The sequence below is a fragment of the Haliotis asinina genome, chromosome 14, assembly GCF_037392515.1.
Source record: "Haliotis asinina isolate JCU_RB_2024 chromosome 14, JCU_Hal_asi_v2, whole genome shotgun sequence".
NCBI lineage: Eukaryota > Metazoa > Mollusca > Gastropoda > Lepetellida > Haliotidae > Haliotis > Haliotis asinina.
The window spans coordinates 51,148,997-51,271,965 of record NC_090293.1 but is presented as its reverse complement, the minus strand read 5'-3'; the positions used below and the strand labels follow the sequence as shown (position 1 = coordinate 51,271,965).

The following is a 122,969-nucleotide window of genomic DNA, read 5'->3' as shown; positions in this document are numbered from 1 at the left end:
CCCCCAAAAGTCTGATTGCCATGTATAACGCTCCATATCATGGTGTTCAAGTACCTAATACAAAGGCCCCAACATCTAACAGTAAGAAGGGGGACATATCGTATCCAGAAAGGCAACCAAACCTGTTCTGCATGACATCATAAAGTCAAATAAAACCACACCTGTCTTTAAGGTTGATGATACCTTACAGAACATGGTCATTCAGTTTTGCGATTGCCACCCTATCATTGCGATTTAAAGCCAATAGAACTCATTTGGGGTATCATGAAATCGGATGTTGGCAAAATGTAACATTCAAACTTCGGGATGTACAGACGATTGTTCAATAGACACCATCACGAAGGAAACATGGCAAAAATGCGTTGAGAAAATTGAGAATGAAATAGAAAGACATTATTGGAAACAAAGTGAGCTGGACCATGTCACCATCAAGGACAAATTATGAGACACATCATCAGAGTTGATCTGTCGATTTCATGTGGCTGTGCAAAATTTGGTTTTGTTGAGATTATTAGATTTTGTGTTAGTGAACAATTCATCAGTCTCAAATGGAATCAAACGGACTGTAAATAGCATTGTGTAATCATGTACTGACCTCGTATCATCAGTAGTTGATCTATGCAGCTGAACCCATCGGTGGTGGTGTCGGTTTGTGTTTCATATGACTGCTGGTTGGATCTCATTACAAAACCTGGGAAACACAAAGGCCAACGTTTTCGACAGGAAGTGTTAGATACGGCCATAGATTCACGTTTTCTTAACTTTGTTATTCGTCAGATATTTATGGATGATTTATGCATGTCTCGAGCCGCCATCACCCTTTTTAGAACAGTTCCTTTGAAACACTACAATGGCCCCTAAGGCAAAAAAGACCTCACTAAACATGTTTCGGAAAATATGTCATGCCAAGTTCCAGATGGAACTTAACCTGTTCAAAGTAAAGAACTGAGGCACAAAAATAAGTAGAGAAACTGTAATTTTAATGTGCGATTGTCGAAACTGAAATATATATGAGATTGAATCATGCTTGACACAATAATAATGGGTGTTTTGAGAATGCATCACCACATAGATTTCATGCCAAGCAATGCTGTTCGTTCATTTGTCCTTCTTGTTAGGTGAGTGGGGTATGGCATGAAAATTTCAGGTTTACAATTTTCTGTCAGTAGTGTGTGATTTGACCCTGAAAACCCAGACCATGCACAGATGCACGAATGTTACAGAAAAAAAGGTCTACAGTGATTTATCGACCTGCCTGAAAAACGTCAAAATTCATAATGACGTCCCATGCACGTGGAGGAGACTCCCTAGTTGTGCACGTGCTTCCCATGCATTGTGTTTGCATGTGGTGATAACGTGAAATGCTGCTGCATACACACGATGAATCTCAGTGTAGCATTCCTCAATGAGTTTCTTACTACCAGACTTCGAAGTTCAAGTTCCCCGACTTTTATACGAGCATACGGGCTTGGCAGTATCAGAAAGAGACTTGCAGATGACATAAGTGCGTGGGAAGGCTCTGCATAATACTGGTATCTTCGCCAGTGGTTGTTCATACAATCACAACATCCGTTATTTCAGCATGACTGATGTTCACGTTTGTTTGTAAATTTTTCTCACATTGCAGTAATATGTTACCAAGTTTCAGCTGCAGTTTTGTTTTTGTTAACATCAGAGTGTTAAAATAAAATGTGTTACATTTGCCACTTTAGTTTGTGTAATTCGGGTTTCAAAGCATATGCACCAAGATGTGTCTTCGTACTCTCCTTTACAAAAGGATTATTGCACGATTAATGCTCATAGACATTTCATGACTTTGAGCATGAAGTGCGAACTCAAGATCGTAACTTGTCATTTGTAGTATAATGCCGGTTAATGTGTCACCACGAGTTTTCAATTTCTATGAAAATATTGCTTTTATGAACATAAACTTAGCTCATTATTATCAACTATCCGTGAAACCCAAACCTCACCACTTCATTATATTGAAATGGCATTTTCTAAAGGAAACGTCTAGAACATACTATATCTTTGCTTAAGACAAATCTGAATTATTTACCTCGCTTGCCTTTCAGTTTAATAGCTCAAAGATTGTATTATTACAAATATTCAGAAAGTTAACCAATCAAGTATTGTCCTGTAGTTCTTTTGACAAATAGCACGTTTATTCTTAGTATGATCAGATGAAACTATAACATACTTATCTGTTGTCATGGAGATCCACATTCATAAGACTGTCTGTTACCTGCCATTTCGGACAGAGGGCTCATTAAATAGTTCGGAATGTACATTTCAATGTACGTTATAAATTTCTTTTGTCTACCTGTACCTGTAAGTCATTAATTGTGAAATTGTTGGTTTCTAGTGATTGGCTGTGTTGACTATGTAAGAGGAAACAAGCACGGCATAATTATCCACTGCGCATGCACGCACGGACAGAAATCTCATGTATCTTAATGTCTGAAATTATTTCGGAAATGTTCTTGAAAATGACGACCAACTTTTATGCCTGTATCATTAAAGGCTCATTTTGGATGGAAACTTAATCTTAGCAGCTTCACCTATCAGTCTACTAGCTACCTCTTTAGTATCAAAACCGCCATCGGTCTAACGTCTACATCTACAGTATCACAACCACCGTCAGTCTACTGTCTACACCTACACTATCACAAACACCGTCAGTCTGCTGACTACATCTGCACTATCACAACCACCGTCAGTCTACTGCCTACACCTACACTATCACAAACACCGTCAGTCTGCTGACTACACCTACACTATCACAACCACCGTCAGTCTGCTGACTACATCTACACTATCATAACCACCGTCAGTCTACTGCCTACACCTACACTATCACAACCACTGTCAGTCTGCTGACTACACCTACACTATCACAACCACCGTCAGTCTACTGCCTACACCTACACTATCACAACCACCGTCAGTCTACTGCCTACACCTACACTATCACAAACACCGTCAGTCTGCTGACTACACCTACACTATCACAACCACCGTCAGTCTGCTGACTACACCTACACTATCACAACCACCGTCAGTCTGCTGACTACATCTACACTATCACAACCACCGTCAGTCTGCTGACTACATCTACACTATCACAACCACTGTCAGCCTACTGCCTACACCTACACTATCACAAACACCGTCAGTCTGCTGACTACACCTACACTATCACAAACACCGTCAGTCAGCTGACTACATCTACACTATCACAACCACCGTCAGTCTACTGCCTACACCTACACTGTCACAACCACCGTTTGTCTGCTGACTACACCTACACTATCACAAACACCGTCAGTCTGCTGACTACATCTACACTATCACAACCACCGTCAGTCTACTGCCTACACCTACACTATCACAACCACTGTCAGTCTGCTGACTACCTTTACACTATCACAACCACCGTCAGTCTACTGACTGCCTCTACAGTATCACAACCACCGTCAGTCTGCTGCCTACACCTACACTATCACAAACACCGTCAGTCTGCTGACAACCTCTACAGTATCACAACCACCGTCAGTCTGCTATCTACATCTACACTATCACAACCACCGTCAGTCAACTGTCTACACCTACACTATCACAAACACCGTCAGTCTGTTGACTACCATTAAAGGCTCATTTTGGATGGAAAGTTAATCTTTGCAGCTTCACCTATCAGTCTACTAGCTACCTCTTTAGTATCAAAACCGCCATCGCTCTAATGTCTACATCCACAGTATCACAACCGCCGCCAGTCTGCTGTCTACATCTAAGTACCACAACCACCGTCAGTCTACTGTCTGTATCTACAGTATCACAACCACCGTCAGTCTGCTGACAACCTCTACAGCATCACAACCACCGTCAGTCTGCTGTCTACATCTACACTATCACAACCACCGTCAGTCTGCTGACTACACCTACAGTGTCACAAACACCGTCAGTCTGCTGACTACCTCTACACTATCACAACCACCGTCAGTCTGCTATCTACACCTACACTATCACAAACACCGTCAGTCTACTGACTACCTCTACAGTATCACAACCACCGTCAGTCTGCTGCCTACACCTACACTATCACAATCACCGTTAGTCTGCTGACTACCTCTACATTATCACAACTACCGTCAGTCTACTGTCTACACCTACACTATCACAAACATCGTCAGTCTGCTGACTACACCTACACTATCACAAACACCGTCAGTCAGCTGACTACCTCTACAGTATCACAACCACCGTCCGTCTGCTGCCTACACCTACACTATCACAACCACCGACAGTCTACTGCCTACACCTACACTATCACAACCACCGTCAGTCTGCTGCCTACACCTACACTATCACAAACACCGTCAGTCTGCTGACAACCTCTACAGTATCACAACCACCGTCAGCCTGCTATCTACATCTACACTATCACAACCACCGTCAGTCAACTGTCTACACCTACACTATCACAAACACCGTCAGTCTGCTGACTACACCTACACTATCACAACCACCGTCAGTCTGCTGACTACCTCTACACTATCACAACCACCGTCAGTCTACTGCCTACACCTACACTATCACAACCACCGTCAGTCTGCTGACTACATCTACACTATCACAACCACCGTCAGTCTGCTGACTACATCTACACTATCACAACCACTGTCAGCCTACTGCCTACACCTACACTATCACAAACACCGTCAGTCTGCTGACTACACCTACACTATCACAAACACCGTCAGTCAGCTGACTACATCTACACTATCACAACCACCGTCAGTCTACTGCCTACACCTACACTGTCACAACCACCGTTTGTCTGCTGACTACACCTACACTATCACAAACACCGTCAGTCTGCTGACTACATCTACACTATCACAACCACCGTCAGTCTACTGCCTACACCTACACTATCACAACCACTGTCAGTCTGCTGACTACCTTTACACTATCACAACCACCGTCAGTCTACTGACTGCCTCTACAGTATCACAACCACCGTCAGTCTGCTGCCTACACCTACACTATCACAAACACCGTCAGTCTGCTGACAACCTCTACAGTATCACAACCACCGTCAGTCTGCTATCTACATCTACACTATCACAACCACCGTCAGTCAACTGTCTACACCTACACTATCACAAACACCGTCAGTCTGTTGACTACCATTAAAGGCTCATTTTGGATGGAAAGTTAATCTTTGCAGCTTCACCTATCAGTCTACTAGCTACCTCTTTAGTATCAAAACCGCCATCGCTCTAATGTCTACATCCACAGTATCACAACCGCCGCCAGTCTGCTGTCTACATCTAAGTACCACAACCACCGTCAGTCTACTGTCTGTATCTACAGTATCACAACCACCGTCAGTCTGCTGACAACCTCTACAGCATCACAACCACCGTCAGTCTGCTGTCTACATCTACACTATCACAACCACCGTCAGTCTGCTGACTACACCTACAGTGTCACAAACACCGTCAGTCTGCTGACTACCTCTACACTATCACAACCACCGTCAGTCTGCTATCTACACCTACACTATCACAAACACCGTCAGTCTACTGACTACCTCTACAGTATCACAACCACCGTCAGTCTGCTGCCTACACCTACACTATCACAATCACCGTTAGTCTGCTGACTACCTCTACATTATCACAACTACCGTCAGTCTACTGTCTACACCTACACTATCACAAACATCGTCAGTCTGCTGACTACACCTACACTATCACAAACACCGTCAGTCAGCTGACTACCTCTACAGTATCACAACCACCGTCCGTCTGCTGCCTACACCTACACTATCACAACCACCGACAGTCTACTGCCTACACCTACACTATCACAACCACCGTCAGTCTGCTGCCTACACCTACACTATCACAAACACCGTCAGTCTGCTGACAACCTCTACAGTATCACAACCACCGTCAGCCTGCTATCTACATCTACACTATCACAACCACCGTCAGTCAACTGTCTACACCTACACTATCACAAACACCGTCAGTCTGCTGACTACACCTACACTATCACAACCACCGTCAGTCTGCTGACTACCTCTACACTATCACAACCACCGTCAGTCTACTGCCTACACCTACACTATCAGAAACACCGTCAGTCTGCTGACTACACCTACACTATCACAACCACCGTCAGTCTGCTGACTACATCTACACCATCACAACCACCGTCAGTCTGCTGACTACACCTACAGTATCATAACCACCGTCAGTCTGCTGACTACACCTACACTATCATAAACACCGTCAGTCTGCTGACTACACCTACACTATCATAACCACCGTCAGTCTGCTGACTACACCTACACTATCACAACCACCGTCAGTCTGCTGACTACATCTACACTATCACAACCACCGTCAGTCAACTGTCTACACCTACACTATCACAAACACCGTCAGTCTGCTGACTACACCTACACTATCACAACCACCGTCAGTCTACTGCCTACACCTACACTATCACAAACACCGTCAGTCTGCTGACTACATCTACACTTTCACAACCACCGTCAGTCAACTGTCTACACCTACACTATCACAAACACCGTCAGTCTGCTGACTACACCTACACTATCACAACCACCGTCAGTCTACTGCCTACACCTACACTATCACAAACACCGTCAGTCTGCTGACTACACCTACACTATCACAAACACCGTCAGTCTGCTGACTACCCCTACACTGTCATAACCACCGTCAGTCTGCTGACTACCTCTACATTATCACAACCACCGTCAGTCTACTGTCTACACCAACACTATCACAAACACCGTCAGTCTGTTGACTACCATTAAAGGCTCATTTTGGATGGAAAGTTAATCTTAGCAGCTTCACCTATCAGTCTACTAGCTACCTCTTTAGTATCAAAACCGCCATCGCTCTAATGTCTACATCCACAGTATCACAACCGCCGCCAGTCTGCTGTCTACATCTAAGTACCACAACCACCGTCAGTCTACTGTCTGTATCTACAGTATCACAACCACCGTCAGTATACTAGCTACATCTACAGTATAACAAACACCGTCAGTCAGCTGACTACCTTTACACTATCACAACCACCGTCAGTCTGCTGACTACACCTACAGTGTCACAAACACCGTCAGTCTGCTGACTACCTCTACACTATCACAACCACCGTCAGTCTGCTATCTACACCTACACTATCACAAACACCGTCAGTCTACTGACTACCTCTACAGTATCACAACCACCGTCCGTCTGCTGCCTACACCTACACTATCACAACCATCGTTAGTCTACTGCCTACACCTACACTATCACAACCACCGTCAGTCTACTGCCTACACCTACACTATCACAAACACCGTCAGTCTGCTGACTACACCTACACTATCACAACCACCGTCAGTCTACTGCCTACACCGACACTATCACAACCACCGCCCGTCTGCTGACTACATCTACAGTATCACAACCACCGTCAGTCTACTGCCTACACCTACACTATCACAAACACCGTCAGTCTGCTGACTACACCTACACTATCACAACCACCGTCAGTCTACTGTTTACCTCTACAGTATCACAACCGTCAGTCTGCTGTCTACATCTACAGTATCACAACCGTCAGTCTACTGGCTACATCTTCAGTATGACAACCATCGTCAGTCTACTGACTACTGAATCCCGGCTATTGTCGGCCTCCTTTCCACATGTATCAGAACCGCTGACATTTTGTTGATTATATTCAAATTGTCACGACCGCTTTCATATTATATGATGCAGCTTCAGTATCAGAGTGTACGTGGTAGCATCCAGGGTTGCGCCTGTGTGCGTGCGCGCATGTGTGTATGCGTTTATATTTAACGCGCATGTGTGTGTTTATGTAAACTAAAGTGAATGTGAAATGATCCCAGAATTTCAACATGCAAACTCACGAGCTATTCCCATTTAAGTGCCATGAAATAATTACCTCAACAGAGAATGATTAAAACAGTGAAAAAATATATTTATTTTGTTTCTTTGCGTATAGATACATACAAACATACAAAATGACAACGATAATGCACAACGAGGTTTGAATGGTATAACGCGCTTATCAAATTTGTATGCAAAATAAAATCTATTGGGCATTATGATTATAACATAACATTTTGTAAATAATGTATATTTTGATTACATGTGCGTCGCATTAGTAATGTATGGAAAACATTATTTAAACCGCAATGTCAAATTAATGCAATTGTATTTTAGGTCAAATCATTCACTTTCAGGGGACAATTTGATGTACATTTGCTATGAACAATCGTAAATGAGCCTTGTCTCCAATCTCGAAAATACGAAAGGGCTGCTAGAAGTATGTAAAATCAACACTAAAATGTAAAATTGGGACTTCCCCAATAATTGTAGCTTTGCACGCGTGAATGATCTGAATAAAAGATTGCATTAGACATGCGAGTTTTCTCTAAGGACTACACACAAAGCGTTTTGAGCATCATACGCAATTATAAACATTTACTTCGAGTATATACAACCTCCGTATCGAGAAAGAGTATTATTTCAGACGCATGTTTGTATCTACAACTACTCATTTCACAGTTACTGATTGATTTGTCCAGAGAAGTATCTCACACAAGTCGTTGTGCGTATTCACACGCAAATACTTTACAAATGTACATTGATGATATCTATTGATCCCATCTTACATGATAAAGAGTCGTCCTCATGCATAATTACAATGTACAAACATTTCTTGAAAATATACAGTTTGAGCAAATGAAATGGTAAACGTTTTACGTCATCGTCTTCTTCAAAGACAATGATGACTCTAGGATGGAAATGAATGTTGACTGCTCTTTTACGTCGTTGGATTTAATAGAGGTTCCCTGGATTGCAGCGGTACACGGATATCTGAAACAAAAGTATTTAGGTTTTAATTGGTTGAACATGAGGATATTGTCCCCTAATATCCATACACCATTTATGACTGTAACATCCCTGTCTTCTGAGACATGTGTAACCATACTGGGAAGAATTCTTTATCTTTGGAAGAAAAGAATCCATAACAGTTCAAATATTCATCGCCGTTCATAGTCTTTTTTTTCTTCAAATATATATTTTAATATCTTTATATCTGAAAGAGTATTTCTTCAGAGATTTCTTCTGAATTGTTAATTTCTTCTGAAAAGTTAATCTCAAAGAACATGGATGACGATGCTCAGTTGTACTGGCATCAACACGATGACTGAGTGAGTGAGTGAGTTTAGTTTTACGCCACACTCAGCAATTTCATAGTTTTGTGGCGGCGGTCTGGAAATCATAGAGTGATTATCAGCATGAGAATCGATCTACGACAATATGTGTCAGTCAAATCAGTGAGTCAGACGCCCCGAGTATCACGTACATTCGACTTCTTAAATCGTATGTCTTTCTTGTTAGCGTTCTTGAAGTATGTATCTTTGTAGATAATTACTTACCGAATCTAAATTGCCAATAAATCTCTCTGCTGTGCTCATGCTTCCGTCGGAGGCGAATCTCATGCCACACTGCATGATGCTAGTCTCAGGAGCTGTTGAAGCAACACAATAATAATAACAATGAGAATATTTAAAACATGCTTTTGCCAGGATAGATATTTTGCTCAAAGCGCACAATCTGGCCATCATTACCCCGGACAACAAAAATAGCAAAATTCAAAGAACCGAGCCATGTAGAATCATACACAGCATTAAAAGTGAACTTCGGTGTGTGTTAACGATGATTCATATGTTTATAGCACTAGATAAAATTATGATTAAAGCTGAAGGGAATGGTTGCACCCAATGGTTCAGTCCAAACTCAAACTTGGGCTTAAAATCATTAAAGATTACACCAAGAACAAAGGTCATCAAGTCATGTGACCCAAAAGGATATAAAGGACAAAGGGAACATGGCACGTGGAGTTCCTTTATTGCACTTACCAAATTGTTGCTGCATATATTTCAGGTTTGCTGACTCGACAACTCCAGTTATCATCTTGCCATCATACACCATAGTTACTGTCTTCCACTCAAAGGTACTGAAACCCTGTAATCAAAGGTAACTCGTTAAATCACATAGATCTTTTATCATTGTGATCACAGAGCTTGTGGGATTCATACAATGTAGTTCTTGTACTGTCTTATTCTTTTTAGGAGCTCCAAGGGAGTCTTTGAAAACTCCTGCAATTTTGTGTTGAAAGAAGAATTTGGAGGGTACGATTTGTTATTATCTACACACGTTTTATCTGTTTGCTTCAGCTTGTTATTGCCTTATCAATGTCAGAGACACACTCACTGCGAGGGACACAGGCATGTTGATCAGTTGACCATAGACAGACGTCAGCTCGAAGATGACAGAGTTCTGGTCAATAGCTATAACCAGGGTGTTGCTCTTATAGCAATCGCTTGTAGACACTAGAATGCGACGTCCAATGATGGCCTGACTTTCACTGAACCGGAAGCGGACAATCAACGGGCAGTCGACGGCTGGAGCCTTCTGGGAGATGTTGAAGAACATGTGTCCAATGCCGTTGAAAATAGCATAGCCGTCCAGGATGCTAACGTCCTGTGCATTCAACCATGATGCCTGGGTCGTCAGTGCGTTGTTGTTGTTGAAGTCGAGAGAGTAGTCGGGAGTGCAGGCTAAACATAGGGGACAAACATAGTTAATGCATTGCATGCAATGTTAATAAATGTAGGCTTTATACTTTTTGAATACAGAAATCCTTGCAAATCTCACTGACAGTTAACAGTCCTCGAAAACGCACAAACATATGAAGCTGAAGCATTTAAGATTTGTGACATCACGAATTAATGAACTCGACAGTACTGTACAAATGCACACGGAAGGTACTTACATGCATTCATTGGGATACCACATCCACAGTCCATGAGATCAAAGTACGTTCCTTGTACACATGATGTTCTCATCCATCCAAGAAGACCTACAGAGATGTTGTAGGACATAGGGTTGCTTCCCCAGTCGGGTCTCTTGTCGCATACGTCTGGAAAAAAGACCGTTTAAATCGTGAAGTGCTGCTCTGTGTACAAGGGCACTAGTATGTTTATAACATCCAGTTATAATCGTAAAACAACATATCCATCATTGTCCATCGTCATAATATATACTATAACTCACTCACAATGCAATGCAGGAGTGAGTGGGTATGGTTTGGACTGTTAGCGACATTTCCGTTCAACACAGTACAACTCTATTCATTTACGACAGCTGCATTGTATGTGCAACCCATGCTTGCCGTAAGAGGCGACTAATGGGATCGTGTGGTCAGGTTTGCTGATTTGGTTCACACATGTCATGGTAACCCAGTTACGTAGATCGATGATCATGATGTTGATCACTGGATTGCCTGTCACAGGCTGAATTATTAACTCACTGCCGCCATATAGCTGGAATATTGCTGTGTGTGGCGTAAACCTAAACTCACTCACCACAGAGGATGTTTTCCGTTTTACAGTTAGATAAATAAATGTTTTGGTCCTACCTCTGCTTGCACATGGCGTTGGGCAGACATCCCTGCAATAGAAGTCTGGTCTGCAACCCTGTCCGACGACATATCTGAATCCCATTGGACAACACTCTCCCCTGGACAGGCCCTTCTCGCAGGTCCAGTGGGCGCGACAGCTTCCTTCCATGTTATAGTTGGCCACACAGGATCCGTTACATTTCTCTGGAACACAAATTGTTTATGGAAAAATTGATCAGTTCACGGAATAGCCCAGAAACACTGTGACATAAATAAACAAGAAGTTGTCATCCATATTATTTGTCTTTTAAATGCCTGTGTTGTTTTGGGTGTTGTATCTTTGCAGATCGAAAAGTAACCACCAGTATCAGAAACAACAATAGGAACTACAGTCGGGCACCGTCGAGTTATCCAAACTTCGAGACATCCGACCAGGGCATATCATCACATATCACTATGGAAGAAAAACCCCAATGTATGTATATTCGAAGTGCTTGGCGGGATGTGCAATGCTATTTGCTGCCCGTTGCCCGTTAATGCATGAAAAAAAGACGAGTGATTATGGTTTTACGCCGTATTAGCAATAACCCAGGAATGTCATGGCGAGGGACAACAGAAAATGTTTTCCTAACGTCAGTTAAACATCTTGAGTTAGTGAGTAAGTGACTCTAATTTAACTCCACTTTTCGCAATATTCCAGCAATATCATGGCGGAGGACACCAGAAATGGGCTTCACACATTGTACCCATGTGAGGAATTGAACCCGGGTCTTCGGCGTGACGGGCGAACGCTTTAACCTCTAGGCCACCCCACCGCCTCTAAAGCATTAACAAAATACTGGACCATGTTAGTTCAAAGAGAGTTAAAGGTTGGTAATGGTACTGACCTAGCGGACAGCTCACTCTCCAGGGGAAGTCACATCGGAGTGTCCTCTGGTCCCAGTAGTATCCAAACGGACAGGATCGATACACACCAATCGTATAGCCACTGGGGTTGTAGTAACATTGAAGGTACTTGTCGCAGTCGGTGGGGTGGTATCGGTAACCGACTCCGTTAATCTGCTGCGCAGTGCGGCACAAACCTAAAACCAATATTGATATGGTTAAACCTGTGCATATAAGGAAATGTACATACATTTTATACATATACATTTACCAAATATATTTATATGTAAAGAATATTTCGTTGTGCGTATACCTAGCGGAATCACCATTTCCTGGAAATGTGTATGAGCTAGTGTTAGTTGTACGCCGCTTTTGACAATATTCCAGCAATATCCCGACTGGGGGTACAGGATATGAACTCCACATATTGTGCCCATGTGGGGAATCGAACTCGAGTCTTCAGCTGGACGAGTAAAGGCTTTAACCAGTAGGCTACCAAATGGCTACCTTCTTGTAAACCACTATGGGCTATGCAAGGACAATATCAGAGGACGACAGAGATGTATTTGAAAGGTTTTTTTCTATCAAAAGACCAAACATCTCACCTAAGACAACAACAGGACACGCCCCGAGGTTGCACGGCCGAATGCTTTCTTCAGTCAGGTTACCAACGCATGGCTTTCCATTGTTCTGTGGTGCTGGATTGGAACATGTTCGGGTTCGCTGCACTCGCTTGGTGGCGGCAGTTCCACAAGTAAAGGGGCAGGGAGGGTCGTTCCATTGTGTCCACTGAGTAAGGCCCCCATCAACTGAAAAAAAAGAAAGCCATGATATGACACGTCACAATATATTAGTTGTTGTAAACATATTTCCCTCACAAACTGGACCGAGATTGGGCCAAAATTTAGAAATGTGACAGTATTATGAATTAATATTACGATTTGCCGTACCATGAAATCACTCACATAGATTTCAAATCCGATTGTTTTTTTATGTTTAATGTATGTTTAGTTGTTGTTAGAAAAGCAAGATTCGTGGATGTCAACTTCTTTTTTGTTAACAAGACAGCGTTTCGATGTTCCATCGTAGGGAATATCAGGGGGATATGTATACATACACAAGGCACTACAAAGAATAAGAGGGCTTGTATTTGGTGTAAAGTTTCATTAAGTATTTGTCAGTTTTCATTCCTTTTTTCGTTTGTTTATACTGATGACAATAATCTTTTTAACGTTACTGATTTTACATTATATTGGTTGATGCGTACACCGTACCTTTAAACAGCATGGAATATTTTGCAGAATTTAGTTTAACGGCTGCCTGGAGTAAGTGGCTATTAACACTAGTCAATCCAAGTGTTTGATAGAAAGTGGATTTATGGTTCTATTTATACACATATGAATTCAGATGATTGTTACATCATGGCAGTTTTATGGGAAACTGTGCACTCACCAGGACAGTCAGTGTTTCCGCAGAGCCGAGTTGCAGTCTCCCGAAGTGGTTCAATGCAATCTCGGCCACCGAACTGAGGTCTTGGGTTGGTGCACGTTCTAGTTCTCTCAACTGTCTTCCTCGCAGAGGAACCGCATGTGACGGGACATTCGGGATCTGACCACTGTGTCCACTGGGTTACTCCACCCGGAACTGTAATCAAAGAAAAACAATGATGAATGTCAAACACCATGTCTCTTTGCACATTCTCGATTGGCCATTTTTCACACTCTTGCTATTGTGTCTTTGCATATTCCTATTGTGTTGCTTTCTAAACTCTTATTGGTGTGTCTTTGTACATTCTTGTTGTGTCTCTTTCCACACTCTTATTGGTGTGTCTTTGTACATTCTTGTTGTGTCTCTTTCCACACTCTTATTGGTGTGTTTGTGCACATTCATGTTGTGTCTCTTTCCACACCCTCATTGCTTGTCTTTGCACATTCTTATTGTTTTGAATATTTGTTTGTCCTTTAACGCTTTACTCAGCAATATTTCTGCTACAGAACGGCAAGCTCCAAATAGCAAAGTCTGGACCAGACGAGCCTCACCATCCGATCCCATTAGTTCTAACCAGTATCATTACAAGTTGGGACTGCTGGTGTAGGGATTCATCAAATAGAGTTGGAATGAATGATATCAACGCACTTAATGGATTCCTCATTCCTTATACCTGTATGCTGTGAAAGTGTCTTTACTTGAGGTAATCACATGTGGATTGAATGGTCTATTTTCATTACCAGCAACGAGTTCTGCGTTTGTAATGTCAACCACATCGGAACAGCTAGCATCTGTTGAAAAAGGTGAGAATTCAGATATGTTTTCAACATACCAGGACAATTTCCAAGACCGCATGTTCTAGATTCACTCTCGGATAGAAGTCCTGTACATGGGCGTCCTCCATGTGCAGGGGCTGGGCTATTGCACAGACGGCTTCGACTGACGACTTTGGTGGCTGAGGGACCGCAGGTCACAGAACAGGGTGGGTCGTTCCACTGAGTCCACTGAGACAAGCCGCCGTCGACTGGGCAATCGGGAAAACCACAACTGCGGCTTGTGCTCTGGAACAACACCTCTGAACATCCTTGGCCCCCGCTGGATGGAGCGGGGTTGCTGCATGTTCTTGATCTAGTCACCGTACGTGTAGCCGAGGTGCCACAAGTCAGCACACAGGCCGGTCCGGTCCATTCAGTCCAGGAGGAGACAGCACCATCAACTGCACATAAAGAAATTAATTTCACTTGAGTTCAAATCAAATGGCATACCCAAACAACAGTATTTTTAACTCTGTGTAATGTTCAAGTGTGACAATGTAGATGTAATCCACTCAGGCAATCTTTTCAAATATTTTGTCTTTTAAGTCGAGTGCAATGTTTCCGACGGATACGGGTTATGTCTGGAGTTGACTTTGTATATGTATATATTTATTATGATATGTAATATACACTCACCCGGACATGACGGAAGATTGCATGACCTTGATTCTGACTCAAACCGGCTGCCTGTACAGTTTAGACCGCCATTCTGCGGTATGGGGTTTGTGCAACTTCTTGTTCTGACGGCAGTTCGGAAAATATTCGTACCGCAAGTAAATGGACAGTTGGGTACTGACCACTGTGACCAAAAGGTGAGACCTCCATCAACTACAAAGAGAAAGTATTTGTCAATAGATATTACAGTAAAATAACCTATGCTTGCAAGGATCTTGAAGGGACACCTAATTATATTTGGTCGTTGTGGAACCACAAAATTATCGACGTTCCTTATCAGCTTAGTGTATTTAGAGTTTACTAGAATCAAATTCCTGTCAGTTATTGTAGTTGTCAAATATCAAGTTTATTACCGTCATGCTAAAGTGTGTTTGGTAAGCCAGAAAACCATCAGGATTTTTTAAAATCATTTTTTTTTGTTTTAAAACAGGTTGACGCATGCATCACATTATCCAGGACATACTTGGACAAGGTACGAGGAAACAGTTGCGGTTTGTTGACTGTGTAAATTCTCCGGTACAATTTGCGCCTCCATCCCTTGGGGTCGGACTGTTACAGATTCGGAATCGGGTGGCACTGCGTGTGAAACCAGATCCACATGTAGCCGGACATGGCCCGAGGCTCCATTGACTCCACTGGTTGAAACCTCCATCGACTTAAAATGAAAGTTTTGAACGCATGAACGATAAATATATGCTTGTAAATAAACACAGAATGTAGTGAACACAAATATTTGTGTAAATGTCGAATTTGACATTACCTGACAGTCTTACAAAATGGTTACACTGATTCACCCCAATCCAAGAGTAACAGGTATATGAAAGGATATAAATAATATAAAGAGACCTATTTTGTTCATGAGTAATGCCATTACCTGCACATGTTGGAAGACCGCAATTTCTGATTTGTGATTCCGCAAGAGTTTGGGTACAATTCAAGCCGCCATATTGTGGGAATGGGTTGTTACAGAACCGCACCCTATTGACGGTCCTCGTAGCTGTGGATCCACACGTCACACCACATGGGGGAATGGACCATTCGGTCCATTGACTGACACCACCATCAACTGTAAGTATCAACGTATGAATGTCAAAAAGATAACAAAAAATCACTATCCGTTACAAAAAAAATGTTTCTGTTAATATGTTCATGAAATTTCAAACAGTATTACTAAATTTAGCTATACCGTGTGTCATGGCCAATATTTACAGTCGGAACGGTAGAACTATTTCTACTTTTTTTCAGCAAATAAAATGTTGTCACATATAAAGACTAAGTTGGTTGGTTGGTTCGTTGGTGAGTGAGTGAGTTTAGTTTTACGCCGCACTCAGCAATATTCCAGCTATATGGCGGTGGTCTGTAAATAATCGAGTCTGGACCAGACAATCCAGTGACCAACAACATAAGCATCGATCTGCAAAACTGGGAATCAGTGACATGTGTCAACCAAGTCAGCGAATCTGTTCACCCGATCCCATAGTCGCCTGTTACGGCAAGCATGGGTTGCTGAAGGCCTATTCTACCCCGGGACCTTCACGGATCTATTGGCCTTTGAAGTCATGTGTACAACACCTAGATCATGTGTCCGTCTGGCTGAAGCTCTTTATTGTGTATCTGGTTTTTCATTCTTTGATACCCCGGGACTTTCACGGGCCGGTTGGTTGGTAATTTAACACCGTTTTCAGCTATATTTCCCATCATAGGGTCTCGATATATAAATAATCGTGTCTGCACCAGTCAATCCAGTGACCAACAATACGGGCTGTGACCAAGTCAGAGAGCTTAGATTACTCAATACCAATTTTTGCCCGGAAGGTTCCACATTGTGTACATACTGGGACATGGGCTGAAGCCGCAGTTTCTCTGCTCAGACTGGAACAGACTCTCAGAACAATTTCTACCCCCAAACGCAGGGAACGGATTGTTGCAGAATCTTTGTCTGGTGGCTGTCTTGAAAACGTTGACACCGCATGTGAAGCCGCAACTGGTCTCTGACCATGTTGTCCATTGACTGACGCCACCATTAACTGTAACATAAAGCCTACTGGTTAAACGAATGCAAGAGGGAATTGTGAGCATTCACATGTGCCAAAGAATACGTGGCAAAGAAACACACTGTCTTCGTTTGCCCTGAACAATTCTATTGCACTAAGGAAAAGCAGTAGTAGTGCACACACTTTCACAAACAATATTTCTTATATGTCCATATTTACATATAAATATGCCACGTGGCTTCCGGTACAACCAAGGATAAGCTATAAAACCCTGTGTGTCAATGTCTGTCGGGGGATGCTCCCGTGTATCGAAGTGACTGTATCGTGTCATATATCCCGGCTCGATCTTTGGGAGTCCAAAACTTTGCTGGCTATACCAGTTACCAAAACAGTGTCCTATGGACAGAGATCCTTTTCATTTGCAGCTGCGACTGATTGAAATCAGTTACTAAAATACATTAAAGACTGTAACACTTTCTCTCTGTTTAAATCCAGACTCAAAACATATCTATATAAGCAAGCATTCTATGACGAGTCAAGTCTAAACTTTTTAGTCACGGTATATTGCGATTTCCTTGTTATATAAAAAAGTTCTAGCTATTTGCCGCTTTTCTTGAAAGGGTCCAGTCCGGTCCATGTCATCCTGCTACTGACACCAAGTAGGTTTTTACGATGTCGATATGCTTCAACTAAATAAGTGAGCCTGACCTTTCAATCCTGATAGCCGCTTCTTAAAAGGCCAAAGACCTGTTTAAGCATTGACATGAATAATTTATGATTTATACCTGGACAAGGTGAAAGACCACAGCTTCGTATTTGCCTTTCGACACGTGTCTCCGTGCAGTTCAAGCCGCCATTACTTGGAGGAGGGTTGTTGCAGAATCGTTGTCTGGTAGCAGTTACGCTTAAGCTGGTTCCACACGTCACAAGGCACTGAGGTACCACCCACTCGGTCCACTGGGATATTCCACCGTTCACTGCAAACGATGACAACATACTTGTAGTTTCTAATTAACCATTGCTCAGTGCGGCGTAAAAATAACCTCTCTCACTCATTCACTATAATTAACCAGAATATTCTTTTTATTATAATGATATCTTTATAGCGCGCATATCCATGCATGTAGTGCTTGCTCAAGGCGCTGGTGTATGTTTCTCTCGATCATTGGATGTCAGTTTCAACGTCACGTCGTATTATCAATCTCAACTCCCTGGGGAGTATATTTCTCTCTGTACAATATGTCGCAATACTTTACTGTTAGGTATGAGTGAGTTTCAGAGCCATATTTATTGACAATATAATGCACAACTTTGTGTGTCACCTGGGAATTATTGTTTCCCAAAACAATCCCACAATTCCATCCTACAATTTCGGTCGCAAGACCACAGACAGATCCGTACACACTGGCATACCTTCGCGACAAGACCCTTACCTATGCATGCAGCAAGATTACAATTTCGAACGGTGTTTTCAACAAGGGTTTCTGTACAGCTTCTTCCCCCAAACTGTGGAGTGGGATTTGTACAGGTTCTCGTGCGCGTCACTGTTTTAGTTGCAAAGGTTCCACAAGTGACGGAACAGGCGGGGTCGTTCCACTGTGTCCATTGTGTCACTCCACCATCAACTGGAAGATTAGAGAGATGGTTAGTATGACCTATGTAATCGTGATGCTGCTGTGTCTATCAGTCGGGATCTGAACTCCCACAGTTTGCTTTACCATGAATTATTAACATTTCACCCAGCCTGAAGAGACCAACAAGAGAAACAAACCCATCAAAATTGCTAGATGTTGCTAAAAGTGCCATATACTCTTCCTTGTAGTTCCTAAAACATTACATAACGGGTGTTTTCTTTATTTTCTTTCTTCTTCTTTTCTTTTTTTTTCTTGTTCCTCCGTGGTTATTGGAGTTCATAAGAATTTCATTTGTTCGCTATTTGCTTTCGTGAATCAACGGGAAACATCACGGCTTATTGAGTAAATATTCGCTTGATGAATTACTGATTGAATTTCTTAAAAACTGTCTATCAATATTTCCATGGCTAAACCTATGGCTACATGCTGCACTAGTACACTCTACAAGCAATGGCGAGCAGATTATGCCTTAGTTTCAATCACAGAGTGAACTTTCATGACGCTACCTGCATACATTCTACTTATGTAAAAAAAACCTGATGCATGCAAAAATTAATATGCATAATAATATACATACAAGCATCCTAAAACAAAACTAGTTACACAGGCATCACATGCAAACAGCACATCCCTGAAACGAACTACAGAGGCATTAGTTCCATGCACGTCAGATTTCCATTATGGCAGCATCTATCGTCTAAAAAAGAGTTTAATGAGCATGCAATTCTACATCTCCGGCACTTCTAAGAAAAGAAAGAGTCTGAACAATCTAATAGTCATGCTTTGTGAGTTACATCGACATGGATGAAACGTCAAAGTCCAGCGGTTTGTTTCAGGCACCTCTTCTGTCCGGTCACTTAAGTTTGTGTGCAGGTGTGGACACGTGCAAGGAGCCGGTTGGCACCAGTTCCACAGACAAAGGGTGTCAGAACATTGCAACAAAACAGTGATGGACGATGTGTTAGTCAGTCAAGCCGTTAGAGTGTTATTCCATGTAAAAGCTCAGTAACATTCAGCAAACAATGAGGTAAACAGTTGATTAAGGTATGTGGCAGTCATTACTTGGACATGGGTTAAGACCACAGCTTCTCTGTTCTGATTGAAACGTGGCTCCGAGACCGGTACAGTCTCTACCCCCGTCACTAGGGACAGGATTGGTGCAGCTCCTGGTTCGTGTAACAGTACGGGTAGCAGTCTGTCCACAGGTGACAGAGCATTGTGGGATGCTCCATTGTGTCCAGGTAGATAATCCGCCGTCGGCTGTTTAAGAAGATCCATTGTTTACTTTACTGGATAGTCAACTTAGAGGTGTCATTATTTCCCTTTTACGTGAATTTGATTATATCTTTATGAAATAATTTTGTAATCATTTTGGTTCAGCATTTGAAAGTCTTTTCACATTACTGGAATTTAATCAAAGCTGTTATTTTCATAACGGTGAAAGTTACTCGCTAAAGGCAGTTCTTGTACAGTTCCGACCATAATATAATTTAGACTATGAACTAGAAATGGAGTGAAATTTGCTTCTTAATTCGTCAGAAATCATATCAATAATATTCAGATTTGCCTAAAATCACGATAATAAATTTGTCAATCTCTGTGAAGCATGCATGAGACAGTAAAGGTTATTTACTTGGACATGCCGTCAATCCACAGTTTCTGACTTCGCTTTCGAACAGGTTCCCTAGACCTGTACAATCACTACCACCAAACTGAGGGACAGGATTTGAACACGATCGTGTCCTTGTGACAGTACGGGTTGCAGCTGAACCGCACGTCACTGAACAAGCTGGAACGCTCCACTGAGTCCACTGAGTGAGTCCTCCGTTAACTGTTTGAAGTTGAAAATAATTTGTGCAAATGTTAGAAATATAGAGTGAAATTAGCACAAAAAGTGCCCATAGGTAATGCATCTAACATATATTCATTGATTGATTGTTTTGTGAGCACGTGATACTGAGAAACAAGCTGTAAATATATTGTTTGCAGATCTATGGACCTGTGTCGCCTGCACCAAAATCAGTATTAGATCACCAAGTTTAAAGGTTGCATTGCCAAAAACCACTGTGCTCTTAAAAACTGTATGTATAATGTCTGACTAATACATGTTAACATAACGACATTCAGAAAGTAAGAACTAGCCCTTTCCGCCACATAAGCAATCTGACAGTCAGGGTTCGTTGGCAACGCCAGTTAGGACCACTGCAAAACGCCACCCATTGACTGTCAGCAGAAGATGTTAGGACATTGCAACACAGAAGGACGGTGAAGGACAATGTAAAACCGTCTAAGCAAATCAGAAGTGTGTTATGATATAAACTTCTTTGAGTTATATTTGGAACTATCATCGGCTTCAGTATGACCGTTTGCTTCGATGTTGTTAGTTTTGTTTTTGCAAAAGGTATATTTCCTTTCAGATCACCGGAAGCACCATTAACTATGCATTTTCTATTCTGGGGTCAATATAAAGAAATTCACAATGGTGGTATGGGTGGTATTGATTCTGGCTGTAGATTCAGAATGAACTACTCTACAATACTGTCAACAATTGCAACAATAAGGTCATCAGAACATTGCACATTCGACAAGATTCAGGAAACAATGTGTTAAACTGTTAATTGAGATATATGGAGTCATTACTTGGACATGGGTTAAGACCACAGTTTCTCTGTTCTGATTGAAACGTGGCTCCGAGACCGGTACAGTCTCTACCCCCGTCACTAGGGACAGGATTGGTGCAGCTCCTGGTTCGTGTAACAGTACGGGTAGCAGTCTGTCCACAGGTGACAGAGCATTGTGGGATGCTCCATTGTGTCCAGGTAGATAATCCGCCGTCGGCTGTTTAAGAAGATCCATTGTTTACGTTACCGGATAGTCAACTTAGAGGTGTCATTATTTCCCTTTTACATGCATTTGAATATATCTTTATGAAATAATTTTGTAATCATTTTGGTTCAGCATTTGAAAGTCTTTTCACATTATTGGAATTTAATCAAAGCTGTTATTTTCATAACGGTGAAAGTTACTCGCTAAAGGCAGTTTTTGTACAAATCCGACCATGATATAATTTAGAATATGAACATGTATGTTTACTAGAAATGAAGTGAACTTTTCTTCTTAATTCGTCAGAAATCATATCAGCACAACTCCAGCTTGTTTAAAACCAACAACTGCAATAATAATTGTAATTTGTCATCTCTGCCAAGCATGCACGAGACAGTAAAGGTTATTTACTTGGACATGCCGTCAATCCACAGCTCCTGACTAGACTCTCGAACAGGTTCCCTAGACCTGTACAATCACTACCACCAAACTGAGGGACAGGATTTGAACACGATCGTGTCCTTGTGACAGTGAGAGTTGCACTTGAACCGCACGTCACTGAACAAGCTGGAACGCTCCACTGAGTCCACTGAGTGAGTCCTCCGTTAACTGTTTGAAGTTGAAAATAATTTGTGCAAATGTTAGAAATATAGAGTGAAATTAGCACACGAACCGTGCATAGGTAATGCATCTAACATATATTCATTGACTGATTGTTTTTGTGCAAACGTGATACTGAGAAACAAGTTGTAAATATATTGTTTGCAGATCTATGGATCTGGGTCACCAGCACAAAATTAATATCTGATCACCAAGTTTAAAGGTTGCATTGCCAAAAACCACTGTGCTCTTAAAGACTGTGTGTATAATGTCAGACTGAGACGTGTTAACATAACGACATGCAGAAAATAAAAATTAGTCCTTTTCGCCACATAAGCAATCTGACAGTCAGGGTTCGTTGGCAACGCCAGTTAGGACCACTGCAAAACGCCACCCATTGACTGTCAGCAGAAGATGTTAGGACATTGCAACACAGAAGGACAGTGAAGGACAATGCGTGAAGCAGTCTAAGCAAATCAGAAGTGTGTTGTGACATAAACGTCTTTGAGTTATATTTGGAACTATCATCGGCTTTTGTATGACCATTGTTTGCTTTCTTGCGAAAAAGCACATTTCCAATGTTAGTCCCTCTCATGAGTCAATATAACAAAATATTATGAGTGACTGACATTGGTTGCTGGTTTATAAAGAACTACAGTACGGTACTGTCAACAAATACGAAATACCTATTGTACGTAATAGTTCGACAAGATTCATCAAACAGTGTGTTAAACGGTTGCTTAAGATGTATGCAGTCATTACTTGGACATGGGTTAAGACCACAGTTTCTCTCTTCTGACTGAAACGTGGCTCCGAGACCGGTACAGTCTCTACCCCCGTCACTAGGGACAGGATTGGTGCAGCTCCTGGTTCGTGTAACAGTACGGGTAGCAGTCTGTCCACAGGTGACAGAGCATTGTGGGATGCTCCATTGTGTCCAGGTAGATAATCCGCCGTCGGCTGTTTAAGAAAATCAATGCATATTCTCACCGGATTCTTCTCGTGTCCATTTTCCATATATATATACAGATATGCATGACACGAAAATGTTTTGCTTCACTCGTGAAAACCATTTGAACTTCTCCTAGATAATAGCTAAAACTCGTTGAAACAATCATGAGAAATGTGTTTGATACCCGTCTAGAAACACCCGTCTAATGGTTATAGGGAAACAGCAAAATCTACTTACTTGGACACGGAGACAGTCCACAGTTCCTGACTTCGGTCTCGAACGTGTTCCCCAGACCTGTACAATCACGTCCACCAAACTGAGGAACAGGGTTTGTACATGATCGTGTCCTAGTGACAGTGCGGGTTGCAGCTGAACCACAAGTCACTGAACAAGCTGGAACGCTCCATTGAGTCCACTGGCTCAGTCCTCCGTTAACTGCGCAAAAAGGGGTAAGATTAGAATACATAAGGGTAAAATGGTTAACATTTGGGTAAAATTAGAAACCATTGGTTGAAAATACAAGACCGATTTTCAGAGGGTAGATACAGGTTTCGGAAATTTCCTCCATAATTATTCTATGTGATACTCCAGAAGTTTTGTCATATGTGAATCATAATGTGTGTTTTTTTTCTAAAAATAAGGCAATGCTTATAATCTTTTCATTTTCTTTTGATGAGACAGCAAAGATTATTTACTTGGACAAGCCGTGAATCCACAGTTCCTGACTTCAGTCTCGAATGTGTTCCCTAGACCTGTACAATCACTACCACCAAACTGAGGGACAGGGTTTGTACATGATCGTGTCCTAGTGACTGTGCGGGTTGCAGTTGTACCACAAGTCACTGTACAAGCTGGAATGCTCCATTGAGTCCACTGAGTCAGTCCTCCGTTAACTGTTTAACGTTGAAAATGGTTTGTGAAAAGTATAGTTTGACAGTAAGTAAAGGGTTATGTATACAAAGAATAAACCACATTGGAGAATATGTAATAACGAAAAACAGCATATGTTTTGCATAAGGCGTGCAAGATAAGTTTAAATTAGCGCATAGAACGAAATACATCTACTACCGCATGACAATATGATGTGAAATGTTGATGCATGTTATTGTACATTCGTTCTGTATACTTAAGACATCTACGATTCACGCTACCTACAAATATTCTCATGTCTGTACCTCATATATAACATGGATGCACAGTTAACTTAAAGATTTATCATGCTTCTTCCTACATGTCCATGCACCGTTAAAACTTACTCGGGCAGAGCGGTAGTCCACAAGACCTGGTTTCTGTCTGGAACGTGGATCCTGTGCAGTCTCTCCCACCATTGCTAGGAGCAGGATTGTTACATTGCCTCACACGGGTAGCCAATGTGGTGAATGAACCGCACGATCTGGTACAAGGCACCACAGTCCACTGTGTCCACTGAGAGAGTCCTCCATCCACCGCCACTAAAGACACGGAGAACCAGCTCTTAACGAAAACGAATATTTACTATCCCCATTGTTGAGCGGTTGGGTAGAAGTTGAAAAGATGTAGTCAGTTACTCCAAATACTGAGAGGTTCGACACAAAAGTAGATGAAATAGAACCAAGAGACACAATCAATCTGCCAAACAAAAGCATTTGACTGAACATGAACATTTAGTCAAACAAACTCGAAATACAACATTCATAAGAAATCAAAATGCGATAAAGCAGAAATGGCTTATTACCCGGACAAGCTCCAAGGCCACAGCTTCGAAGTGCTGAATTAGTAAGTGATTCTGCACAGAAGGCTCCTCCATTGCTCGGTGGTGGGTTGGTGCAAGTCCTGGTTCTTGTAATAGTTCTGACCGCTGTCACTCCACAGGTAACGTTACAGGCCGGGATTGACCATTGTCCCCACTCGGACACACCACCAGCCACTGAAAAGGACAGCACACGTATCAGAAATAACAAACTACCACAGGTAATATCTTGAAGATCATTAGGAATGGCTTAGACTTTCTAACATTCAGCTGTTGTCGATATGTTAACCAATATTCTAACAGTTCCAGTATTCAGTGTTTACATTGTTTCTTATGAGTTGTTATTGGCGTTATTGCTGTTTGTGTTTATGAGACATTTGTTGGACCACTGTCAATGAAAGAATGCCTCAAAGATCGGTGTTATGTGGCTGCGTGTTTTACCTGGACAGTCCACGAGTCCGCAGTTCACTTCATTCGTTTGAACAAGTGGTAGACCTATCGTTTCGCAGTCTCTGCCTCCGTTGCTAGGCGGGGGGCTGTTGCACAGTCTAGTTCTGGTTATAAACTTGGTAGCAGTGGATCCACAGGTCACAGAACAGCCTGGGTCATTAAACGCGCTCCACTGGGATACACCTCCGTCCACAGCAACTTAAAGATACAATGCCACTGGTCATTCATCAATTAGTTACACACACATCATCACCACCAAAATAAAGCATGGTGAGACTGCTCTCGAGTACCGCGAGGTATTGAAAACACAAAGAAATGAAGTGGTGATTAAGCTAATCGCCTCCAGCAGTTTGCATTACATATGCCCATACTTGTCGTGATGCTCAACACCACAAGCCAGCCAGGGGATACATATAAAACAGGTTTCTGTTATAATATATGAACTTTTAAAGGCAGAGTAGATTTTCAATGTTCCTACCTGGACAAGCAGGAAGCCCACAAGATAACGGTGTTGTTTCAGTAAGAGGCTGGGAACAGAAGCTGCCTCCATTTGCTGGTATGGGGTTGTTGCACTCTCGTCTCCTCGTAGCCTGATAGGTGGCCGTAGATCCACAGGTAACGGTACAGGTGGAAGCGCTCCACTGACCCCACTGGCCCACTCCACCATTCACTGGAATCGGATTTGAACCATCTTATCATTCGTGTCTCAAAACAACAACCTAGAAACGTTTATGTTAGTATGTAAAACCAGGCTTTTTTCTCATGGAAGAATGAAGAATAATCCCAGCTGAAGATATAACATTAATTCAAATGTATTAAATTTGGTTCAACACATTAGCTAACATTTCACATCATCACAAACATAGATCCTTTGGTGTCATGTTAAAAGAAGGGCTTCCCTTTATGATGGATAAAAAAAACCCAGCAAAACATAAAATCACTATTTAAATTAAATTTATTTTCAATCTATCTGTCATTAGCAAAGCACATGTGTAAAGTTTTCAGTATTAGCAGCCAGCATGGCAGTACATGGCACAACATGCTGCTGTGGCCCGTGAAGATCTGGATTACAACTGATCTTCAGTAACCCATGCTTGTCGTAAGAGGCGACTAAGGGGATCGGATGGTCAGGTTGGCTGGCTTGGTTAGTACATGTCGTTGATCACTGGATTGTCTGGGCCAGATTAAATTATTTACAGACCCGTGAAGGTCCCGGGGTAGAATAGGCCTTCAGCAAACCTTGCTTGCCATAAAAGGCGACTATGCTGGTCGTAAGAAGCGACTAACGGGATCGAGTGGTCAGGCTCACTGACATGGTTGACACATGTCATCGGTTCCCAATTGCGCAGCTCGATGGTCATGCTGTTGATCACTGTATTGTCTGGTCCAGACACGATTATTTACAGACCGTCGGCATAGGCGGAATATTCCCGACGGCGGCGTAAAACTCAACTCACTCACTCACTCGGCAGCCAAATGTAGTTACAAGATTGATGAGTACGGCATAAAACAACAAAACAACCAACAACATTCAGATGTTTTGAAGTAGTAATTCGTGGATACGTGGAAACATTTACGGGAAAGAACAATGATGTGATAGCCGTTGACCAAACGCTATCAGAAATTAGGTGGCACGTGTCAGACTGAATTGTTATTACCTGGACATCCAACTAAACCACAGGAAACTTGTGTTGATTGCGAGAGAGCTTCCTGACAAAACTGTCCACCGTTTGATGGAATAGGATTGGTGCAGGTTCGTGTTCTCGTGATGACTTTGGTTGCCTCTCCGCACGTGACGGAACAGCCCGGGTCAGACCAGGTTCCCCACTGACTCACGCCTCCGTTTATAGGAACTACAAGTAACATGTACACAGTTAGTACACATTTCACTGAATCACTTGGGCACTACACAACAGGGATACGGAAATTCTACACTTTAGGGAAATCAGTCCTTACTTAAATACAGAGGAGGCCACAGGCCAATAGCACATTTCCTAATTTTCTTATCAACATGGCTTGGTAAATAAGAACCGAAACATTTTTACTCTCAAATTCATTTGAAGAATTAAATAGTAACAAAATATATCAATTGGTGGATAGACAAAACAGAGTTCTTAGTTTTGCGTATAGTATGACATGCTGGTCATTGCAGAAGAATATGATATTCGTCTTCCACTACAGTATTATTACAGCATCTACAGATTCTATTCTCTCGAAATTCATAAGCTTACATTTTTCAATCAATAGATCATGGGATGAACAATGGACAAAGGCTAAAGCTTAAGCTTATTTCTTAACAATATCACATTATAATACAACGTTCAGTACAAATGTGTGTTTTAATGATTGAGAAATACGTGCAGTCGTAATTAACCATGGTAACAACTGGCTCTCCTGCTCTATTGATCAATGATTGGTGTGATTTCCAAGCTAGAGACCCGTGAAGGTCAGGTTTAGAATTGATCTCCAGTACCCTATGCTTGTCATAACAAGCGACGAACGGGATCGGGTGTTCAGGCTTCCTGACTTAGTCGATACATGTAATCGGTTCCATTTGGATGCTCATGCAGTTGATCACTGGATTGTCTGACACGTCTATGCCACATTGGGCGGCAAATATTTACTCATATTATGTGAATTGTTGTTGCTTACTCATGTGGACAATACCTGGGGTCCTTAGTGATTTCCATTGACCATCAGTATGATCTACAGTTTTTTTAAGTGAGTTGCACAAAGTAAGATCTAATTCAATCTTTTATATCATTGATTAAGTAATAACTCTCATTACTACTGAATGCAATGCATTTCAAATAACATACAGCCAAACATCGTCGTGTCGAACTTTGGATAAATCGACTATTGACTTTGGTCATTTCGACTTCGACACATAGAAGTCTTGACGTGATGGAAATTAACTTCAAAGAGGAAACGTTTCACTCACCTGGACATGCAGGTGTACCGCATGACGCCGTGGAAGTCTGCACAAGGGCCTCAGTGCAGGACCTTCCGCCATTAGAGGGAGCAGGGTTGTTACACCGTCTGATGCGTTCAATAACCTTTGTAGCAGTCACGCCACAGGTCTCCGGGCACTGCACAGAATTGGTATTCCAAGACTCCCACTCAGAGACTCCGCCATCGACTGGGAACAATAGATAATATTGTTTGATACAATACATGGTAAAATATTGATAAACGCGCATTTACAGGATTTTTTCGAAACACAACACTGTGTTAATATACCAACCTTGGATAACACGGGATCAAAGCACTCTTGTGTGGCAGACATGATCCGAAAGTACATAAGGACATTATTATCACCGCACTATATATTATTTCGTACTGTATACAACAAAACAATACAACATATTTCCAATACAACTTACAAGATCATATCGATTTGAATATTGTTCAGCACACTAGTATAAAATTTCATTGCCTAGTTCTAACACAGAAGCCCGAGACTATCCGGGTAGAATAGGTCTTCAGCAACCCATGCTTGTCACAGAAGGCGACGGTCTGGATCGGATGCTCAGGCTCGATGACTTGGCTGACGTATGTCATCGTTTCCCAGTTGCGCAGTTCGATGCTCATGTAGTTGATCACTAGATTGTCTTGTCTAGATTCGATGATTTACAGACCCTTGCATACAGGTGGAATATTGTTGAAAGCGGCAAAAAAATACACTCTCTCACTCACTCACTCCAGTAGAGGTAAATCAGATCTTGAGGAATTATGCGCTGATATACGAGTTGTGTCACTTTTTTAGTTACGCTCTGTATTACACTGAAATAATAATGTGAAATATTGCTCAAGGCAACATTACCCACCCCACACTCCTCCCTCGTTCCTACAGATATTGTTTGCTTTCCCCAAATGTGATTTTGTCAGGGGTATTCCTAACATAGTCTGTTGTCGTCCGTCGTACAAACCCTGAAGCAAATATATCCGAGGAAGCCTGTGCAAGTCCAGAAAATGTGGCAAGTCGAGATTTCCCTAGCTTCATTCTGAAAATTCTATTTCATTATATCATGTTTTTTTTACTACGAACTTTTTTCAGTAAAATCGGTTCATTTCAGGTACTAGTTGTTAGTCTATTGTCCGCGTATCACCCTTTGTAATAATACGATACATGTATGACAGATGTGTGCCTTAGCACTCTCCCGAAACAAATCACATAACTCTATGATCATACCTGGACAGCCGATTAATCCACAGTTTACTTGAGTCGTCTCAATTAGGTTCTCAAGGCAGTCTCTTCCACCATTGCTAGGAGGAGGGTTATTACACAGTCTATTTCTGGAGATTGTCTTTACAGCAAATACACCACAAGTGACGGGGCAGTTAACCGTTGCTGTATTCCACGATGACCATTGCCCTACTCCGCCATTCACAGCAGCTACAATGAACCAAGACAAAGTAATGTAAATATGCGGAAAAAAACGTCATCTCTGTAAACATTTTTGACACTTTGACATATTTTTTTTTCTATTAAAACGTATGTACAAAGCGGATAAGAGCACCAAGTTACATTTTAACGAAATATATTTATGATCTATTTTATACGTTACTAATTTTCTCGATTTATAAATTTTCTCTCGAATTTTGTAGTCTTGCAAACGATGTCGTCGGAGGGAACTAGTGGGATTGGGCGGTCATGCCTGCTGACTTTGTGCCATCTGTGTAGATCGATGCTTAGATGTCAGTCACCGGATTGTCCAATCCAGACTTACATACAGATGGGCGTCATATAGATGGAAATTGCTAGTTGCGGAGAAAAAAAAAGAAAGAATGAAAAACAAATAGACGTCTCCTTACTAGGGCAAGCGACTGCTAATCCACAGGAGTCGGTCCTGCTTTCAACGAGGGCTCCGGTACAGGACAGTCCACCATTTGTAGGGGGAGGGTTGTTACACTGACGGAATCTGTTTACTATCTTGGTCGCGCTGAAGCCACAAGTAAACGGGCAACTGGCTGTGGCGGTGTTCCACTGTCCCCATTCGGAAAGTCCTCCGTTAACTGGCAATAGCATTATACGGTTGAGCATATGCCATTAAAACCACTAGGGAAAGTTATGTCCATTGTTCTTGGAAGTTCTACATTGGCATAATTGATTAACAGCACTAGGACAATTATTTCTATTCAAAAGCAATAAAATTGCACATGTTTTAATAATTTTCATCAGGCCAAGTACATTACAAGCTTCTTAAATAGGTGTGCCCTTGTTGTGTAACACTACTACCATGATAGTAGTAGAGTAGTTGAGCTTATTTCAATAAATACCTTGTAAGAGTGATACATATACGCAGTAGTGAGTCATGTGGGATTCAACATAGAGACGTAAGGGAAGAGCATTATCATTAAAACATTGAGAATCACCTGGACATCCAGTCAAACCACAGTTGACCACCGTACTCTCAACCAGATTCTCAACACAGACGGCACCTCCTCCTGAAGGAGGAGGGTTGGTGCAGGTCCTGAATCTCTGGATCAGTTTGGTGGCAGAGGTGCCACATGTCACATTACAAGCTGGGTTGGTCCAACTGCCCCACTCCGAAACGCCGCCATTAACCACAGCTGCAACAGACCAATAATTCACTTGTTACTCAGATATAATTACATCATCTGAAACTACCTAATGCTTGTTCCCATGTCAACTTCCTTCCAATGCAAACCATGAGCTCAGTTAATACAGACAGATTACTCTTTTTCTATTACAAAGTGCCACAACCGCTTTCCAAGACGGTAACTGTTCGTATCCACAATAAAAGTTTTCAGAATCAACAGAGACAAATGAGTGTCTGCTACTATGAGAGTAATAAGACTCAACAGAGACTAATCGGTGTCTTCTACCATGACAGTGATAAAACTTAACAGAGACTAATTAGTGTCTTCTACCATGGCAGTGGTAAAACTCAATAGAGACTAATTAGTGTCTTCTACCATGGCAGTCTTAAGACTCAACAGAGACTTATCAGTGTCTTCTACCAAGCAATAAACTTGGGTCCACAAGATATTTATTTTCGAGGAGGGAAAGGGAACCATTTCGGTTACAGATGTTTACAAGCAATAGGGATAAACCCTTTTCTATATTCACAGGAGACCTCTACCAAGAGTCGATGTTTTGACCATGCCTTGACATGTTTATGAGTCACTGTGAAACAATCATGATACCAGGACGAATCATTTTGTATATTCTATCATTATTATTCGCCGTTCGTTAAGTATCACTGACTGCACGCGTTACTTCCTTACTTGGACATGCATTAGTTAATCCACAAGACTCGGTTCGTGTCTCTAGCAGAGTCTCGCTACAAAACACTCCTCCGTTGACGGGGATGGGGTTAGTGCAAGTACGCCGTCTCTCTGTGGTTTTCTGTGCCGATGTTCCACAGGTGACAGGGCAGGCCACTGACGCGGAGTTCCATGTTGTCCACTGTGTAACGCCACCATTAACTGCAGTCAAAGAACATTGTGTAGTCTTTACTGGGAAGGATTCGTATATCCCCAAACAGTGGGTAGTTAAATGAAATAGAAGGTACAGTAATTATTCATGGCAAAAAACGACTAAAGTGCAAGTAAATTATCCAAAACTGTCACGACAAGAAACCAGAACACGTCCATCGTTTCGTAATGGCACACTTTCTCACAGTTTCTCACATTTTTCCTCACTCACCTGAAGAAACGTTCTCTTCCTCATGATAAACAAACTGACATCCCTAAACCACTCTTCACTTTGCGTATCAGTTCTAAATGCCCATGTTGCACGAAAAACTGAATAATATTGCTGCTGCAGCATAAAGCAATACTCACAAGGTCACTGATCTGTTTGGACCTTCTCTGTCTACATATGGACATTTGATGCCTAAATGTTGCTCCCGTTGTTAGCATCTGGAAGTCACCTCGTACACGATACAGTGAGTGAGCATGATTTTACTTTTACTCATGTGGGAATTCGAACACCCGTGCATTGGCCGCGAACGTTATAACCACTTATGTATTAGAAACACTCATATTTGTTAGTACATCACGTGCAACAAAAGCAACCTCCACTATTCCAGCTTGGGGTAAAGAATGTTACGTTTCAGTTTGAATCGCAGACTTTATGTCAGATGACCTACCTGGACAGCCAACCAATCCACAGTTTGTCACAGCATTCTCTCTAAACTGACCGGTACAGTTAGCACCACCATTCAGGGGCTCGGGATTGTCACATGTCCTGGTCCTGAAGACGGTTTTTGTGGCTGCAGTGCCACATGTAACGCTACATGGAGGTTGACTCCATTGCGTCCAAGCGCTGAAACCACCGTTGACAGGAGCAGAACTCGCTGAAACAGACATATAATCGTCTGAGAGAAGACGGCTTCAGCTTATTTATCAAAGATTTAGCACGTTGCCATAGGCAGCCAAGTGGAATTATAAGTTTTACAAATAAGTTATGCCTTTGAATCACCATTATGTCTGTGTCGATTCCATACTGAGTCGACATCTTTCTTTCGCTGTTATTTTGACCAATACGTATATGAAAGTAAAGATGCAAATTTCTAGTCAGTGAAACAATGTTGACCTTGTTGAAGCGACTTACTTGAAACAGTTAGCACAGACGAAACCTGCTGTCCATTGTACGTGAATATGTATGTTCCCTGGTCAGACAACTGGACGTTGGTAATTGTCAGTGTGTGAGACACGCAGTTACTGCTTCTGGTGTAGGATATCCTTCCTCCAGGAGTAACAACTACGTTGTTTCGTGACCAGGTACCAAGATTACAATTGCCGTTTACCAAGTTTACTGTTATTGTTGCAGTACCGCCAATAGTCCTGGTTTGACTTGATGTCCATGTGAATACTCCAGCTGAAATAGCAGAAGAAGAATGGTGTGAACCGCCTAGTAATTAAATTGAAACATAATACAACAAACGTTCAAGTTCAGAATGCTGGACGAATGAAGACAATCGTTTAATACAGACAGTGATGTCATTTTGTCGAAGTTATATGGTTCACTGTTATAAAGACACGGCCACGAGTGGTGTTGAGTGTTCGGATTCAAACACAGACATAGCATCTAACCTGTAACACTGATGGTTGCAGACCGAGACTGTCCAGCAATGGCGAAGCTGTATGTAGCGGCGTCACTCAGTTGGGCATTGAGTATTGTGAGACGTTGAACCTGGTTATCTATGGTAACGGAAATGCGACCGTCATTTGGAAGACTCCCTCCATTCTTTCTCCAAATTCCACCCGTGATGCCATTCTGATTCAGCGACACTGACAGGATGACGGTTTGACTCGTGAACACTGTTTGGCTTACCATGTTGTTGATGATTTCAACTGAAATAAAACGTGTACAGTGTGTACTTGTATTGCATGTTTCTAAAAGATCACAGAGATGATATTTCAAACATTTTCAAAATTTTTAAAACCAATGATCTGCTTCCACTAAAATGTACCATGATAGTCTCACACACATACTTACCTCTGCAAATGGTGTTTGGTAGGTTTCCCAGGGCAGTAGAAACATTACTGTAGCCAGCAAGCCCAGTTACAAGGCTAGGCGATGAGGCAATCTGTTGAAGCTCCTGTCTGAAAGTGTCAAGCAAACTAGCGCTGCCTGCTACAGAGGCTTCTACTCCAATAACGTGCACGGTGATTCCAGCATTCCTAGCATTGGAGGCAGCAGTGATAGTGGCTGCCTGGTCATCAGAGATACTGTCTGTTATTACAACCATGACCTTTGGCGACCCGGCTCGGCCATTGCTGTTCAGGAAGCTTGCGGCCGTGTTGATGCCAATGTGCGTGTTCTCTTGGGCATTTTGTGGGTATGGTGCCCCGCGAAGAGAAGTAAGCAAAGCCGTCTGGCTACTCTGACCAGTCAGGCTTGAAAATATGGTGACGGATGTGCCATACACGAGGAAGCCTACTCTTGTATTCGGATAGTTTGCGAACGTGTTATTGATGAAGATTTCAACGTCAGTCTTTAGATTGTTGAAGTTTGTTTGGCCAACGCTGACTGACGCGTCCAAGACAAACATAATGTCGCTTACACAGCCTGAAACAGAAATAAGGGACATATCGGTGAACGCTTGCCATTTCGTAATGTCACTGACAACAGAAGGACTTGGGATTGATTCTTTACACGTTTTTAAATGATCTGTATTCTAGTAACGGTACGTGTGGCATTATTTTCAAGGTCGCTTTCTAATGACTTCAGTTACATTATCAGTGTCGGTTGAATACAAGATAAAATGTAGAAGTAAGGCATTTGCGTCTGTGAGTTTATCAACGCACAAGAGCGCAGATGTGGCGTCGTATCATATGCTTTAACATCTATGCTCCACTTGTTGCTTACGAACCTGTCAGCTGGCCGCTTGTGGTGGTCATCAGACATGCAACAGCAAGCGCCACTGTCCACAGAGTGGCGTGGCTCCTCATCTTTGCTGGTTATTCGAAACCTGTAATAATAAAGTCCCTTTTAAACAGTATGACAAAACTGAACGCAGAGCAGTCCTACCGGATGTGGAAATAAATGTGTCCCTTTAAGTAATGTTGCTAGCACACAGTTTCAAGTTTATACAAGAAAAAGAATTCTTTTGGGAAATCGTTTCCACAATGGTCACTCATTGTTCTGAAAAACCGTTAACATATTTATATCCAGTCGTCCATGACGTATAAGAAAGCATCTGTAAGTGAACAGGCGACATACGCATACTAAGGAATCAAGGCAACAAAAGCAGTTTCCACACCCATGATAATAATCAATCTCAAATCACTATAAATTCAACCATAGATTCCAACTGTAGATCCAACATCAAACTAAATCTGATCTGGGGCGTGGGTTAGCCTAGTGGTTAAGGCGTTGCCCCGTCACGACGAAGACCTGCGTTCGATTCCCCAAATGGTACAATCTGTAAAGCTATTTCTGTTGCCCATTGCCGTGATATTGCTGCAATATTGGTAAAGGCAGCGTAAAACCATACTCGCTCACTATTCTCTTAGAATGCACATACATAGTAATTGGTTGTGTGCCAAGGGTGCATCGTTTCTCTGTAGTGATGTGGAGATGAATGTCTGATCTTTAGTGTTGAGTGACGTGTCTTCGAGAAAGGCTAGAGCTGGTAAGAAGATTCTGACGGGTTGGGTGTGATTCTTCTGTTAATCAAATGAATATGTGTGGGTGGCTACTCAGAATAACGTACTTGCGTGACCTGCGACTCCAATAGTAGACAGACCGCCTGAGAACATTGTGTTCACAATTCAGTTATCCCATGGGTCATTAACTGCTTGAATTACGCCTCTCTACAACAATCTGCGAAATTCTCTAAAGTGGCTTGACAGGTTTGTATGTCCCAGGAAAGATGTCTATTATTAGTTTCGGAGCAGTAGCGTGTTTAATTCCACTGTTTGTAATACTTCAAATCAGAAACTTCTATCCCTTCTACGGAGCTTGTGTAGTTGTGGTGGTGGTGGTGGGGTTTCTTTCAGACCATCATACATATATTTTCTAAAGTTATTGAGTATTAGTTGAAATGCTCAGCTTTCCAAGATGATCCGTGATTGTGGGTTAAAAGCTGTCCCCAAACGATTATGGCTGCAAGATCAAACAAACAGACTGTGGAATACGGCTGATATGTATGAATGATTTTGCGAAAACATGGGACATTTACTCACAATATCGATCACTCGATCATAATTATATCGGGTGTTGTCACATATCGTCCGGGCCAACGTATAACAACAATCACATTAACTATTCAACCTCACTTTTCATAATTTAAGGGAATAATTCAAATTTTGAAGTTTCATTTTGGATTTTCATATTCAATATATCGTTCATAAAAAGATTAGCATAGTTTTCTTAGGCTGGTTCTAAGACCATGTACTTAAATCAGATTCCTTCTAGGCCATGGATCATGATATTTGGAATCAGTATGCTAATGATATCGAGAAACGGATTGATTTCTTGACATAATTAAATACAACACTCATAAATAAAAAAATCCTGCAAATTCCCAAGACGTGTCATGAAGCAGCAAAAGCGGAAGGCGGACATTCCAGTACATGTAATCATCACGAAACAATGACGCGCTGGACTATTAACACATTTTGATACACAGAATATGTGTGCATGAATACCTTTACATTTTATCTCGGCTTGATCGTAACATATATTCACGCCTGTATCTAGAAAGGCAGTGGTGTATAACTGATATGCCCCGTTCATACGATATCACGTGACCCCATTACAAAACCCGGTACAGTGACGTCAGACCAGGGCGTTGTCAAGTGACGACGATCAGGCATACCCACTTAAAACTAAGTAGAAGCGCCCATATGATGTCCACTATTCCACGCTAAATATGTCGTACCGGTATTATGAAATGGAAGGAATCCTCTCCAAGTTGGGAATCAGGTACAATGGGAAGAACTCCTTGACACAAATCCAAATGGACCCTTTACGCACATTACACAATCTTTTATGAGAACCAGTTAGGAAAACCTGTACTACTGAGTTTACAGTTTATGACTAGTATTAAATTAAATTTGCTGGTATGATCTCGGAAATCAAATATATACAGAATATTTTGGCCTCTCTTGACTCTTGATTTTTAATAAATATCCTGGTAGAAAGCGTGGTACATATTCATATTTTCACACGTAGGTGTACGTGGGAGCACCACTTGTTGGTTTGGTTTAAATTAAGACTTGAAATCCGATCACATGCTCAAGGATACTGCCCTAGCCGACAATCATGTGCAACGGCAATTGGCAAAACGTCTAACGATGTTTCCTGTAGCCGCTTGTATGTTGTCAATATCGGACATGTTAACTAACCATCTGCTTGATAGGTATATATGGTAGACATTGATGGTATTCAAATGCTTTAGGTTTTAAAATATTTACAACCAAATGTATTCCGTGTGTATTACATAAGTTGCGAGAGTTCAATACAGATCTCCACGTGTATCAGGTTATGAAATATATCCATATCTATACCTATATATTAATATATATCTTCGCAATATCCACTCTACCCGCATCTTTCTTTACTGTACATGTGTGTAAACATGCCAAAATATCAATGCATAAACATGGGTTGTATAATTATATAAATATTATCGTTATATAATACGTTACATAAAGTACCGCGAATTCAATAATGAGGATTTTTCACCAAATATGAACAATCCTTACCGCCTGTCTTATAAAACAGGAGAAATGGCTCTCGGAAACACACCTAGAAGAAATCTACCCCTTTGAATTTGACAAGCAAAGAAATTGGTTAAAGTAAATCTATACACATAAACAAATGAATATGTCAATGTAACATCTATCCTGTATATATTCAAAATACAATAAGATGGAATAACTTACCCCTCCTATGAGAAACCTCCGAAAAGTAACCTGCAAGATACGGTGGTAGTGTGTGAGTACTCCCAGTCTTGCACACCCGGACAGTTGAACCACACAGGCACAGCACACCCCTGGTAGCTCTTATACTTCCCAGCAAACAAGTATAACAAGTTTTCATAACAATGAACCCAACCTTCCGGAACATCCCGAGTAAAGCTGAATAGCTTATCCTTGCATCCAGTGCTCTGATAGGCTAGGGCGGGGAGGCTACACCCCGAGGCTCTACCGTGGGAGTTTCGATCCCAAATTAGATCTCTGTTTTCATTAAATCAATTGTTAATTGTCGTTCTTTATCCGGAATTTGTTTACAGGTCGGAGTATTTTCACTTTTCCTTGAAAGGCACAGTTCGTACAGGACTGTTTGGTTTTCTTTAAAGTCACTTCAAGTTTATTGTAAATGAGCAAAAGCATGACTATACATCATTTAAACTCTAGTGTAGCCTTTTGATATTAATTGTATTTATGTAATACGCAAAACGCTGTTGTGGTGACTGCTGGGGCTGTTTACAGATTCTTGCTTGAACGAAATCTGGGGGTCTTTTTATTTGAATCATAATGGAATTAACAGAAGTTATATATACATTATTTGTAAACAAAGAATGTCCGTATATATGTATGTTTGGTCGTGCTTGCTTGCGTGTGTATTCCATTCTAGTAGAGGCTGTTAACATTATTATCCATAGTACACGAATAACTGCTATAACATATCCAAATTGTCTCGTCGGGAAACATACCTTTTAGTTTTCAGTAGGCAAGACTGAAAATTAATTCCCGACACAGATCCAAGGGAGTGACAGACAATATCATTTTCATTTAGGGCAACTAAGATGAAAACCTGGTTAAAAGACTTGTAGTCTCTCTGCATGTGTACAATGCAAGGACATGCAGTTTACAAGTGTTTTACACACAGGGGCATGTTCAGTAGCGCCAATTAATCCCCAGACAATCAATAATTATCAGTTACCCCTCGCACCTCGTACCCCATCCACTGGCCCTGGCACCCGGGGAACCGGTTCGACAGAGGTTTTGAACGAATAGGTGTTAATATAATCAGCTGTTTAGGCGTCATAAGGTTTCAATGGCCATTACATAAGCTTCTCGCTAATCTCTGGGGAACTATTGTTACAGACAAGTTATATATTTTTTAAAAGGATCAGGTCAGTGCGAATAGAAGCTATTCACATCAATGCAGTGTAAATGATTGGGTCTGAGCCTTCAGGTTAAAACAGATATAATCAACAAAAAATCTTTCAGAATACGATTATTTTCAGGAACTAGAATATTTATTCCATGAAACGTTAGTTTTGGCAGCTGCAATATTCTACGACAGCGATCCCAGATATGTTAAGGAGGTGATTTGGCAGTACGAAATATGATTTAGACTTATGTTTTAGCTTTAACACTTCCGCAAGTAAGAACAGGATATGTTTTTCTTTCTTAATTGTTAGTTAAATGTTTCTTTTATGTTCCATAGACCATGATATGGCTGACTGTATAAACACTGTGTAAAGAGTTTTTGAATAGCGTTCATACTCATTCAATGTATGTTTAATCTCTGACTGAGCATACAGACTTTTTTTTCTGTGTCAACAAACTCAAAGAGAAGTGTTATTATATCCGTCCGTTCGTTAGAAACCATAGAGTACGGAAGAACATTGCGTATCATGTAGCTTGTAGCCTTGCAATCAGTTGTTTCAAGGGCATTTGGTGGAATCAAATTGAAAATGCTTTATGGTTCAACTTCTTCATTGTACAAGGTCACAACGTTTCGCGACAGTTCTAGTCTCTTCTTCACCTACAATAAAGAAGTTGAACCATAAAGTATTTTTAGTTTGCTCCAAAATCAGTTGAACAAAATTATACTGTTACTTAGCAAATGTATAATGTGAGTGAATATGGTTTACGACGCCTTTAGCAACTTTCCAGCAATAGCGGACTGACGAACACAGAAAATGGCCTCAGAGGGACTTACATAACCTTGAAGATCCGGGGCAGAGGATACTTGGAATACAGCTGAGTTCGACGTAATAGAACAAGCAAAGAAATTCTAGACCAATCTTGTGACAACACATTTGTCTCAGTATACAAGTGGCAAAGATGATTATGTTTGGAGGAATATTTGAAGTTTGTCTCAGAAGCATCGATCTACGCAACTGGGATACCATGACATGTGTCAACCAAGTAAGCGAGCCTGACCACCCGATCCCGTTAGTCGCCTCTTACGACATGCATGGTGACATGAAATTTGCATCCGCACGATTTTCATCTCTCTACATTAATCGTTTTGATTTGAATTTACTTCTTCAGACTTCAATCTACAAAACTAATTCTTGGCTCATAAATGCAATACTTTCTAGTAGATTATTGAAAGCACTAATCATATTAATGTATCCAACAGCTATGAATCATTGAATGTAATTTTTCAAATATTTTCTTCTTATCAGTTTTTTTTTTTGCACCTTTGTGGAATAATTGCCTTTCTAACTTTTTATGAAGTTGATTATTGACTGTATTCTGTTATACGTAATCGAGAGGCGCTTACATAAGTCGTTGGCTTGTTGGCTAATCCATATTCATATAATTTTCATTTCAGGAATAAAATATGTTTACAAAAAATGCATGGTTATTATTATCAAGAACACCGACTTATGATGATAATTTCAATCTTACAACAGACTTTATCTTCCTAACTTTGATCAATGCTTTTAAGAATACGGTAAGGAATTATGTCGTTTTTATAGGCGTCCTCTCTAATGATATTGCTGCAATATTAGTAAAAGTAGCGTACAAATACACTCACTCACGTTTCACATATTGGTCATATTATTGTGTAGTACAAGAGGTCTAGAAGCAACAGTAGACCACTTTCCGGACGTGATTATAATTCGTGTAGTATAACCCATCACCACTGAGGGACACGTGACCCCTCCCTCTCCCCTTCTCCCCTAGTTTTCATTATAATAATAGATTTGACAATATTGAAACACGGCTGGTCCAGAAGCCATCAGTTAGAGATACGAAATGCTACATTGTGCTGTATTACACATAGGAAAACCCAAATAAATTATATCGTTTTTTGGAATGATATCAACTATAACGGTCAGTTTAAAAGACTGAAGCTATATCATAAGCATCTGAGGTCAATCCTGTCTCCATGGGGGTTTATCTTATTCGTCTGTGTTACCCCACGACGTTGTAACACGTCATGGAACAGTTATGCAAAACGCATGTATGAAAATATATGTTACTGACCTTCAGAATCAGCTTTAAGTAGGAGTGGTGAGATCAAGCTGATAATAACCTCACATATTTTCTGTGATACACTGTTTTGTAATCAGGCGAATAATCTGGTCATACCATGTTGTTATTTACAGGCAGGTGGCGCTTTCACTGAATCGTAGGGCAGTTATAACAAGTTATTCCTAATATCAATACATGCTTAGGTTATTCAAGGCTGTGGGATACAACTGGATTAGCAACTGTTTATGCAGCTGTCAGGATAACAGAACAACACCTAAATCTGCTCCCTCAGTATTGATCAGCTGATCCTGAGATGGGTGTAGTCTCGCCCATTTTGTTTCTGAGTTTGTCAGTTGCTCACTCACTCACCCACTCACCCATCCACTCACCCACTCACCAACTCACTCACTCACTCAATCCACTCCCTCACTCAAACTTGCACAACCCGTGTTTTCCAGTAAGTCCATCGGGAGACTACACCTTTCGATGAACGTTGATTGGTTGTTTCAGAAAATGAAACGTAATTAATATATCTTGGAAAATATGATCTGTCATTCCCTTTCCAATGTCAGTTATAACTGTTCTCTTTATTCGTATAAGCGGTCCAATCGCCTGTGTTGCTGCCATTCGCGATGCAGAGTTCTGTCATCAATGCATGCCAGAAACAAACAATCCCCCGTACAATGTGCCTTGATATCCGTGTAATAACTTCGGTCTTTTCTTCCGCATTAGCCGAACTCGCTGTCAGATAACTTGAATTTTATTAAGTTAAACCAACGTTAAACCGAACTCAAACACTTCCTAAATGGTCAGAATTACAAATATTAAAAAGGAACCTTACAGATCATGTATGTACTCTCGTTTCTTTCCTTAAATCTATTGTACGTACCCTCCAAGAAATTAATCACAGTGCTCAGCCTAACCATCCGTTTTTCCGGGAGTTGCACTGCAGATATTGAGGACCAATACATGAAACATGCAAACATGAAACACGTAGTCATCCGTAAAGATCTGTATTTCATTTTTGACTCACCAACTTTTACAAAGTCGACCAAAGAATTCAGATTCAGAAGGATCTGTGAAAATCCGGGCAACACCTGCTTGTCTCAAAAGGCCACTATGCTTGTTGTAAGAGGCGACTAATGGTTCGTGGATTTGGTTGAGAAATGTCATCGGTTCGCATCTCCACAGATCGATGCTTATGCTGTTGATCACTGGATTGTCTGGTTGAGACTCGAATATTTATACACCGCCGCCATACACTTGGAATATTGCTGAGTGTGACGTAAAATTAAACTCACTCACAGGTGATATACACGTGTGAACTGCATACTCCATATTGAGTTTAGAGATTATGAACTACAATACATCAAGGTTTTTTCTGAGCAGTTAACTGTCAAAGGTACTAAACCATGTAAATTCCATTTGAGATATAAGTGAGTGAATAAGCTATTACACCGCAATATTCCAATATCACAGAGGGAGACACCAGAAATGGGATTCACACATTGTACTCATGTGTGGATTCGAACCCTCGTCTTTAGTGTGCTTAAGGACGCTTTTAACCCAAGAGTACCTCATCGCCTCGTGTCGTATTATAACGATGATATATTTTTTTCATTTTTCATTTGAAAGAAATGTGATTCAGTGTTCAAATGCTTCTGGAGTGAATGAATGTTTTGTCCTGTAAAGGCAAAATTATCTGATCATTCACGTAGAGTTTACAAAACCCTGACCAACCAGTATCACTTGCACATCACACGATTCGCATGAAAAGGTGGCAAAGCGTTTATTGTTCCAACCCCCCCACCCCCACCCCGCAACACAGCAATAGGCCTGCTTAGCAACGGTGGGTCATACACACGCTAGACACGCCTCTCTGACGACTCAAGGTCATTGCGTATTTTATGAGTAGCTGGTGTCTCATTGCATGTTTCTCCAGCATGGGTTGAAGTCCGACTTCAGGCATTGTAGTCTAGTGACACACTGTCGGCGCCCTGAACGTTCCGAGCTGATATTCAGAAACCGATATGGTTGACACGCGTCATCGTATCCCAATTGCGTAGATTGAGCCTCATGGTATTGATCACTGGATTTCTGGTACAGACTGGAATATTATTGGGTGCAGTGCAAAACTGAACTCGCTCACATACACAACGACATGTCATCAATTGGGAACCGTGCGCATGATGTCATCCACTGGTTATCTGCTCCAGAGTCGATCATTCACATACAGCCGTCTTCCAGAAGAAACATTCACGAGCATGACGCTAAACAACAAAAAACTGACATCCGACCACCCTAAAAGACAGATAGCCTTGAATCCAAAAGAGCACAGTCTAATTGTTTGATTGGCATTCGACAGAAGTATACAACGTTTTGTTTATATCATAGAGTAATGGTTCGATTTCGAATCTTAGGAAGATAGAGGTGACTACATCTACCAGCTATATGTACATGGTATGACAAAACAAACGACAACATGTACCAGAAGAGCAAGGTAACAATGTGCTTCAGGTTGTGTTTACCACTAAATCACCACTTCGTTCGCTCCATCTCCTGTGTGTGTTGTTTGCTGTTGTCTGTTCCAATTATGTGTCAATTATTATTATTCAATTACGCCTATACGGAAACAGCAACAGGGCACAGCCTATTCACAAATGTGGATATATTCATTTTGAATATCAAACTTCAATTAAGAACATTCGATCAATGGCTGTAATATATCTTCAAACAAATGATGAGGTAAATAACATACCGATCTGTAAAATTATTGAAGCATTTTACCCCCAAACAGCTGAATTTAACTGATTCTTTTTCCTACGTCTAATCACCGTCTACGAGTTAAGGTCGGTCGATGGAATGGTGTACACGGAGGTGTATGTACACTCTGTAATGCCTCTATCGGTGATGAATAACTGCACCTTTAGAATGTCCCTATTTTGTTGGTTCCAGAAACCAAGTTATAACACCTTTCTTTCACAAAAGACCAAACTCTGGTAAATTTTGTCAATTGTTTCAAACTGAAAAAAGTTGGTCACCTACGAAAACTTTGCCATGTTTGTAACACTGTCATGTCCAGGCAAAAGTCATTAAAGAAAGTGAACTATAAAGTCACCCTTTTTCTAAAAAAATAGAGTGAAAAAGTGGAGGTAAGTACCCCGTGTAAAAGAAAGTACTGTGTACTACGATTTATTTCTTGTAGCTTATATGCCTTATACTCGGACTCCCAGCCCTGTCACCAAATTTAGATCTTCATATGAAGTTGTCTTACGGCTTGTAAAGCAATACAGTTCTGTTCTGTTCTGTTCTGTTCTGTTCTGTTCTGTTCTGCTCTGCTCTGCTCTGCTCTGCTCTGCTCTGCTCTGCTCTGTAAAGATCCTGTCTCACCAAATATACATTAAGTCTATGTCAAGGTACAGTCTATGTCAATGGGGTAGCGAGCAGTGATGGCAACACCGAAGACGTATTTGTCACTGTCACACATTTACCTCTGATAGCATAATGTGTGTTAAATCGGTCATAACACAACGGCTTGAGGTGACAGAGTACAACGAGAGAAGCTTTCTGTGCACATATCTATCTATTGTCAGATGGCATACCTTGTCTGAAACAATAGACCGAGGCTTTACATTGGAAAGGTTTGTCTTTTTGGACCGATGATTTTCAAACAAACAGATCGCCTGCCATCACCGCTACTTGATAGTGATTCATTTACACATGTTCGTGATATGGTCCGATTAGTTTGATATAGACTCAGATAGTTCTCACCATTATTGGAAATGTATTGTAGTATTAATCTTTGATCCGCATTTGATACGGTTAATTAAAACACTGGAGATGGGAGAGTGTGGGTAAGGGGTTACGCTTTGCCATAAAAGGGGAATACATTGTACTAGCAATTACGTAAATATGTCTTGTATCTTGGATTTGAACACTGGCGCTTGGGTAGCCTAGTAGTCAAAGCGATCGCTCGTCAAACCAGGGGTCTGAATTCGTTTCGCCAGATGGGTACAATGTACGAGGCCCATTTTATGCTGTCCCCGTGATATTGCTGGATTACGTCTGAAAGCGGCCTAAACCATGCTCACTCACTCAATTTATCTTTAAGTAAAGTATATCAAAATACTGATAGACCGTCTTATATATACTGTACAGCAAAAGAAACGCAAAGCCGTCTTTTTCAAGTTTTTTTAAAGAAAGACAGAAACATGAAAGATTATTTTTATGAGATTTCATTTTTTCGAAATTTGCGTTTCTTTTGCTGTTCAGCATGGATCACGGGATAATGAGATCGATTCCATAATTCAGATGAACAAGTTCCAAAAAAACCAAAAACACTCGATTCAACCCATCTTGTTCGAGCAATATATTTATCAACACAAAACAGTTGCTGAGTGCACCTCCTGAAACAAAGGCAGTTGTGTTTTGCCCTTCGTATGGAAGGCTTGGCAGAGGGGCACAGTCTGACAGCACAGATTAAACTAACTACAGAATGCACACTGGATAAGTTGTACCTCCTGAAAAAAACTACTGTGAATTGGAAACGTATGATAGAGGTAATGAAAGTGCAATTCGATGAAGATAATGTAATCTTCGATCATGATGACGTCATGATATAATGATGCGTATTGTCACTCAGACGATGAGACTGTAGCGTACTGCCATTTTGAAATTACAACCCTAGCAAGTTAATGTTTAAACAAACAACAAAGGATATAGAATAGTTACATATATGTACATTGTGTTGGGAAATGAATTCACCCATGTTGGGTTTTGTTATATATGAAAGCGACAAAATGTTTGAATGTTGGCAAATGCATCCATTTGACAAAACTTCAACATTCAAATAAAGATTTAATTCGTGGATATTCTGACAATGCGTCAATGTCAAGTTTGAAAGTCGAACACATCTCTCATTTGTAAGCTATCGGTTCCATAAAATCTAAAACTGTAGATTGCATGGGAAATTGTGGTTACCCAGACAATACCTTTATACTAGATAACGTCGTCCCAAAGGGGATAGTTATTGTCATGTACGTAAGTGAAATATTTTAGATTGTTATACAAATACGTCTCCAGAAATTCCGTCTGTGTCATGAGCATGTGTCTTGAATCACGATAAATAATGATAATACCGAGTGTTTCTAAAAGGTGAGAGTATCCTGCCCCACTAATGGGACCGATTTCAAACAATTGCAACCTCTAAGCAAATGGTTACCTCAAACAGAAATTGGGAACCTATGTTATTGTCAAAACAAAAATATGCATCGGACATACTCTTTGCAACTGATGCGTCAAATTTGTAAATATCATCTTGAGATTTAAGTAGGTTTAACATAGATTTAATGCAGGTTTAACGCATATTTATTATCTAACACAGGACAATACATGCTCGCTGGATAACTTGCACATTATAAACATTTCCTGATGTGTACTTTTGTGAAATTTAGAAACGTCCTGTTTGCTCGTTTACCCACATGACTAAGTCAACAACGTGAATGCGCATCTCGCGAGTGAATCCTTCCCTCGTGAAAGATATCACGCACATCGAAGGCAAGTGGCTGCACATCGCCCGCAGAGGTATTGTAAAGCAAATAGTTTTTATGCATAGATTGACGCAACATGACAATGACATCTGTGAATACTATTTGCAAATGACCCTACCGTTTCTTGCTTTATATTACAATCAAGAGAGTACTTAAAAGTATATTTCAATATTTTACATATGAAAAGATAAAATAAGAGGACAATCGTGCATGAAGCATAATTTCTGCTCAAAAGAAACGTGCATGATATTCTGCAGTGCGTAATCTCTCATAATTCTAGCCTTTCATCGAAATGAGATTATTTTAGATCTGCAACAAAAGGAAAATATCTTCTGGAACAAACTTTCACAGGCGTATACGTGAATTACCCTTCCTGGAGTCAACAAGCCACCATTGTCTAATTCGTCAAAGGGGAACTATTTCCTGGACTCTCAAGGTCGTTGGCGTGTCATGGATGACCAAAGGGTGGTCCTGTCTTTCATTGGGCCCCGTCTTTCACTGACCTTCATGGAATTTCAAGCTAGCCACGGTGAAATGGACTTTGGACACAATGCAAGTTAGTACACGGTTAGCTGAAAATGCAATCTACTTTCACCAGCAAACCAACTCAAGAGTATACACTGATCGTAGGATTACATGACTTAAGTGGGACCTAACATTCACTTCAGACATATTTAGTGATAGTAGAATGTTCGTATTCTAAGACTGGTAATAGTGTGGCGTTAAGATTAACATCAGACATATTTGGTGATACTGAGAAGAATATTCGTGCTGTAAGATTGGGAGTAGTGTTGCTTTTACGTTGACTTGAGTCATATTTGTTGATTGTAGAATGTTCGTATTCTAAAGCTCGAAGTAATGTGACTTTAACATCCTTTCACTGGATGTTGTCTGGCTTTTACGTTGCCTTTAGACCTATTGATGACATCAGGTTGACTGTATTATAAGGACCCATGAAGACCACTAGTCCATGCTCGTCGGAAGAGCCGACTAACGGGATCGGGTGATCAGGCTCGCTGACCTGGTTGACACATGTCATCGGTTCTAAATTGCGTAGGTCGATACTCATGCTGTTGATCACTGGATTATCTGGTCCTGATTAAACTGTTTAGACCTCCACCATATCGTTGGAATATTGCTGCGTGCAGCGTAAAACTAAACTCATTCACTCGTATATTAAGGCAAACGCATATGTGGGTTTAACATTCAATTCAGACATGTTTGTTGATTGAGGAATGGCGGCATTCTGTGGGTGGATGTATTGTGACTTTAACACTCTCTTGAAGTATGTTTGCTGATCATGGAATGTTTATGTTCTGAGATTCAATGTATAGTGACCTGAACATTCACTTAAGGTATGTGCTGGCTGGTGGGCGTGCACGGGTGTTTGAACTGTCATCGTAATACATTGCTCTGGTCGTACAGCCGATCCCATAATTACAACACAGTAAAATATAGCCATTCGTTGGTTCTGAAATAACACTTTTGCTTTTGTGCATGTTTTACAGCTGATCCCATAAATATGTTTTTGAAGAGATGCTAGTTTCTCAAGAAATCGGCCTGTCATTATTATAATTGACAAGATATTATGTAAACATAAGACTTGGTCATGAAAGATATAACCCAATTAGGTGGAATGTTCCAAGTAATGGAAAACCGCTTAGTGAATGAGGGTTATGTTCAATTATATTTATAACATCTCTCGTTGTACCAGTATCCCTGGGTTTTAAAGCAGGGATTCCCCTTCCTGCCCTACCTACCCTGCTCACCCAAGTGATAATCGCCTTCACTTGAATTTTAAAAAAAAATGCTTCAGTTTTCCACGGAATAGAACTCATTCAAACCAAGTAGAGACAGACTAGTAGTTACCATTAACCTCCTCACCGAGTCCTCTCCTGTCAACCCTTCATATCCCTACGGATCCAAACCCACTACCCATCACCCGACCTGAAGATCCCTTACTAGACCCGAGACCGGTAATGAGTATTAGGCAACCGCTCACATAACTTCACCTCATGAGAACAAGTGTAATTCACCCAGCTTAAAATTTAACAGCTTAATGACCCCTTCCTCCTGATGAGTTCAAAATTCAACAGCGCCGATTCATTAGCTGTTATCTAAGGATAGCTTGATCAGATAACACAGCCATTGGCCTCACTTCTAATAGGCCGCTAGTACGAGGAAATCCTGAATTAGTGTTGTGTTGTAGGCTTTCATTTATTGCTTGGCGCCTTCAGGACCTGTCCTGATACGCATGCTTTGTGAGATGCCGAGTGGGCACTCTACTGATCTGCAATTGATGACAGATCCGTAGGGGGTGTATCCATTTACTACTTTCATTGTCCACTGCAATAAATGACCGGTGAAACCCATGTGACCTTCACCTTTTGACCTTCGCCAAATACCTCGTGGAGGGCGCATTTAGTGTTTGGTAACAGTGCTCCGACGCATAAAACACCGTATAAATATGCATAATGGATAATATGATGGTGTTCATGGTCTGCAGAGCCTCTATTCTCCCACGTGGGTATGTTTAGAAGTGCATATGATGTGTGCACCGGCCCCCGTCCCCACACATACAAGGAATCCGGCATTTAAGGCTTAAGTAGCTGAAGCTGATGATAGAATATTAGCCAATGCTTAAGGGCAAATGCCTTCACCAGGCGGTTAATCGTTTGACTAGGTACACAGGCACCTAGAACACAAGGGGACACTTTAATGCTGTTTTATGCCGTACCGGGCACACATTAACCACATGTACATGCGTAGCAAAAGACGCACATGAAGATTATTACGAAATATGTTCTCGTGTCTCATACGAAGACTTGTGACGATTCGGGTTAGAACTGATTTTCATCATCGAATGCTTATGGTATGAGGCGCCTAACGGGATCGGGTAGTCAGGCTTGCTGACTTGGTTGACACTTGGCATCGGTTCGAAATTGTGCAGCTAGAAGCCCATGCTGGATTGTCATGTCCAGGTTCGATTATTTAAAGACTGTCACCAACTAGATGGAACTCACTCACTCACTCATACAAAGCCAAAACTGATTCATATCAAAACGAATTACATAAATATCTTATGATTCATGTTAATTAAGATGACGTCTTCGTAAAATTGCAGTAATGATATTCGACCTAAAATTGTTTTCATCTCTTGCGGATGGGTGGTGCTATGGATGGGCGGGTGCCTAGGAGGGTGCCCAAGTGCTTGAAGTGTTAACTTGTGACGCTGTTCGTAGGATCGAGTTCAGTCTATGCTTCGCCTGCGAGATGGCAGACACTGCAAAAAAACCCAGAGAAATTCGATCGTCCAAACTGCTTTGGTCGCCCATTGACACAGGCAGTAAGGTCCTAGTCGTCTATAAATATTGAGCCAAAGGGCTGAATGAATGTAACCAGATACAGATACAACCAAGTCAAAAATATGATGGTAAAACATCGCGGGAAATAGACGTACAGGTTTCCATTCACTGAATCAAAAGTTTCGTGAAAAGCCTAACGAATCTCCCCGAGCCCCTCGTACAAGCTGATTACTAAGCTGTAGCCAGATAAACCTCCTGGGGTGTACACGATAGAATTACTTTACGGGTTACTTAGCAGCGCAAAGGCAGCTACATTCAAAGCGTCTTTTGTACTATTCCAGGACGTTCTTAAACAGCAGTGGTTTTATCTACCCCGAAGGGACTATGTCAATGGCGCTTGTTTTGCATGACGCGCAATTGCCAGTGCATCACCGAAGCGTAACTTTACCATCATTCAAAGACACGATACATTTCATACATGTATTAAATTACTGCTAATATATTATCAGAATGTTTGAAACAACATTAAGGTGAGATAATCACCGTTCTATTCAAGATGAAGAGCCATAGCTCCGTCGTCCTTTAATAATAGGTTCAGATGCACAGTGATGTAGCGTTTGATAATAGGAGGAAGTACCCCTGTTATTTATGTCAAAATAACACTTACTACATCTTCTCGTCATTGACAACAGAATGAAGGACAGGACAGTATACTAGGTTATATGGCAAAACATTATCTGATCTTTGAGGATTTTGTAACGTATTATCCATGTGCTTGAACAACGGCTACAGTTCTAAGGATAATTTTATTATCAAGCTGTATCTGCATGCTTGATAACGGTGTTAAAGATTGTGTACCCTTAATCTCCTGGCATGGCCGATGTTTAGACGTTTTGGAATAATATGTTTTAAGGTGAGTGAGGCATTATAGTATGTTCATTATACTACCCTGGTGATTTTACAGGAGCAAATGGGTCGGCGGGTTAGGCTAGTGGTTAATGTGTGCGTTCGTCAGACCAGAGACCCGGGTTCAGTTCCCACATTCCCCAAATGTGTGAAACCCATTTCTGGTGTCCCCGCCAAATTATTGCTGAAATATTGCTACAAGTGGCGTAAAACCAAGCTCACTACTCACTACTGGATTACAGTAGTGATTAATATCAGGGAATAAAGATGATGTCATCCGTTTACGACACAATTTATTTCTAGCACCATATACGGAATCAGTAATTCATCATGGCATTTTGACATCAAGCAATGGTCGTCATGTGCTGTTATGAACACAGCTGTTTTTCTAAATTTTGTATCATTAATGGATTCAGTAATAGCGTCGTGACATTTTGACAGTGGATAGAAGAAGGCTCACATTCCGCCCTGTGCTGCTATAAGCAGACTTTAGTCCCTACACCGTCATGACATTTTAGTATGGTTCGTACAAGCAGCTCACATTCTGCCCTGTGCTGTTATAAGCAGAGTTTAGTCCCTACACCGTCATGACATTTTAATATGGTTCATACAAGTTGCTCACATTCCGCCCTGTGCTGTTATAAGCAGCGTTTAGTCCCTACACCGTCATGACATTCTAATATGGTTCATACAAGTAGCTCACATTCCGCATTGTGCTGTTATAAGCACGAGTTATATTTATTATTATATGCGGGATCAGTATACGGTCATCACATTTTGATGTGGTGCTTACAAGTAGGCCCACCATCCGCCATGTGCTACTTTAAGCACAGCTTATTCTTTTTGTGTCATGTATGGGACCAACATACCGTCATGACATTCTGGCAGTCGTTACAAGTAGGCCCACCATCCGCCATGTGCTACTTTAAGCACAGCTTATTCTTTTTGTGTCATGTATGGGACCAACATACCGTCATGACATTCTGGCAGTCGTTACAAGTAGGCCCACCATCCGCCATGTGCTACTTTAAGCACAGCTTATTCTTTTTGTGTCATGTATGGGACCAGTATACCGTCATGACATTCTGGCAGTCGTTACAAGTAGGCCCACCATCCGCCATGTGCTACTTTAAGCACAGCTTATTCTTTTTGTGTCATGTATGGGACCAACATACCGTCATGACATTCTGGCAGTCGTTACAAGTAGGCCCACCATCCGCCATGTGCTACTATAAGCACAGCTTATTCTTTTTGTGTCATGTATGGGACCAACATACCGTCATGACATTCTGGCAGTCGTTACAAGTAGGCCCACCATCCGCCATGTGCTACTTTAAGCACAGCTTATTCTTTTTGTGTCATGTATGGGACCAGTATACCGTCATGACATTCTGGCAGTCGTTACAAGTAGGCCCACCATCCGCCATGTGCTACTATAAGCACAGCTTATTCTTTTTGTGTCATGTATGGGACCTGTATACCGTCATGACATTCTGGCAGTCGTTACAAGTAGGCCCACCATCCGCCATGTGCTACTATAAGCACAGCTTATTCTTTTTGTGTCATGTATGGGACCAGTATACCGTCATGACATTCTGGCAGTCGTTACAAGTAGGCCCACCATCCACCATGTGCTACTATAAGCACAGCTTATTCTTTTTGTGTCATGTATGGGACCAGTATACCGTCATGACATTCTGGCAGTCGTTACAAGTAGGCCCACCATCCGCCATGTGCTACTATAAGCACAGCTTATTCTTTTTGTGTCATGTATGGGACCAACATACCGTCATGACATTCTGGCAGTCGTTACAAGTAGGCCCACCATCCGCCATGTGCTACTATAAGCACAGCTTATTCTTTTTGTGTCATGTATGGGACCAACATACCGTCATGACATTCTGGCAGTCGTTACAAGTAGGCCCACCATCCGCCATGTGCTACTATAAGCACAGCTTATTCTTTTTGTGTCATGTATGGGACCAACATACCGTCATGACATTCTGGCAGTCGTTACAAGTAGGCCCACCATCCGCCATGTGCTACTATAAGCACAGCTTATTCTTTTTGTGTCATGTATGGGACCAACATACCGTCATGACATTCTGGCAGTCGTTACAAGTAGGCCCACCATCCGCCATGTGCTACTATAAGCACAGCTTATTCTTTTTGTGTCATGTATGGGACCAACATACCGTCATGACATTCTGGCAGTCGTTACAAGTAGGCCCACCATCCGCCATGTGCTACTATAAGCACAGCTTATTCTTTTTGTGTCATGTATGGGACCAACATACCGTCATGACATTCTGGCAGTCGTTACAAGTAGGCCCACCATCCGCCATGTGCTACTATAAGCACAGCTTATTCTTTTTGTGTCATGTATGGGACCAGTATACCGTCATGACATTCTGGCAGTCGTTACAAGTAGGCCCACCATCCGCCATGTGCTACTATAAGCACAGCTTATTCTTTTTGTGTCATGTATGGGACCAGTATACCGTCATGACATTCTGGCAGTCGTTACAAGTAGGCCCACCATCCGCCATGTGCTACTATAAGCACAGCTTATTCTTTTTGTGTCATGTATGGGACCAGTATACCGTCATGACATTCTGGCAGTCGTTACAAGTAGGCCCACCATCCGCCATGTGCTACTATAAGCACAGCTTATTCTTTTTGTGTCATGTATGGGACCAACATACCGTCATGACATTCTGGCAGTCGTTACAAGTAGGCCCACCATCCGCCATGTTCTACTATAAGCACAGCTTATTCTTTTTGTGTCATGTATGGGACCAGTATACCGTCATGACATTCTGGCAGTCGTTACAAGTAGGCCCACCATCCGCCATGTGCTACTATAAGCACAGCTTATTCTTTTTGTGTCATGTATGGGACCAACATACCGTCATGGCATTCTGGCAGTCGTTACAAGTAGGCCCACCATCCGCCATGTGCTACTTTAAGCACAGCTTATTCTTTTTGTGTCATGTATGGGACCAACATACCGTCATGACATTCTGGCAGTCGTTACAAGTAGGCCCACCATCCGCCATGTGCTACTATAAGCACAGCTTATTCTTTTTGTGTCATGTATGGGACCAACATACCGTCATGACATTCTGGCAGTCGTTACAAGTAGGCCCACCATCCGCCATGTGCTACTATAAGCACAGCTTATTCTTTTTGTGTCATGTATGGGACCAACATACCGTCATGACATTCTGGCAGTCGTTACAAGTAGGCCCACCTTCCGCCATGTGCTACTATAAGCACAGCTTATTCTTTTTGTGTCATGTATGGGACCAGTATACCGTCACGACATTCTGGCAGTCGTTACAAGTAGGCCAACGTTTCACCTGACCCTGCTGTAAGCACAGTGTATTCCTTTAGTGTCATATGCGGAATCAATAGACCGTCATGACATTTTGATATGGTACTTACAAGTAGGCCCACTTTTCCCGATGCACTGTTACACGCACAATTTATTCTTCTTGTCACATGCATGGGGTGAATACACCTTCATGGCATTTTGATTTGGTCCATATGTCATACATTGCAAAAACCACAACTTAGCTTCATGAATACATGAATTAACGTTTATTCACGACGTTTCTATAGCACAGCACACTATTCTATCAATACAGCACCGCTACTGCATAAAATATTATACAGTTCGCACACATACTACATCTAAACAGTCGGCTGTACGCTGAGAGCAGAGCCCAGATCCTGTTTTATGTTACATTCACCCGACACAACAAAGCAAAGACATTCCAACCAGTCGGCTATGGCGCTGGGGGAAACACTACTGGGTGGGGATTTCTGAAGAAAACCGGTATTGGGGAAAGACGCAAGACACAACACAATGGGGGATATGTGGGGACACAATAGTGGTGCTCATGAAGGCCCGTCTATTGTTGTTACAGGTGTATTGTAATGAGCGGTCACTGGTGGACTGATAAAGAAATTGTCCGTAGTCGCGGTCCGACGACTACCTGTGTTATTAACGGTCTTCTGTTATTACTATCCTTCTGCGTTTACCGCTGGATTCTGATATGTGAATGAGGTCGTGGGGTATATGTATTGTTAACGTGCAGTTCTCACGTATGCTTTGGTGGATCTAGCGATGAAGATTTAGGTTTGTGGTCATATATCAACTAAAACAGATCATCATGACATTAGGGTCTGTGCGGTGGCCTAGTGGTTAAAGCGTTCGCTCGTTACGATGAAGATCCGGGTTCGATTCCCACGTGTGGTGAAACCATTTGTTGTGTCTCCCTCCGTGATGTGGAAATATAGGTAAAACCAAATTCGTTCTCATCATAACGCTATAGCCTATTTGCAGGGAAAATGTACCGATGAATTTCACTTTAAAGTATAAAGTGACAATGCCATTGCGAATTCTCGTAATTTTACCTTGCCAGTTAACCATTTAAATCTCAGAATTTTGTTTAAGACAAAAATTGTTTAACAAACGACGCAGCAGTTGGAAATGCTCGTACGATACGTTAGCGTTGAATTAGACCAACCCTGCTTGTCTTCGGTGTTTCATGTAATGTGCATACCCCCTGTAATACAAACCATTAATAGCAACTAAAACCTTGATCGCTTGTTTAACAACTTTTATCCTAAATGGATTAACACAAACACACAACACACCAAACACACACACACAACACCAAACATACACACACAAAACACACACACACAACACACACAACACACCAAACACACACACAACACACCAAACACACACAAACACAAAACACACACACATATATACATACACATATATTTGGTTATATTTTTTGTATGAACATTAAGTATGTTCTGTATCAAAGCATCTGCCTGGTCAGCAGAAGGCTGGGGTTCTATTACGTGCTCTGGTGTAGTGGTTAGCGCTATTTCCTGGTGAGAAAAAGATCGGTGGTTCGATTCTTTGGCTTACATCTATCTATCTATCTATCTATCTATCAATCTGTCTATCTATCTATACGTATATGTATACATCTATACATATATATATATACATCTATACAAATATATATATATATACATACACACACACATCTATACATATATACATATATATACATACATATATATATATACATATATATATACATATATATAGATAGACAGAGAGAGAGAGAGAGAGAGAGAGAGAGAGAGAGAGAGAGACATACATATATATCTGGTTTTGTTTTTGTATGAACATTAAGTATGACTCGGCCATGGCAAAGAATCGAACCACCGATCTTTTTCTCACCAGGAAACAGCGCTATCCACTACACCAGAGCATGTAATAGAACCCCAGCCTTCTGCTTACCAGGCAGATACTCTATCCGCTGGTCCAGTGTGTGAGTGAGTGAGTGAGTTGGGTTTTACGTTGCACTCAGCAAAATTACAACTATATGGCGTCGGCCTGTATAGAATCGAGTCTGGATCAGACAATCCTGTGACCAACAGATTGAGCATCGATCTGCGCATTTTGGAACCTATGACATGTGTCAGCGATCCTGACCACCCGATCCTGTTAGTCGTCTCTTACAAGTATAGTCGCCTTTTATGGTAAGCATGGGTTGCTGAAGGCCTATTCTACCTAGGGTCGTCACAGGTATCCACTGAACCAAAGAGGCCGCTGTGGAATCAAACCATAGTCCTTCCGCTCTCCGGAGTGGCACATTTATCCACAAGACCACGATAGTGACAAGGTGCAATGATAGGTTTGGCTAGGGTTGACGGTGTTTTGACTTAACCTGCGTAGCATGTTAAAAGCAGATTTTGATTTTTATTGTTGCTGTTATTGCTGTTGTGTTTGTTGTTGTTGATTACCTCTTTCCTACAAGGAAATCTTCCGACTTTAACACTGTTGCCCGTGTCACGATACCACTCTTGTATTCACTCCCAGCTGTTTAAACACAACAAACCTTCAGCAGAAGGTAGCTCTTGACATGCGTTTTAAAAGGCCATGTATTTGATGCACGAGCTCCTCTTAAAGACTGCGCAAACCCAGTAGTAATAATATATCTGCGCTTTGCACGTTCACGCCCCTGTTTACCAAGACCTGCAGTATATTTTATTTTCGGTATATATACATATACCTTGAACACATTATTTGCAACGAACAGAAAAAGGCAACGTCACTCGGCAAAGGTAATGTAGGGCTCGTCTCGAAAGTGATAATAACACGACTCTCACCGTGTGCATTCAGAGATTCTCTCACGTCCATTTCAAAAGAATCAACCAGAACAAACATATACTGAAGCGGAAATGAAAAGAAGCTGAGCCTACATTGTGCCTACATTGTTGGGGGCATATTCGTGTTCGGTGTACATGATTTACACAAGGCTATGACTGTGTAAACAAACAATGATTTTGAGAAGATTCACCGAGTAAAGTGGAATGAAAGGACCTACCAGTGCTTGCTGATGTGATATTTATGTCGAGTCAAGTTTAGTTTCATGAAGGGAATCAAACATTAAGTAGTTAACATTTTAGAGATCAACTATAAGTACAGTGAGAGAGTAGGAATTTGTTTAACGCTGCTTTTAAAATTATTCAGGTTATATCACGGTTAAGAATTTAAGAGAAAAGTCTAAAATTAGGCATGATGATGATGATGACGACGACGACGACGACCGTGATGATGATGATGATGATGATGATGATGATGATGTCACGTGTCGGTTTTCGATATGAGAAGGATGTAGGCTATACATATTTAACTAACTGCAGTCAGTGTACCCACACGTAAATAAACTTTGGCTACACAGGTTATATCAAGATTCCGCAAGAATAGTTTAACTTAAGTACCTACTTGTACAAGCTCTAAAACCGATAACATAACCGAAATTCATTTTTATGATTTACAACTCCTTCAGTATCAAAATAATCACAAACATGGCTGATTTGTATCATACTTTTTGATAAAGTATTATTTCTCTTAAATAATAGAACAGAAAACATTTCCAAACGGTATTACCGCCCCAGTTACCCGAGGCTAGAGACAGGAGAAAGTCGACCGCCTTCAACTGCAGAGAAGGTATTAGCACTAAACAGCCTTGGGCAATATATTGTTCAGGATTTAGAAAGAAAACAGGTTTGACGAGGGTCCTTTGTTAGTGTAGATACGTACAGATGACAGAAACGTCTAGTGAAGGTCCGGGTTAGAACTGATCTCCAGTAATCATGCTTGTCGTAAGAGGCGACTAACTGGAAGGAGTGGTCAGACTCGCTGACCTGGTTCATACATGTCATCTGATTCTAATTTCGCAGGTCGATGCTTTTCGCTTTGTGACTTGTTAATACTGTACTCGATGGTGCCATATATGGAAACAGTAATGCCATTAGAGTCATTGTAAGATATGCATTTGGTTAAAACGAAAATTGAATGTTCACAACAAACTTAAAACTTTACGTTTTATCCAATATATTCAAAAGTTTAGTGCATTCAGGGCGGGGGACACCAGAAATGGGCTTCATACCTTGTACCCATGTGGGGAATCGAACCCAGGTCTTCGGTATGACACTTTAACCACTAGGCTACCCCACCACCCCCAACAAGTCTTACAAGCTGTTGTATCACAGTGGGATGACCTACTGAGTAGATACTAAGGCGAATGTCGGCCACAGCCCGCCCGCCTGGTCAGCGCTGGGTGCCGTGTTTTGTTATTGTTTTATACCTGGTTTTCATCTTAAGGTTTCTCGGTACATTGTTACCCGGCCCATTGAGAATAAACGTGTAAAATATTAAGATGGAATTGATATAGTTTACTTTCAACATTCAACGACAGTTCTATTTGTGTATCTAAATTTTCGAGATATGAAAACAGGTTTTGCTTTTTCCTGTTTATCTTGTCTGTTTATGTAATGTGTGGCAATCAAAATCCATCTTTTAAAATGTGGCCGTGGCTATTATTATCAATAATGTTTAGCAGAGGACACTACAATCGTTTCATGTTTTGTATGTTTTTAAAAAATGAGGTAGGTAATTTATTACTGAATGCTAACTATATTACAACACTGTAAAGTATGTCTGGAAATAGAAACAGTGTTTGTTTATGAAAACACAATACCTGTCCAAACACTCATTTCTAAAACCACAAATATACCCAGAATAAAAGGTTAAGCGCCAGCCTATTTCAAACCTGAGATGAGATTCTGTGAAAATATTTGGCTCAAATAACTGGGAAGACCATATTTAGAGAAGGTTCATCTGGTAACTGATATAGGGAATATCATAACCATTTGTATTTCAAATTAAACGAACTGTTAAAGACACAATATCGATGATAGTGCTTTTTAGAGCTAAATAACAGTTCCCATCTTGCTTATTCAACACTATTAAACTCAGGGTATCACCTGTCAGAAAATGACAATTGTGTTACTATATAACAGTCATTTCTAAAGAAGGTCATTTGTTTGAGAAAAACACATGTAATGCCTGTTTTCCAAAAGCACATACATCCTGTTTAGAGAAAAAAAGATAATTTCAATAGTGGTTTTGATTTTAAATCGAAAAGTAATAAACCTAATTCTGATAACTGTTATCTTTCTGAAAGATTTCCTATCAGGCAGTCTATAATGACAAAAGATACCAGGTGGAGCTTAAGTTTATATTCTAAGTGCAGTAACGTCAATGACGGTTACTTCATCCAGACTGTTCATGAGCAGCATTGGACGTTAATGTCCAGTCCGTTCCTGACCATGATGGCGTCACTGTTGCCATGCCTCCTCAACCTCTGATCAATTGTTGTTTACTCAACGGTTTAAACCTTGTCGATTTCATGCCAAAACAATTTAATGCATGCACTCAAATTGATTGTGTTCATATAAATATCATTTCAGTCCCAGTCAGACATCGAGAACTGGGCCCGACCCGTCTCTGGCTCCGCCTCCGGGCATACACATGGCACGTATATTTAACTCCCGTTTGTTCTTGGTTTTCTACACCAGTAGTAGTTAGGTTTATCCTTACACGCATAAAAATCAAAAGGCCAAGTATATTAAAGAATATCTTCCTGCCACGTGAAACGCTGCTTCTGCAGGCGTTGTCCGTATTGGAAACTCCACAACTCGTCCTCATTACCGTTGACACAAACCATGCAATGATACCCAACACAACCTAAGGATTAGGCAGAAATATATCATTAAGGTACAAGTCGTTTTCTATTTAATCCATGGCCTCAAGTGTGGAAACGATTCTGTAAGCAAACTCCTTTTCAACAAATACATCGTCCTTCTTGACGACGTTCTTGAACGTTGTGTAAGCGCATTACACGTATGCTCCACCATGCCGACGGGTAAGGTTGCACAACATAGAATTACCTCTTGCTCCTTAAGGCCGTCGGCGATTTACTGCTCCGTTGGTTTCGTAAGGTTGGGGAAAGGAGTCTTGCAGTGTTCGGTCATGCGAGTATACATCACAAGGCTTGCACAGGACTGTGGTCTTGAATAGGAATGAGTTTCATGACATAGTTAAGCAACACAGTAACTCCGTGATATTAAGGGCACGACAGGAATGTTAATTTGTTAGGTAAATATAAAATTGAAAGAAGCTTCAGGAAGATTGTGACTGTGTATTGATGCTTGATATCCTCGTGGTAAGGAAATATGAAGCAGCTGGTTGTATCTGCTACACATGTTTCATAATTTGTGTAGTTGTGTCTTGCCTTTAGAGATAACATACAAAACACACCTGTGTCAATCACGGATACATCAGCACTGTTACATCTGCGTCCAGTCTGGATAGATCAGACTTGTTATCTGTGTCCAACATGAAAAGATCAGGCTTGTTGTCTGTATCCATCATGGATAGATCAGACGTGTTGTCTGTGTCCATAATGGATAGAACAGGATTGTTGTCCGTGTCCATCATTAATAGATCAGACTTGTTGTATATGTCCATCATGGATAGAACAGACTAGTTGTCTGTGACCATCATTGATAGATCAGACAAGCTGTCTGTGTCCACCATTGATAGACCAGTATTGTTGTCTGTGCCCGCCATGAATAGAACAGGCTTGTTACCAGTGTACATCATGGATAGATCAGGCTTATTGTCTGTGGCCATCATTGATAAATCAGTATTGTTGCCTGTGTCCATCAAGGATAAATCAGACCTGCTGCATGTGTCCATCATTGATACATCAGACGTGGTGTCTGTGTCCATCATGAATAGAACAGGATTGTTACCAGTGTCCATCATGTGTAGATCAGACCTGTTGTCTGTGTCCAACATGAAAAGATCAGACTTGTTGTCTGTGTCCCTCATTGACAGATCAATATTGTTGCCTGTGTCCATCATGGATAGGTCAGACTTGTTGTCTGTGTCCATCATTGATAGACCAGGATTGTAGTCTATGTCCATCATTGATAGATCAGGATTGCTGTCTGTGTCAATCATTGATAGATCAGGATTGTTGTCTGTGTCCATGATTGATAAATCAGTATTGTTGAATCAGTATTGTTTTCTGTGTCCATTTTCGATAGATCAGGCATGTTGTTTGCGTCCATCATGTCTAGACCAGTATTGTTTCCTCTGTCCATTATGGATATACCTAGCTTGTTGCCCGTGTCCATCATGGATAGTTTAGGTTTTACGCATCTAACGGTTTCACCAATGTTGTAAGATGAAGGCACTAGTACTGGTAAATACTGTACGCAGAATGGTTTTCAGGCAATTGGTTAGATATCAGCAGCGTGTGGAAAACAATTATTTGCAATAGTCCAACCATGAACCAGTATTGTCTTACAGCATTCGTGTGTAATGCTTAATTATTGGCTAGAAGATCCTTGATCCAATATGAACAATTTTAGAGATATTAATGTAAGTACTTAAAGGCATTTATTCACAACTGATTACAAACATGTGACAACAAAGATTGATTAATTGTGATCAGCTTATCGTGGTCAGTGGTGGTCCAAACGCCGTAGCCCTAAGCTACCAACACCATGACGCGGAAATACTACCCCAACGTTATCACACCAAGCAGACCCGTGGATATGTGCAGCCAGCTCACGAACCCACAACCAGTGAGTGAGTGAGTGAGTGAGTGGGACATTGCACCCGGCACTTCCGGGTCTGGACAAGAACATCCGTTGATTAAGAACATGAGCATCGATCTGTGCATTGGGATAAAATGCCATATGTCCACCAGGTCAGCAAGCCGATTAGCTAGTCTAACCAGGGTTATGTAAATATTAAAACTCTCCTTTGTCTTTAGTTCAGGTTGGAAAGTTATTGGTCCCACTGGCAACAGTATGGCTGTTCAACGTCCTTAAAAGTCTTTCAGCAAGAAACACAATGACTTCTTGCTTAAATGTAATCCTTTCACATACATGAACACACTTTCAGCAGATTTTGTTAAGATAAGCCATCCGTGAAGACTCGCCCATGAACATCTATACACGCTACTCACGATTAACAAAAATGTTCACATCGTTTACATGTGAACAACTCTTAACCTTGTGTGTACAGTGAACAGCTGTTAATCTCATATACACACGAACTTTCATCGCCATTCTTTCTACACTTCATGCTTCTGGTAATAAGGGCAAATTGTCGTTTTCTTTGAAGACTTTGTAAACATTCTGTATTTAGGGACAACTCTCTATATCTCCATCTTCATCGTTTCAAGTAGCTGGGAGAAACGTAATGTTCATGTCCCATTCAATGTAATGAAGTTAGTCATGCAAAACTTGAACTACAATTGCCCGAGGCATTTTGGATTAAATCTGGGAATTTATCTATGTGAATGTATGTAATGTCATGTTCTCTCATCAAAAATATGCTGCAAGAAGGTATTTCAATATTATACATGGGCATTGTTGTCGAACGTACGCCGCCCACAGCTAAAACAAACATTGAAGTGTTAGACTTAATAAAGGCCACGATGAGTGATCAAAGATGTATTTAATACCTCTTCAGGTATGTCGATTATCAAGCACGTCTTCAACAATAGCCAAAAAGCAATTTCCATTCTGTTTATTTATAAACCCGAGATTGAAATGAACGAAGTTTTTCATATTTGGTTCAATGCATATAGACTAAAATGACATGATAAATTAAATAAGACTCAAGACTTTCTTAAGTTCTGTTTTCTTGTTGGAATAACGCTAAAAATGAGGTAACACGATTCTCACTCAAAACAGTAAGGATTTCCAGCATGTGGATTTATTATAAAACATGAGAGCAATTTGTGAGACTATATTTCATTGTCCAGGAAAAGATCGTCGAAAAGTCTCTGACAATATAATAAATTACCATCATCATTTTCATTGGCATAGATATTTCCCGTCGTCGATATATTCGTAAGTATCCGTGACAAGCAAAATCATTTCCTAATAGTATTTTACTATTAAATAGTAATCATACAGGGATTCTCTCACACAAGCGGTAATAGACACACGCAGAGGCACGTCAGTTGTTACTTGATCAAACATGGAATACATGGAAAAGTCTAATTAAAAAAGAGCAACACTTTGTTTATGGAACCGTGGCAATTTGTTTATGGAACCGTAGCATTTTGCTTATGAAACCATCTTATTTTGAAATGTTCTCCACATGGAACGCTTATTGCTTTGGTACTTATTACGCGATATCTAACATTCATGACATTCATTCTTCTACGTCGTTCCTGGGAATCCTGTACAACGGTTCAACGGTTCAGGGCAGATATTTATGTACTAACCTCCGTTACTATCAAATTAGCTCTTTTCTAAGCCGATACACAATGTAGATAGGTAAATATTGAACCTGAAGGTTCAGGGCTCCCGTTTGTTGAATCAGCTTGTATTGATATTGTGGCTCCAGCTTTCAGAACACATGGTTTCATTTAACAAATCATGTCAACATACTACCTTAATCACTCATAACATGCGTATGTACGGGACAGAACATTGAACAGAAGCGTATTAACATATAGGAAGAACCGTTGGAATTTAACTCCATCTGGCGTCATTCCTGTCACCGTTTCGAAACTATTTTCCCCATAAAAGGTTATGAAAGTTTCACAGTGGCGTTGAACATAATTCACACAAACCCTAATCAATTGCCTATAAATTCTATTTATAGTAGAATAGATAGTATTATCATATGAAAGTTACAGCCTTTAGTACTTAGTTTTTCTTTAGCAAATTGATGACACTCCGGACAGTAATCTTATGAAAATATTTGTTTCAAGATAGGGAGTGACACATTTTACTATCACAAGTTTACTATCATCGAATAATTGCACCTATGAGAAATGGTGACAACGTTGTAAGCAGGTTTGTCAAGTTAGTCGTGGTGTTTATTTCATTGTACACAGGTTACGCATACATACACGTACAGTTTTCTGCTTGAGGAGGGTCTGTGTACAGAACCACACGCTAACGCTGACATTAAGTCACCAGTCATTAACATTCCATGTCTTTTGCATTCGAACAGTGACATACTTGTTAAAAGTTGCTCATCCAAACAGTACTTTCCGCTAGTAGCTTCTGAGAATGATTAATGTGAAGATTTTCATGCATTCTCTGCATATAATAGCTCACTATAGGCATTAGTCAGAAGGGAGTGTGTGTGTGTGTGTGTGTATGTGTGTGTGTGTGTGTGTGTGTGTGTGTGTGTGTGTGTGTGTGTGTGTGTGTGGTGTGGTGTTAGTCTGTGTCTCTATCTGGGTGTTTGTGTCTGTGGCTGTGTCTGTCTGTCTGTGTGAGATCTTGGGTTATATATTGACAAGCACAATGAACGATCCTGAGAACGACTGAAGCAGATGTTGACAACGACAGAAGCAGATGTTGACAACGATAGGGACAGACGTTGACAACGACAGGGACATATTTGGACAAATGGGCTAGATGCTGACAACAACAGGGCTAGATGTTGACAACGACAGGGATAGATATTGACAACAGGGATTGATGTTGATAATGACAGGGTAGATATTGACAACGACATAGGTAGATGCTGACAACACAAGCAAATGTTGACAATGACAGGAAAGGATGTTGATAACGACGTCGGAAGGTCTCAATAAGGCCACAAGTCGTCAACATATAACAACTGCATGGTCGGAGCAGGACACAATCCTGACCTATTTTTGTCAGTGTTATAGTTGTGACATACCACTCGACTTCACAAAGGACACAATAACAGTTCTTAGAGGGCATCTTGATCCCCGCTGTGTTTTATAATTGTATCTAAACACTCCAGTGTAGAGTTTAAATGAAAATGCCAAAATATAAATACTTTGTAATATTTCCAGAGTACGCTTAGATGCAAACAAACAGCCACTTTGTAACACGAATCTCGACGGCATCAGCTATTCCGAAAACCTCTTAATTAATAAGTGCCCCATGTTTACATTTCCTGACGTTAACAGAGACGATGCAGTGACAGTTACGTGTCTAAAACTGAGGAAAACGCTTGGCGAGATCAACTATTAAAGAGCAAGGTCGATCTGACTTTGCCAAGAGCGGCGTAAAACCATATTCACTCACTTTGAAAGGGTTTGTTAATTTGTAATTTGTCTAAAATTGGTGCTCAAAATTAATACACATTATTCAAAGCTTATACGTAAACATGATACTGTTTCTAACACAACTCCCACGTTATCCTTGTGATGAAAAATGTATTTAAAAATGCAAAGAAGAGGCAGATGTTTTATAACAACATTGTCAGCTCCTATTAAAATAAAGCAGGTAACATTCCTCCTCCAGGCAACTGGAACCAGAACACAGTGAACAGAAAAGCGTCGGTATACATTCAACTTTAAGAGCGATATCAAATATCACAGGACCGCTTAACAGTACAGGGGGTTGTCGGTAAACGGTGTATTATCAGTAAATGTAGGCCATGTCGCAAGGCAGAGTCATTTTTTGTAGGGTCGCCATAAACGTAGAGAGATCTTGCTGGTGGTTCAGCTACAAGCAGGAAGTGTTTTGAAGCACTGTCACACTGATATATGAACAAAAGATTCTGCAACAAAGCCGAAAGTGTGCATGTACAAACTCGTCTGAAACATTGCCGGAAGGGTATACGTACAAAGTATATCGCACCACTACCTGAAGTGTATTTGTACAAAGTATATTGCAACACTGCCTGAAGGGTATATGAACGTATTATTCTGCATACAGCCGAAAGGACACATGTACGCAGGATTTTGCCAAACTGCCACAAGGGAATAAATACAAAGTATTCTGCAATTTCGCCTCAATACCTACTACGTGGCTGCACAGTTTATGGAAAAGCAACATGCAAGCACTGAAAGATACCAAATTAGTGGCGGTATGACCGGCATGCTAAGACCAGAATGTGTACCTGTATTTGTACCTTTTACAAGACCTAATTACCACTTATTGGTGTGTTTTCCCACTGCAGGATAGGATGTTATTACGTTCCAATTCTTCCCCCAAAAGAAATGATTTATCCATTAAGTTGGACACTATCTGTGTGAACATGACCTCTGGTGGCGCTGTGGGCGATCACGCCAGACCTACATCTTATGTTCTACGTGTATATTAAACCTCCCTCTGCTACAAAGACGATCAGCGGAGTGTGGCATCCATCGATACTAGACGAGGATGTAAGCAATGCACTGCATTCACATAGATTCACACCCTGATGAGCTGAATAACGTCTTCGTTCCACAACAAAAGCTATATAGGTCACATTTTCCCTCAAAAGGGCTGTAATCTTCGCCGGTATAGACGTCCAACCAGTTTCGCCACCGCGGGTATCACGGTCTATTACAGAATAATTGTTGGCGCTGTATGTTGATGAATGATCTGCCTTGCGAAATATATAACCTGTTTGTCGGGAAGGGCATGGGACGCCACATCGGCAGGAGGCGTGGTAACTGACCCGATACGTTAGGGGTATCTGGGTAGGCAAGGCATTAGACCAAACCACCGACAGTCTAACCTGTTTGTGGGGTAGATTTGCGAAACAGAGTCTATTTAATTTAGACGCATTCTTCAGAATTTCCATTTCGGTATCCATGAAAGGAAAAAGTTGCCCCTTAACACAGGTGAAGAAACTAGGTCATGACAGCACTACATGAACTCCATGACAAAACCATGGCATACCTAGGACAACGCATGAACCATGAAATCTCTAGGAATGACATTGTGCGGCGATTGCTCGATACCATACGTATCGATAGATATTTCTGAAGATTTAGATTATAACCGAATATTTCATAGGATGCAACACTATCAAAATGTCTTGAAATCTGGTTCCACACATAAAATGAAAATGTCTTATTATTATGAATATATTGAAAACAAAACTGAAGAGCAGCATAATAGTCTCCATCATTAACCACAAGGACTGGTTCCCTGTTTGAGAAATATCTCAGACAAGTACCAGAAATTTATTAATTACATATGACTGAACATGTCCATTTGTAACACGATACGGGATTTATGTAATCGAGAAAATTATCGATGAATCGATGCACTGGAGAATATGACATCAAAGCAGCAATAGCAATACCATGACAACGCCATGCCAGCATTGATTCTAACACCGTCAACAAGTAAGTGATAAACAACATGAGGATAGGAAAGCATGTATACAAGTTTGATAAGATTTGTGTTCAGTACAATTGGGGATTGGGACTGTAATGACATTGCTAAGCTAGTAACAATAGCAACACTTAGCTTTTGTAGACAACATGACTACACCATTGACAAAAAACACTGAAACGCCATGACAAATCTGGCATATCATATAAATGATATTCAACGCTCTCATGACATTACATGTTGCAGAGTTGATTTTCATTAGAAGTCTTACTTGGAGGCTTGTTTGTGTGGCATTTTAGAAGTTGGGACGTAGAGTATATAACATTTTTTATGCATAACAGCTTCCACCTTTCTTGAGTGCTATTTCTTTATTTGAGAAATCCGAAGACGTATCTCACAAAACAGTTTTATCATTCAGCAAAATTGATGTTGCAGTGTGATACAAGGGAAACAACTCTTACTCCGAAAACGACATGGGCGTCGAAGGCAACGAATGGCTCCAGCCACGCCCATGCTTCGTGTTACATCTCAAAATCTGTTCCTTCGTATATAACCGTCAGTGTTGATCGAGTATGTATATATGCCTGTGTATGTATCTCCCCGAGTTGTACAAGTACCTCTCTATGCCTAATTATATATCTCCCAACGCTGTACAAGTATGTATCTGTGGCTTCTTATATAACTCCCAGAGTTATACAGGGAATCAACTATGCCGTCATATATATCTGCCAGAGTTATACAAGTACATCTCTATGCCGTACTATACGTCTGCCAGAGTTGTATAAATATATCTCCACGCCATTTTAAACATCCGCCAGTGTATATTCAAGTTCTTCGTCATATTTTCTTACTTTCGTAAAATAGTAGAACATTTTCCACTTGTGTATAGTGTCGGATGAGGTGACTCGTACCATGAAATGCCGAGTGTTGGCTATGCGTAATGATACAGATCGATTTTGAGTGAGTATAGTTTTACATCGCTTTTAGTAATATTCTAGCAATATCACGGAAAGGGACACCAGAGCGCTCCACAGATTGTACCTATGTGGGGAATGGAACCCGGGTCTTGATGAGCGAACGCTTTATCCACTATGCTACCTCACCGGATCTAGTTCGCGATAACTCTGTTAGTTCGTAATCCATCATTACAATGTAGAATATATTTAAGGATTAACTCAAGCGTTGGAAAATCTAAGGATTATCGTGATCGCAACAAAAAACGATTAACTCTAGAGTTTCAACAAGAACAAGAAGTTATTTTGTCCATTCGAATACTGAATACATGTCATGCAAACTAGTCTATCTGATAGCTAATCTGAAGGTATATAGATATAATCGCCTCCGAATAGAAATACAATATAACCACGTTTAATGAAGGTGGTCATCTCTTCACGAGATCACTAAACAGGGTCGAAACAGACTGATGTTATATGAACCTTTGTTAGGATACAGTCATTTAATCTTATTAACCAGAATGAAGGATTAGATATCCATGGATGTAATCACTTACTTAATGCGAAATATATCTGATAAAAATGATAAAACTAGGGATTTACTTTTAGAGTAGGATTTTACACCAGCAATATTAAAGAAATGCTATAGCGGATGACAGCAGAAATAGATTCCACTCATTACACGTGGAGAATCGAACCCGGGTCTTTGGCGTAACGCGTGAAGGCATTAACCACTAGGCTGTCCACTGCCCACTGCCCACTGCCCACCGCCCACCGCCCACCGCCCACCGCCCACTTTCAACGAAGGAAGATGTTCAACGTGATGCTCGACAGTACCCAAAGAAGGGCCTTGTTTTTCCCATGATTGTACTTATATAATTGACCTCATTCTCAGTCTTTGAAATGCCTATATTTGGATGTTATGTCCCCTTGACCAGGCAACAATACGGCTCGCCACCTGCACCCTTGACCAAAACTTGACCTTGAGCCTGAAACCAGCTCGTAAATAATCTGTTTATACAACACACTTTAACCTCGTTTCACCACACGAAATATAGAGCGTTATGAAAGAAGGACTCCTGTGCCTTGTTATATATCTTCCAAACTTCATTCCATGCCTTCATTTATATTTATATATATATATATATATATATATATATATATATATATATATATATATATATATATATATATATATATATATATATATATATATATATCCCACACTTCTACAAGCTTATATATATGCCTTCTTATATATCTCCAAGACTTCTAAAAGTATATATCTATGCCGTCTTACATATCTTCAGGGCTTCTAAAAGTATATAGATGCCTTCTTACATATCTTCAAGGCTTCTAAAAGCATATATATGTTTTCTTACATATCTCCGGGGCTTCTGAAAGCATATGTATGTTTTCTTATCTATCCCCCAGACTTCTAAAAGCATATATCTATGCCGTCTTATATATCTTCAAGGCTTCTAAAAGTATCTATCTATGCCTTCTTGTATATCTCCCAGATTTCTTAAAGCACATATATGTTGCGCCATTTCGCACATCGGCCAGTGTTGGATAAGTATCACGACTATCCCCATGGTTGTTAATAAAATGTTCCGACTTTGCCATAAACCGGTGTAGATAACATTGTAGCTGCCATTATCATTTTAGTGCAAATACGTCTTTGTCGCTGTGCTGTGTATAGCACAACATTCTGCATGTGCGACGATGCATCGATGCGTATCGATGCATCGATCATGGGCCGCCGATACGGTGAATAGATACAATGTTTTACATTGTTTATCCCGATCCGATGTTTCAAATGGGGCACAATACATCGATGTTTTACTGCGAATATTGCCGAATCGTGTCAAGAAACGCTTCCTCTTGCCTGAGGAACTGTGTCAAACATAGTGCTCTCGTTTTATTAACATTCGCACAGTCCGTGAATAAACTTAATTATCTCATTTCCAAATGAACACTGAGGGATTAGAGGGATTTGACAAAATACTTGAAAGCGGTTTTGTTTTGATCATAAGGTGTTTTATAGCTGGTGTAATAATAAAGGCTTTAGTATGATGACACCTATCGCCACCCTTGTGTCCGGATTCGTCTTGTATCGCAACTTCTGTGTACAATACTTTGTATACTTTGCTGTATATCGACTTTACTAAAATGTTAGTATTGTGATGTATGTTATGGAGGGTTCTATACCATTACCAACATTATGAAATAGTAGGACATGTCAAGAGGTGTGCGGTGTACGGAGTCCAAAGCTCTGATTGCCGGTTGTGCGTCAGAATACAGGCCAGTTTTGATGTGATCGTGCTCGAACAGTTCTGAAACCGATACTGATTCCAAGTAATTTCAAAAAGAATTCGAAAGAATGTTAAAATAAACAGGATCCTGGAATCGTTGTGCTGTGTTGGTCTCAAGAAGATATATAGTTAACTGGTTACACGCGACTCTGTGTAGATTTTCTATGGAGGTGGAAGCCGCTTTATGGCTTCTCGAACTGGATCCAAAAGATGCTGTGCTGCTGTTGTACTTCCTGACACAGTAGACACTGTTACCTTCTCCATTGCAACCGCACACAGTAAATAAGTTCGTAATACAGCCTTGCAATTGGGAAGCATTTAAGGTTTAACTCTGTAACATTTAAAGATTAATTCTAGTGTTGCAACAAGCTTCAAAATAATTCGTTAATTGCACATTTAATCCCTTTGCATTTATTGAATTCCGAGCTCTAGTTACATGTTACAGACAGTAAGTCATATACTAGCTATTCTACAAGAAAACATAATCGCTGAAAAATGCAAGAACACTACGGCTTCGGTAAGCGTTAAGTGGTGATTATATTTAGTTTTACGCCGCACTCAGCAATATTCCGGCTATATGGCGGCGGTCTGTAAATAATCAAGTCTGGACCAGACAATCCAGTGATCAACAACATGAGCATCGATCTGCGAAGTTGGGAACCGATGACGTGTGTCAACCAAGTCAGCGAGCCAGACCACCCGATCCCGTTAGTCGCCTCTTACGTCAAGCACAGGCACCTTTTTAGCAAGCATGGGTTGCTGAAGGCCTATTCTACCGCGGGACCTTCACGGGTCCATGATGTTTAAGATTGCTAACCAGATCTATAGAAATGATTTTGAGTAACCCAAGCTGGAGTGTCTTGTCCAGGCAGCAACATTTACAGACCATAATTATACCGCTGCGTGCGGCGTAAAACTACACTCAGTCACTCACTTGCCTACCTTACCATTAGTTTTTGAACATGACCGGAAGAAGGATCTCGTTTTTCAATATAATACTTATATAATTATATAAATGTACTTATATAATTGACCTCATTCAGAAATACCTATATATGGATGTCATGCTCCCTTGACCAGACAACAATATACCTGGCCTGCATCCCTGACATTAACAGCCTGAAACCAGCTTGTAAATAAGTTGTTTATAAAATACACTATAACCTCCCTTCACCACGCGGGAAAAGGCTATTATATAGCGTTATGAAAGATGGTCTTTAATTGATCATGAATACAAAGACTCTATACTAAGGCGATGCCAAACAATGGTACATTGTTGTGATGGGGTATTTTGAGGGCATGTGGGTTCGTCGTGGGAACAGACTCAAACATTCCACTTTCATTCAGTGTAATGTACATAGAGGCTCAAACTGACTATAATGTCTCTGGGGAATACCTCCGTGAGAGATATTTTCGTGCACGAGTTCACGGGTGACTGAGAGGCCATAAACGCGTCAAAGTTATGTCCTCTGGTTGTCTTAATCCGTTTAGGATGTGAATTGGAACTCAATGCCCATTTCGGTTGTAGCCCACCATCATCGATCTATCCACGTCGTGAGTTGTATAGTGGGGACACTAGTTTCCAGACGACGTGACCATCAGTTCCAACAACGTGCAGGTTGTTCAGCTTGACTGGATCTAGTGAATACTAATGCACTGCGTGACCGGTAGTGAAGGGGTATTATTATTGTAAGGAGTGCGACTTGTCAGGTGATTGTTACCATGTCCGAACACCCGAGACAAAATCTGCGTTTGACATCCTCAGCAATGTGCTAACTTTCTTTAGAAACTTAGCAGGTGCAGATGGTTTAATGTTTCCTGATCGGTTCTTAGCTCCCCAATTTTATGAAATTTAATTTAATGAAGTTAAAACTCGACCAGTCGTTCGTACAGTTTGACCTCCTGGGCCATGCATATGTAGAGTAGCTAAGGTCAAACTGAACAACCTGCACCTTGTAATTCCAAGTTTATTATTGTTGAGTTGTGGGATGTGACACCTATCGGAGGGAATCAAAGAAATTGAACTAATCTTAACTTGGTTATGTCATTTTGTGATTGGTTAAAACATCGTGAAAAACACACATTGTCCATTTTGTATCATTACACAAAGTAGCTACCAGAGCCGTTACGCTTAATTTGAACTTTAACATAGGGCCATAAACGAGACTTTCAAATACACACATCTGCATTTGTTACCGAACGGCTCGCGTTTACTTTAACGAGTTTCCGTACATTCCTTCGAGATTTTACGTGCGTTTGCTACCTGTTTCACGAAAACATGTTTTGAACAATAGTGTAGATATACATAAATATAATTAAATTAATTCATTTTAATCTTAAACACTGCACATTTCACTTCACGGCAAATATTTCAGTCTGGCGTTTACTTTGGTTCTTAATACTTTTTCGGTGTATCCATTTAAATTTCACCAAGTTTGCTGCTACAATGTTATACACGAAAGTTCAGTCACCAGGTAGATATTCGGTACACAAAATCATGTTTGGACGCTCATTTTGAGACTCTTTACACGTTACTATTTAAATCTATTTTGAGACTTGCAACAACTGGAGACAATGGGGTATTAATTACGCATTTTCGATTCTTAAAAATAGAACTGATTCTTAGAAATACGTTTGGAAATACAAGAGAACAGGTGGTAATAATGCCTTCAGCAAATCCTCGTCATTAAAAGTTTTTAAAAACGAAATTATTTTAAAGAAGAAACTTTCGAGCGCTTCAGGAATTTTCGGAGATGGTGGTGGTATTGCAGGTTTTGGTGGAGGTGGGCCAAGAAGAGGCCCAAATATCGACTTGAATGAACATATATTTTAAACCAATCTCCAAGAAGATAGCATTGGATAACATTAAAGAGAAGTCAAAATTATCAATATTCATTTGGGTGGAAATATACATATAGAATACAATTGCAGTGGTCATTCAGTGTCCAGTGTCAGAATGACCTTCATAACCAGGCTTTACAGGGGTGGAAGGTTCTCCTAGCCCCTCCAACACAATACAACAAATAACATACCACACACTGGATGGCTATACCGTGCACCACCGCGAGACTCAAAGAACGGGCAAACTAAAGGCCAAGTGACCGCGACACTTGCAGACGCTTTTCCACAGAATCTTTTACTTAACCGTCTTTAGCGCTCTCTCTTTTCCATCTACCTTGCCTCTTGAACATCCCGTCCGGAATGCCACTGTTAGTCGCTGCTGAGGCGCTACCTGCACGCAAAGTGTGCAAATCGTGCTGCCTAGAATCGGAAACGAAGGGAGGAAACGTTTCAATAAACAACTCTCTGAAAGGAGAATAGGTCATAGGTCTATTTTATTTTCTGAGAACAAACCTATCTTGGCACTTGGAAATGTTTCTAGACAAGTATTCTTGTGATCCTTCGCGGAACTGCGTTAACGCCAGGTACTTCTCCAACCACTGGACACATTTTGGAACCCGTCCTGCTGATCAGTAGCCATGCATTATCTCTATGCACATCCGTCTTTGATTTCTCAATGAAGACCATTATGTAAGCTTCTTAAATCAGAATATTGGTGCGTCTCAAACTCATCAATTCTGCAGATCTCAGGAACCCTGCATAGGCAAGCAGAGACATTGACACAGTGCGGACATCTTTCAAACACCCTGTATCCGAATGAAAATCAACCAAACTTTCTAATATATCGATAGATATTGGCTCTTTTTAACACACTGGTTTAGCCAGTTTGCGCTTAGCAACCTCCAGTACATTTCTCACCAGAAGATTCTCAGTAGGACTGGGCAAGCCTATAATACCGTGAGCATGACGAATGCTATTATAAAAAGCCGTATGTACAAGAGAAAAAGAATGACTTAGTTGCATCACAGAATCTAGATAAATGGCACAATGTAAAGGTTTAATGGGAAAATGTATATTAGGCATATAGTCACTTCTTGCCCACTTAAGCCACGTCTGAATTCCATAGTCATATTTCTTATTAGTTGAATCAGCTCGAGCAAATTGCAAAAGTTCTGGAATTCTACTAACCAGCTGCCTGAGCCTGAAAGGCTATGAATGTCATCAACGTATGCATTCTCAAAGACATTTGCAAAGAGAATAAGTCAGTCAGTATTTAATATTGATTGCAAGCATGTCAAAGGCTAAGTCTCTCTCACTAAACATACCCCCTACAATACGACTGGGTACCTAAGCTTCCTTCTCTCTTGGTAAATGCACGAAATCAAGCACTTCTGGTATGAAAGTTCCTTTCGGACACAGCAATGGCCGGTAACTAGCTGAGGACCATGCAGGTACAACCAAAGTACCTTAAGCTTTGCAAACCTTCATATGTGCAAGAACTCTACAAACAAGATACACAGGTGGTACAATCCAGTTGTTTGTATCACCCCAATGCTCAGTGAACGCATCTATAAAAACGCATCCTTGATCCCAGAATCGTGAACAGCTAGTTGAGACTTTGGCATTGTAACGATGCAGATCTTCTGCAGATTTGTGAAAATATGTTGTGAAATTCCCCAATCATCGTGATCTTTTTTCCTGCTCAAAAAGTCAGCTTTGTCATTAAGGGATCTAGGAATCCACTGCATTTCCAAATGCACAGAATGAGCTAGACACGCGTCGAATATAGATCTGGCAATAGCCTGCAAGTCTGGTTTCATGCTACCTTTACACACTATGGATTCAACGTTCATATTGTCAGTGAACCACGTTAGTCGCTGCGAAGCTAACTTTCCAGCCAAGTTTTGGAAAAAACATGTTCCCTGCCATCAGCTCTCGCCAGGTAGAGCTCTTATTCGCCTCTTCTGTAGACCAATGTCCATGTATCTCACTCTTACCAAGCTGAACACAATTTCCGCCATACCCACTACAACTATCATCACTGTACAATACCTTAGTGACCACGCCTTGTTCTACTAGCATACAGTCCTTGTGCTTATGCAGATTGTTCTTCCAAAATAGCAGTTGATCTGTACACTCAGGAGAGAGTGAAATATAATCATTCCAAGAAATAACTTCTAGAGTTTGCATAGTCAATGATCGTGTCATCAACTGGCAAACGGAACCCGCTACAATCTTCGTGGAAACAATCTGACCAACAACTGAAGCGACAGATCGAACCGGAACTTACTTAAATGATCTAACAGATACTGGACAGATGACAATAGTTTATCCAGCCTCCGTGTAGAGATTGACAACATCATAGCTCTGATATCAATAACAAGACCCAGCCACTCAACAAGTTGACTTGGCTCCCATAAGGACTTCTCGACCTTCGTAACAAAACCAGATTTAATCAGGTCACTCTTGATAGTTAGCCCAGTGCTTCTTGCATCATTCAAACTATGACCAGAGATTATCCCATCATCTAGAAATGTCACACATCTGTACTACTGAGATCGCCAGTACTATACCAATTGCCGTGTAATTTAAGTAAACGCGTATGGAACAGTTGTCAATCCAAAGGGCATAATTACAAACTTATAAAATGTTCTGTCACCACCAACACCCCAGGAAAATCCTAGAAAATCAGCACGAGGTTCGAAAATATGTACATGGTGATATGCAGAATGTATGTAAAATTTCACCAACCAATCATTTTTGTTTATGTACATAAGAGCTGCACGCCAGTCTTCATACTCCACAGAGCATTTCCAAACATGCCTATTTAGTAATGATAGATCTAAAATCAGTCTCTTCTTCCCGGAAGAAACAGATTGAGGACCAACAATAGTAGGCTTCTTTTCACAGACGACCAAACCGTTCTTGAATAAGTCATGAATAGCACCTTCTACAAAATCACCACTAAATAGCGCTGATTGGTTATTCCGTCTGTCCATTATCTGGAGGTGGGGGAGGAGGGGTGAATAAAAAGGTATTCTGTAGCCATTATCAATAATGTCAAGAACAAAATCATTTTCATTGATAAACTTCCAAAATGCGATAATTTCTTTCAATCTGCCTTTAAACATAATGTCCGACTAACCTTGTTCATATTCGTAATAATCTGACGTTAACTTCAAATTATTTAAAGGAACCTTATGAGAATCATGAAAACTGTTGTACTTAACTTTCATATCAGTAGAACCACTCTGATCATGCCGACGCGGCATGATTGCTGACGTGGATGGGACAATTCCTACGCCAGTGTGAGAAGTCACCGCAGTGAAAGCATGCTCCAGATCTTTCGCCTCCCCGACCATGAAAAAGCTGAGTCCCAGTAGGCAAAGGATCAGCATGCGTCGCACTCCCACCTGTCTGCACGGACTGGGTGCTGGATGCAGGTCGTGATATCGGCCTGTATGATTGTCCACGTGAACATCGGAGATTCTTGGACTTCTTGAAAGCCTTGTTCTCTGCTCGCGTAATACGTCTGTCATCATCAGAGCTCTCAGCTAAATCACGTGACACGTAGTGACCTACCGTATCCCAACCAGCTTCGGAAGAATCAGCTATTGATATCAACTTATTTCGGTTTTCTATCCTAGATATCTCGCTCTGCACCACTTCTTTGATATAATCTTATTTGGCATACTCCACACCAAATTCAATTTGATGAAGGGCCTCAAGTGTCTCTGTATTGAAACTGTACTGGATTCTGTTACCTTCTCTTAACTGCGTAAACTCTTTGTCCGCCTTCAATTTTTTATTTCGTTTGTGGCTTTTGCAAATTCTGCTCTCACACCATCGAGACAGGCCTCTAGATTCAATCTTACGTTCCAAGTCCGCCTGAGAAGAGTCCACAAGCTTTGATATGGCGTCGAGTTTGTCGTTAATGGGATTTCTGTTTTCGGAAATATCCATGACGCAATGTGTCCGTGGTGCTAAAAAGCGAGAATGATAATTCAAATACATTACGCCTTATATACTCTCATTGGGCGCCATCTACAAATGAATTACACCCCTTTGTTGTATTCCCCTACGCTATGGGAAAGTATTTCCTATTTCATTCGTTCCTCAAGCGATAGAAATATCATGTATCCTAATGGTTAAAGCGTTTAAAAAATGAGGACTATGATGTATGGATATACAACTTCTTTTATTTACTGAGTGCGACGTTTCGACATAGATTGTGATAACAGCATCCCGTACATTGGATCAACTAGCCACCACATCCGCAGACTCCTGAAACAACAGGCCAACATCGACGTCACCTTCCAAACAGGCAACGCCATCCAGAACCCACTGCAAGCAACAGGCAGGTCCATAGCATCCCAGAAGCCAGAACCAGCAGGTGTAGTGTACCACATTGAATGTGACTGTGGCACCACTTATGTTGGTGAAACCTCCAGACCCCTCATCCACAGACTGAAGGAACACCAGACATCAGTTAGTAAACAGGACTCCAAATCAGCCATTGCCGACCACACCAGAGACCATCCAAACCACTCCATCAACTTGAACAACATCAAGATCTTAGAAAAGCACCAATCACACTACAAAATCCGCAAGCTACTAGAGGCACTCCACATCATGAAGACTGAACCAGCGATCAACAGATGAGGGCTACCAAATCCCACTCGCATATCATCACTTGATAAAATAATTCTGCACTTCAATCCACTTTGTTACAACAACACTCTACTGGCTTCCAATCTCCTATACACCACTCCTTATTAACTTCTGGCTTCCCATCAGCCCCATTAATTGTATAAACAACTCATCGTTTTCTCATCCTTGTAACAATAATTCATGTATATATTCCTCCACAATGCATTACCCTGTACCATTTGCTTGACAACGATATTAGTATCTATGTCGAAACGTCGCACTCACTGAATAAAAGAAGTATATCCATAAATCATAGTTCTCATTCCTCATCTACTCAACTTCTAGAATGCCTATCAAAGATGTTAAAGCGTTTGTTCGCCACGCCGACAACTTGGGTTCAATTCCCCACAATGCGTGCAGCTCATTTCTCGTGTCCCGCTATGCTAAACGCTATTGAGGACCATACTCCCTCACTCATGCACTCACTTAATGACGGTGGAGGGTTGTATATATGTCTTTTAAGCAGGATTTTGACGTGTGCCACGTTGATACAAACATGGATATGGTGTTGACAAATCCTGGAGCAAAATTGGCGGGAACAGGTTTTCGAACCCATGAGAATAGGGTTCTGGATTGTTCAAGGGAGACAACTCTAGTGAGTGAGTGAGTTTAGCTTTACTCTGCAATCAGATATCTGAACCACACAATGAAGTTATCAACATCGTGAACATCGATCTACTAAACTGAGATTCGATGACATGTGTGTCAACCAAATCAACGAGTCTGACAACCCAGTCCCGCCAGTCGCCTCTTACGTCAAGCATGGTTTCTGATGGTAATTCTAACCCGGATCTTCACGGAAGGAAACAACTCAACACAGGGAATTGTCTTAGACGATCAAGTCCATCCGGAAGCCCAAGCTGAAAATCCATTAGGATATAGTAAGTATGTAGGACATACTATCTGCTTCGTAGTACTTAACATATCCTTTTAAAGATTCGGTTATTAAACTGAGAAATGTTTGGTTACCCAGGACGTCAGTAGAAATGGAAGTCAGTGAATATTCATGACACTAACGCAGTGTTACTGCACTGTGCTATTGTGAGTGGACTTGTGTGTGTGTGTGTGTGTGTGTGTGTGTGTGTGTGTGTGTGTGTGTGTGCGTGTGTGTGTGTGTGTGTGTGTTATGTTTGGGTGACGTGGGCCTTGATCTAATTGCATTTCTTGGTATTCTCTCTCTCTCTCTCTCTTTCTCTCTTTCACACACACATACACAGAGAGAGAGAGAGAGAGAGAGAGAGAGAGAGATTTGATATCCCTGATTGGCTATGTTGGATCAGATGAAACGCTCGTTTGCAGTTTGTTTTTACGTGATTGCCTACAAGTTGACTTGACTCGGAAGGAAAAGTGCTGAATGCGACGTAAAGCAATACGGAATTAAAGAAGCAAACGATTGTCAATTCAGTTGTGTGTATAAGATAAGGGAATAAGTATGCATAGCTTGCCATCGATGGTCCGGGACACGTCTGTGGACGCAGATTATGACTAATGTGCGACGACGTCTGAAATATCCAGCCCATAACAGAAAATTGTAACAACGTGCAACATGTAACAGTGAAGTAACAACGCGTAACAATAGAGCAAACTGTACTCGAGGCAGTAAAGTACAACAGTCGGTCCAAAAGTAATGTGCAACAATTATACTACCTGTCAAAAGTCTAGACTCAAATAAAACACTCACTATATGACATATATGTATAGATGGTTACAACGAAGATGAATATCTCCACCAACTTGGGGGAAACAACTGCAAACCTTCTGCACATCAATCGCACGAGGATGATTCATCACATTGCTGAAAAGTAATTGTAAATATCACGCATGTGAACTGCTGCGTTTTGGTGTAAAGCTTTGATAAGAATTTACCATTTTTCACCGAGTTTCATCATTTGTTGAACGCATGACAATCTTGTCAACGTTACGAATTTGTTCATGTTTGAACAGTGCCTTTCAACAGTATGGAATATTTTGCAAAATCTAGTTTAGAACAGTTGACCGAAGTACACCACATTTACATGTACACTAATGAGTCTAAACTTTTGATGGGTAGTATAGTTGAACACACGAGTCTAATGGGGAAGAAAACAGTAGACTCTAACGCAATGTAACTGTAACGCAGAAATGTAGACTCTAAACGTAAATGAAACACATATCTGTAGATTCTATCAGTGACTGAAAGAGTAAAAAGGAAATGGTTTCCGTGTCTGGGGGAATCAAGTTGATCATTTCAGATCGATGCATGCTAACATACATCGAGCATCTGCTACAAGAGACACTAAGTCCTACGTAGAAGATAATATGTCTTACGTATGAGATAGTAAGTTCTACGTAGGTGATAATAAGTCCTACGTAGGAGATAGTAAGTCCTACGTAAGAGTTATTAAGCGGTATGTCCTACGTAGGTGATACTAAATAGTAAGGCCTACATAGGAGATAGTAAGTCCTACGTTGGAGATAGTATGTCTTACGTAGGAGGTACTAAGTCCTACGTAGGAGATAGTATGTAGGAGATACCATCTTACGTAGGAGAGTACTAAATAGTAAGTCCTACGTAGGAGATAATCTGACCTACGTAGGAGAGAGTATGTCTTACGTAGGGAATACTATGTCCGACGTAGGAGAGAGTATCTCCCACGTAAGAGATATTAAGTTAAGGAGGTCAGCAGTTTTGCATATTTGCATACAAATTACAAGTGTAACAGGGAATGTCGGGATCTATAGGTCTTTCGAGTAATGCATAATAAGAGACGAACACATTCGACTCATCGGGAGTTTACTGTACGAACATGTATGGTAACCGAGATGTGGTAACAGTTTACTTCTACACTGAACTAGATTATTTTCACACACATATTTCCAGGCAACAGGTTACCCCTCTGCAAATTGTACCGGGAGCATTTATAGTTATACAGAATTCAAAATAGTGCTTTCAATTTTATAACTTAAATTTTTGGTATTTTAGCAAATGTAGTTTTATTTTTTTATTTTATTTTTTTTTTCATAGCGTGTGCTTGATCTAACTACTCTCCAAACTGACAATACTTGCAATTTATACTAACATACTTCTGTAAATATTTTTTTTCTTTAAAACGTTTTATTAAAACAGGATCACAACTTCTCGTCTGCAGTGGTGTGTTTCCAAAGTGGAGTTGCTTCCCTTCAATTAACCTTCAGAAAAAACTCCCCGACGTGAACATTTCTGGTAATGCGAGGTACGACACAAGCACACTGTGTATCCATTCATAAGGGATACATACCTACCAGTTACTTACACATACATGTCCATAGTAGGCTCGATGTCTGAGAATTATCGACTCTTCGCGGCATTCGTCAACACTCGTCCCTTTACGTAACCTCCAAGTCGACATTCGGCTTGCCCCAGAAGAACACGAGTTGGTCTGGAATGGTTTCAAGAATTAAGGTCACGCGGGTTACAGACTCGACCCAAGTACAATGTTATTGTGTGTTATGCAGCGAGGTACTCAATAGTATTCATAATGGTCTGTAAGTAATCGAGTGTTAGCAAGACAATCCAGTGACGTCAATGATCTACGTTTTGAGGAAATTAATACTTATTAATCTAGTCTGCAAACCCGATCCCGTCATCGGTGATCAATTTTAACCCGGACCTTCATGGAAAGCACACGTACACAACCACGTCAGACAGTTAAGGTGACACATGTATGTACATTGATATCACGAGGTATTCCAGGAAGCAGAATTGTGTTGTTAGGGTATAGTATCTTTGATGTTGTGCCGATGTTGTTATAAGGGATTAAGTCAATAGGTGCTTTGAAATTCTTAACTATGTTATGGAATATGATTTCAGTTTCAGTTTAGACAAATTCTGCAACAATACAACATCTATGCGAAGACTGCCAAACATATGTATCGCTTGGTGTTCCACCTGATTCTGAACAAGACCTGGGAAATCTACCAACGTGCCTTTAGTCGGTATAAAGGTGCTGAAGCACACCATGGCTTACAGTTGTCACCACAAACTATTAATGTACTTATAGATATCATATATAATTAATTATCCTAATGCAAAATATAATGCTATAATGTACATATTTAAACATTCTCATCCTATATAGTATACAACCCATGATATACATTTCATTGCCGATGGACTTTGAGCCAGCAGGAGAGACAACAGATTTGTCTGTGTTTCCCGATGCCGCCTGGAAAGGATGCTACTTTCGTTTTGTGCAGTCGAAATCCATGCCTCAGGACAACAGATACCTGCGGGTCGCAGGCTACATAACCCCAAACTGGGTTGTGGCAGACATCCAGGAATGGAACCACCATGATATTGACGGGGCCCAGGACAAGTAACAGCCTGCTTAGAGGGTTGGCATGGTATGATATAGAAGATTGTTGGAAAGGTCCTACCCAAAGTTTTCGTAGATGAAAACAATCTTGTTGGGGGAGCAAAAAATTAATGAACTGAAGATGCTACAATCCAGAGTCGGACAGAGACTTTCAACAAAGAAAATGAAGCGTTAAGACCTCGAGAGAGAGTTGAGAGTTTACCACTATCAACCGTGTGCCTGTAACAACATAGAGTGACCTTTGTTCCTAGCTGACGCCTATGTTTTTAAGAAAATCAACTACCTGTGAACTAAACGTAATTGCGGGGATACGAATCACTGTTTCTTTCTTTTTTGGGTTTGTTTGTTTTGTTTTGTTATATTTTTGTTTCAGTTTTTTTATGAAATGTTATTAACATCTACACTCTTGGATTACTCTATCGCTCTTAAAGTGGCTCGACATATGACAGCGAAAAACTTCTAAACGTACATTGTGTATATATTTATGTCTGACAGTTTGACAATACTATATGTATATTACAAAAACCTGTCGACGAAGCTTGGTGTCTCAAGCAGGAAGTAAATAACCTGTTTAAACCATATCATGCACACGGTGCACAAGTACGCAGCATTGTGTGACTGCAGTGAATAGTGTCATGTTAGTCCATATACATTAATGTAAGTGACGTGTTAATGTAAACCTTTTGTAATGCAAATAAATGGGTTCAAAGTTCAAAGTCATATAGTGACTCTGTAACAACTATTGGTATCACGGGGCAGACAGAGCATGTCCATTCACCTTTATCCGCGTCTGTATTTCAGGTAGGAGTTAAGTTTTTGCCTCAATTATTTTAAACAAAGTTCCATGTGATGCCCTTGAGCATGTCCTATATATCCTGTTATTATCCCCTGTAACGTGTTTTGCGGGGAGCATTATAATGTACCCCGTCGGTCCGTCCGTCCGTGCGTCCGACCGTGCACATTTATCTTTTTAACGTTGAAACCATTCAATAGTCCTTCACCAAAGTTGGCACATAGATAGATCTGGTGGTGTATTAGTGCCTTTTGGTAGTTTGGGTATTCTTAATAATAATATTCTTGTGTGACGTAGACTGAAATTGGAGTTAATGCGGGGCGTATTGATGACTGTGTCTTCTTGTTGTAATAGTATGTTTTAGCTGTTCCACTTTTTTCCACAGCTGCATGCATACTGTTAAACAGTTCGTATGTAGTAGAAACCTGTGTTAAAGGCAATAACGTACCTTATGGCGAGTGTTTCCTGGCAATTTGTGTCCATTGTGAAAACTCAAATTCTGAAAATGGCAAAGAGAAAACAACAATTGTTAGATCATATACACTTCCGATGCGACACTTCTCAAGCCTGGCACATAACGAGCCTCGGAAATAATAGGACAAGCGCCATAATCGTAGCCGGCTATTTGAAACTTGTCAAATTTCTCTTTCGGTCGAGGGATATTACAACAGTCTCATCCCATGGTGTTTGCACATAGATTTTTTGTTAGATGTCTTTTATCAAGGTTACAAGTCTCAAGGCCACAGTGAAGTTCTAAGAAACCTTCAAGAAAGGCGTGTGGAGGTCTCTTTCGACTTTACGTTATTCATGCCATATTTTTCGTATTACAATACGCTGTGAAAACGCTAAGATAATGAAATTACGGTTTCCTTTCGTTTGAAACAATTCCACTGGCTACTACCAGGACTCAGAGGTACAAGAGATCAAATTGAAATTCCAAATTGAAGACTTTGGAGGGAAAGCGTCTGCGGTGAGTCTTCCATTTTTGGTAATCCATACAACCAGTGCGGGTACCACTTCTATTTTAATTTTAGAGTTTAATATTCACAATAATGCAATTCTCGGACCAATAAATATTTTCAGAACTATTAATGTAAAATAATATAAAGGAAATCCAAAAGATAAGGGTGAAACTTTATGGATGAGCAACTGATTTAATCAGTTGGAGCGACGTTTCGATGCAGCTTCTTGTATTGTTGTGAAGCAAGCAAGAGGCAATATCCTGAATCATACGTCAGACACGTTTGGACCTGATAGCTATGGGCATATATTCGTTGTTGGTGGAGCTTTGCGAGTCCACATTGTCAGTATTTATGACAGTACGCACATTCATCTGCAGGGTGTCAACCCGAATCCCATAGAGCCCACTGCGTGTAACTGTGAAGTTATAAGGAGTGGATTAACCACACTTTCAGCTCTCTTGTCCCTTCCTAGTCACCATGAGTATGAGTACGAGGGTGTGTGGAAGATCCAAATTATGACTAGGTATAAGCCGGTCCCTCTTATGACACTATTTTCCTTCGAGGTAATGCATGCAGAAACTTTGGGTATTTACGCTTTTGTCAGTTCCTGATAGATGATAATAGTTGATAAAACACATTAGACAGGACATGACGCCTGGAATTAACGTCAACTGACACTGCGCCTTCCGTTAGTCTGTGTCACAATTCCCGACACGTTATTTCCCCTCCTCCGCAGTCCTTTCAGCAATGCTAAACACTAAATGAAGCATAATGAAGATTCCTTCAGGTTCAGAATGTCACATCCCACTGAGTCTCCCTTTCAATTAAAAAGGAATTGTATATATTCAGAGACTAAACGTTAGTTTAAACCTTTCGCCTGTTCGTATCACATTTAGAAATTTTGTGCCTTGAATATTAATGTGCATGGCACGTATATGAACTACAGTTACTGTGAGAGAGTGTATTAATATCTTGGTCAAACCGTCACCTCCATCGTGTCCTCATTTTAAAGACCTGTAATCGGACCATGCTTGTATATTACACTGCTACTACTGCATCACAGTGAATCCCAGATCTAATACTAAATATACTCTTTTCAGTGGATGTTGATATTTTCTAGTGAAGACCAATCGAAAACGATTTCATTGTAGAGACATATGAGCATGAAGGCGCACGTCAACCCTCCTTTGCTAAGACACAATTTGGCTTTTGCTGGTCTGTTCTGTAAACGTCAAATCATGATTTAATTTACTAATACGCATAATGATCCTTCTACGCACGGACGCAATACATGGCATGATCCTGCATCGCATTATCTGCTACAAACACACGCCGCAAAGGCTGGTGCAAATGAATTTATCTTGCCTTTCAAATGAATATCGGACACATGCATATTTCACGTCACACACCATCATCTTTCAACAGCGATAACTATACAAACAACTGGGGTCATAAGGAAGTGCAAATGGTGCTGCACTCTCAAAACATTCATTATTATAATATTAACATTGACTGGCTGATATATCTACCAATATTCTTCAGTCGTAAATAACATGATTTTATGAGTTTAAATGCATTCTATATGAACACATGTGAACATGACTTGTGTTTAAGGCAGTTCATCGTGGTCATTACGTGTACCTGGAATAGCCAGTGGCGCCCATTCCAACGTGGACATGTTTGAACTACACATGTGTACATGTACTGTAACATATTATGTTAGGGATTACACGTTGTTAGTTAAGTACCAATTCTAGTACTTTTTTAAGTTGATTCCCATCTGGGATTCGAACCCACGCCATCAGAGTGAGGCACCAAGTCGCCAGTACACAAAGTCAGCCGCCTAGTCCTTTAAGTCACCGTAACGTCCACAAAAAATGAAAGTAGGACAACTGGTACGCTAGACTACGGACTTTGTGTTAGCGCGGCTCCCACCTAATCGCAAGCACACAAATTCAGCCGCCTAACCTTCTCTAGTTGTCCCACTTTCAGTAGTTCGTGAAAACAGCTGTCAGGGTTAACATGTCCTTCATTGCCTGTAAAAATCGTCACTTTCAAAATTTACAACAAAGAATATAACACGTTATGTTTGGGATTACACTTTTTCAGTGAAGTACAGATTCTAGTCCTTCTGTTAGGTCCCATCCTGGATTTGAACTCACACTTTCAGAGTCAAGCAGCTATTCGGTAGCAGACAAAGTCAGTTATATAACCCACTATGGCTAGTGGAAGGTGAGAAGGCTGAGTGGGTTAGATTAACCTTGCGTGCTTGTAACTAGTTGCTTGCCTCTGAGGATCTGGGTTCGAATCCCCTTGGAACTCAACCCAACAAAAGTACAAGAATATGTACTTTACTGAGGATAAAGTAATCCCAAATATTACATGTGTTACATTTCACAACTTTCTAAAGATGACGGTGTGTTCATATTGACCCTTTCATTACATGACATCGGTCTTCATGCGTCCATTCACTAGAACGCATTTACTAACTGTTTAATCTAAAAGCAACATAGCGATTTTGAATTGCGTCTTCTCTGTGTAAGAACAGTAAATCTGCTGTTTGCAAACACAGAAAACTACATCGTTTTTCAGCACAGAGGGATGCGGCCATATCTTGGCGAAACCTTTCTACTGACGTTTACTCAAATGATCACGTGGGTACTTGGAGTCATAAATACACCTGAATAATGCTCTCTGTGGGTCGCCACATGATACCAGAAAGTTGCCAGGGTCTTTTAGCACGCACAGTTCATTGTCAGCACATATATAACCTTTGACATGTGTTTGACTGTCGGAGTAGATATGATTCACAGTGCACAGGACGTATTGTCGTTATATAATCATACTGAGTGCGTTTAGGATGTAGTCATATGCACATGGGCTATATCAATATATACAGCACGCAGTAATACATTAGGATGAGTAATACGTACACGCAGCAGTAATATATGTAGTCTGCAGAATATGACCTATTAGTGTGTATATGTCAATAATAAATAAACCACAGTAATACATATAGACCACAGTAATACATACAGGCCACAGTAATACATACAGGCCACAGTAATACATACAGGCCACAGTAATACATATAGACCACAGTAATACATACAGGCCACAGTAATACATATAGGCCACAGTAATACATACAGGCCACAGTAATACATACAGGCCACAGTAATACATACAGGCCACAGTAATACATACAGACCACAGTAATACATACAGGCCACAGTAATACGTATAGACCACAGTAATACATACAGGCCACAGTAATACATACAGGCCACAGTAATACATACAGGCCACAGTAATACGTATAGACCACAGTAATACGTATAGACCACAGTAATACATACAGGCCACAGTAATACATATAGACCACAGTAATACATACAGGCCACAGTAATACATACAGACCACAGTAATACATACAGGCCACAGTAATAAATATAGACCACAGTAATACATACAGGCCACAGTAATACATATAGACCACAGTAATACATACAGGCCACAGTAATACATACAGACCACAGTAATACATACAGGCCACAGTAATACATACAGACCACAGTAATACATACAGGCCACAGTAATACATACAGGCCACAGTAATGCATATAGACCACAGTAATACATATAGACCACAGTAATACATACAGGCCACAGTAATACATACAGGCCACAGTAATACATACAGGCCACAGTAATACATATAGACCACAGTAATACATACAGGCCACAGTAATACATACAGGCCACAGTAATACGTATAGACCACAGTAATACATACAGGCCACAGTAATACATACAGGCCACAGTAATACATACAGGCCACAGTAATACGTATAGACCACAGTAATACATACAGGCCACAGTAATACATACAGGCCACAGTAATACATATAGACCACAGTAATACATACAGGCCACAGTAATACATATAGACCACAGTAATACATACAGGCCACAGTAATACATATAGACCACAGTAATACATACAGGCCACAGTAATACATATAGACCACAGTAATACATACAGGCCACAGTAATACATACAGACCACAGTAATACACACAGGCCACAGTAATACATACAGGCCACAGTAATACATACAGGCCACAGTAATACATACAGGCCACAGTAATACATACAGGCCACAGTAATACGTATAGACCACAGTAATACATACAGGCCACAGTAATACATACAGGCCACAGTAATACATATAGACCACAGTAATACATACAGGCCACAGTAATACATATAGACCACAGTAATACATACAGGCCACAGTAATACATACAGACCACAGTAATACATACAGGCCACAGTAATAAATATAGACCACAGTAATACATACAGGCCACAGTAATACATATAGACCACAGTAATACATACAGGCCACAGTAATACATACAGACCACAGTAATACATACAGGCCACAGTAATACATATAGACCACAGTAATACATACAGGCCACAGTAATACATACAGGCCACAGTAATACATACAGGCCACAGTAATACATATAGACCACAGTAATACATACAGGCCACAGTAATACATACAGGCCACAGTAATACCCATGGCGCAGCAATACGCACAGGACGCCTTAATAAGCACACGACTATCTCACATATGCAGACCACAGTAATACACATGGATCAGTAATACACATATAACTCATCAATACACATATGAATTAGCAATATACATATGGCTCAGTAATACACATATGAATTAGTAATATACATATGGCTCAGTAATACACATATGAATTAGTAATATATGCCTCAGTGATACATACATGACGAAGTTATATACTGAAAGGACACAGTAGCATACATCGGACGTAGTAATACATGGAGGACATAGTAATTGACACGTCTTAGTAATACATATGTGAATTAGTAATATACATAATAAATTAAAAACGCAGATTACACAGCAGTAGACACATGAGTCAACACTAAGCATAACATTCTAACACCCACAAGAACAAATGATCTTCCAAAGTACATATCAATTCGAAATACTTGAAATACCAATAGTAAAATTTGATAACGATAGTGTCATCTCGGGGAAGCATATTACTTTGTTGTCTAAAAATAGACGTTGGGTATTCCGTGAAGCAACTGAAGGAAATAACTAATGTGAAAATTGCATGTACAACTCATAGGTTTACCAGCAACGCATTTGACATATATTCAATGGACGTGAGTCACCAGCGGTGCGTTATAATGATTATATCAAATGTGTCCATGTGACCAGTCTAACTCTACACTGGAGTAAATGTAAATATGTTGAAAAGAAATATTCATTTTATCGGCATCTTCTTTCAGTAATAGCCTTGAAATGTTAACATGAGAATATTGGCGTGAACTTCTGATCGATCCCCAGCTTGTGTTACCCGGATCCACCCTTGAATATTTCCTGGCTGGCATGGCGTAGCTGGGATATTGCTTACATACAGTCAACACCGAGCTGACACACTCAACACATGAGTAGCTTAGGTTGCAATCAATAGTCAAAGTAGGTCAGTTACACGCTGTACACTCAGTCCTGTGGAGTCATAAAGCAAAGGTAGGCGTAATCAGCTGTGGGTACAACAGCACATGAAGTACTGTAATGTAAGTTTCTTCCGGATGGTCATGGAAGGGACACTAATGTTTCTGGTAAGGCATGAAGCTAGCCGCTGTAAAAGTGATACCAACGATACGTAAAGATGTTACGACGCCATGTGCACGTTTAACATTCACATCTTCGATTTTTTGTCCAGGTAATATCTGGTGTTTGTGCTGAGGAACAGCGCGTCTGAGATGAAGAGGTTTCAAATCGTGCAATATACATGGCGTCAGAATGACATCTGGTGACTATAATTTTGGGTTTTGTTTTTAAGATTACACTTTGAATATCTGACTCAAAACGTACCATTATGACATATTAATTTCATATATCATAATAGGTTTGATCATATAAAAATCATATGGTTCGAAGCGTCGCTTCTTGTATACGATCCACATGAATTGCTGTCTAAAACAAAGACCAACGTGTTTAAAGTGTTAATGCATGAATGCTATGCACATGTTATCTTATTGATTTTGACAGATTGTGTCTTTTGCGCACAATATTCTTTATCAACGAAACTAAAAGAAAAGCTTCGTTTGACCATCGACATACCTCTTGAACTGGTGAGCAAGCCTAACCCCAAAAGAGATAAAAAGACGTTCAAATGTGACAGAAGTGACATCACTGGTCAGTTTTTCAAACAAGTGTCAGCTCTTCGTAACTCTGGTGGGGGAGCATTGTTTGTCCATATTGGTGGCCTTGATTACGCTGACAGGAACCTGCACTACTTCCATGAACTGTTCGATAAGCCTCTTAATGATCTTGTAGATGAAGGCGACCTGTTCATTGATACATTTACATTCCTCTGGCTGAAGGACTTAGAAACGGTTGAGAACAAATCACATGAATTCCTTATTATAGTGGTACGTGCATCGTCTAGACTCTCTACACCAGATTACAAGACTAAAGTTTCAACAGATCATGAAATAACTCAACCCTCTGGACGAACGCTGTGTGAGCTCCTTCTGAAGACGAGGGACATCGCTAAGGAGGACACCGTTCACGAGATAGACGCTCTGCCTGCTGAGGGTCGATCTGTCCAGTTCAAATACGTCAAGAGTGAATTCGAGAAAATACATGCAAGCAACATCGATGACTTTGTAACTTACATGTGGGTGAGTCTGCGGTTGAGGGAGTACATCACTGCGTTGTCGAAAAATCTAAACGGCGGATCGTACTTCGTGGGCATTGAAGAAACCGATAACAAATTTTCAAACTATGTGAGTAAAACCTTTCAAAGGAAAGGTATCCAAATCCTGCCTGAGTGCAAACCGCTCATCCAACGTGAACTGGATGCAAAGATAACTAATTGCATTAAAGTTTATCCAGACAAAGGCACACCGTTGATTAAATGTAACTTTCACAACCTACAAGATGAGAATGTGTACGTTATTGAAGTGGCTGTGAGACCAATCTCTGGGTGTGTATTTTATGACAGAGATGGACCAGAGGCGTATGAATTGAAAAATAAAAGTGTTGAAAGAATATCATTCCCTGTGTGGCTTACTAAGTGTACGAACGTGCAGTAACCATCTACTCTGCAGTAACCGTCTTACAACTCTTCAGTATTCTGGTGGTGGAGCGTAGTTTTTCCATATTAGTGTCCTTGATTCCACTGACAGGACCTGCACTACTTCCCTGAACTGCTTTTTAAGCCTCTTGATGACGTAGTAGATGAAGGAGACCTGTTCATCGATACATTTAATTTCTCTGTCTGAAAGGCCTAGAAATTGTTAAATGCAAGTCACATGGATTGTTCATCATTGTGGTACGTGCAGAATACTATTTCTTACGTGTCATTGGAAGTTATTGAACTATTGACATTCCCATCATCCAGCTCAAACGGAAAGGTGATGTTTCACTTTCTGATACAGGTCACCATTACGGATCGTCTCGTTGACTTACACCCACTCTAACCTGCAGGTAAAACCATACTTTAATACGTCTTTGTGTGTACGTACGTAGATACAGATACGTACGTAGTCAGAATACAATTAAAAATTTCAATCCGCCATTATCTCTGTTCCAGAAGGTAGTCCAACATGACATTGATATTATATAGTATATAACGTACCTATTGGAACAGCGTGATGCATTTAAATCACAACGAGGAAATTGAACTGTTTAACCAGTTTGTGATAGCCACCTGACACAACAAATATCTGAGATTTGATAGCTATGGCAACATACGTAGTTCCGACTTTAGTGAGTCATTGTGTTACACACCTTAACGTATCACTATGATTATGTACTGAACCAAGACGAACCTCAAGCGAAGGCTGTTTAAGATATTTGGGAAGATCAAAATACAATTAAACTTCTGCCGCCTGGTTTGACTAAGACCAGAATAGCATAGCGTGAGAAAGAGGGAGAGGACCGAGGATTCGTATGTGAGGATGGGATTATCGACAGAAGTAAGTAGAAACACCTAATCTTAACTTCGCCAGCTTAACTTGCAACCTGTGTTGTATCATTGGACTTTGGAATTGTCTGTCAGAACAGATTTGGAATTTTTGTCATCAACAACATTATCTTGTTTAAATTGTGTAACGTTTGGTGAAGGTCTCTATGTTGGACTAGACTTCTAGAATCTGTACTTTACTGTGAAAACATAATGCCAAACACAACATATAATGTTACATTTGGCCATTTTCTAAGTGAGACAATAAGTTGTCTGCTTCTCTCGGGGGTAATACGGTCTGATGAATGCTTTTAAGTTGCAGTGTTACCCGAGCCTGTAAGCACACTGCGTGGGGTGACACTACCGGGTCGGGTGACACTACCGATTCGGGTTACACTGCTACACAGACTCGTACATCAGACCGAAATACATCAGGATGAGAGTTTACACCATATTTATCTCACCCTAATGTTAAATTACAAAATATCATTCTATTTTATTTTGATAATCGCTGCCAACTATATAAACACAAAATGGCGTCTATCGAATTTTGAAATGATAAAATCAGTGAAATGTAAACAAGTTTAAAATAGCTGTAAAAAATGATAAGTATGTTTAGGTTGAATGTGCGAACGATTCAGTGTATAAAATCGTTTATATAAATCAGTGCTAGTCGGTAAAATAAATATGCACATAGAGGACTCAAGAACAGCTTATGGAACGGTTTTCATACTGGAATATACGCTACGTTCGTCATGTTATGACGCCATACGATTGTTAACGATACTGCTTCTCGGCGGAGTGTTTGGCGATTACAGAGGGTAATATGTTTTTCCTGTTGTCACATCCCTGAGAGGGGTGTTACGGAAAACTGTTAAAGCGTGATTGTCCATTGAAATTAAACTGTACATGAAGGTATGACTCATAGTTTTTCGCCGTTGAAGCAGTGAAATATGTTCATAAAATTGTCAAATGGTCATGCAAGGTACGTGATCAAGAATACTGGCTGTCCGACTTCAATCTCTGTGGAAGTCACGTCGTGAGGACTTTGTGTAGTGGTGATTATGTGCCTGACCCTGAGAGTGTGCGTACGAGTTCCGGGTGGGACGCAACCTAGAAGTGCACTAGTGTATGAGATTGTTTATTTAACTGAATAAGTGTACTCAGAAATACAGTATGTGTTACTTAAGACGTCTTTAAGACCTTAGCCAAGGACAGGATAATACACCGTCGATGAGTGTGTATGTACGCGTATATGTGTCTGCGCAAGCACGTGTGTCTGCGTGTGTCTGCGTGCGTGTGTGCGTGTGTGTGAGAGAAAACGTGAGACATATACTTGAGTAACTCTGTCTACAGAAAACTAAAAACCTCACTAAGTTTATAATTGAATTCAGGACTCATTGGCAGGTGACTGTTTAACACTGTTGTCGTGCATCATCACCTCAAGTTACACATAGGGATTTATGAACACATAGGGATTTATATATAGGTCATTATGTGTGATTTCTCAACACCAGACTTACCGTCACACATTTAACATGAAAGACACATGTCATGAAAGTAATGTTTGAGAAAGGTGCGTGTCTGTCTGTCTGTCTGTGAGTGCGTACGTGCGTACGTGCGTACGTGCGTACGTGCGTGCGTATGTCATTGGATGTCATGTATGTGCCTGTATATATCTAATTTCAGTTCACGCGAAGCTGATGTGAGAATGATAGGTTTTGTGATTCCGTTTCTGCTCTACCTCTTGCTGGAGTGGATACAGAGGAGGAAACGTGGTAAGTTTCTACGAACTGAACAGACTATCACACAGCATCACACAACGCCATATATCATCACACAGCCCAATGCAGCAATATACAGAATCACACAGAACCACAGAGTCGCACATCTACACATCACACAACACCATACAACACAGCACCACATTACAGAGTATCACTCAGCAAAACACACCACCTTATCACACAGCATCACACAACATCACAGAGTAACACACAGTAACACGCATACCACCTTATCACACAGCATCACACAACATCACAGAGTAACACACAGTAACACGCATACCACCTTATCACACAGCATCGTACAACATCACATAGTTTCATATAGCATCACACAACATCACATAGTATCATACAGCATCACACAACATCACATAGTATCATACAGCATCACACAACATCACATAGTATCATACAGCATCACACAATATCACATAGTATCATACAGCATCACACAACATCACATAGTATCATACAGCATCACACAACATGATAATAATAATAAGGGTATTTATAAAGCGCTAGTTCCACATCACTGAGGGACATGCTCAAAGCGCGTACGTCACATGGTATCATACAGCATCAACCAAAATCACATAGTATCATACAGTATCACACAACATCACATAGTATCATACAGTATCAACCAAAATCACATGGTATCATACAGTATCACATAACATCACATAGTATCATACATCATCACACAACATGATAATAATAATAAGGGTATTTATAAAGCGCTAGTTCGACATCACTGAGGGACATGCTCAAAGCGCGTACGTCACATAGTATCATACAGCATCAATCAAAATCACATGGTATCATACAGTATCAACCAACATAACACAACATCGCATAACATCTCACAGAAACACTCATCAAATAGTATCATACAACATCACAAAACATCACATAGTATCATACAGTATCAACCAAAATCACATGGTATCATACAGTATCACATAACATCACATAGTATCATACAGTATCAACCAAAATCACATGGTATCATACAGTATCACATAACATCACATAGTATCATACAGTATCAACCAAAATACCATGGTATCATACAGCAACACACAACATAACACAACATCGCATAACATCTCACAGAAACACTCATCAAATAGTATCATACAACATCACAAAACATCACATAGTATCATACAGCATCAACCAAAATCACCTGGTATCATACAGTATCACACAACATCACATAGTATCATACAGCATCACACAACATCACATGGTATCATACAGCATCAATCAAAATCACATGGTATCATACAGCAACACAAAACATACAACATCACATAATATCACACTGTATCACACTGTATCATACAGCATCACACAGCTGTACTTTTACAACGGGCAGGAGGTAGATGAAATACATTAAGAGCAGTAAGGAAATAGCTGAAGGAAGTTTCTTGTTCACAAAATGTTTCAAATATACCTGTCAGTACCTGAGTCGGTAAGTACAGTATAGAACAAACGTTATGAATACCTTTTATATTGACAACAATAAGAGCATTTGTATCGAAAGCATTTACATATTTCCGTAATATAAGAAGTGGACGAAATGTTATTCTTAAAGTTTCTTTATGATAGTATTTTTTGAGCATCCGAGCCATAATATTTGGGCGTTTTGGGGTTTTTTTGTGACCTTCCTGAGGAGAATTAACAGCACATAAATATTCAACATATTTCATGAAACTGCCCGTCAGCAATGTAATACAATTTCCCCCTCATTTCCAGCTCAACAGAGGAGGGAAATACACGAGGTGGCTAATGTTCCAAGTTCCTTTCCCTTTCCACCTAAACTGAAACAGATTGGGTTTGCGCTTGAAGAACTCCAAGACCAGATTATCCAGAAGGGTGAGCACACTTTAAGTTGCGATCAATCCGATGAATTCCTTTACATACATCTGTAGCAAATAATCAACTCATTATTGCAGCAAGATGATATGGGTTGAGCAAATACATTCACTGCATTCAAATGCATATTTACACTGATGGCAACGAGCATGCATCTGTTGTGTCCAGGACCAGTAATGCATATTGAAATAACTATTGATTTGGTCAGTTCATAGCCAGTGTATCCTGGCTACATGTTCTAGGCATTGCACAATGTACAAATGGTGTTTATTTCCGATTTATGTGTGAGTGATTGAAACGGGTAGCTGCAGTGTTAGGGAACAACAAAACACTATTTCCCCAAGTCGAGTGATTAGAATAGGGTTATGTTAGGTGAGGGGTTTTGTGCGATTACAGGACACATAGGGTGGTTTTCAGCGGTCCAATCATATGATTTTTATCACTAGATTTATCTCAAGTTTACTTCATATGACATATTAAATCTGCTGGATTCAAAGACTGATTTTCTCTCGTTGAGGTATTGCATGTCCGTCACATCATGTGAATAATACAGCGTTACAACTTGATAATTTAGACCTCAGCGGACATCGTGCTTGATAAACCTAGAAATCTTAGATACAATTGTATGCATCAGGAACTACCGTGGGAAACCAATCTGAACTGGGGTTTGTGGCGCCTTGCAAATCAAGCAGGATCTTTTCACCTAGATTTCAAAGAGCTTCATACCACACTTGCTTGGAGGTTGTTTGATCAGGGTTACGTCATTTAAATTCTCAGTAAAGCCTCAAAATGCTTCAAGGTAGACACGTGGAGGGCATTTCGATATTTGATGCATCGGGGACAAACATTATGTACGATGCGAATCCCTAATTCAATTTATACCATACATTTATGTGGACAGCTGACTTTGCATTATTATGTTTATGACTGTCATCGTGTCGTATGGTGACAATCACTGGACTGTTTGGTCCAGCTTTGATTTCAAACACCATCGTACAGCTGTAACCCTGGGAAAACAAAAGATATGATATAGTCACAATTGTACAATATACAATTCACTACTTTACCGGCCATTTCTTATGGATGCGGAAAGGCTTTTCTGTTGGACAATTCATTCATCCAGGCGCTACATTAGTTGTTTGGTGACAACGAGATTGAGTATAGAAATCCATTAATACCTGGGTGTTAATATGGACGTGATGTGCTTCAATTTCAGATCGCATCGTGGTCCTTCCAGACAATGAAACAATTACGTCTGACATCAAACAATGTTTGTACAAAAGGATAGAAGCTGTGTCCAAGGAAGGCATTGTTTTGGTCAGCACATCCTTGGCAGCTATGATGGACGTCGACAGACCTTCATGTCCGCATCCAGATGACATTTTGTGGGATGTTTTTATAGTGTCCACTGGTAGACCAGCCATTATTCTATGTTTGGTCAATAAGCCAAACACAGATTCTTATAAACAAATCAGCCACTATGCCTTACAGTTAACGCAAAACGTCACTCACAAAATACGTCTATTCACGGATGAACACTTGAGTGTTATTGACGGTGTCCTTGACATTAGCGCTCTCAAGAATGATCACCTATTCCAGACAGCAGTTGAGGAAATTATCAAAGATGGTTCCAGGTTTTGCAATCCGCATTCCCTGGTTATGGGTGAGAGCAAGTGTGTGAAAGTACAACGAGCTACTCTTGTGTGTATGGCAGTGACAGAGTTAGACGTGGGACAGTTTCTTGAGGGAAAAATCACAGACCAACACACGAAGAAGGAGCTTTGGATTCTCCCAAGAAGGCACTTCAACGAACTGAATCGGCACTTAGACAAACACGGATGTGTCACAACAGATCTCAATGACAAGGACCGAAGATTGCTTGTGGTTGAAATTGCCAGACGGTGGGAAAAGATTCACCCAACCCTTCTCTGTGTTGATAAAACTTGGAACGAGACTGATAGGTGAGGTATACATTGTTTCTTTGCCTGTGTAAATCTATTCCGAATCATTGTCTAATTCCCTTAGATACAACTATGTACTTTTTATCGTCAACAGCGACCAAACCGTCGCCTCACAAGTCATCATCAACGAAGACATTGATGCTGTAGAACTCAAAGAAGGCATTCGACAGGTGGTGGCTGAAAACATTTCTGAGAGAAACATCAGACTCCTTGAGACAAAGGTCAACACGATCAAGAGACACATCGTAATAAATCCTTTAGAAGGTAATATTATTGTCAAATGTGCGGCGTAGTTTAACAAACATTCATCTCGTTTAAATGATTTGGCGGTACCTACAGAATTCTTGCTAACGTCAATCATGGATAATCTCTGCAAAAATCCATTACCATGACATGAAAACATGCCCAGCTTTGTTGGACAACATTACTTGAAGATGCATACGTCACAATAAAACAAGTTGCATACGTTGCGTCTGTGGCTAAATGCCCCATAGCATCTGAGCTTCTACAAGAAAACCAAACTACTATGATGCAACGGGCGAAACAGCCACTGTCTAGTAAAAATCCAGTAATTCCCCCCCAGCCTCTCGCCCGACAGGCTAGTGAATTTTTGTGAGATCATTTCGTAAATATATCACTTTCTCCGGCTTGTTAAGTTATTTGATCATCAGCAATATAATTCAGGACTTCAGGCAATTGTTTTCTTATTTGTTTTTGATGATATTTTATCTTTTGCTTGGTTTCTACACTACAATTTCGGGCATGTGAATTCTCTTGTGGACTAGTAACTTTCAGGCATAGCTAGCTTGACAAACTAGCAACATTTGGCGACTGTTTGGCACACTGTAATGCAATTACTGTGTAAGTTCCTCAGTGTTAATCGTGTATTTGATTTCAGTGTGTAAATTTGGCATTTCAGTTCACCCCGAAGTCACTGTATTCTATATAAAGGGACAAGACTGGACATCTGACCTATTGGATAGGTTCAGCTCGAAATTCTTACATGTAACTTCATTTCTGTCAAATGAGGTAAGTTGACAATACAAACAATAGATAAAAGGTGATAATCAGTGCTGAATATGAATTTCTGTTCTGATCAGTAAATCCGTGAGAAAGTAATTTGTATATGAAGTATAGCTGAAGCAGCAGATATGCCAATAATCTAACACTGTTCAATATTCATCAAATGAGCAGTTCCATCCCAGTTGTACCATCTGGAACAAGAAGAGGATTTGTTTTTCAATTTCGATTGAATTTTCCAATAGGAAAATGCCCCTTACTGTCAGGTAATATTCAGTTTGGGTGTCTACATTTTGAGGAACAAACCAACATACTGTTTTTACATCCCTGGGCGTCGTGTGGTTTTAGCGCAGAAGTTAATTGATACGAAATAACCATACAACACATCGTTTTAGCATCCGAAACATTCATAAGTATGCGTGACAAGAATGAATGACAAAACATGATGTCCGACGGAACTTTTCTGCAGCAAATGTTATTTGTCAGGTCACACACACACACACACACACACACACACTCTCTCTCTCTCTCTCTCTCCCTCTCTCTCTCTCACTCACTCACTCACTCACACACTCACACACAACACACACACACACTCACTCACACACAACACACACAGCACACACACACAAAACGTACACAAAAAAAACACTCAGCACGCACACACACAGGCACGCACGCACACAGGCACAGGCAGGCACGCACGCACACAGAAACATCTACACATACGACTACATATACCTCTAAACATCCACACACATAAAGACACTGATGCTTCTATACGCAGTCACATACACTTACGCACGTACATATGCACGCGCACGATGTGATCTGATTCTGATTCAGTAATGTTGTAAGTTACGCCCCTTAATTCAGATCGAGAAAGTGTTTCGCAGGGACAGTAAACTGGGACAAGCATACAAAGGGTGTAGGATAGAGTATTTCAGGTAAGACTTCTTTCTTTGTGTACAACGTATCATATTATATGTGTCTGTGTAGCGTATTCATAATGTGTCTGTGTACAGATTACGGACGGTTGCGTAAACATGCAACGAGAAAATATTTGAACAAATGGTGTGTACTCTTGGCTGAAGTAGCATAGCTTGAAGGGAAGACACATCATGTCAAATTTATGAGAAAGTAGGATTGAAAAGTGACCTCCCTTGCACGTCATGAGTCATCGTATTTAGTACATGTGTGTTCTTATGGTTATTGAAAGGGGTATTGGTATATGTATAACCTTTTGATAGGCGATGAATACAAGATCCCACGTCTAGTTGGAACAGTCGCCTTAGTTTTTCTTGATATTGACATATAGATGGAGGGGGTGAGGGAGACAGAATCTGTGGGATCCCACTATGCTGCGAAGATCCTGTCCTTTGGACCACCAGAACATATGGGAGTTCGAATCCTGACACATGGGCTGTGGGTTTCATTTGGGAATTAGAATAATCAGACAAACTTTACTTTGGACTATGCCCTACATTGACTTGGCACGCCGTGACATTTATGAAGTGATATTCAAAAACGCAACTAACGTCTATATTGCTAACCTATGTGCACCTTAATATATATTTTAATACTCGTAAAGATATCGTGGTTGTCGCGTTTCATATCATATAAACACAAAAACACACTTCTCTCTACTTGACGTTTTGTGGGGCCGGTGGGCTAGCCCAGTGGTGAAACCGTTCGCTCGCCACACCGAGGACCCGGCTCGATTCTCCACTTGGACACAGTGTGTGAAGCCCATTTTGGTGTTCCCCGCCGTGTCATTGCTAAAATCATTCACGCACTCTCTACCTTGACGTTTGTGAAACAGAACATGCCGACAATACCCACAAGCTTGTTCAGTAAAGAATCAAATAGAATTTATTATATTAATCAGTTAACAAACAACACTACCGATGTTTTCAAGCTATTCAGGACCATTCAACTGTCATATGCTCTTCTTATTCCTTTGACAGTAGAGGCAGTGTTCGTGCTCATGTGAGGATATTTTTCGATGACAAAACTTGCAAGCCCTTAGAGAGAAGGGAAAAGATCGAAGATGCATTCAAGGATGCCAATCAAACCGAAAATCCTTCTGGACAAGAGAATGAAAAGACATCGCCATTGCTAGTTCTGCCCAAGGAACCAATGGCAGATATGACGGATACAAAGAATATGAAAACTGAAGGTATGGTTTTAAAACATATCCCATGCGATTAACACTGCAGCATATATAAGTCTGATTATGATTGTGAAGTGAAGACAAAGCGGGTTCACAGTTTCTTATTTGCTTCTCACATATGAAGGTTTGGGTTAGAAGTAAGAGGAGACAAACGTGATCGGGTAATAAGGTTTGTTGAATAGTTGACACATAACAGTGGATCCCACTGGCGTAGACCAATACTCATTATTTAATCACTTGGCTGTCCGACTCGATTATTTACAAGCTGCCGTCGGTTTCAAATGCATTTCTGTGCTTCAAATACTCAATAACACCCGGAAATTGGCCAACACATGATGCTTATCTCCTAATTAAACAACAAACAACCAACATCCACCATGATAAACAATATACAATATACATGTGCATTTACATTTTCCAGACGGCCAAGAGGAGATTAAGCGAGCCTTTCACGAAGAACGGATTAAAGACTGCTCATATCTCCTGAAAACAAGGATGGAAGTCCTGAAGGGCGTTGTAGTCACAAATAAAACCTGGTTAAGCGCCCACGACAAATACCACGGTGGGAACTTGTTGTATTGGTGCGCTTTATCTAACAGCATTAACAGTGTCAAGCATCTTCTCCACAGCAGGATCATGAACTCAGACATATTACATGAGAGTCTGGCTTTCTGTGTTCTTACAGATAGAAGCAAAGCGGCTTGTTTGATCATTTCACAGTTGAAAGAGTCTGCATTTAAACATGGGATTGATCTGGATTTTTGTCCCGACCAAGGCAGAACTATTCTCATGCAAGCAGCTGACAATGGCCTCCATGACGTTGTAGATGCACTGCTTTTCGCTGGGGCCGATCCTAACGTTCAGGGTATATTTTCACAGACTGCGTTACATCGGGCTTGTAGCCGGGGCTATGGGAAGGTCGTAAGTATCTTTTTAAAGCCTGAATACAATGTTGATGTCAACATTAAAGAGGACTTTGGTTGGACTCCAATGATGGCTGCAGTCAACAACGGTCACAGGGGCGTCTTCTCTCTACTGGAAAAGCTCCATAAGCCAAATAAAAACGATACTGACAAATACAGAATGAACCTTCTACACCTTGCTTGTAAAGGAGATAATCTAGCTATTGTCAAGACTCTTATAGACGACTACCATTTTCATGTAAATTCTTGGAGTGACCAAGGCACCCCTTTGATGCTGGCAGTGGGTCACAATAACATTGATTTGTTCCAGTTTCTTGTTGACAGAAGAGCTGATCCACATGAAAATAAGGATGGTGAATCCATTCTACATATCGCCTGCCGCAGTGGAAGTCACGTCCTCATTGAAAGACTGTTAAAGTTCACAGGACTTGAGGACAAGGGTCAGCACGGATGGACACCTTTAATGGTAGCAGCAGTATATGGTCAATACGAAGTGTTTCGGGTTCTCAAAGACCTTGGAGCCAAAGTTGAAAATCAGGTCGATCCGTCAAAGAACTCTCTGCTCCATCTTGCTTGTCAAGGAGGGAATGAAAGCATCGTGCGTTGCTTGTTACCCTTGTATGGAGAGCAAATAAAGGGTGAGAACGGGCGAACTCCAGTGGAGACAGCGAAAATGTACCAGCAATTTGCAATAGTCGAGCTTCTCAAGAACCAAGTGACATCAGTACGTGAAGACCGGCACACTACTCCCGAGACCTCACGACATCATCGGAAACATAAACTGTTGTGATAATTTGAAAATTGGGTTGGCGGATATCTACATGTCTTCACAATCTGCTGACACTTTACACTGACAGTGTAAGGATACTCGGTGTTGACCTGAAGCCTTCAAGAAGAGTACTAGTATTCTCCACTTGAGAGCATTATCATGTCTTAGGGGGTGCATTCGGGTGAGATTCACATTTTGTTTCCTCAGTATGACAACGGACAACCATCCAAAGATGTTATGGATGTCATTTATATGTTTGTTGGACAGTGAACAAAATTATGTTCGACCTATCACTGCGTATAGACGTATTTTTGGCGTGGTGTTTATTTATTTGTTTTATTTTTTACATGCATTACACATAATACAATATTCTCATCAATATTTTACCATGATCCAAAAACACATACATACTCATAAATCCCGGTATCGTAACATATTCTCTGCTTTAACCAATGGCCGGATGTGTTAAATATTGTTGCTCAGGAATAAGCATGCTTCATGCGATCACATGATGCACTGGATGTATGTAGAAACACACCTGTGTAAAGGAAACATTGGTCCTCAAAATGCTAACTTCTCCCAAGTATGTCATTATTGCTATTGCTTTTATCCAGTGCTTAGCACTGACTGTATTGATGTACGAATTGTGATACCGAGATTGTGATACATACGATATATGATACTGATGTTGTGATATATATGATATGTGATACTGATGTTGTGATATATATGATATGTGATATTACACCTTTCTGATCCATGATGATGATGGTGAAGGAAGCGCATCTTCCAGATGTAAGCGTGTCCACTAACCTATTCCCAAGTCCACCTTCCTTCTTCGGTTAAAAATCTTGTCAACGAATATTTTACAAAATGAAGCATTTTTTAAACGTGTTTGAAAAAACGTGATCGCTGTTTCATCAGCCACATTTGCGTCGATGGTAATCCAAATAATCAAAGTGTTTAACATTTTTCGACCGATTGGCCCGGGATGCTTTTACATTCATATGCGACTCTTTGCAATTGCATACATGGAAATACGGCATTGCTTGGTCACTCACGAACTCTCATATAACTTACAGCACACCATACGTGTACTGGCACATTTCATTTACAACATAGTTGTTACCCACACATTTGTCGGCATTGTACATTCAAGCTTCTAAACTGGCTTGTCAGTGAATCATTTTAGTTAACCACACACGCGCCCCATAAACAAACATTATTTTCGCAACCCCTCAGTGATCCTGAACATCGCGAGTAAAGAAACAGGGTCGAGACTCTCAACATTACAGACAGTCTAACGACACTGCATTGTGCATTTCTTGTGTGTGAGTCATAATCACAATCAGTACTCACGTAATGCATGAGACAGCAATATAGTGCAATGAATGCACCTTTGAAATCGGTCTTAGTAAACTCAGACTCAGTATTATCTGTTGTTCTGCTAAACTGAGTCTCAGTATGGCAGTTTAAAACTCAGCCTACATTTTCTTTGAGTGCTTTGAAATAGAATTTCTGTTTGAGTGGTAAGTGAGGGAGCGCGTTTAATTTTTCAGATAAAGTCAGGGTAGTGCCAAGTCTCGGTTACCCGGTTCGTCTGCAGTATCTCACTGTGAACTACTTGTGATATTAGTCTCTTATCATAAAGTTTAACTACACGTGTGCGTGGCGTATAGGTTGTTATTTGTATTATGACGTTTCCTACTTAATAATATTGTAATGAACAAATATGTATTTTGCAAGACCCCTTGAACTTATCATCGACATGTACATGAGCAGACTTGGCCTCTCCGGTATGTGGTTAAAATAATGACGATCCGACGCAATCATTTAAACATTCCCCAACTTCTTAATGCCTCTCAAAGAAGTCACTCATTTTAGTCTTCACTGACGCCCCCAAAACGTGAATTCGTGCATGATGTTTTTATGCCGCTTTTACGTAGCAATGTTTAAGCAATATCACGGCAGAAATCTGCTTCACATCATGTTCACATTGAACTACTGCACCAGCCCTCCCCTCTCCAGACATAGCCTAACGACCGTCGTATCTCTAAAATCTCGCTTTGGAACACCTTACGGGTGTACAAAGCAACCTAAGTGTTACAACTGTCGTAAGTCTTTCTTTGGTTCTTTGGAAGTTACGATCATCACAGCGTTAAGATCACATTGTGTAAACGGGGCTAGAGTCAAGGGGCTAGATTTTCGAAGCTCTCTTAGCGTTAAGATAGTCGTAAGTGCCATACATTAACATTAACTTACGACTATCTTAACTCTAAGAGAGCTTCGAAAATCTGGGTCAAGACCAGCAAAACCTTCGTTACGTTACGAGCTATCGTACTCTAACTTACGAATGACCTAGTGCTACGAATGCTTCTTGGATCGGGCCCCAGACCTGTATTTGTAATGACAGATTGTATTGATACAAGACTAATGCAAATACAGTTATATTATACCTGTTCATTCAGGTGAATATCGTTACAGGTGCTGTTTCCATAGTGATCGTGGCACTGGAATCTACGTGACTTCCTACTATTAGCGTAGTCATACATTAGTCTTTGTAATAAACACCCATTGTGGAAGTGGACCCTGATATCTGAATGTGCATGCGTATATAATAATAATTTTACATTGAAGACAGTTTGCCTTTTTTCAGTCAGTTAGTATGCATGATTATCAGTTGCTCCAAATACGTAATATTCATGATCAGTTAAATATTCTCTGTGTGCTTTGTTGTTTTGTATTTACATGTTTATCGTTGAAGTGTTGTTTATACCACCGCATTACGTCACGTCGCTGCAGTATAATGTCACGTATATATTTCTGTATAGTTTCTCACCTTCCAAAGACATTAACATGTTTCTTTACTTGATTGTAATAGAACATTTTTAATTTTAAAAAAATGTGAGCCATCTGTCTGATGTACAATGATTTATTATTTGTGATGACACATACCTGCTCAACTCGGAATAGACAAAACATATACGCAAACGATATATTACACTCATCTTCGGCTTAATTAAAGTTTTTTACATATTTTCGCACATTTCGACATATCAGCATATCATCTTAACATGTTTTCATTGACATTTGAGACCGCAATGTCTTATTAACATTCAAGGAAGTCAGTTTCACCTACCAATCGTAACATAACACACGCAACATTCAATCTTGTAGTGACGAGAACAATTTGCACATAAATAATATTACATGTAGATACAGACCCGTGAAAGTGTCAACAACCAATGCGTTATATAAAAGGCGACTATGCTTGTCGTAAGAGGCGACTGACGGGATCGAGTGGTAAGACTCGCTGACTTGGTTGACACATGTCATCTGTCCCCTATTGCGTAGATCGATGTTCATGCTGTTGGTCACTGGATCGCGTGGTCCAGACTCGACTATTTACGTACAGCCGCAATATAGATGAAATATTGTTGAGTGCGGCGTAAAACTAAATTCACTCACTCATGTAGATACATGTTCATTTCACCCATGTGGGTAATCGAGCTTCATCCACCAGTTAAGCACATAATATGTGCGTGACCTTATAATTCTGGTTGACCCTATGATATATGTTGTTTTTGAGGGTATCAAATTACTAAAATGGTTTCAACAATTGAATGGCCTTGTGTGTCCTATTTTTACAGTGTCGTCGTTCAGTGTTTCTGCATAAATAAATATCTCTTCACCGCTCCAAGGCTATTTACTTTCGTCTGTCTTTCGTGAGTGTGCATAAAACTGTACAAGTTCATTGACACACGACACCAGCCCAAAACGGAGTAATTCTATAACCACCTATTTGTTTATTGTTTTACCTATTGTTTCACCAGGTAGATTGCACGCTGCAATTTATAGATAATGTTTTCATTAACTTGAAATTACAGCGAGATATCCCACGATTCAACTAGTATATTCACATTTGAGGTAACAAATACCATGACCCTGAAATAGGTTCACGTGTCTATACGTGCGTACATTCGCCTACTACAGAAATATGAGCATAAAAATAAAAATTCTGATGATTAGTGAAGGGTCTTTACATGTTCATTTTCACGTTGTCAAGGAGCAGCTTGAACACTCCAGGATTCTTGAACTACAGTCACCGATCCCATTAATATGAAAACCTGTTTGGGACACTTCACAATTTGACACAACTGAGGCATTGTGTAATTTGATTTTGACCAGACGGTCCGGAATGTTTTCAGGTAACCAACTGACTAGCCTTTCCGTGTGTTTATGACCAACGTCAGTCCCGAGTAGTTTAGATCATTGCTACTTGGCAGTGATTCGTAAATACATGCTCAGATACAAGGAAAAGCAAACACTTGTCCTTGTGAAGTCATACAAACGCCGCACTCATTAATATTCCAGCTCTATGGCGCCGGTCTGTAAATAATCTTGTCTGGACCAGACAATAAAATAATCAACAACATGACCATCTATCTACTCAATTGGGATACAATGACCTGTGTCCGACCACCCAATGTCATTAGTCGCCTCTATGACAAACACGGGCTGCGGAAGGCCTATTCTTACCTGGATCTTCCCGGCCCAGATGTTCATAACAGTCGGACTCGTACAAAACACTCAAATGATTTACTACAATTTCTTAAATGTTCTGATCATCTATATTTGTATTAGTGTGGCTTCTGGACTTGAAAGTAATAACCTCAAATTCTTAATGGATGTATGGGGAATACTTGTGGTCGTTCAAGAAGAGCGATCAACGGAAATGGTTGATCACGTGCTACTGTGAGAGTACCGCTTTCTGAAGCGAGAGTTCGTCATCCTTTCCTCATACAGTTGATCAAACCACTCACTCAGGGCTACAGAGAACATAGTCTTCCAGTTCCCGATAACACCTACAACAGACAGAGAAACACAAGATTAACTCGTGCATGTTTCTGAATATTACTAATTCTGCGTCTTTTGGTGTACGTGTTACTACAGTAATCTAAGGCCTTCCTTTGCTGCCAGTCGTCAGCATTAGTCAGTGCTAAGAAGACTTCTCTACACTGAAGAATCAATAGTTTTGTCATTTACTAAACACACTGGGCAAAAAAGAAATTCAAAATCCATTTACTCAATACATACTGAATGCTCAAATATGTGATTTCACATGCATCTTGAGCCATTCAAAGCAACTGCAAGTTTCTTGAACGTTGGCGTCATGAAATTCGGTATCTTCACCACCACCAGCAATCGCTGCATCTCCTGGGCTTAGACTCAATGTCCTGAGTCGAAGCTGTCGTATCCTTTTCCATTCTTCATCCAGCGCAAATGTTGAAATGTCTGAGGCTGAGGTCGTTGTAGTCGTATGCGTCTATCGAGTTGGTTCCACAGATGTTTGATAGGGTTGAGACTGGGTGATTCTGAGGGCCATGGGGGTACGTTTGGGTTGTGGTTACCCAGCAAATTCATTGTAGCACGTGTGCCATGTGGTCGTGCATTGTCTTGTTGGAATATCTCACTTTGGACATTAACTGAAGGAAGAAGATGATATGGCGTTGAAGAATTTCGTCACGATAACGAACTGCGGTTAAATTTCCCTGTATGTACACGTGATTTTGTCCTCTCATTAGCGGATATTGTTACTCACGTCATGAGACCTCCTTCCACAAATCTGTCTCTCTTAAGAACGCAGGAACGACTGTACCTTTCCTTTCACCTCCGATAAACACGTATCCTTCCATCATGACGAAACAGCTTGAAACGTGACTAGTCACTAAACCAAATCCTCTTCCAGTTTACGAAGGTCCATGCTCGAATGTTTCGATTCAACCGCAGTCGTGCCCGACGATGGTGGTGCCGTGGAATAGGTCCTATAAAGGGCCCCGTAGGTCGGATGCCATGGAGTCTTAGACGATTCCTGACGGTTTTGTGACTGGATATTTGCAAAGGGAGGGGACAGGCCAAACCAAACATGTGTGCCCTCAACCAGTCCCATTTAACACGAGAATCCCAACTACCCAAGAGACAACCATATCCCAGTCCAGTCATCCCTAACCTGTTCGAGATAACAGTCTGAAGGAGAGAAATGAAATGCAGAGAAATCTCAGACTGAGAGTCGGAGGAGACACGCTGCTCAAATGGAATAGGTGTGACCCCGTAGGGCCTTTCTTGGACTTGGAGAGATGCATCCAGAAGATGGGACAGAACATGGTTTGTCAAAATATACAGATGGACACCCTTGTGTTAATTGAGCCCAAAGGGATTATCCTGTTATATAAAAACCTGAAGTGTGTTTCTCATTATATATTAGGTCATCTCTTGTTTTTCCATTCTATGCGCATTTGAAGTTTTTGTTTGGAGGGAAAGGTTTCACTTTTCGCTAGAAAGACCTCCACCCAGGGTTTACTTTTCGTTAGTAAGACCGTTTCCCAGGTTTTACTTTTCCTAAGTTTATATGAACATCAACATTCAAATGATTCATGAGTGTATGAAATCAACTGAAAAATATCGTTCAAGTTTAAGCACAAATTACAAAGGTTTTCCCAAGAAGGATTGGAACCGCAGGTCTCAGATGCGTAGGCAGACGCTCTATCGCACGGCTTCCGGACAGACGAAGGTGGTGGTGTTAAATTATCTACTTATAGTTACTGTCGTTAAATTGATTTTACGAGTGCTTGTAATTGTTATGTAGCTTCAATAAATGATCATCTATGTTGTAATTACCCATCACTGACGGTATACATGGAACAAGACACACTCCTCTTCGGTTTGGATAGACAATGTGGAACCAAAACAATGTATATCCCAACCAAATTTACAAATATCGGAAGGTATCAGTCTGGATGTGAACGAAGTAGAGACCCGAGTCAGAAGACTCGGTGCCAAGGCGTCAAATGCGTGGCCAGTGTTTGACTGTCTAACCGCTTCTATATATGTTAGAGAAAACACTTCTTGTTTTTGGTAGACAATGTAAAACTATCGGGGTCGAGAAGTCCCTCCGGTTTTACACTGTCTACCAAAACCGAAGGGAAGTGGTTTTTCTATGCAACTTTGACCATTCTTATGGCGGTCATCACTGTTCCCGCTCCAGTAGGTCTTAGACGTAAAGTGACTACATTGAACACGATCTAAGGCATTCATTCAGTAGAACACTCCGGTCAATGCTGGGTGGATATACGCATCCTGTGGTCCGCATACCAGCATGTTGCAGGGAGCTCCAGCCACGCAGGGATCATTCTGGATATTTTTAAGATGATCGTGCACATGACCCTACAGATAGGCAAATCGGAAGATAGAAAGGGTTCAGAAAGCTTCTCATAGTCCTTTATCTGACTTGACCGCCAGGTACTGGATAAAGCTGCAGCAACTACGAAATGTGTGCCATCAGTGATGTGCGTGTCACCCACAAAATAGCACCCCAGAGAAGACTCAAGTTCCACACTGGTGTCTCGGATAGGAACAAACTTGTCCTTTACGCGAGATGCATTTCTGGGCGCCTTATCGTCGAATCTGAGCATGGGTATGAGATTCAGGAACCGCCTTTCATACATTGCAGCCCTGACAAAATCCCATACTCCACAACACTTGTGAAGCCACCATCGACTGTTTCAGGTGAACAAATGTCATCAGAACTCCTATCAGTGCCAAAATGTCATCCTCATGTTTCTGTCCAAACATTTCGTGTGTGCCCCTTTTTCTCACAACTCTCTTCTCCTCAATGTTCGTAGGGCGGTGGGTGTCGCCTAGTAGTTAGAGCGTTCGCTCGTCACCTGGGTTCGATTCCCCAGATGGGTATAATGAAGCTTTATTCTAGTGTCAACCATTATGATTTTGCTGGACTACAATCGACGTGCAAACATATTAACTCATTCACACACTAATTCACACTGTTCGTAAGAGAAACAATCTTTCTAACCATGTCGACAATCATAAACACAGCATTCTCAGGGATGATATGATCAACTTTCACCACCCATTGCAGTGGACCTTGTATGACGTTTTGGGTAGGTGTTATGCCTGGTGGCAATGGAGTGGTTGACTACCATCTTTTCCAACCATAACCCATTGTCCAAGTTCATGATTATCAATACTGACTTCCTGCACTGCACCGCTGGATGATGTGCCATCACAGGAAGTGGACAGCATGAAATTGCTGTATTCTGTGAAAGTGGTTCTGCTTCATCACTGGCCTCATAGTGCTTAAAATAGTCGACTACTCATTAAAACCTTCGCAGCTCTTCCTTCGTTTGTCCATTTTAATGTAATAAAACCTACAGTCAACTACTTACCTTTACTGCATGGATGAAGAACATAACACTTGTAGCAATGTCCCAGGGTCTGTCAGAACCATGTATGCAGTTAACGTGGGTAAAAAATTTAAAAATGGTCGTGAAACATTAATCAAAAAATAAATGTTGATGAAAACGTTTTTGAGTCACGTTTTCACACACCTTGAGGAATACATAAAGTTTCAGCTAGAATTTCTAATTCGCTTCAAAGATATAAGAGCAGAAAAAGCTCCGTGCCTCTCAGGCCCCGGGATACAAGGTAAGTGTTAGCAGGTAAACGGTGATATGTGGAATAACACTCACCCTGAATTTAAGTCACAATCTCTCTTGACAGTTGTGTGTGTGTGTTTGTTTGTTTGATTGTTTCACGAAGCAATATGTTAGTTATAGAGCGTCAGTTTGTAAATAATCGAGTCTGGACAAGACAATCCAATGGTCAACAGCAAGGGCATCAATATACGTATTTGGGGTCAGTGAGTCTGGCCGCCCCATTTTATAACAAACATGGGTTACTGAAGCCTTGATAGTATTATTTAATGAAGAACGTACCTTTATGGTAATGAACTGCATCGCCTGCAAATCGCTCTGTATAGTCTTCCTTGTCACGTATCATTTTCTCGAACTTCGTCTTCTCAGCCACGCTTTTACAAAATTGTTCATCTCGAGGTACGCCCAGAAAATCCTTTATTCTCGTGATTTCCCTGAGTGGTTCCTGAAGGATTTATCACGTTTATCGTTCAACTAATCCAGCTTTTATTTAATGTAAACACCAATAATCACAACTGATGAATAAAGTGGGTTGCAATGCAACATTCATTTTAACTCTCTTGTTACAATTGTTTCATTTCAGTATTAGATCAGATCAACCGAAAACGTAAAGTTTTTTATCCTTTCGTCCAGAAGAATTTTGCTCAAAATCATAGCGGTTTAGTTTTAGTTAGCATTCTTAATAACCGACTGCACACATTAGAAATTCTCTAAACGGATTTCAACGTAATCAATCAGCATGACGTGTGTGGCGACTAGGGGCGGTGTGGTAGCCTAGTGGTTAAAGCGTTCGCTCGTCACGCCGAAGAAAGGGTTCGATTCCCAACACGGACACAATATGTGAGATCCAATTGATGTACCATACCAAGATTTCGTATGACCATCTTTTAATACATGTTGATAGTTGTGTGTCCAGTACTATGATATCGCCGTCGAATGGTTGCAAAACTATGACGAACAACATTCACTCACTAATCGTTATAACATAATGTATTTATAACATACCTGTTTCATCTCTTCATAGTACACAAGAAGTATTGGATGGTCTGGGTATTTCTGAAGAGCTCTTTCCCAGCTCGTCATATTCTCAAACCAGCTACCCCACTCCACTGTCACAAGGGATAAAAAGACAGCAAAATGACAATAAACAAAAATCTTGCAACTTCATAGTTTAAGAGGGAAGAAACATATATATTTCTCCATCCTCTGTAAAACGCTCCAAGTATAAGGAGACACTAACGAATGAATTCCATAGTACTTATTGTCTTTAGTATGTAATAGCGACTATGCTTGTCGTAAGAGGCGACTAACGGGATCGGGTGGTCACACTCGCTGACTTGGTTGAGACATGTCATCGGTTCCCAGTTGCGCAGATCGATGCTCATGTTGTTGATGACTGGACTGTCTGGTCCAAACTCGATTATTTACAGACCGCCGCCACATAGCTGAAATATTGCTGAGTGCGGCGTAAAACTCACTTTAGTGCGAAAAATCGAAAATCTGATATTTATATTTGGAATTAATAATGAAAGCGATTTATGGACAATAAATTAAATATTAAACCGTATGTGATCCTTATTGATATTAATATTTAATAACAAATACGATTGCTAGTAGATAATATGATCAGGCCCTATCCAAAATAGCCTCATAGCTAAAAGCCCTCTATTCTCACGTCCTAAAATATATTAATGGAACATGCATCTCGTTCAGGTTGACCTGATCAAGTGAATACTGATGCATTGCGTGCCCGTGTTACAACTGGCTAGGTCTATTATTGTGAAGGGGTGCACCTTTGACAGTTGATTGTCAACATGTTCGAACAGCCGAGACAAGGTTGTCGTTTGACACTTCAAAGCCGAGAAAGAAATCGCCAGAAACGTCCCAGCTTTCTTTAAAAAAGAAGCTACAGTTGGTTTACTGTTCCGATAAGGGCTTTTAGCCCGCAAGCAGCAATATTAATGTCATTCTCTTCTCCCGTATTAACAAGAAATTAATTCGACCTTCCGTTTGCGCCATATGGCCTCACAGGTTATGCATATGTTAGCTCATCCTGTACTTGTACGTCAGACAAGGTGTGACAATGACAGTTTTGCTCAATGACAGTTCATGGAAGACATATTTTGTAAGGAAGAGTTATCTCACACTTTAGGTCTTTAAAATTGCATGTATCCATTAGGTTACTGCGGATAACTGGTAAATGCAAGAAGCAAAATAGACTCACATTTTCCGCTGATACTTTGTTCCAACCAATCCTTCAGTGGTACATTCCACCGCTCGTCATATGAACGGTTTATCTTCTTGATGCATGTATACCAAGATGTTAAGGCGTCTCTCGGGTCCCGAATGAGGTACACAATTTTCGTCTTCCGGTCTATTACCTCCCTTGGCAGCTCTTCAAATAGAAGGTGAGAACTAAGAACTCTTGGTGATGGGTACTTGTCGAGTTCTTCCTGCGATGCCTGCTCCAGATGGAAAGATTCCTTCCGGGCTGGAATGGTCTCAGTTGATCCATTCATCAGCATGTTGATGATTTCAAAGTTCCAGTGTGTTCCTGAAAAGAGAGCAAATCCGATACATTAACATAAGGTACGTCCACTCTGCAAGTTCCACTATATTATGGGCATGTGTTTACGAATAACAATCAAACAGTCGTTAGAGGTTTATTAGTCGCACTGGTGACTTGTCCCACCGGGTACCCACTTTCTGATGGGTGAACAGGGGCAGTTTCGTACAAACTCACTTGCCAATTCGACATTTAAACTCAAAATCATATGTACGTGTATAATGAAGCCGACTTTCACAAACAATTTGCGCGCCATTTGAGACTGGGAACCAGGTATTGCTACTTCCATACATGGCACCATGGATTGAATATCTGGTTTCTTTTAAAGAAGAAACTGACTTTGCAGTGATATACATGCACATGACCCTTGGTGGTTAAGCTTAGGCTTGAGACACATAGTTACAAGCACGTTATTTATGCTGTAAAGTACAACATAATTTGGGAAAACGGCATTTAACATCAAATATAACAGATGGGCTGGTGGTAATGGAGACATAAAAGAGAGATTCAAGGGATGGTAAACAGATATGGAACCCTGTCAACGTACAACCTGGACCCGAGGCTGAAATGGTTTCTCAGTTGCTTGGTGGAATGCTGAATAGCATACATTAATGGTCGGTTGTAACGTGGACGTTGTAACGGTATAGAGCCCGTAGGCAGGTCACGAGATCTTACTATTTCCGTTGACAAAACTTTCCAAATAAGCCATCCTCAAATTAGCCAACTATTACGACTGATAAACATCTGTGACAGCCAAGTAGTACACCTGGTCTGTTCATGTGAAGTTATATCCTCGATAGCGCCATATGGAACAAGAACTGACTAGCTTTTCTCGAAACGTTCGTTGGTCTGCGCACTTCTTAAGCCCATTCTTATCACTCTGAATTCGATCAAAGTTAACAATTCTTAGGGCTACGAACGTTTCGAGAATAAGGGCGCCGGGCTCTTATTCTGATTCTTGATTTTACATTTCTTACCAGAAATCTGGTACCAGAAGTGAGGTGGACCCGGCCAATCCTCTCGCAAAGAGAGCCCGGGACCGACTTAGAGACTTACAGGCCCAGCTGTGTAATGGGTTAGTAAGCATTTTTTCGCCGCTTTTCGGGCAATATCACGGTGGATTACATCAGAACTGGGCTTCACGCATTGTACCTATGTGGGGAATCGAACCCGAGCCTGCGGCTTGACGAGCAAATGCTTTAACCACTAGGCTACCCCATATTACAGCGTAGTGACGTCACTTACCTGACCTCATGTATCCACATATCAAGACGTCATCATCACGGAGTTTCAAACTGGGAATATTCAAGAGAAGGTTCTCATCAAAGACAAAAGGAAATAGTCTTCCATTGACGTCTAAGATTTTCTGCTGTTGGCTGGGGTCAGTGCGTGGAGGAATTGTGATCACTGGCATGGTTACCGGCCACCTGTGACCTAGAAGATAGTAACTACCTGCAATATCGACATCCACATCTCTCCTCTCGGATCACGAAACTATCGTAACCATGGCAATAAATTTTGCACTATCAACCAAACCCTGTCTTAACACCCACCTAGAGTATTCAGTCATTTGGGCAGTTTTGGGCATCAATGAGTGAGTTTATCTTTACGCCGCACTCAACATTATTTCAGCTATATGGTGGCGTGATGTACATGTCGAGTCTGGACCAGACAATCCAGTGATCAACAGAATGAGCATCGATCTACGTAACTGGGATACTATGGTGTCAAACAAGTCAACGAGCCTTTTCACGTTAGTCACGTGTTGCTAAGAATCAATTCTAAGTCTGGGCCTATACATCTTCGAAGCTCACTCTGTGCTAGGATAGTCGTAAGTTAATGTTAATGTATGGCACTTACGACTATCTTAACGCTAAGAGAGCTTCGAAAATATAGGGTAGACCGTTCTGTGGAAGTGGTCAAACCACGTTCACAGTCACAGAGCATGCAAGAAGTCTTCTCGCTCATCTTCACACAATATTTCTACACCGGACTCTCGTGGGTGAGAAATATCGTCGAATTTTATCCAATATTGACGGAAACTCCGTGAACAAATTTCGTTCCTGTATTTACACCCTGCCAAAAGTGTTAACAAAAACATGTTTAAATCTCATTGTAACTTAAGCTGGAAAAGTAGATACACAGCCTTGGAAATAGCAACAAAAACGATTTTAGAGATCAGAATCAATGGCACAGGTAAGATACTAAACACAGGCTAGTGAGTGAGTGAGTGAGTGCAGAGTGTCAACCTAATGCAGTGGAAGCCTGACATACTCACAGCCTCACATACTCAAGATCAGAAAATGCCATGATAACCAAGAATACTATTACGTTTTCAAACACCCTCCGTCCTTCACCCATCAGTCTCCGATCCCACAGTTACAAGCGTTACATTGCTAATCTCACAATCGACCTACTCCATTAAATAAGCACGTGAGCTGACACCTAATTGGGTATTCCAGAGTCAGACCAACGAGGAGTGAAATGCCAACATGAAGACCGTTCGTTAGTGCAAACTATGTGCTAAAGTTTCAAGAGCCACAGTTTGTGCTGGCATGTCCGGACATTTACGAGGGACACACGTATGCCAAAATGATGCAATAACGGTGCTGATAATAAACATTGATGTGGCAATGATTAAACAAAGACGAAACATCAACCTTAGAGTCATTTCAAATCAAAAGACCTGATACATTGGTTTAAAGACAGCAGTTTGTGATAACAGGTCCAGATATCTACCCAGGACGCAGAGAGATTGTCAATAATGAAGCAGTTGCGGTTCTCAAGGTAAAGGTTGAAGTAACAGTTATTGCACCACAACGCATCATCAACCTTTGACCCAATCTCTAACAACTGTACACGCTGTTTTTAGGTCAGTGGGTGGCGTTTGGACATATGTTCTACTATTGCCGTAAACATGACTATCATGAAGTCTTGATACAGGAAAACTTTACAAAACTTGTTTTGCTGACCACCTACCTGCTGATTGCTACAGTAAACTGACGGGCGGTTTTAACTGGTCCCTCCCCCGATGTTGCAGCTCATTAAGACTATACAGCGTTTAAGTCGGCTGCGTTTCTGCGATCAGATTTAGATTCACGAACAATGTTCTCATCAGGGATGTCTAAGTCGGGAGTTTCCTAATCTTACTCTCTGATTCGAACCCATTTTCTGCTTATAGGTGATGGTGCATGAGCAATATATATTGAGCCACAATAAATAGGCATACAGTCAAAATAACGGTTACTTGAATTTCATTTGACTGAGTCTAGCTATTTCAATGAACAGTAAACTTTAATTTTTCTAAGGTTAGAACAATTCTTTAGTGTCAGTAGGCAATATTGTAGTGAATTTTCTTTAAAGAGAGTCACTTCTACTTATATTGTTTACATTTCATTCAGTGGTCAAGAATGATCTAAATAGAAACACACGAAAATAAAAATAAAATGATAGTCTGTCTATCACTGACTCAAATCAGATAAATGTGACTGTGGTTTAACGCGTGTTTAGTAATATTCCAGTAATATCACGAACAGGGACACCAGAGATGGGCTTCACACAATGTACCCGGTGTTACGAGGCAGTATTTTCTGTAAATTGTATTATTGATTAAGTGAGAGTTATTACTCAGTAGTGATACTGCTGTTCACCTATGTTCCACCAGAATCGAGCGACTACTGCGATGGAATAGAGACTCTAGGAGCTCATCTGGCTGTCCTCAAGACTGACTGTCCAGATAGTGACATCTTGCTATGTGGTGATATAAACGCCAGACCTGGTAATGAGCTAGATTGTTATCGAAGACGACAGTATCGATTTCCTGCCCCTTGAAGAATTTATGTACGATGCTACCTCATCACTCAGTCCACCCGGTGTTAACAAAGACAATGTTGTTAATAATTATGGGAAGCAGGTTTTAGATTTATGCAGACTATCTAATATCAATATACTGAATGCAAGATGGTCTAACGCATCTGGTGACTTTACCTACATCGGTCCAAATGGACTCAGCACTCCAGACTATATATGCATGTCATGTTCCTTGTACCCAACTGTGACTGATTTTAAGGTTATATCACGCAGCGAGTCAGACCATCTCCCATTAACACTGACCATTAACCTTTTCAGCGAGAGAGATGTGACATTACGGTCCTCTGTACCACAATATGCTGACAGGTTAGTTTACAGATGGAAAGGTGAATATAGAGAAGGTAAAGGTTGAAGTAACAGTGAGTGCACGACAACGCATTATCAACCTTTGGCCCAATCTCTAACAACTGTACACATTGTTTTATTAGGTAGGTGGGTGGTGTTTGGACATATGTCTTACAATTGCTGAAACCCGCCTGTCATGAAGTCTTGATACAGGAAAAGTTTCTACAGTAACATGGCGGGCTGTTTTAAATGGTGTTGCAGCTCAACAAGACTATACGGTGATTAAGTCAGATACGTTTCTGCGATCAGATTTAGATTCACGAACAATGTTCTCATCAGGGATGTCTAAGTCGGGAGTTTCCTAATCTTACTCTCTGATACGAATCCATTTTCTGCCTATAGATGGTGGTGCATGAGCAATATATATTGAGCCATAATAAATAAGCATACAGTCAAATTAACGGTTACTGGAATTTCATTGGACTGAGTCTAGCTATTTCAATGCCTTGATCACTGGCATGGTTACCGGCCACCTGTGACCTAGAAGATAGTAACAACCTGCAATATCGACATCCACATCTCTCCTCCCGGATCACGAAACTATCGTAACCATGGCAATAAATTTTGCACTATCAACCAAACCCTGTCTTAACACCCACCTAGAGTATTCAATCATTTGGGCAGTTTTGGGCATCGATGAGTGAGTTTATCTTTACGCCGCACTCGGCATCATGTCAGCTATATGGTGGCGTGATGTATATGTCGAGTCTGGACCAGACAATCCAGTGATCAACAGCATGAGCATCGATCTACGCAATTGCGATACTATGGTGTCAAACAAGTCAACGAGCCTTTTCACGTTAGTCACGTGTTACGACAAGCATGTGTTGCTAAGAATCAATTCTAAGTCTGGACCTATACATCTTCGAAGCTCTCTCAGCTCTAAGATAGTCGTAAGTTAATGTTAATGTATGGCACTTACGACTATCTTAACGCTAAGAGAGCTTCGAAAATATAGGGTAGACCGTTCTGTGGAAGTGGTCAAACCACGTTCACAGTCACAGAGCATGCAAGAAGTCTTCTCGCTCAGCTTCACACAATATTTCTACACCGGACTCTCGTGGGTGAGAAATATCGTCGAATTTTATCCAATATTGACGGAAACTCCGTGAACAAATTTCGTTCCTGTATTTACACCCTGCCAAAAGTGTTAACAAAAACATGTTTAAATCTCATTGTAACTTAAGCTGGAAAAGTAGATACACAGCCTTGGAAATAGCAACAAAGACGATTTTAGAGATCAGAATCAATGGCACAGGTAAGATACTAAACACAGGCTAGAGGGAGGGGTTTGGTTTTACGCCGATTTTAGAAACATTCCTGCATTATCACACAAAATGGACTTCACGCATTATACTCATGTGGGAAAACGAAATCCTGTCACCGAGTTGACGTTCGAATGCTTAAACAGTTAGGCTGCCCAATCGCTCCACGACATGGTGAAAACTACTTTCGATAATCAACGTGAGTGAGTGAGTGAGTGAGTGAGTGCAGTGCAGTGGAAGCCTGACATACTCACAGCCTCATATACTCAAGATCAGAAAATGCCATGATAACCAAGAATACTATTACGTTTTCAAACACCCCCCGTCCTCCACCCATCAGTCTCCGCTCCCACAGTTACAGCGTTACATCGCTAATCTCACAATCGACCTACTCCATTAAATAAGCACGTGAGCTGACACCTAATTGGGTATTCCAGAGTCAGACCAACGAGGAGTGAAATGCCAACATGAAGACCGTTCGTTAGTGCAAACTATGTGCTAAAGTTTCAAGAGCCACAGTTTGTGCTGGCATGTCCGGACATTTACGAGGGACACACGTATGCCAAAATGATGCAATAACGGTGCTGATAATAAACATTGATGTGGCAATGATTAAACAATAACCAAACATCAACCTTAGAGTCATTTCAAATCAAAAGACCTGATACATTGGTTTAAAGACAGCAGTTTGTGATAACAGGTCCAGATATCTACCCAGGACGCAGAGAGATTGTCAATAATGAAGCAGTTGCGGTTGTCAAGGTAAAGGCTGAAGTAACAGTTATTGCACCACAACGCATCATCAATCTTTTTGGCCCAATCTATTAACAATTGTACACGTTGTTTTAGGTCAGTGGGTGGCGTTTGGACATATGTTCTACTATTGCCGAAAACCTGACTATCATGAAGTCTTGATACAGGAAAACTGTACAAAACTTGTTTTGCTGACCACCTACCTGCTGATTGCTACAGTAAACTGACGGGCGGTTTTAACTGGCCCCTCCCCCGATGTTGCAGCTCAACAAGACTTTACAGCGTTTAAGTCGGCTGCGTTTCTGCGATCAGATTTAGATTCACGAACAATGTTCTCATCAGGGATGTCTAAGTCGGGAGTTTCCTAATCTTACTCTCTGATTCGAACCCATTTTCTGCTTATAGGTGGTGGTGCATGAGCAATATATATTCAGCCATAATAAATAAGCATACAGTCAAATTAACGGTTACTGGAATTTCATTTGACTGAGTCTATTTATTTCAAAGCCTTGAAAACGTTAAACTGTCCAAGGTAAGGACAATTGTTTGTTTGTTTGTTTCTCCTTATCATAGCATGATCCCCAATATACATGATGGTGTTACATTTTAGGAAAATACATGGGGACATATATAAGGTAAAACAGCCTCTTAAGGGCATAAATGTACATAACGGTAAGTAGCCTCTTAAGGACATATACAAGGGTAAATAGTCTTTTAAGGACATCACTGAACCGCAAAACAAACGTCACTCCCCTTCTTGAAATTGGAAACCAGTTTAATTCATACGCATGTAAAAAAATAATAATTGTCGGAAAGATCTAAAAACTGACAATTTTGATTATCAATACTTAAAGACGAACTTCAGACAATTACATGTCAAAATAACCACAGATGGCGTGACAGTGCGATCCGAAAGTCAGTAACATGTATGGCCTCTTTGAGCGTTGACAACAGCCTCGCATCTTCTGTACATGGAGTGCATGAGACGGTCGGTTCACCGTACTACAAGTACACGAATCACAAATGTAATATTGAACAACTGGAGCAATATCTACCAGAGAATCTTCAGGACTTTCCTGAATGTCACACCGTCATCTGTGATGATATGAATGTCCACACAGGAAGACAAAACAGTGTGTCCCCTAGTCTTGATGATGATAACATGAATCATATACTCCAAGCGAGCGCTGATGATGACAACTATCCTTTTGATGATCGTAATTCTCACTACAGTGTTGCTAATAATTTTGGTAATCTGTTACTTGATTTATGCTATTCCTTCAACCTATTCATAGAGAACGGTAGAGAGTATGGAGATTTACGAGGCGAATATACGTTTCATGGGCAAGAGGGATCAAGTTTCAATGACTGTTTATTGGCTCACCCGACTTCTTCCAATTTATTAACTCGCTAAATATTGGAGACTGAGTAGACTCTGATCATTTGCTATTAGAATTGACTTGCCAGTTTCCGATTATGAACAAGTCGAGTGACAAAACCCATAATGACGATTATAAAAAAAAGATTGTCTGGAAGGGCGCCTTCTGCGAAATATGTTTAGATAATTTGTAAAGTAAAATTTCATTTTATAATGACCGTCCCCTGTAACAACTTGAGTTCGATCTAAACTCATCTTTGTATGAGTTTGTCCATGTCATATTAGATTCAGCAGACTGTTTAAAGAAAAATACTAAGCCGTTTAAGCAAAACTACAAAAACACATTTAAGTGAGTAGTGTAAAACTGCACGATGAGACGCGAGCAAAGTACATAGAAGTTTTCGATGTAGACCGTCGGATAGAAATTTGTTTTTGTAAAATGAGAAACAAATACAAAGCTTCATGTAGAAAATTCTGATCTAACCTGCTTAATCAAAGATTGAACAGACTGAATAATTCTACCCACAATCCCGCTACGTTCTGGAAACAAATTCGTTCATTTAGAAAGAGATCAAATACTTCAAAAAGTGAATGGATAACACATTTCAAGACCGTTTTTTTCTGATGATGCCGTTTTTTCCAAGTGCTGGTTATTCCGTGGATGATGATGTTATCTCTCCGAATGTTATCTATGACACGATTGCTCAAATGATTTTGGAAAGACCACGTTCAATAGATGAGATTAAGAATGCTTTGAATAACTTAAAGAGCTGGTTCCGACAATCGTAGCATCGAAATGTTTATATGGTCTCAAGCAGAGAGAATGCCCTTTATCCATAAGTGTTTTAATACTGTATTCGAAAGTGGTTCGTTTCCAGAAAGCTGATCTCGCTCAATGATCGTAGCTCAAGGCAATACAGATAATCATAGAGACATATCTTTAATGAGTGTCATTGGGAAAGTTTTAGAACTGTTTTAAATAACAGAATCTTAAACTGGTCAAATCCAAGAAACTTATTTTCTGAATGCCAGACGGCTTATAGAAAAGATTACTCAGCTACTGACCATATCTTTGCACTATGTGCGATAATGCAAAAGTGTCTGTCGCATAATAAACAAAATCTTTATGTAGCGTCTGTTGACTTTAAGAAAGCCTTTGACTCTATGGATCGTTGTAAATTATGGTACTGCTCACGAAAGTCCGGTTTACAAGGGAAAATGTTTTTAATCTATGTATTTGAATATTAAATCATGTGTTCGTTGTGGTGATAATGTCACCGAGTTTTTCGACTGTCACATGTGAGTTCGGCAAGGATATGTT

The 122,969-nt window shown here is 40.7% G+C and overlaps 5 protein-coding genes and 1 pseudogene across 7 annotated transcripts; 3 read left to right on the top strand and 3 right to left on the bottom strand.

The window, feature by feature from the left end:
• Positions 1-8,012: 8,012 nt before the first annotated feature.
• Positions 8,013-38,047, bottom strand: LOC137262218 (SCO-spondin-like). Of its 2 annotated transcripts, XM_067800010.1 has the most exons (39): positions 37,941-38,047; positions 34,922-35,020; positions 34,045-34,617; positions 33,639-33,899; positions 33,157-33,423; positions 32,693-32,899; positions 31,827-32,027; positions 30,951-31,148; positions 30,390-30,590; positions 29,767-29,970; positions 28,516-28,713; positions 27,233-27,427; positions 26,053-26,244; positions 25,566-25,772; positions 25,110-25,301; positions 24,652-24,846; positions 24,091-24,288; positions 23,633-23,830; positions 23,206-23,403; positions 22,255-22,452; positions 21,661-21,858; positions 20,654-20,851; positions 20,083-20,280; positions 18,820-19,011; positions 18,172-18,363; positions 17,228-17,419; positions 16,267-16,458; positions 15,856-16,047; positions 15,354-15,545; positions 14,735-15,118; positions 13,867-14,058; positions 13,020-13,223; positions 12,417-12,611; positions 11,548-11,733; positions 10,903-11,049; positions 10,341-10,687; positions 9,986-10,091; positions 9,503-9,594; positions 8,013-8,936 (listed from the first exon to the last, which is right to left on the bottom strand). In XM_067800010.1, the coding sequence occupies exons 2-39, from the start codon at positions 34,998-35,000 to the stop codon at positions 8,898-8,900; spliced, it is 7,800 nt and encodes a 2,599-aa protein (XP_067656111.1). In that variant the 5' UTR covers positions 35,001-35,020; positions 37,941-38,047; the 3' UTR covers positions 8,013-8,897. The 2 variants fall into 2 exon arrangements, with proteins under 2 accessions (XP_067656111.1, XP_067656112.1); XM_067800011.1 differs by lacking the exons at positions 20,083-20,280; positions 20,654-20,851.
• A 36,828-nt stretch (positions 38,048-74,875) lies between these two features.
• On the bottom strand, positions 74,876-76,383 carry LOC137261583 (uncharacterized; annotated as a pseudogene).
• Positions 76,384-76,969: 586 nt separating this feature from the next.
• Positions 76,970-78,271, top strand: LOC137260869 (uncharacterized). The gene is made up of 2 exons (XM_067798419.1): positions 76,970-76,988; positions 77,838-78,271. Exons 1-2 carry the CDS (start codon positions 76,970-76,972, stop codon positions 78,269-78,271), a joined length of 453 nt encoding a protein of 150 aa, XP_067654520.1.
• An 11,685-nt stretch (positions 78,272-89,956) lies between these two features.
• LOC137261546 (uncharacterized) lies at positions 89,957-91,642 on the top strand. 2 transcript variants are annotated; one of them, XM_067799307.1, is made up of 3 exons: positions 89,957-89,998; positions 90,195-90,284; positions 90,524-91,642. In XM_067799307.1, exons 2-3 carry the CDS (start codon positions 90,275-90,277, stop codon positions 91,570-91,572), a joined length of 1,059 nt encoding a protein of 352 aa, XP_067655408.1. In that variant the 5' UTR covers positions 89,957-89,998; positions 90,195-90,274; the 3' UTR covers positions 91,573-91,642. The 2 variants fall into 2 exon arrangements, with proteins under 2 accessions (XP_067655408.1, XP_067655409.1); XM_067799308.1 differs by having other exon boundaries at positions 89,995-90,090.
• A 238-nt stretch (positions 91,643-91,880) lies between these two features.
• On the top strand, positions 91,881-103,075 carry LOC137261544 (uncharacterized). The gene is made up of 9 exons (XM_067799306.1): positions 91,881-91,966; positions 94,134-94,222; positions 95,996-96,115; positions 97,332-98,076; positions 98,171-98,340; positions 98,996-99,105; positions 99,973-100,043; positions 101,064-101,275; positions 101,691-103,075. Exons 2-9 carry the CDS (start codon positions 94,156-94,158, stop codon positions 102,980-102,982), a joined length of 2,787 nt encoding a protein of 928 aa, XP_067655407.1. The 5' UTR covers positions 91,881-91,966; positions 94,134-94,155; the 3' UTR covers positions 102,983-103,075.
• A 2,804-nt stretch (positions 103,076-105,879) lies between these two features.
• LOC137261543 (sulfotransferase 1C2A-like) lies at positions 105,880-117,119 on the bottom strand. Its single transcript, XM_067799305.1, has 6 exons — positions 117,017-117,119; positions 115,283-115,471; positions 113,696-114,025; positions 112,477-112,580; positions 111,754-111,916; positions 105,880-107,826 (listed from the first exon to the last, which is right to left on the bottom strand). Exons 2-6 carry the CDS (start codon positions 115,449-115,451, stop codon positions 107,705-107,707), a joined length of 888 nt encoding a protein of 295 aa, XP_067655406.1. The 5' UTR covers positions 115,452-115,471; positions 117,017-117,119; the 3' UTR covers positions 105,880-107,704.
• Between the last annotated feature and the right edge of the window lie 5,850 nt (positions 117,120-122,969).

Coding starts and splice junctions, on each gene's coding strand:
- LOC137262218 (XM_067800010.1), bottom strand. CDS start 35,000: ATGAGGAGCCACGCCACTCTGTGGACAGTGGCGCTTGCTGTTGCATGT. Junction 32,900..33,156: donor GTCTGTGCTAACTGTTTCAA/GTAAGTCGCTTC, acceptor TGTCTGTTTCAG/CGAGTTCTGCTCCTGTCAAC. Junction 18,364..18,819: donor TAATCTTGCTGCATGCATAG/GTAAGGGTCTTG, acceptor CATCGTTTGCAG/TGAACGGTGGAATATCCCAG.
- LOC137261544 (XM_067799306.1), top strand. CDS start 94,156: ATGATAGGTTTTGTGATTCCGTTTCTGCTCTACCTCTTGCTGGAGTGG. Junction 98,341..98,995: donor CGTAATAAATCCTTTAGAAG/GTAATATTATTG, acceptor TTGGCATTTCAG/TTCACCCCGAAGTCACTGTA. Junction 99,106..99,972: donor CTTCATTTCTGTCAAATGAG/GTAAGTTGACAA, acceptor CCCTTAATTCAG/ATCGAGAAAGTGTTTCGCAG.
- LOC137261543 (XM_067799305.1), bottom strand. CDS start 115,451: ATGCCAGTGATCACAATTCCTCCACGCACTGACCCCAGCCAACAGCAG. Junction 112,581..113,695: donor ACAAAGTATCAGCGGAAAAT/GTGAGTCTATTT, acceptor CCCTTGTGACAG/TGGAGTGGGGTAGCTGGTTT. Junction 111,917..112,476: donor ACTATGAAGAGATGAAACAG/GTATGTTATAAA, acceptor TAAATCCTTCAG/GAACCACTCAGGGAAATCAC.